The sequence below is a fragment of the Neoarius graeffei genome, chromosome 25 (genome assembly GCF_027579695.1).
Source record: "Neoarius graeffei isolate fNeoGra1 chromosome 25, fNeoGra1.pri, whole genome shotgun sequence".
In the NCBI taxonomy this organism is placed as follows: domain Eukaryota; kingdom Metazoa; phylum Chordata; class Actinopteri; order Siluriformes; family Ariidae; genus Neoarius; species Neoarius graeffei.
In genome coordinates, this window is record NC_083593.1 from 46,063,576 (window position 1) to 46,176,082 (window position 112,507).

At 41.3% G+C, this 112,507-nt stretch overlaps 3 protein-coding genes across 6 annotated transcripts; all 3 read right to left on the reverse strand.

Annotated features, from left to right (window-relative positions):
* Positions 1–6,270: 6,270 nt before the first annotated feature.
* brf2 (BRF2 RNA polymerase III transcription initiation factor subunit) lies at positions 6,271–24,973 on the reverse strand. Of its 2 annotated transcripts, XM_060909498.1 has the most exons (6): positions 24,894–24,973; positions 24,478–24,639; positions 18,911–18,970; positions 16,939–17,263; positions 11,281–11,458; positions 6,271–7,101 (listed from the first exon to the last, which is right to left on the reverse strand). In XM_060909498.1, the coding sequence occupies exons 2-6, from the start codon at positions 24,623–24,625 to the stop codon at positions 6,583–6,585; spliced, it is 1,230 nt and encodes a 409-aa protein (XP_060765481.1). In that variant the 5' UTR covers positions 24,626–24,639; positions 24,894–24,973; the 3' UTR covers positions 6,271–6,582. The 2 variants fall into 2 exon arrangements, with proteins under 2 accessions (XP_060765481.1, XP_060765480.1); XM_060909497.1 differs by lacking the exons at positions 24,478–24,639; positions 24,894–24,973 and adding an exon at positions 22,082–22,841.
* A 9,850-nt stretch (positions 24,974–34,823) lies between these two features.
* rab11fip1b (RAB11 family interacting protein 1 (class I) b) lies at positions 34,824–60,521 on the reverse strand. 2 transcript variants are annotated; one of them, XM_060908797.1, is made up of 6 exons: positions 60,068–60,521; positions 46,497–46,924; positions 44,728–46,387; positions 37,613–38,722; positions 36,624–36,714; positions 34,824–35,571 (listed from the first exon to the last, which is right to left on the reverse strand). In XM_060908797.1, the coding sequence occupies exons 1-6, from the start codon at positions 60,427–60,429 to the stop codon at positions 35,365–35,367; spliced, it is 3,858 nt and encodes a 1,285-aa protein (XP_060764780.1). In that variant the 5' UTR covers positions 60,430–60,521; the 3' UTR covers positions 34,824–35,364. The 2 variants fall into 2 exon arrangements, with proteins under 2 accessions (XP_060764780.1, XP_060764781.1); XM_060908798.1 differs by lacking the exon at positions 37,613–38,722 and having other exon boundaries at positions 60,068–60,520.
* Positions 60,522–68,722: 8,201 nt separating this feature from the next.
* On the reverse strand, positions 68,723–99,252 carry gpat4 (glycerol-3-phosphate acyltransferase 4). 2 transcript variants are annotated; one of them, XM_060908957.1, is made up of 14 exons: positions 99,100–99,252; positions 92,359–92,797; positions 90,456–90,525; positions 88,465–88,756; positions 83,647–83,721; positions 83,092–83,181; positions 81,317–81,410; positions 81,112–81,227; positions 80,900–80,955; positions 80,710–80,795; positions 75,145–75,273; positions 70,659–70,738; positions 70,253–70,379; positions 68,723–70,096 (listed from the first exon to the last, which is right to left on the reverse strand). In XM_060908957.1, exons 2-13 carry the CDS (start codon positions 92,524–92,526, stop codon positions 70,271–70,273), a joined length of 1,365 nt encoding a protein of 454 aa, XP_060764940.1. In that variant the 5' UTR covers positions 92,527–92,797; positions 99,100–99,252; the 3' UTR covers positions 68,723–70,096; positions 70,253–70,270. The 2 variants fall into 2 exon arrangements, with proteins under 2 accessions (XP_060764940.1, XP_060764941.1); XM_060908958.1 differs by lacking the exon at positions 99,100–99,252 and adding an exon at positions 93,830–94,189.
* Between the last annotated feature and the right edge of the window lie 13,255 nt (positions 99,253–112,507).

Below are 112,507 nucleotides of genomic sequence, written 5' to 3' on the forward strand. Positions count from 1 at the left end.
CCTTAGACGGCACTGCACCACATACAGGCATGCTTCTGTATTGGAAATCACAAAATGGGCTGAGGAATATTTTCAGAGAACATTATTTGTGAACACAATTCACCATAAGAAGGTCCGGGTTCGAGCCCCGTGGCCGGCGAGGGCCTTTCTGTGCGGAGTTTGCATGTTCTCCCTGTGTCCGCGTGGGTTTCCTCCGGGTGCTCCGGTTTCCCCCACAGTCCAAAGACATGCAGGTTAGGTTAACTGGTGACTAAATTGACCGTAGGTGTGAATGTGAGTGTGAATGGTTGTCTGTGTCTATGTGTCAGCCCTGTGATGACCTGGCGATTTGTCCAGGGTGTACCCCGCCTTTCGCCCGGAGTCAGCTGGGATAGGCTCCAGCTTGCCTGCGACCCTGTAGAAGGATAAAGCGGCTAGAGATAATGAGATGAGACAATTCACCGTGCCATCCGCTGTTGCCAGCTAAAACTCTATTAGTTCAAAGAAGAAGTCGTATCTAAACATGATCCAGAAGCGCAGACGTCTTCTCTGGGCCAAGGCTCATTTAAAATGGACTGTGGCAAAGTGGAAAACTGCTCTGTGGTCAGACGAATAAAAATTTGAAGTTCTTTATGGAAATCAGGGACGCCGTGTCATTCGGACTAAAGAGGAGAAGGACGACCCAAGTTGTTATCAGCGCTCAGTTCAGAAGCCTGCATCTCTGATGGTAAGGGGTTTCATTAGTGCGTGTGGCATGGGCAGCTTACACATCTGGAAAGACACCATCGATGCTGAAAGGTATATCCAGGTTCTAGAGCAACATATGCTCCTATCCAGACGATGTCTCTTTCAGGGAAGACCTTGCATTTTCCAACATGACAATGCCAAACCACATACTGCATCAATTACAGCATCATGGCTGCATAGAAGAAGGGTCCGGGTACTGAACTGGCCAGCCTGCAGTCCAGATCTTTCACCCATAGAAAACATTTGGCGCATCCTAAAACGGAAGATACGACAAAAAAGACCTAATACAGTTGAGCAACTAGAATCCTACATTAGACAAGAATGGGTTAACATGGGTTCCTATCCCTAAACTTGAGCAACTTGTCTCCTCAGTCCCTAGACGTTTACAGACTGTTGTAAAGAGAAAAGGGGATGTCTCACAGTGGGAAACATGGCCTTGTCCCAACTTTTTTCAGATGTGGTGTTGTCATGAAATTTAAAATCGCCTAATTTTTCTCTTTAAATGATACATTTTCTCAGTTTAAACATTTGATATGTCATCTATGTTCTATTCTGAATAAAATGATGTGGAAGTTTGAAACTTCCACATCATTGCATTCCGTTTTTATTTACAATTTGTACTTTGTCCCAACTTTTTTGGAATCGGGGTTGTACCATTTTTATGATGGCCTTTGGTATGACCAGACCGTGAGTAGAACTCACGATCTCCTGGTCATGAAGCCAGCTCGTGGTATCCCTGGTTCATACCAGAGTGCTTATTTACTTGTTTTTCCATGATGTTCTCTAAAATTTGTAAAGGGAATAAAATAACACTCAAGTTCACATTCAGGCTTTTCTTTAGGCTACCCAAACAAATAGCATGACAAACCTTGTGACAAAATATGCATTAGGCCAATGGGTGCAATCATTGTGCAGCAAAGGAGATCAGTGGTGAATTAGTATGGTCTGCCTTCCTTCTTTCAGGATTGGGTGATAACAGTTCAAATTTTGTGGCTGTGAAAACCACAGGATGGGGTGATCATTAATGCCTAAGACAACAGTATCCTTGGCGACACCGGGCAGCATTAAAAACGGCATTTCATGAGCATATAGAGTGTCGTTTTTTCGCCGCTTATAATTCCAGTGTAAAACATGGTATCCTGACGGTTTCAAACTCCACATTTAACGTCATTTTCTTAACAAAACGTGAAAATTGTGCCATCTTTGGCTTGCCATACCTCTACACCTGGCCGTACAACCGCTTCCCCTGCAGACAGTGATGCATTGGTGATGCAGTTCATCCATCTGATGGCTAGTGTTGTGCTGTGATACAAATTAAAACATGTTTAACAATTGTGTACATCCCTTTTACCTAAACAGAACCACCACAAGCCGCAAACTCACCAAATCAGTGTCGTGATTACGCAGATGGAGCTGATAGCTTTCTTCTGACACCCTCATCCTATTTCTGACATGAATTTGCATCCAAACACATTTAAGTCAGCTAATGAAGCTGAGCTTTTCATTCACAAAACCATTATTGATTAGAAGACAGTAAGTAAGGGAATGCTACTGCTGTCTGAAATCTACTGTGTTTGTGAGATTTTGAAAGTGTTCATGGATTTTCAGGTACTGCATTAAATAAATCATTTGCAGACATAAAACTGATCATCATCCATTTAGGAAATGAACAAAAACAGTATTCTGTGTAGAGTTTTGGTGGATCCTGCTTTGTTGGAGAGGATAGTTTAGAACAGAGCTGAAAATCCTCAAGGTCAGTGAGCAGGATGTAATATTGCATTCCTGCAGGAGACAGCACAAACAGCACAGTCAGCCACTAACTCCTTCACACAAAGCAGGGAGGATTATTATTGTTATTATTTTAGTGTCACCTGTTTGAATTAGTCTCATCTCATCTCAAACCGCTTTATCCTGTTCTACAGGGTTACAGGCGAGCTGGAGTCTATCCCAGCTGACTACGGGCAAAAGGCGGGGTACACCCTGGACAAGTCGCCAGGTCATCACAGGGCTGACACATAGACACAGACAACCATTCACACTCACATTCACACCTACGATCAATTTAGAGTCACCAGTCAACCTAACCTGCATGTCTTTGGACTGTGGGGGAAACCGGAGCACCCAGAGGAAACCCACGCGGACACGGGGAGAACATGCAAACTCCACACAGAAAGGCCCTCGCCAGCCACGGGGCTCGAACCCGGACCTTCTTGCTGTGAGGCAACAGCGCTAACCACTACACCACCATGCCGCCCTGTTTGAATTAGTGAATCATAAAATGTTTCTTGCTGGATGGCTCATTAAATTACACCATCAAACAAATCCAAGAACTCCAACATCCTCCTTAAAACACCAAGATCACTTATGTTTTTAGATTCTACATATAAAGTAAGTTTTGATTTTGGTTCGAAGCCTTATGCGGTACTTGAAAGAGGACTCCACAATTTCAAGACGAGTTCCTGTAGTAACCAGGACCATTACTAAAAATTAGTAGTTATGCAGATTGCACAATAGCGATACCATCTAAGTGCAGCCGAGCAGCATTGCGAACATGAAGGAGTCATACTGGGTAGCTGTACGGAGGAGTCAGCCTGTGGCCCCCCCAATCCATCCTGATGCCCCATGTCTGGTCGGAGTCTCATCGCAACGCTCCTGTGGAGGACGGCCCCATGTGGACAGTTGAAAGTCACACTTGGAAGATGCTCTGGACACTTGCAGTAATGCTTTTATGGCTGAGGACTACAGTTGACTTGCTAACTTTAGAACTGCGGTTGTCATGAACAGTTTTGCACTCAAGTTTCCATCAATGAAGAGTTATAACATCAACGAGAACAGTTACAATTGTTAATGTTATAGTCATGTTGTCTGTTGTTGCCCAAATGAGGATGGGTTCCCTTTTGAGTCTGGTTCCTCTCGAGGTTTCTTCCTCATGTCATCTGAGGGAGTTTTTCCTTGCCACCGTCGCCACAGGCTTGCTCATTGGGGATAGATTAGTGATAAAATTAGCTCATATTTTAAGTCATTCAAATTCTGTAAAGCTGCTTTGTGACAATGTTTATTGTTAAAAGCGCTATACAAATTGACTTGGCTTGGCTGGGGGTTCTGCCACTGCTGGGCCCTTGAGCAAGGCTCTTAACCCTCTCTGCTCCAGGGGTGCCATATCATGGCTGACTCTGAGCTCTGATCCCAACAAGGATTTTACCATACTGTAATGTGACAGCCTCTCTCTTCACTTTTGTAATCCCAGCATCCAGGCATTCTTAATTAAAAAAGTAAAAAAAAAAAAAAAAAAAACCTGGAAAAACACACTAAATTATTTGTCAATTCATAGTTCAGTTTAAAAAAAAAATAGAATTACAACACAAACACTTAAAGTAGTGGATTAATTTCGCTATTGACAGTGAGACCAATGTAACTAAAGCATATTCTATACTGATCATACTTCTACTTTTTATCCTCACTTATGTTTCAGGGCACAATAATGTCTTCTATATAAAAATGTCTTCAATTTATAGTACGGTTCTTAAAGGAACAGTCCACCGTACTTCCATAATGAAATATGCTCTTACCTGAATTGAGATGAGCTGATCCGTACCTCTCCGAGCTTTGCGCAACCTCCCAGTCAGTCAGACGCAGTCAGACGTGCTGTCACTCCTGTTAGCAATATAGCTAGGCTCAGTATAGCCAATGGTATTTTTTCGGGCTGTAGTTAGATGCGACCAAACTCTTCCACATTTTTCCTGTTTACATAGGTTTATATGACCAGTGATATGAAACAAGTTCAGTTACACAAATTGAAACGTAGCAATTTTCTATGCTATGGAAAGTCCGCACTATAATGACAGGCGTTCTAACACCTTCTGTGCGCTTCGGCAGCGCATTGATACGGAGCTCAGATATCAATGCGCTGCCGAAGCGCGCAGAAGGTGTTAGTACGCCTGTCATTATAGTGCGGACTTTCCATAGCATAGAAAATCGCTACGTTTCAATTTGTGTAACTGAACTTGTTTCATATCACTGGTCATATAAACCTATGTAAACAGGAAAAATGTGGAAGAGTTTGGTAGCATCTAACTACAGCCCGAAAAAATACCATTGGCCATACTGAGCCTAGCTACATTGCTAACAGGAGTGACAGCGCGTCTGACTGACTGGGAGGTCGCGCAAAGCTCGGAGAGGTACGGAGCAGCTCGTCTCAATTCAGATAAGAGCATATTTCATTATGGAAGTACGGTGGACTGTTCCTTTAAGATGGCAACCAAGGGGAAGTAAAGGCGTTAGTAGAAAGTTGAACTTGTGTGCAAATATTGAAGACCTCCCGCAATGCACTGTTCCATAAGCTGTGATGTAATTTATCTACTGCGTCTATTATACTTGATGATCTGCAGCAACACACACTTATTCAGCAGACATCTTGAATGACGAAACAAGAGGAAATAAATCTCAAGTTATTTACAAAATCACATTCTGCACACGTTACAAAGGTGTGGCTGTGGAAGAAGTGGGTGCCTGTCCCCTTTGTCCCCAACAGAGAATGTGTGGTGAGTTTTGGAACAAAAGAAGTGACAACGATGACTGTTGCACACCTTGACACCTGAAATGCTCCATCACTCGGTGTATTCAGTCCCTACGCATCTTTTAAGTGTTGTGAGAAGGAATGGCAACATTAAAGTGGTAAATGCTTTACTCTCCCAACCTTTTTTGAAACGTGTTGCAAGAATCAGAACTGAATTCCCCCCCAAAACAAAATGAATGAGGTAAAACATCAAATAATGTACTATTGTATTGTTTCAAGTGCAATACAGGTTAGCATTGTTTTCAGTTTTAATATTTCAACATACTGTCCCAACTTCGTCCAAAAAACCCCCCAAACCCCCACCCTGTCTAATGTCTACATCCAGTTAGAACTTTCCACATATGGCCTTTCGATTACGTTCATTATGTCTTATATTAAATATAGTTAGTTTTTTGTTTCTTTTTTATCAGACATCTAGTTTTTGGGTTTGTTTACCTGACATGTTTCGACGTACGACTGTCGTCTTCCTCAGAGTGTCACCGGATGTTATTGGTGACGCATCTTTTATCAGCTGATGATTCCGAAGGCGTGGCCTTCCTGTCTGGATTGACAGGTCGGTCACGCCTTCTACTGTCAGTTCGTCCCCTGCAAGATGGCACTCCAGGTATGGGAGAGCATGTATGCTCCATCTCGGTTGATGGTCCTCAGGCTTCGCTTACGGATCTCTATGGCCTCCCTGATCATCCTGAATATTATGGACTGGGGGAATGCCAGAGTCATCTGCACAGAAGATAATAAACATCAGCGCTGGATCAGGGAGGCCATAGAGATCCGTAAGCGAAGCCCGAGGACCATCAACCGAGATGAGGGAGCATACATGCTCTCCCATACCTGGAGTGCCATCTTGCAGGGGACGAACTGACAGTAGAAGGCGTGACCGACCTGTCAATCCAGACAGGAAGGCCACGCCTTTGGAATCATCAGCTGATAAAAGATGCGTCACCAATAACATCCGGTGACACTCTGAGGAAGACGACAGTCGTACGTCAAAACATGTCAGGTAAACAAACCCAAAAACTAGATGTCTGATAAAAAAGAAACAAAAAACTAACTATATTTCCACATATGGACTTAAAGGCAGGCTGTCCATGATTCTCTTACCTTTGTCTAGACTCCAAACAGTTACTGCAAAAACAGCAGGACAAAAAAAGACCAACCATATCCCTCATGCTCAATAATGCGCACTAAAGGGAATTTAATAAAGCTAGTATAAAGTGCATACTGCAGATGTCCTCTGTGAACAAGAAAAGAGCTTAAATAAAAGAAAAGTAAAATCTAGTTTAATTAGTGTTCACTTCCTCCTTAGACTTCTTGCCCTCCATCAGTTTCTTCTGCACCTCCAGATAGTTTTTCACCTCCTCTGGTGACCGAATGTATGATTCTATCTCCGTGTCCGATATATCGTCGTCTCTGGAGACGTCTGGCTCTGGCGAGTTGGGTCTTGGACGCTTTGCATTTCTTGCTGAAGGAGGCAGGAAAAGGTGCCTTTTACTCCAGTGCTCCTTTTCAGAGGAGGCTGCACTCTGTTCCTCAGCATCCTCTTCAAGCTCATAGCTCCTCATGGCCTGCAGCATCAGAGTTCTGCGGTATGAGAGTATATCATCGACCAGCGTGCAGACGGAGCTCGGCTCAACGGTGCTGCCTCCGAGCCAGGGCAGGACACGGCCCAGCTTACACAGCGCCTCCCTGAGCTCACGGACACGCCGCAGCACCGTGTCCCGCCGCGTCATGCTCGACTGCTTCGACTTCGGCAGCCTTGCTAGCTCACAGAACTTATTCAGTGTGTACTTCATTCGGGCCTGGCGCACACATGGAAAGAGAGAGAGAGATTAAATATAAAAACAAAAGGAGGGGGAGGAGAGAAAGAAAGGGAAACTGAGAATCTTAATTGAATGGCTAGTCTAGTTGGTCTTAATTTATGGATTTGTGTGGCTTGTGTGCTTTCAAAGCATTAATTCCATCCATTATACATCAAGGTTGCAGGGAAAGCTGGAGCCAATCCCAGCTGACTTTGGGCGAGAGGTGGGGCACACCCTAGGTAGGTCACTAATGTATCGCAGGGCGAACAACCATTCACACCTATAGACCCTTCCCACGTGACGTCACGACAAACGCGGCCGCCATTTTGGACATGAACTACCAGTAGTCTACCACAGCCAACAATGAGGAACGACGGCGAATTATCGAAAGGAATATAGCCATCAAAGAAAGTTTTTACTTTCAGCAAGACTTCCATCATGCCATTATATTGTTGTGCACCTGGATGTAGTAACCATCAACACACAAGGCAAGATTTATCATTTTGTCGGATCCCGACAGATGCTGACCGACGGAGAAGATGGATGGTCTCTAAAATATTGGCAAAATGATGTTTATTGACATAGCAATCGTGTGTAACGGGAAGCATTTGCATATCCGAAGTGTTGTGTTTACATCAAAGATAAAATAAACCGATATGACAACGACTTCTGCTGCCAGGTTGGGGACACAAACTAGTAGAAAGGAAGTGTGCCAACAGACTTCCTTTGTGGTCGATTCTGCTTTAAGGTAAGATGCATTTAATTATTCGTCTGCTGTGGGTTTGGAATCGGTACCCTGACCGATTCGTTCATGTTTGTGGTGCCATTTGTTTGCTGACGCGTGTTGAAATGGAAGATTGGTTGTTGACATGATTTCCAGTGATGCTTTGGTGCTGCTGTGGATCAGATGTGTTGAGTAGCCTGACTGTTTTTTTTTTTTCTTGCGTGTGGTATCATTGTTGACGCGAGGTTGTTTTTTGAACATGCCAATGCGGACACGATTTCCCCTGATGAGTTATGACTTCAGACGCGATGCGTGTGTGGAGTCCGCGTGATATGTGCGTAAGATAGGCTTCTCATGTGTTTGGAGATCCGCGCTCCGAGACAAGCGCAAGCTTCCCCCTCCCCCAAGGGAAAAAAAGGGACCCCCCGAAAATATCGGCATAGTTCGAACACTGGGTTGGAGAAAGTAATGGCAAATAGCGAGTGCACAAACCATAGAAGGTAAACTGTACACAGCGCCAGGGCAGTGTGATGGTATGTCTACTTTTAGATTGTGTTAGCTCATCAATGAACACACTCGTCACTCGACGAGTTTCACGTCTTTACGACGGATACTTAAATGTGTGTTAGGTATTATTGTTGCAGTCTAAGCAGTCATTGTAGCAGCTAGATGAGCGAGAACCGAAAGGGTCTGTGCCATAAACCGTTATTTCTTCATGTCCAAAATGGCGGTCGCGTTTACGAAGGTCACGTGAGTGAAAAGGGTTTATAGGCAATTTAGAGTAGCCAGTTAACCTAAACCATGTCTTCGGGCTGTGGGAGGAAACCGGAGCACCCAAAGGAAACCCACACAGGTGCAGGGAGAACGTACAAACTCCACACAGAAAGGCCCCGTCAGCCGTGAGGTTCAAACCCAGAACCTTCTTGCTGTGAGGCAACAGTGCTAACCACTGCACCACCCAAATCGTTAATTCATGCATGAAATTGAAAACCAAATTATGTAAACTTGGATAGATAATCTGCATCTAGTCTCTGTATTAAAATTGCAATATCTCAGGACAATCAACTGACTTACATGAGCCAGTCTCATTACATATATACACTGTACCAGTCAAAAGTTTGTATACCCCTACTCATTCATAGGTTTTTCTACATGATAGAACAATACTGAAGACATCAAAACTATGAAATAACATGAATTGTGGTTTAAAAACAAAACCAAAATATAGTTCATATTTTAGATTCTTCAAAATATCCAATGTTTACCTTGATGACGCTTTGCACACTACTGGCATTATCTTAACCAGCTTCATGAGGTCGTCACCTGGAATGCTTTTCAATTAACAGCTGTGCCTCGTCAAAAGGTAATTAGTGGACGAGTTTCTTGCCTTTTTAATGCGTTTGAGATCAAATAGTAAATAATAAAAATACACTAAATAGCTCTATTCCAGAGCTTTTTTTTTTTTTAAATTTTCTTTCTTTTTATATTTTCATTTTATTTATTAATTTTTTTCTGTGTGTTTGTGTAGTTTGATGTTTGAGTGTTTTGTCCACCGGTTGTGGTGTAGCTCCGGACCCAGTTTTGGGCGTTGGTTCCCTCTAGGCCTTGGTTCGCTGTGGGTGATGCCTGCGCTCCCAGCTGTGGACTGCAGTGAGCTCGCTGCTCATTTAACGTTCGTGGTTGTCCAGCGCTCTGCGCTTTAATGCTTGGCGTGATGTTCCGAGCGATGTTGCTCGGTGGCGTCGCGGCGGCTGTGCAGGCGGTTTGAGACACACCAGCGCTCTGCGTGGCGGAGCTTCTGTGCTCGCTTTGTGGATCCACGGCGTGGTGTTTGAGTGATGTGGCTGACGGCGTCACGGCGGCTGTGCTGGAGATGTGGGACTCGTTTTCATGCGCCTTTTGGTGGGACTGTGGCTGCTACACCACTGGAATTACATCCTGACTCCTACTTGGTGGATTTTTTATTTATTTATTTATTTATTTATTATTTTTTATTGTTATTATTTTTTTCTTTGTCTATAATTGTAAAGCGTCCTTGGGTTTCTTGAAAGGCGCTATATAAGTTGAACTTATTATTATTCCACAACTGTAGTAATCCATATTATGTCAAGAACCAGGTGGGACAGTGGTGTAGTGGTTAGCGCTGTCGCCTCACAGCAAGAAGGTCTGGGTTCGAGCCCCGGGGCCGGCGAGGGCCTTTCTGTGCGGAGTTTGCATGTTCTCCCCGTGTCCACGTGGGTTTCCTCCGGGTGCTCCGGTTTCCCCCACAGTCCAAAGACATGCAGGTTAGGTTAACTGGCGACTCTAAATTGACCGTAGGTGTGAATGTGAATGGTTGTCTGTGTCTGTGCTGCCCCTTTTCCACCAAAGTTGTTCCAGGGCTGGTTTGGGGCCAGTGCTTAGTTTGGAACCGGGTTTTCTGTTTCCACTGACAAAGAACTGGCTCTGGGAGCAGAAAAACCGGTTCCAGGCTAGCACCAACTCTCTGCTGGGCCAGAGGAAAGAACCGCTTACATCAGCGGGGGGGCGGAGTTGTTAAGACCAACAACAAGACCGCGGAAGATCGCCATTTTTAAGCGACGAGAAGCAGCAGCTGTACAAATGTGAAGTCATCCATTATTATCATTATTATTATTGTTGCTGCTGCTTCTTCCGTGTTGTTTTTGCTTCGATATTCGCGCCAAGGTTTATGCAAACGTAGCGACGTAACTGACGTATACAGCGACGTAACTGACGTGACTTCCCTTAGCACTGCGAGCTATGGAAAAGCAAACTGGTTCTCAGCTGGCTCGCAAGTTGAACGAGTTGTGAACCAGCACCAGCCCCGAACCAGCCCTGGAACTGATTTGGTGGAAAAGGGGTATGCGTCAGCCCTGTGATGACCTGGCGACTTGTCGAGGGTGTGCCCCGCCTTTCACCCATAGTCAGCTGGGATAGGCTCCAGCTTGCCTGCGACCCTGTAGGACAGGATAAAGCGGCTAGAGATAATGTGATGAGATGTCAAGAACCGCTCAACTAAGGAAAGAAACGACATCCAGCATTACTTTAAGACATGAAGTGTCTTAATTAATACAAATAAAGAAAAAACAAAACATTGAATTAGGTGTGTACAAACTGCATCTTATAGAAATGCTCCTGTGAATGATTTATGAGTAACTTTGTTCATATTCAGCTTGATAAATGAGGGTTACAAATCATACGACTAATTTACCAGCATACAATAAGCATTACTTCCAAGTTTAATCCCTCGCACTGTGATTAATTTAGATGGAAGTTTCTGCGGGGGAAGGCAGCACTTTTTGGGCAGCAAAACAAAGTTTGTTCTGATAACTTCTACTTGGAAAGTTCATAAGGATAACTGTCTTCTGAACAAATAAGAAGGGGTGTCTTTTTTTTTTTTTTTTTAAAGAGTACTGTCTTAGAAGCTGTGTGTGTGTATATAAATATAAACTCACCATGGGTTTGAGAGACTGCCAGGCTACATACACGCACGCAGTGAGGAGGGGAAGTGGTTGGCGCCCGGTCACTAACCACACATCAGCAGCTAGTTCCAACAAAGCAGTGCTCCGCTGCACCAACCGCTCTACTGACTCCACATAGATATCAGGCACATCCCTGGGACCCAGCTTATACCTAACACACAGACACACACTTTACTTCCATTAATTAATTAAAATTAACTTTCATTTGGAAATGCATGAAAATATTCTTTATAAAGAAAGTTTTATTACTCTCTCTGTGCGTTGTGTAGTACTTCTTTAGGCCCCCGTCACACTTATTCGGAATTAGCAGGAATCAAGCAGAACCAGCCGGAATGAAAAAAAACTTTTCAAAATTCGTGCCACATTCGGGCGGGAATTTCAAAGGCTACGTTCACACTGCAGGCTGAAGTGACTCAAATCCGATCTTTTCGCCCATATGTGACCTGTATCCGATCTTTTATTGACAATATGAACGACACAGATCCGATTTTTTCAAATCCGACCCAGGCCATTTGGATATGTGGTCCTAATTCCGATTCCTATCCGCTCTTTTCATATGCGACTTCAGTCTGAACCGCCAGGTCGCATTCATCCGACTTACACGTCATCAACAAGCCACAAACGTCACTATTCTGCGCTGAAGTAGGTGGCGGGTCTCTCAAAAAAAGTTACAACAACATGGCGCATAATCACGGGCGCAGATAGAGGGTGGGACTCGTCCCACCCAGATTTAAATTCACTTCGTTCGGTCCCCCCCACTTTGCATAAGGCAAACCTCACGGAAAAATCAAAAGACTAATTACCATTCGGTTTATTGAGGTGCACGGCAGTGTATACATGGTTGCAACAACTCACATAAAACAAAACAGACTGATATTTGGTTGGTTGAGCTGCGCAGACTGCACAGGCTGCGACCTCGAGCTTGGTTGCTATGGTAACCCACAACAAGTTTGACAGGCATATCGGGGTTGGGGTTGGTTTGCTGGCAGCTTTGTCCCCCCCAGTTCAAAAAACGTATCTGCACCCCTGCGCATGACATCAATGCGAGGGACGCTTCGGGCTGTGAAGGTTCTGAATCTTCTCAATGGAAGGACGCAGAGGTTAGGGAGCTGATTTCCATTTGGGGGGATGCAGCTATTCAAGCTAGATTGGATGGGTCATACCGCAACCGGGCGGTTTTACTTCCGTAAACACTGGCCATGCTCACTGCGTGTGATGTCGTCGTATCCTGCAATGCGCATGCGGAACATTTTTAGGTCGCTTTTCGTTCATACTGAGGATCACATACAAGTCGCATATATTTGTTAATGTGAACGACCTCACAAAAAAATCGGATTTCACAAAAAAATCGGAATTGAGCATTAAGCCTTGCAGTGTGAACGTAGCAAAACTGACCAACATTCTTACAGCTTTGTAAGAATGCCGTTTGAATACTTAGAATGCGCTTCGAATGATTCTTGCACATTCCGGGTGTATTAGCTTTCGAATGCAGTTCAAATGTAGTTGGAACACAGTAGGAATACCCAGAATGCAGTAAGAATATTAAGAATGCACTTCGAATGTGGTTCGATTGCTGCCCGAATACCACCCAAAGTCTGGTCGGAAGGTACCTCGAATGCTGTATGAACTCACCTCAAATGCAGTCAGAACGCTCCCAGAATAGCCGCCGAATGTGTTTCGAACGTCTAAGAATCAAAGAGAATGCAGCTCGAATACTTAGAATGTACTTCGAATATCCCGGAATATACGAAGAATTTTCATTCCAACAGCATTCCGGCTCATTCGAGACATTCTGGCAGGATTTGAAGTGGCTTGCCATTTCGATTTTTCCCCTCGAACGTCATCAGAATGTTTCGAATGCTGTAAGAATATTTAGAATGCAGTCAGAACAGACTTCGAATGCCGTTCGATATTTCTCCTCTTTGAATGCACCTCAAATGTTTTGAGCATGAGCAAAACATTCGGGCCGGCCACAAGAATGGGCCCGAATGTTTGGAATGCACTCAGAATGTTTAGAATGCACTTTGAATATCCTGGAACATACGAAGAATTTTCATTCCGACGGCATTCCGCCTCTAGTGTGACTACCCTGTTAGGTTTTGTAAACTTCATACATTATTTCAGGTTAAACTGTGATTAAGTTCTTACTGTAACACAAATGATGGACTGCTAAGAAAATTAACCAATCAGCTGCTTCAATTTAAACTCGCACTCCATAAAACCGCATACTTCTGGATAACTTATTACTGTATAACCGTACTTTTCTTTCTGTACTTTAGCAGAGCACTCCCTTCAGGAAACAAGTATATGTTATATAATGCATATTAGGGCTGTAAAAATACACAACGGTTACGATTAGATTTGCAATACCGGCTTCACGAGTACCATTTGACTCTCAGAATATTTTGAACAAAATTTACATGAAGAAAAATGACTGAGAATACTACTTTTTTTAATTTCCGAATCAAACAATGCAACAAATGTGCATTTTTATCTGCACAAATTAATGTAAAAATATTGTTAAAAAAATGCATCACAGGTTTACCATAAGTGTACAAATTCTTCCAAAGATTTTTGATTGAATAAACAGTGTCTGATCTGGGGACTTCTGACTTCCTGGGAATCGACTGAAACATGACGAGATCCGTAGCAGAAACAGAACGTCGAGGTTGGCTAAAGTGCCTGACTGCCGCAGCTTTTGGTGTTGTTTGAAAGCTACTAAAGTATTTTATAATATTGTCATGTAGCCACATAATATAGAACGCGTGTTGATCATGGCAATCCGGAGCTACTGGTCTTCACAAGTGACACCTTTCTGTTTTAGTCAGCATTAACTTTCTCAGCAGTTTGTGCTACAGTAGCTCTTCTGTGGAAGAAATCAATGAGCCCTCGACACCTATGACCCTGTCACCAGTTCACCGGTTGTCCTTCCTTGGACCACTTTTGGTAGGTACTAACCACTGCATACCAGGAACACCCCACAAGATGTACCATTTTGGAGACCCATTCATCTAGCCATGACAATTTGGCCCTTGTCAAAGTCACTCAGATCCTTATGCTTGCCCATTTTTCCTGTTTCCAACACATCAACTTCAAGAACTGACTGTTCTCTTGCTGTCTAATACAGGGGTCATCAAACTACGGCCCGCCACCCCCCTTTGACCGGCCCCCCAGCCCCTCTGCCCCCCCACCACTTGAACCGGCCCTATGAGGCAATCCCCAAAAGTGGTCATGGCCTATTTTTTTTTTTAAATTGCTTTTTGGCAAATAATAACATGTCTGCATCTTGTATTTTGTTGATTTTATCAATTAAAATTGATATTTAGTTATAAAATGAACTATTCATATTTTCCGAATTTTCGTCATATGCTCGCGATCAAGCAGTGACAGGCAGCGCACGCGCAGAGAACTGTCAGTGTTCAGGACAGCAAAATGGCGAGCAGTCAGCGAAAAGCTGACAGAGTGCAGAGTTTTTAAAGAACAGTGGACCACCGATTATTTTTTCATTCGGTGTAAGGACCGTGCAGTTTGTCTTGGATGTAAAGAAAGTGTGTCGGTTTTCAAAGAATATAATCTGCGTCGTCACTACGAAACCCGCCGCAAAGAGTATGCTAGTTTGCGAGGGCAAACAAGAGAAGACAGGATTCGGAGGATGAAATGCGGACTGGCTGCACAACAGAATGTATTCCTTCGCCAAACCCAGATCAACCAGGCTACTGTCCGAGCTAGCTATAAGGTAGCTCACCTACTAGCTACCCATGGAAAGCCGTTTACTGATGGGGACTTTGTTAAAGTATGCATGCTTGCTGTGGCCAAGGAGGTGTGTCCCGACGAGAAGTACTACAAATCCAGCTCACCTACATATACTACTGATTTTGATTCCCGTTATTCTGTATTATGCTTTAGTTTTGACCTGTAAATGGCCTACTGCTCATTTCATTTTCACCTTGACCTAAAAAATGTTTACTGAACATGCTCAAATGGATAGGCATAAGAGCTGGCTAGTTGATCCATTGCTCATATTATAATTTCACTGTTTTTTTAAGTGTATTTATTTTATAGGCCTAGTTATTTGACCTTTATTAAGTGCTGCACACAATTATTATTAATATTAATAATATCAACAGGCCTACCTACAATTTATAATTTTTCACTCACCTTTGCCAGTGTCAATCACCTCAACTAGGCAGATGTTTCTTACCTTGACAGCTTTGATGTTATTTTTATTAGAAAATAAATAAATGGAATATCTGTGGTATTGGGGCGGCACGGTGGTGTAGTGGTTAGCGCTGTCGCCTCACAGCAAGAAGGTCCGGGTTCGAGCCCCGTGGCCGGCGAGGGCCTTTCTGTGCGGAGTTTGCATGTTCTCCCCGTGTCCGCGTGGGTTTCCTCCGGGTGCTCCGGTTTCCCCCACAGTCCAAAGACATGCAGGTTAGGTTAACTGGTGACTCTAAATTGACCGTAGGTGTGAATGTGAGTGTGAATGGTTGTCTGTGTCTATGTGTCAGCCCTGTGATGACCTGGCGACTTGTCCAGGGTGTACCCCGCCTTTCGCCCGTAGTCAGCTGGGATAGGCTCCAGCTTGCCTGCGACCCTGTAGAACAGGATAAAGCGGCTTGAGATAATGAGATGAGATGAGATCTGTGGTATTTCAAATTAAAGCAAAGTGTGAAGACTCGATTACTACTTTTGTAAACCACTAGTAAAGATAAACAAATATGTGCCAGGAATCAAGTGTTGATATAGTAGTGTGGATATAGTAGTGGGGATATAGTAGTGGGGATGGCTGTGCCAGGCTCGTAATCTCTACTACACAATTGCCCCTTTTCCACCAAAGCAGTTCCAGGGCTGGTTCGGGGCCAGTGCTTAGTTTGGAACCGGGTTTTCTGTTTCCACTGACAAAGAACTGGCTCTGGGGCCAGAAAAACCGGTTCCAGGCTAGCACCAACTCTCTGCTGGGCCAGAGGAAAGAACCGCTTACGTCAACGGGGGGGCGGAGTTGTTAAGACCGACAACAATAACAAGACCGTGAAAGATCGCCATTTTTAAGCGACGAGAAGCAGCAGCTGTACAAACGCGAAGTCATCCATTATCATTATTATTGTTGTTGCTGCTGCTTCTTCCGCGTTGTTTTTGCTTCGATATTCGCGCCAAGGTTTATGCAAACGTAGCGACGTATACAGCGACGTAATGACGTATACAACGACGTAATGACGTGGCTTCCCTTAGCACCGCGAGCTATGGAAAAGCAAACTGGTTCTCAGCTGGCTCGCAAGTTGAACGAGTTGTGAACCAGCACCGGCCCCGAACCAGCCCTGGAACTGATTTGGTGGAAAAGGGGTAAATGAGGCCTGCTGGTGGTCATATTTGTCTGGGTCACACAATTCTATGTTATATAACTGACCCGACCCCGGCCCCCCATCACAGTCAGGAACGACAATGTGGCCCCCAGAGAAAAAAAGTTTGGTGACCCCTGGTCTAATATATCCCACCCCTTGACAGACGCCACTGTAATAAGATAATCAGTGTTATTCACGTCACCTCTCAGTGGTTTTAATGTTACAGCTGATCGGTGTGTGTGCATATGTATGTATATTATATAAATAAATAAAATAAATAAATGATGCTCACTCGTGACAGTGGCTCTCCAGCAGCTCAGTGAAGCTACATGCTGCTGTTCCTTCAATGTTCAGGGCTTTATTCAGGTCATGATAGAGGGCACCTATAGAAGCTGGGTCGGCGTCTAACAGCATGCTGATAGTTCCCATAGCAACAGGCCAGTTGCTCTGTCTGCAGACAGACAGCACGCAGGAGCCCCCCAGCATCTCCTTCTTCACCAGTCTCCCATTCAGAAAGTGGGGGTGTTGATAGGCACGCTCGTACAAGCTCACCACCGCAGACTCCATTTCTTTGGGTAACCTGAGGATACGGCACAGAGAGCGCACGCGACCCAGACCTGCATGTACACAATTATTATTAGTGCTGTCAAGCGATTAAAATATTTAATCGCGATTAATGTCGCGACTGTCATAGTTAACTCGCGATTAATCGCAATTTAAATCGCACATTTTTGTCACATGAAAAACCATTGTAATTCTCTTATCAGCATAAAAAAGTGAATGGGCTTGCTTTGTACCAATGTTTTTTGGGTTTTTTTTATTGCAGAGCATAACACGTCTTGTCACAGCCACTGACATCCATAACTTCCATATTAGATGAGAAAACCAAGGGATGAAAAATAAAGTGCATATCACTGTGAAAATAAAAAAATGTTTTATTTTACTCTTCATTAGTTTCTTTTGAAGAGAAGTATTTGCCATAAAAGAAGAAAAAAAACATAAAAATAAAAACGTTCAAAAACGTTCATCATAGTGTGGCACTGTATTATCTAATGCTCACTGCTTATAACTCTACACCTACCCGGTGGAGATGAGCTGGGAAACTGAAGGAACAGTATTGAAAAGTATTTTTCCAGTCTCACCTGTGAAAGGTAATCCCATGCGATCTCGTTTGGACGGTAAACCTGTTGGTACAGTTAAACGCAGCGTGCGACAAGCCTCAGCAGGAACTACGGGTGACTCGCAGGGCCAAATTAGAATTTGCGTTAACGGCACTATTTTTTTTAATCGCGTTAAATTGAGATCGCGTTAACGCGTTATTATCGCGTTAACTTTGACAGCACTAATTATTATACACAATAATACAATAAGAGGGAGTTAGCACAGGCCAGATAGACAGGCAGTAGCTAGAGAAACTACCATTACACTTTCTTCTCCAGCAGTGTCTAATCTGAAATGCCATTCAGAGATCTATCAGAGAATTAAAGGAGAACTGAAGGCAAATTTATCATCAAAATTCTATTTCGCATTTTATTAAATATAGGAATGCATTTTTGATCGCTATTTTGTCACTGCTAGAGCAAGTTATGAGTGTTTGAAATATGCTCTGTAATATATATCAGTCCATATGTCAAAGCAACGGCCGTAAACGAGATTCGTTGAGACCTGTGCGAGACATCGTAGGACGGAAGTAAAACGTACAGCGGAAATCAAAGCGACCGACATCTGCTAACGTTGTCAAAAGACGCGCGTGCCCTCTTTCGAATGCTGATGTAATCAAGCCGGAAGTTTTGTGTGTTTTGATAGCAATCAGGAAAGTTTGAAAAAAGTAACCAGTAATAATCATTTAAACTCGTTTTTGTGCAACATTTCGTTTGGAAAACAGTTTTCAAAATGGCGGCACCGACACCTGGCTGACACTTCACGTTTCGAAGTCTCGCACAAGTCTCGTGAAGATCGTGCGGATAAGCGACGCCTGCCGTGGACCAAACGAACTAAATTCAACATGGCTAAAAACCAAACAGACCATTAAGTATAATATTTAATTGCAATTAGCTCCAATACAAGTCACGATATAAGGTTACTAAAACCAAAAACGTAATTGAATAACACGTTAATTAAGAAATAAAGCAAGTTTAAAAATGACTGCAGTTCTTTAAAGTTCATTCTGATTGGTAAATCATAGTGGAGTAAGTATTCGAGGTTTAGAGCAATATAAATGACTGTAAAGCCTAATTACAGTCAATAAGAAGGGAAAGCGTTACCTTTGATCAGGTTGGGACATGGCTTCTTCGTCACCTCTGTGCTGATGTAATAAGGCACAGCTGTGGAGGGACACACAGATGCATGATTATCAACACCGAAGACAAACTCATCTCACACGGTTCGAACGGTGCACGTAAAAAGTCTCGTCAAATTTCATTAGAAAAAAAAGATGATTTAATATTTCTGGTAAATATTCAAGAGGAGCAATAACAAAGAAAGTCGGTGAATTCAAGTACCTGGGGTCAACTGTGCAGGAAAATGGGGGCTGCGATAGTGAGGTGAGAAAGAGAGTGCAGGCAGGGTGGAGCAGTTGGAGAAGGATTTCGGGAGTCATTTGTGATAGGAAAGTCCCAGCAAAAGTGAAAGGTAAGATGTATAAGACAGTAGTGAGACCAGCTGTGATGTATGGATTGGAGACCGTACCCTTAAAGTGCATATCACGGGTAAATTCAGGAGCAAGATCAATGTAATTCTCCTATTTTATATTAAACTTTGGTCAAATATCTGTAACATTCTGCATTCTCTGCAAATTTTTTTGCCTTGCGCAATACCAGAAAAATTCAGTTGAAATCAAGCCATTTGAGGCGAATTGGTCCGCCTCTGAAAAAACTTGCCATTTGAATTTCCCGGCAAACACTGATTTTCGTGACGTCACGTGCGGGACGCCTCCCTCTGAATCCTACGTCAGCGCTGGTTTGTTTATGAGAAAACGACCTGGTGGTTTTCTGTAAATTTCTTCAATGCCATACATGTCAACCTATACGGATTTGATTCAATAAACGTAGTATACGGGCGTACAAATAAAGTTATACGGATTCTTAAAAAAAAACTTCAATATTTATTTAGAGCTATAATCAATTCCCACAATGATAAGAGCGCATAACATTTACAAACGTACTGTACACCACAGAAAAGCACAAACAGCCAGTAAAGAGTCTTATGAAATCGAGCATTATCTTGTGGTAGCGAGACTTCGTTCCACTTTTGATCATGTGCACACCGCATTGCGAGAATCCCGCCAACCGGGAAGTAACATTTTGTTTGAAACGCATATTTCCACCTGAGCGACTTTCACTAGCGACTTAAAAGATTCTGAATGGGCACTCCGGCAAGATCAACACAGACACTTGCTGTGACGTGCAGCCTCGTGAGGTATTGGTGCAGAGCGCTAAAAAAGCTGTCATGGAGTACAATTCAGAACATTAGAGTGACACTTTGTGTTTTTGTCAAACATTGGAGCTTTGTATTCATTCTGAAGGTTTATTGTTATTAATATTGAATAAAAAGTAACTTGGATATATCATTGTTAATTATCATTCAAATTTTAGCTAAATTATTTTAATTTGCATCTTATAAGGATTTTATAAGGGAAATACAGATTTTGGAGGTTGGTTATACAGGTTTGATTGACCAAAGGTTGACATGTATGCAATGCTATTGTGTAATTATTAAAATGGTTAACAGATGTATCGTAGGAGGGTGTAGCAACACCAATCTTGACGGGATTAGTACTCATCGTTTTCCAAAAGACCGGACAATGAGAGAGAAATGGAAGCGCTTGGTCTACACAGGCTGTGCACTGAAACCGTGCAAAGCTCTCGCAGCCTGCTGGTGCGTCCGCAGGTGACGTCACAAATCTGGCTCCAGACTCCCTTGGGATTTTTCCAGACGTGTTTTGTTATTTTATTATTTTTTGCTGTAGACAGATGGCCTTGTGCAAAATTACCCTTCTGGATGAGTGTGTAAAAGGGACATACTCATCTCATCTCATTATCTCTAGCTGCTTTATCCTTCTACAGGGTCGCAGGCAAGCTGGAGCCTATCCCAGCTGACTACGGGCGAAAGGCGGGGTACACCCTGGACAAGTCGCCAGGTCATCACAGGGCCGACACATAGACACAGACAACCATTCACACTCACATTCACACCTACGGTCAATTTAGAGTCACCAGTTAACCTAACCTGCATGTCTTTGGACTGTGGGGGAAACCGGAGCACCCAGAGGAAACCCACGCGGACACGGGGAGAACATGCAAACTCCACACAGAAAGGCCCTCGCCGGACCCGGGGCTCGAACCCAGGACCTTCTTGCTGTGAGGCGACAGCGCTAACCACTACACCACCGTGCCGGGGACATACTTTCATAAAAAAAAAAACACACGAAATTGGTCCAGAATATGCACTTTAAAGAGACAGGAGGCGGCAGAGTTTTTGTGATCGGAGTGACAAGGTTGGACGGGATAAGGAACGAGCACATCAGAGGGACAGCGCATGTCAAGAGCTTGGGAGTTAAGCTAAGAGAGGGTATGGGCACATCCTGAGAAGAGGAAGGAGAACGTTGAGGATGGAGCTGCCAGGCATACCAAAACGAGGAAGGCCAAAGAGGAGATACAAGGATGTAGTGAGAGAGGACATGAAAGTGGTAGAGAAGGATGCGGAAGACAAGGAGCAATGGAGACAAAAGTACCACTGTGGCGACCCCTACTCGGGAGCAGCCAAAAGAAGAAAAAGATTCAAGAGGAGCAACAAGATAACAGCTATGGAAAGACACAAACGTGTGTGTGTGTGTGTGTGTGTGTGTATATGTGTTTAGTCTACGTCTAGTTCATATCTAGAGTGTTTATACTGTTTATATTGTTTGAGTGTTTAGTCTGTCTAGTTCCTACCTAGAGCAGTGGTTCTCAAACTTTTTTCACCAAGTACCACCTCAGAAAATACTTGGCTCTCCAAGTACCACCATAATGACCAACATTAAAATACAGTAGCGTAGTAGGCCTAAGTATTCATTAAAAACAAGGCGGAGGTTTTATTTAACAAGTATATTTAATATTGTTGGCCACTGTAACATTACACACAGTACTTTGAACAGTAACACTGTGTTTAAATATAGGAAAATAAAACACTGTCCTTAAATAATGAATCAAATAAATTGGCCAAATCTGCAACATCTGTATTCTCATCAAGCTGTATGGTAAACTATCTACTGTTCTTAATGCGCTCAATCAGTGTCTTTTTAACATCGTCAGCCATGTCGTTTATTCTCCTTGACACGGTGTCATTTGAAAGCGGCACCAAGTTTAACTCTCTGGCAGCTTTCTCTCCACACATGATACGTGTCATCTCTTTGGCTAATGGCAAACACAGCAGTTCCCCGATTGTGTGCGGCTTACCGGCTCTGGCGATCAGGAGGCTGGCACGATATGAAGCTTCCTGTGCTTTGGCTACAGGTGTACCATAGGACAGAATGGTGGACTTGGCCTGCTTCAGTTCATCACGTTTTCGTAAAAAAAAAAAATCCACTGGTTTGTCCTTTAGTGCTGTGTGTTTGGTTGTAAGACGCTGTTTGAGATGCGATGGTTTCATGGACTCATTGCTCAGAATGTCTCCGCATACAACACACTGCGGCCTGGGCAGCTCCTCTGTCCCGCTCCAAATGAATCCCAGTTTTATGTATTTTTCGTCATACATCCTCCTCACTGGTTTCTGCCGTTTGCTAGCAGTTCTGGGGCTGGTTTTGCCACTGTCGTTAGCATCTGCGCTCGGCTCACACACGTCCTCTTCAGTTCTCCCTCTCTCCTGATCCACGCTCCCATTCGCGGATTTAAGCCACGACAGTAATTTTGTCATACTCGTCATAATTAGCAAAGCCACCTCCACCTTTTCCCATCACAGCCTAGTCTACCAATGGCGGATAACTGTCTGTCAGCGGAACCGGCGGGAATGCGTACGTATGCTACGTATGGCTACCCAGAAGCACTTGCAAACCTTTTAAAATTATTAACTTAATTTGTATCTCCTTTCATTTTCTTGTCATCGGTTGATATTTTCATCCATTCGGATATTATGGATAGTATTTCACGTTTTATTTTATTTCTTAAAATTTATTTATATTTAATTAAAGGGATAGTTCGGGATTTTTGACATGAATCTGTATGGCATCCCCATCAATAGTGTCGTGCAAACACACTGACTTACCCCTGACAGCATCCTGTGAGTCCAGTTCTTGTCCAGTTTTGGTCCAGACGAAAGTAGTCCGGCAAGTTTGTTGGGGTCACAAAAGTAAAACGTTTTTTGTCTCAAAACAGTATGTGTTCAAAAGAGTGATATATTTGCATCACAAAACCGTTGTCAAATAAAAAGTCAGACCTTGAAATCGCTTGGCACTATTTTCTCTCCCTTCTTATCACTGCGCGCTGCCGCCAGGTGACAGCCACGGCTGTTTCATTTATTGTTTACTAGTGATGGGAATTTCGGCTCTTCTTACTATAAGGAGCCGGCTCTTTCGGAAGATTTTTTATAATTATTTCTCATGACTTGTACATTCACATCGAGTACACATATCAATGCAAATTAACACGAAGGGATTTACTAGACCAATTTATATCTGGAACTATTTTCAGCCACAGCACAGGCAAAGCACCGCTGCAGGCGCAAAGACACCGCGCAGCGCCTGAAAACGGGTTTTCAGGCGCTGCGCGGTGTCTTTGCGCCTGCAGCGGTGCTTTGCCTGTGCTGTGGCTGAAAATAGTCATCACTAGTAAACAATGAATGAAACAGCCGTGGCTGTCACCTGGCAGCAGCGCGCAGTGATAAGAAGGGAGAGAAAATAGTGCCAAGCGATTTCGAGGTCTGACTTTTTATTTGACAACGGTTTTGTGATGCAAATATATCACTCTTTTGAACACATACTGTTTTGAGACAAAAAATGTTTTACTTTCGTGACCCCAACAAACTTGCCGGACTACTTTCGTCTGGACCAAAACTGGACAAGAACTGGACTCACAGGATGCTGTCAGGGGTAAGTCAGTGTGTTTGCACGACACTATTGATGGGGATGCCATACAGATTCATGTCAAAAATCCCGAACTATCCCTTTAAGTGATTCTTTGGCATACCACTAGAATGGAGCCCGTGTACCACTAGTGGTACGCACCACAGTTTGAGAATCACTGATCTAGAGTGGGGCGGCACGGTGGTGTAGTGGTTAGCGCTGTCGCCTCACAGCAAGAAGGTCCTGGGTTCGAGCCCCGGGGCCGGCGAGGGTCTTTCTGTGTGGAGTTTGCATGTTCTCCCCGTGTCCGCGTGGGTTTCCTCCGGGTGCTCCGGTTTCCCCCACAGTCCAAAGACATGCAGGTTAGGTTAACTGGTGACTCAAAATTGACCGTAGGTGTGAATGTGAGTGTGAATGGGTGTCTGTGTCTATGTGTCAGCCCTGTGATGACCTGGCGACTTGTCCAGGGTGTACCCCGCCTTTCGCCCGTAGTCAGCTGGGATAGGCTCCAGCTTGCCTGCGACCCTGTAGAAGGATAAAGTGGCTAGAGATAATGAGATGAGATGATCTAGAGTGTTTATACTGTTTATATTGTTTGGTTTTTTTCAATTATTCTATTTTTATTTATTGCATTGCCTGTTTGCACCGTGGGTCAGAGAGGACTGATATTTCATCTGTGCTGTATGTCGAGCATGTATAGCATATTTGACAATAAAGTTGACTTGACAAACACTCAGCAACAAAAAGTCAGTTTCTTCCACCTTTATCTTTTCAGATAGACAGCTGATGTCTGACCTGTAGAGTGTTGTTCTTCACTCAGTATGGTGGTCAGAGTCCCCTCTGAGATGACGGAGCCACAATCCTGACACACCCACTGAGTCTGACTGTACAGCTCATCCTCCACCACACTGTCTGAGCCACAATGTGAGCAGGAACGGGGCATCGTTTTCCACACACCTCCACAACACACAATAAATAACCCAGTATCACAATTTCAATCAGAATTCAAGCATTAACATGGACTCAAACATGATCGAGTACAGAAACTCGAATGTAAAGCAACAATCTAGTAAAAAGCATCTGAACAAAGAAATTAAATATCAGAAATAAAGTTTGCACTTTATAAATTCAATGATACTCATTTGTACAAAATTATTTTTAATTAATTGTCCTAGAACAAAGTCGACGACTTTAAGCTGAAACCAACTTACCAGCTAGTAAAGGTTACAAGAAAAAAAAATCATAGTATGAACACAAATCAACGACACAGACACGTTTGTTTACTTCCGGATATGTAGCTGCTACGCCAGCCCACTTCCGGCTTCTCGAAATTACTGCTGCAGTGCACTAATACAACCGCTAGAGGGAGACAGAGAATGCGACTTAATGAAGCTTAATGAAGGTTATTTTTAAAAGAATAGAATGCCTTTATTGTCACTATACACGTGTACAATAAGATTAAAGCATCTCCAATAACAGTGCAAACAGCGTGTAGAGAGAGAGAGAGAGGGGGGGGGAAGAAAAAAAGAAAAAAGGGGGGGGGTGTAAGGTGCACAGTCTGAGGTGTATGTGTTGTGTTACACATTATGGAGTGAGGTATTGCACATAAGTATTTCGCAGAGACAGTCAAATTATAAATTATTGCACGAGAGAGTCACATTATAAGATAAAATATTACACATTATGAAGTATTGCAAGGTAAGGTGCACAGACTTGAGGTGTATGTGTTGTGTGTAAGGTGCACAGTCCTGAGGTGTATGTGCTGTGTGTAAGGTGCACAGTCCTGAGGTGTATGTGCTGTGTGTAAGGTGCACAGTCCTGAGGTGTATGTGCTGTGTGTAAGGTACACAGTCCTGAGGTGTATGTGTTGTGTGTAAGGTGCACAGTCCTGAGGTGTATGTGCTGTGTGTAAGGTGCACAGTCCTGAGGTGTATGTGCTGTGTGTAAGGTGCACAGTCCTGAGGTGTATGTGCTGTGTGTAAGGTACACAGTCCTGAGGTGTATGTGTTGTGTGTAAGGTGCACAGTCCTGAGGTGTATGTGCTGTGTGTAAGGTGCACAGTCCTGAGGTGTATGTGCTGTGTGTAAGGTGCACAGTCCTGAGGTGTATGTGCTGTGTGTAAGGTGCACAGTCCTGAGGTGTATGTGCTGTGTGTAAGATGCACAGTCCTGAGGTGTATGTGCTGTGTGTAAGGTGCACAGACTTGAGGTGTATGTGTTGTGTGTAAGGTGCACAGTCCTGAGGTGTATGTGCTGTGTGTAAGGTGCACAGTCCTGAGGTGTATGTGCTGTGTGTAAGGTACACAGTCCTGAGGTGTATGTGTTGTGTGTAAGGTGCACAGTCCTGAGGTATATGTGCTGTGTGTAAGGTGCACAGTCCTGAGGTGTATGTGCTGTGTGTAAGGTGCACAGTCCTGAGGTGTATGTGCTGTGTGTAAGGTGCACAGTCCTGAGGTGTATGTGCTGTGTGTAAGGTGCACAGTCCTGAGGTGTATGTGCTGTGTGTAAGGTGCACAGTCCTGAGGTGTATGTGTTGTGTGTAAGGTGCACAGTCCTGAGGTGTATGTGTTGTGTGTAGGGCTGCAACTAATGATTATTTTGATAATCGATTAATCTATCGATTATTTTTTCAATTAATCGATTATTAATCGGATAAAAAGGAAAAAAAGCAAAATTTGATTTCCAGCATTTTATTTAATTAACCAAACTGTCTTTGTTCAAAAGTTGTTTCCAACTCATGAAAAAATTAAATGTATGCTACATTGAGTACAAAAAAAAATAAAAATTTTGTAGCAGCTGAATTAATGTAAAGAAAATAAAATCACAAAATCTTTTTTTATATAGTGCAACCACCATTTCTTTATATTGTTTTGTCAAACAAAATCCTATTGAAGTCTTGAATTTTAAGATGGTGAACAGTTTAAATAACTGTAATGAAAAACAAATGAACATTGGGTAATGCTGTCATGTGCTGACAATAATCGGGAAGCTGCGCACATTTGTGCAGCCTGAGCGGCAGGACTGCGCAAATGTGCACAGCTTCCCGATTTAAACTGTTTTTTCCTCATCCTTATACTTCCTGTTTCATGGACTGTAACGGATTTGCTTATTTAGTAATTTTAATACAGAATTTACTTTGAAATTATAATCAGACACTCCAACGTGCTTCCTCTTCAGGTGCTCATTCAGCGATGTTGTGCTTCCGTGCCACGCGAGATCAGCTCTGCACATTTTGCACCTAACGCTGTTCTTTGAAGGCGTTAATGTAAAGTGCTCCCATACTTTTGATGACTTGGGTCGGACATTTTTCTCTCTACTAACGTTAGCCTCCTCCGCCATTTTTCAAACGCTTCTTCCAGGTGAGCTACACAAAGCACGGCATTGGTTCGCTTCTCCTGCTTCTTCTTTTACGGCGGTCGGTATCCAGCTTAATGGTGCTTTACTGCCCCCACATTAGGGAGTAGCAACTGCACTTATGTGTATGATAATGTAGACCCAACTAATCGACTATTAAATTAGTTGCCAACTATTTTAATAATCGATTTTAATCGATTTAATCGATTAGTTGTTGCAGCCCTAGTTGTGTGTAAGGTGCACAGTCCTGAGGTGTATGTGCTGTGTGTAAGGTGCACAGTCCTGAGGTGTATGTGCTGTGTGTAAGGTGCACAGTCCTGAGGTATATGTGCTGTGTGTAAGGTACACAGTCCTGAGGTGTACGTGCTGTGTGTAAGGTACACAGTCCTGAGGTGTACGTGTTGTGTGTAAGGTGCACAGTCCTGAGGTGTATGTGTTGTGTGTAAGGTGCACAGTCCTGAGGTGTATGTGCTGTGTGTAAGGTGCACAGTCCTGAGGTATATGTGCTGTGTGTAAGGTGCACAGTCCTGAGGTGTATGTGTTGTGTGTAAGGTGCACAGTCCTGAGGTGTATGTGTTGTGTGTAAGGTGCACAGTCCTGAGGTGTATGTGCTGTGTGTAAGGTGCACAGTCCTGAGGTGTACGTGTTGTGTGTAAGGTGCACAGTCCTGAGGTGTATGTGCTGTGTGTAAGGTGCACAGTCCTGAGGTATATGTGCTGTGTGTAAGGTACACAGTCCTGAGGTGTATGTGCTGTGTGTAAGGTACACAGTCCTGAGGTGTATGTGTTGTGTGTAAGGTGCACAGTCCTGAGGTGTATGTGCTGTGTGTAAGGTACACAGTCCTGAGGTGTATGTGTTGTGTGTAAGGTGCACAGTCCTGAGGTGTATGTGCTGTGTGTAAGGTACACAGTCCTGAGGTGTACGTGTTGTGTGTAAGGTGCACAGTCCTGAGGTGAATATGTTGCATTTCACATTATGGAGTGTGGTATTGCATAGAGAGTCACCTTATAAAGTACTGCACATTATAAATTAGTAAAAAAGTAAAATAAATAGACTATAAAGTCAGAGCATATCCGAGTTCAGGGCGTATTTATTTATTTACTTACTAACTAATCAATCACACAAAGGACTTTTTTTATTTTATTATATAACCATGTTTTGGGCAGCTAGCGAGTGAAAATCTGATGAAATGAATTCACCACTGACAAATTTGCTCACACTATCAAAGCGTTAATAATATATGTTAATACATATGCAATTTACTGACACTCTGCACTAACACTTAGAGTACACGTTCATCAGTAAAACTCCTCCTTCAGTCTCCACCTACACGGACAGAACTGGGCAAATCTGCCTTTAGTTCATATGCAGCACATGAGTGGAATACATTACAAAATACTTTCAATTTGGACTCCCTACCCTCCCTAAATGTCTTTAAAAATCTTTTAAACTCAGTTCTCACACAACAGTGCCATTGTTTTTTCATAATTTTTAACCCTTATATCTTTAATTAATTTTTTTATTTTTTCTCGTCCATAACATCTGGAATGTTGACATCTGTAATGTCTATGTGCTTAGTCTGTGTTTATTTTATTTTCATTTTTTGGAATGCCTGTGTGCTTATATGTGTTAATATTGCATGTTCTATGTGTATGTTGTCTATGTATATTGAAACTTTTTATTTGCTGCCACCTTGGCCAGGATTCCCTGAAAGAAGAGATAATTTATCTCAATGGGACATTTCTGGTAAAATAAAGGATAAATAAATAACAACTGTAAGGAAATATTTAACAAAATGTCTTTTGTGTTGAGAAAATGAGGATTTGTAGGTGAAAATTCCTCACATAATAATACTGTACTTTTTTAGCCTTCTTTTACTTAATGGCAATAAAAGTACCTCGTGTTTAAAACAAAAACACTTTAAAATTATGAATGATATTTATCCTTCTAAAGAATTACTTAGACTATGTTTTAACATTGATGATAATTTATACTCATTTTGTGAAAATGATATTGAAACTACAGACCATATATTTTTCACATGTGGTGTAATACATACATACATACATACATACATTTGAGCTTGACATTCACAAATGGATAAAACAAAAAGTCTTAATTTCCAGATTATATTTTGAGAGACAATATAACATTTGGTATGATCTTGCAAAACAAAAAGGGTTTTTTTTTTTATACACGAGAATAAAATAAACAATCTTCTCAAGCCTATTGACAACACTCTCAAAACTTTTACTGTTAATAAGTGTAACTCTTTCCTTTCATTTTTCCAAACTGAAATTGATACCATCTACAATAATTTGACCACCTCCCCTGCCCTCCTCAGCTTTCGAAGTGCATCTCTCCAATTCACCACTCAGCACCCTTCCGTTTCCCCAATGGAACTGGCCAACATCATGGCAGGAATGAAAACCTCCAACTGCAGTCTGGATCCTATCCCATCCAACTCCGTCAAGGACTGTTTCCTGGCTCTTTCCTCACTCATCACACTGATCATAAACTCCTCCCTCAGTTCTGGTTCAGTCCCCCAAATCCTCAAACTGGCTGCTGTCACTCCCATTCTCAAAAAACCCGGACTCAACCTCGACATCATGTGCAACTTTCGTCCCATCTCCAATCTCCCCTTTCCCTCAAAAATACTGGAATGTGTTGTCGCTTCCCAAATCAAAGCCCACCTCAGTTCAAACGATTTGTCTGAACCATTTCAATCCGGTTTTCATTCACAGTACAGCACAGAATCGGCTCTGCTCAAAGTCACCAATGACCTATTCCTCTCTTCAGATTCTGGCTATCTCAGCATTCTCATCCTCCTTGACCTTACCGCAGCTTTTGATACCATCAACCACACCATTCTTCTTTCCTGTCTTGAATCCCATGTCAACATCACTGGCACTGCCCTCTCCTGGTTAAAGTCATATCTCACAAATAGACAACAGTTAATCAGTATTAATAACTGTACCTCCTCTGTAGCCCCTTTGTCCCAATGTGTCCCCCAGGGTTCAGTGCTTGATCCTCTTCTATTCATCCTCTACATGCTCCCCCTTGGCAACATCATCCGTCAGCAGTCTCCACTTCCACTGCTACCGTATGCTGATGATGTCCATCTCTACATTTCCACCAAATCCATCACTACTGCAACTTACTCTACTTTGATCAACTGTATCACTGAGGTTAAATCCTGGATGCAAGCCAATTTCCTCATGCTAAACTGGGAAAAATCAGATATGATCATCGGTCCCAAATTCCTCACAAAAAATGCTCACAATGTCTGCCTCACCATCAATAACTCCACATTGTCTCCCTCCCCACACATCGGCAACCTTTCTTTTGAACACCATGTTAACTACATCACCAGAACTGTTTTCCACCTAAAGAACATAGCACGTCTCTGGTCATCACTCTCCTTTTCTGCTGCAGAAACTCTGATTCATGCTTTCATTACATCCAGGATTGACTACTACAACAGCATCCTTCACGGCTCATCAACCAAAGTCCTAAATAAACTTCAATACATTCAGAACTCTGCTGCTCGCTTGCTCACTCACTCCTGTTCCTGTGATCACATCACCCCGGTCCTTCAGAAACTCCACTGGCTTCCTGTCCCTCAAAGGATCCAATTCAAAGCCCTCCATAACCAAGCCCCCTCCTATCTTACCGCCCTGCTCCATCTTCATGCTCCTTCCCGCAGCCTCCGTTCCTCTGATGCGAAACTCCTGTCTATGCCATGCAGGACCAAACACTGGACCTGGGGTGATAGAGCCTTCTCCATTGCTGCTCCCGCCCTCTAGAATTCCTTCCCCCAACACATTGGAAACTGCACTGAACTATCAATATTCAAATCCCTCCTTAAAACCCATCTCTTTTGAATTGCTTTTAATTTATGATTAACACTGTGTCTTATACCTTTTTATTGCATTGATTTTATGACTTTTCTCTCCTTAGTCAAGTACCTCTGACTCTTATTTTATTGTTCTTATGTTCTCTTATGATTTTTCTTATGATTCTTTTACTGATTATTTTATGCTTGTTAAGCGTCTTTGAGTATCATAAGCGCTCTACAAATAAAATGTATTATTATAAAAATGCTAAAATCATCCCCCAAATTTGTTTCTTTCTTGAATGAATGAATTTAAATTATATTGTACTTTCTGAGGAGGCTGAGGAAGTTTGGTATGTCACCCAAGATCCTCAGCAACTTCTACAGCTGAGAGCATCCTGACCAACTGCATCACTGTGTGGTATGGCAGCACTACAGCTATGGACTGCAAACGCCTGCAGAGGGTGGTGAAGAGTGCGGAGAGGATCACCAAAACTCCACTGCTCCTTCTGCAGAGCATCTACCACCGCAGAGTCCACTCCACAGAGCTGCCTCCATCCTCAAAGACCCCACCCACCCCCAGCATGGACTGTTCACACTTCTACCCTCAAGCCAGAGGTACAGAAGTGTGAAATGTAAGACTTAGCCCAAGAGCATTAGCTCAAAATTGAGTCCAACCCGGAACAAATTAGTAACAAGCTGAATTTTTCAGAATATGTTCAGAATACCCTTAGGAATAACATACTAAAAGTCCCCGGGAATCCACCTTGTGCTCTCTGAGAAATTCAAGATGGCGTCCAAAATGGCCACCGATTGGAGATTTTTCAATATCTCAGGGATAAAACATAATATAAATGCAATTAAAATGTTAAATTATATGTTCTCTCATACAAGCAATGCAAATTCACCATTGTCACACTGTTAAAATTAAAATTAACCAAGATTACAAGGTCATTAATGTAGAAATTACATGGAATTTGATGGTTGACATGATTGACAGATTAGCTTAGTAGGCGACCTACATACATGAACATAATGTAAGACAACAATTAAACATCAATTTCATTAATATTTAGTGCATCTTTAAGCTTTGATAAAATATTAAAGGGAAATTAAATTTGAGAACTCTATCTTCTAAAACTACAATGGCAAGCTGTTTCAGTACACTTCAACATTCCGGCGACTTTCATGACAAAAAGGTCTGCCTCAATAAAAGCTCTTGCTTATAAACAATGAGTAGACTTAAACACTTCTCAGTGCCTCAGTTGTAATGCTTGGACCTTTGTTGTACCATCAATGAAGTAGGGAATTTATTCAAGCTTGTTTAAGGGTGGAAAAAAATTGATCTTTGAGTTTCTAGCGCCAGTCTTTACTACTAGCAATGCCAGTGTGTTCGGACAAAAAAATGACTAAACTCAGCATGACCTTTTAAAAATGACTGAACTCAGCATGACCTTTTAACATGCCATTTTTCATTTTACACCACCAATTTACTTTAATATTAATGAAAATAAGTGCTCCAACCCCTAGTAATTGTGTTTGTTGTTTTGTGAACAGAATAGGATGATACGGAGTGAACGAGTAACCAATGGATCCACACTATACACAAATATACTGTTATAATAATGTGTACATTGTTATTATATAATGTTAATACACAATGTAATTAATACACACATGTTGGAATTTACTCTCCTACCTTACAAAACATATATTCTGACCTTTTAATTACATTAATATTTTGTTTTGGGCCTGAGATATGGGCAGATCTCCATTTGGCGGCCATTTTGGACGCCATCTTGAATTTCTCAGAGAGCACAAGGGGGATTTACGGGGACTTTTAGTATGTTATTCCTAAAGGTATTCTGAACTGAAATTTTCAGCTTGTTACTAATTTGTTCCGGGTATAACCCTGTTACTCCTGGGCTAACTGTCAGACTAAAGAACTCTCTTTCCCACCGCCATCAGACTCCTGAACAGCTGACAGGAGTCTATGACCATGGATTACTTCCCTGTAAACTGTCCTCGACTGTTTACACAGTACTGCCCTTTTTTTTGCACTACATTTACCTTTATTTTGTACTATACTGGGTTTTTTTTTGCACTACATTGCCTTTACTTTGTACTATTTCTTCCGCCTATTTATTTATTTGTAATTGGCATTCATGGTGGACAGCAAACTAAGAATTTCATTGTGCAAAGGGAGCAAAAGCAGAAAGATTGCATGGTGTTTTAAAACATTTTCCCCACTGAATTTAGATAACTGAGATAAAAATGTTTGTCCTGGTATGTTTTTAAATTATTTTTCTTGTTTACTTGGTTTTCCTTTTTTCCCTCCTTTCTATCCATGGATATCTTTAACTACAGCACTTCCTACATACTTTATTTTAAATTACAAGTTGTTTATACTAATTTTTATCAGATTGTTCCCGTTGATAATTTCTCTGTTCTTCCATATATTTAACAGGATAACATGATGTTGCCATATTGGGTTTGTACATTTGTAGTTTTTCAAAAAATTAAAAAAAAAAGTTAACATCCGGATATGTAGCCGCTTCACGAGCTCACTTCCGGCTCTCGAAATTACTGCGGCAATGCACTAATAAAACCGCTAGAGGGAGACAGAGAATGAGTTAATGAACAATGAAGGTTTTATTTTTATTTATATACAAGTTGTAAAATCATACAAATGCCATATATAAGCTAGAGAGTGAAAATCTGAGGAAATTAATTCACCACTGATAAATCTGCTAACACTTTAAAAGGGTTGTTGCTAAAACCCGCGATACGGAATGGGACCTGTTTTATTGTCGGTATGCCACAGGATAGTGAGAGAATTGTATTTCAGTTGTACTAAATGTAAACAGTGGTATCATCCATCATGTGAAGGACTGGAGCATAAAACCCAGGATGAAATGAACAAAGCAAAGAATTTAAAGTGTGTCAAATATCAGAGCGAACGTGGAAGACCAAAGAAGAAATAAATATTAACACATACACAGCAATTTATGTCTTTTGATTATTCTTAACCAACTAGGAGTATGTTATCCAAACTATACCATGACACGTGATAGTACAGCTAAGGTAAGACCCCCCCGGTCCGGTCCGTGCGCGATAATATGTCCCGTTCCATCCCGGGTTTTAGTAATCGCCCTTTAAAAGCGTTAATAATTGTCGGGGGGAGGGAGGATGCAGGATGCTTCTCCTGTTATCCAAAAGGACCCCTTTTGGTATCCTTGTATTCGCCTGATTTAAAAAAAAAAAAGGCTCCGTAGATTAGAAGCTGATTATTATATATAACGAGAACAAATTAATATACAGAATGAACATAATGAAAAGTGCAACGCAAAACACAAAATTAGAAATGTCTAAACGCGGTTATTAGCATATTACAGTAAATTAGCTTTGATGACAGACACGTACACGAGTTCTTGTGGGGGCTGTAAGGTCTTTGTGATTTTCAGTAAAGCGAATAAAAAAATTATAATAATAAAAAACTACCAATGGGTCTGTAAATGATGGCGAAAGAGGCTCTTAAATATCTTTAACAGGTTTTAATGAATCCGCTTGAGCAGCACAATAACATACCACATCAGCTAACTTCCTGCAACACACTCTGGGTAACCCCCGGGCGTTACCCGTAAGTCACACAGTATATGCGCAGCCGCATATGATTACCATATATGACAGGGTCCTTATCTACACCAAAGTGTTTTAAGATGTAAAGAAGTGCACACTTAGGTTCAGGAGTACACTGTGTATGCACGTTTTAATATCCTAAACATTTCCCTGTTCTCAACACATCGTGTCTTATTACCACATCAGGATGTCTGCTACTGAACAGCTCTTCCTGAAAAATACCAAAATGTCCAGAGTATGGTTGGGAGTCTGTTCTGTAATAAAATACCTGAATAATTGCTGCATCATGAAAGAGGTTTAAAAACAGGCAACTCTACTGCAAAATGATCCTTTATTTCAGAAAAAAAAACCCAAAACGATAACATCACTTCAAATGAAAGTTATAAATTACAAAAATCACTTGATTACAAAATTCAAAAAAGGAGAAAAATATATATGTCTGATTAAAGTGCTTTAGGGATACAGTATTGCACTCATTACACAACATCGAGTAAGGCAATATACTGCATGTTTTAGGTGTGACTTTCCCTCGTTTCACACACAAAAAAGGAACTATTAAACAAAGTAGGTACAGAGAGCTGTATGTCCAATAGTGACCAAAGCCTGAGCTTTACAAAACAGGAAACTACAAATGCTGCATTTTATTCTGTCCCATGATATGTAATACGAGCAGGTTTATGAATGTGAGGGGGGGGAATAAATCCCATGTCAATGTGTTTATCTCTGTAATAAAGACTTTAAAACCATAGACTTTGCACCACAGTGAGTACTACACTAGCACATCCTAACTTAGCATTGTCAGTTCATCTTCCTGAAAGTCAGTATTGCTTTGTTCAGCACCTCCTGTTTGACTGCTCACATAGATTTGTTCACTGCGTTCATGGTCATCAGAATGCTTGGTTTTTCCTCAATCACACGCACCAGTAGGTTATCGATGTATCTCTCCAGCTCCTGAATCCTAGCATCACGCTGTGAAAGCTGTTCCTGTTGACGCAATGCTAGAGAGATCAGCTCAGCCTGCGTCAGCTGAGAATATGGGCCTTTCGCTGCTCCTTCTGCAGCCTGAAACACACATGCACATTTGTTTATCATCCTTGTGAGGACCCTCCATGACCTTCTGTATATCTACACCTTAACCTAATTCTAACCCTAACTTCAGTAACCCTTTTAGTTTTAGAGTAGAGTCGAGTCTTTCGGGTGGGTAGGAATTGTAGTATTCTAAGTTGACCCGCTCCTATTTTCAGTTGACTATCATTTCAGGTCTCTGTGGGTTGTCTAAGGCCTTGTGGTTGGATACCATGGGATGGTCCTCCATACGTTTGTCCAACCATGCTTTGAATACATTAAACATTTGGTGCTGTAACAACTGTCTCAGGCAGGTTGTTCCACCAACAGACCACTCAGTCGCTGAAGAAATATATAGTCTTTTGTTACTCTTGACAGTGTTCTTTCTCAGTTGTAGACTATGCCCTCTTGTCTTGGTGTTTGTCCTCATTCCTGTTATGCATGCCTTTGTATCGTATTTTTCATGTAGATATTTGTAGGTGTTTATCATATCGCCTCGTAGTCTGTGGTACACTAATGTAGGTAGCTTAAGAGCTTTCAGTCTGTCCTCATATGGAAGATCCCTCAGTTCAGGTACTTGTTTTGTAGCACGTCTCTGAACACTCTCAATCTGTTCCGCCAATTTCCACGTGTAAGGTGACCATATTCGGGCACTGTACTCAAGATGTGGGTGTATCACTGACTTGTACGAGAGAGGACACCTTTATCCATGTATTCAAATGATCTCCACATAAGTCCTGCAATCTGGTTGGCTTTTGAGACTATAGCTTTTAAATGCATCATATTCAGTGATACATTATAGTCAACATGTACAATCTAGTTGTGTTAAAACAACTTATTTTACTTTTGTTTTACTCACACACACACACACGATTTTGCCAACAAAGCAGTCTTCAACATTCAGTAGCTTCAATGCATTTACAGTAGTCATTAATGTAGACAGACCCCCCCCCCCATTCATGACCTAACTTGAACTTGTGGCAAAAAGACCTGACCATAACGGTGCAGTAAGTATTCATTCATTTCACATACAATGTCAGGAGCAGTACCTTCGTTTTGGGCTGTGTGTTGTCAGTTACTCGAGATTCATGAATTTCATGCAGATTCTCTGCAGCACTCAGGGGTTTCACAGCATGCTGCCTGTAGACAGACAGAACAGAAATGTTAACGTTCTTTTAGAGAATAGCATTTATTCAGATGACACAGCAGAGACGAGCAACAGTCCACACAAACATACAATATCCTGCGATTTTTAACACAAATAGTGCATTGGTTAAAACGGGTTATTCCTGGGGATGGCACTCATCATTCTATTCACCAGACAAGAGTTTGAACAGAAATTCTATGCTGAATGACACAAGTTCCAGGTCCATGATATGTAAATAAAATGAGGCTTTGCAGCTTGGGCAACATGTATTGTTTAGATATATTGGGCTAGGAAGTACATAAGAAGTACAATTACAAGAAGTGACTGGCGAACAATGATTACATTGAGGTTCCATGTGGGGGGGGGGGGGGGGGGGGGGCGCACAATGACTGTGGTAGTTGTAATCTGACTCACAATATAGAGGATTCAGAATTATGAGTTGTTTGGAGTGTTTAGAACAAAGTTTGTCCTCCAAAAACTGCAACATAGCCAGGTGTTTTCTCCACAGGGGGCATTTATTAAAAACAAAACAAAAAAAAAAACAAAAACCCTCAACTCAACCAACCAACAAAATCCTAAAGTCAAATCACTGAGCTGTCCCAACCAAACAATTCTAAAGAATTGTGCATATTGATTTATCTACGCCAAATACACCACACTGGTAAAATCGTGTCTAGATGGAAAGGTCATACAAACAGAGGCTTTTCCTACTCGTACCATTAGGCCCTCCAGCACAGAACAGGCTTCTTTCAGAATCCCTTTTTATGGCTCACCATCTCACCAGTACATTTTCATACCCCTGGTTTACAAGGTTACTGTAAATCATTTTTAAGAGTGCCAATACTAACTCTATGGAACGGGCAAAATTATGACTATATGGAGGAATCTCACCTGATTACTGAAGTGGGAGCAACTTGTTCCCTTACTTCACCTACATCACTGGGTACCACATTTGCCCACGACAAAGTCCTTGACCCAGAACCAGTCTCCACCGACTCAATAGCACAAGGTTTCATGACTTGTGAATTCCCAGCAATTGGAGTAAAAGTTGAGGATGAAACTGTGGATGATGGAGTGCTGTCTGCAGGTATTTCGACACTAGAAACCCATGAATTTTCTTGGTCCTTTTTATTACTATGGTTCTCTAAGGTTTGTTCAAGGTTAGTCTTGTTTAAAAGAGATGGCTGCTGGTGTGGGGTGCTTGGATCTCCACTTCTTTTGGGTTTAGCTGGAGGAAGAGGGGCTTGATACTTCTTTTGGGATCTTTCCATGCCTGGCAGTCCATCAGTTTTGCAACCCAGAGGTTCTGGACTGACACATGAAGGAGCATTTAGTTTTGCAGAGTCAGGCTCAACCATGTCTTCCAGATGTTGTTCTCTCCATGACAGATCAGTAAGGTCACTTTTGACATCTTCAACTAAATCATTTGGGGCTCTCAACAGTTTCTGGTTATTAGAAGCACTTGTTTTTTCTTCAAGGTGAACAGTACCTTCGGTTAGGTTTTTGCCACCATTTCTTGGCTTACCTTCAGACATGGATATCCCACTTCCTGGTTTTGGTGCTGGTCTCTTGTGTTTTACAGCCACTGGTTCATCACATGTAAAAGGATTAACATCAACTTGTGTGTCATCTTGAGAGACTGAGGAGACACTGCTTTCCTGATACGTCTCAGGGATTTTCCTCGGTTCTTGACCAAGACCTACTTGATTCGTGTTTTCTTTGACAGTCACTTCACTAGTCATCTTCAGAATACCTGGTGGTTGAGGTGCTGGACATTTTGAGAATTCTGTTAAAAGGGAATGCTGTTCAGGAACCCCACTGGTGGAAACATCTGGCCCGGTCAACACTGGCTTCTTTTGTGGAGGCAAAGGTGCACGTCTTTTTTTAGTAGTTGCCTCATTAACACTGATGTTTTCTGAAATGCTGGCATCTAAACAGTCGTCCAAAAAGGGGTTAGTGTTTGCCATGAACAGTTGAGAAACTGTTGCAGAGACAGACACGCTGAGGGAGCAGGACAGGTAAAGACAAAGTGAGTGCTTTAGACAGAGGTACTTGTACTGTGTGAGCATTACAGTAAATAGCAGTATAAGAACTGTATGTTTTGAGAAAATTTAGATCATGAATCTAAAAAGGGTTGAGTCATCCATGTCTTCTGTAGTAGGCAGGTCAAAATGCCCTGATATTTTGATTTAGCCCAAGATCTTCCTTGAGATAATCTTAAAACGTTATGCTTTGACCACACTAGTGTAATCAGGCCAAATTTGAGGCATTTCTCCTTTAGCCAAACACACACACACACCCTTCAACTGCATGTCATGGTGTTGGTGTACATTTACTACAGCTAGGCAAACTTTTCTTGAAATGTTCAAAAGCATTCAGCTTGTCTTCTAAAATTGTTCCAATCAAACTTGTGCGCTCAGATCATCAAAACTGGATTTGTGGTAAAACTGTGAAGACAAGTCCAGTCACTGATTTATTGATCAAGATCTACAACTTTAACCTCCATGAAGGTTTGTCAGTTTTTTGAATCGTCTCAAGTAGCAGTCAATAATTTGGATTTAGCTGAAGGGATGTTGCTTTCTTTGACATGGTCAGAAAGTTACGGCATCCTAAAAAACCCAAATTGATATCTTAAGGTCATGTTACTTTGATTTGAATGGAGTTGTTTACAGAATCTGAGCTTGAACTACGAAAAGCATCAGTTTAACAGCGATAGAAGTTAATGAAATATCCAAGTCAGTGTGAATAAGTTGACTCGCCAGCTAAAGCTCTTTGGACCTTATTACGAAAAGTGCTACATGTTCAAAGAAGAACAACTAAAGGAATGTCGCTTTTGTCAAGTGAAAGTGATTAGACCTGCTTTCGTAACTATATAGTTCCAGTCTTGGATTTCGCTAAAGCCTTTCCTTTTCAAAGGAAAGCGAGATTTAGATAGATTTGTGTTACACAATACAATAATTGAAGTAAAGAACCACACAAAAGCCTGTAGACAATACTATACAACGTGTAAATAGTTTCAGCTTTGGCATGAATAATATAGACCGTTTTTTAAAGACATTTTATTTGGTTTATTTACCGGTACTAATCAATCACTCTATACACTAGTTTCAGTTGTGGAATGGTGAAGTTGGCATGGAAGACAAAACTCAAATGAGTTGAGAATTCTTAAGAACAGGGATACTGAGCACAATAATGTATAATTCATTCTCTATAATTCAAACAGGCCTCTAGCAAGACAAAAATTCATTTTAATTCATATCAATTGCTGCAGAAAGTTATTTAAACTGAAAATGAATTCCTAAGAAGTCCCCACCACACTACAACCTCCTTCCTGAAGTCAGTATCTATTTTATGAGCCATACAGGCTTTCAAAAAAAAACATGAGTCAGAAGATTAGAATCGCCAGATCAGCTTTTTGGGGCAGGCAGAAATTTCCTGTGGGCAGACCACAGTTGTAAATCATTCCTCGAGTAAAATACAACAAGGAATGTTGATGAGGGTTAGCAAGACCTAATGTATCAGCAGTCAGCATTAAAAACACAGCAGGAAAGAGAAAAACAAGACCATGGCAAGGAGGATTACAATTTATGATTCGAGGTTGTTTGTGGTTAGTGCATGTTATGATGTTACTGTACCAAGTTTAGTAAAGTTTAACGAATCACTATTTAACCAGAGTTCTTAATAATTCACCTGAACCAAAAGCTTGCAGAGACATACTTGCACTACTGTATCCATCCACAGACTCAACTGAAGACCTACTAAATATTTCACAAAGGTGCTAAATATCATCTTGGGACACGATCTTCTTAGGACTTTAATGAGCTGCTCATGGCAGATTGGTGTTCTATACCACAGCAACACAGATACAATGACACCGTTTCCGACTAGGAAGGCTCTTTCTGAATCTGGTCTAGTTTTCCAAGAAACCTTTACAGGAGCAAATAACTATCTAGCAGAATGCAGTAACACAACTTCAAGTTATGTGCAGATGGAGGAGTTTTGGGAATAAAACCCCAAAATTTGCAAATTTTCATCCACCATTTTGGAAAATAAACCATCAAGAGCACAGAAAAAAGTCATCTTTGTCAAGCTCTGACGTCTACAGCAAGGTCAACTTGATCCCTCGCTATCCACCTTTTGGTGAACTTGCTTCATCTCATTCAAAAAAAAAAAAAAATCCAAACTAATTGATTCACAACAAAAACATGTACTACCATTATTGGCACCCCTGCATTTAATACTTTTTACAACCTCCCTTTGCCAGTAAAACAGCACCGAGTCTTCTCCTAGAACATTGTATAGGGTTGGAGATACAGAGCAGGGCATCGGAGACCATTCCGCTTTACACAATCTCTCCAGATCATACAGGGCCCTCGGCCCTCTCTTGTGCACTCTCCTCTTCAACTCACCCCACAGGTTTTCGCTGGGGTTCAGGTCAGGGGACCGAGATGGCCAGGACAGAAGCTTGATTCTGTGCTCAGGGAACCATTTTTGTGTCGATTTGGACATGTGCTTCAGATCATTGTCTTGCTGGAAGATCCAGTTTCAGTTTCCTGGCAGAAGCAGCCAGATTTTGATTTAAAATGTTCTGGGATTTCATGGAGTCCATGACGCCATGTACCCGAACAAGGTTTCCAGGGCCTTTGGAGGAAAAAAACAGCCCAAAATGTCACAGAACATCCACCATATTTTACAGTTGGGATCGGGTTCTTTTCATTATAGCCATCCTTCTTTTTACACCAAATCCACCTTGAGTGTTGACTGCCAAAAAGCTCCACTTTTGTTCCATCAGACCATAGAACACAGTTCCAGTCAAAGTTGTAGCAGTGTTTCACAAACTCCAGATGCTTACATTTGTAGTTAACTGACAGAAAAAGGCTCCCCCCCCCGGCAGACCTTCCAAATAATCTATTGGCATGGAGGTGGCATCTGATGGTGGTTTTGGAGACTCAGAAACCAAGATTTTACTTTTTCTTGTAACTGACCAGTCATCTTTGGGGATTTTTTTTTTGGCCTCTTACCCTCCTCTTCACTGTACATGGAGGCAAAATAAACTTTGGTCCTCTTCAAAACAAGTTTGTAACAGTTCCAGTTGGTGTCCACTTTATTATTGCCCCAACAGAAGAAATGGACAGTCAGGCGAGTAGTTTTTTTTTTTAAATAACCATTCCCTGACTTATGAAGGTCAACACACTTCTCCCTCATTTGGTTTGTGTGTTCTCTTATCTTTCCCATGTTGATGGATGACTAAAGGAATTTGGCCTTGGGGTCACCTCATTTGTTCACCAGTTAATCAGGATCTCATGGATTGAAAGTTACAGCTTGAAATTTCTTATACACTGCAATCAAGTGAAAAAACATACAATTAAAATGGAAAACATGCTTCAGTTACATTGTGTTCATTTCCAGGGCTGCCAATAATAGTGGCACATGTGTTTTTGCTGAAAATAATTATTGATGAGGGATTGGTTTGTTTTTCTCTGAATAAGTTTATTTAAATTAAAGATTGGATTTCTCGCAGTTTTTCAGTGAGAGATGAAGCAACTTCACCAAAAGGTGCCCCCCCAACCATTTTTATGGTTTTTAATAATTGTGGAGGGCACCGTACATATAATAAATGTTTGTTTCAGCCACTGTAGCAATGGAAAAAAATTATATATCCCACTAGATATGCTTCAGGGACCCCATATACTGCAACTCTCATAACATCCATCCAATGAGTCTTACTAGAGCTTGGGAAGGGGGAGGAAAAAAAAAAAAAAATGTTCACAGGGATTTATCTGAGAAGTGTACTAGGGCAACAAAAGAGTGCTTTCTCCACAGTCAGTCTGTTTGCAGAGTCAAAACACTGAAATTAATACTTTCCGTTTGTTTTCACACTGTACAAATTAAAGCTGCCAGGAAAAACATTAGCTGAGAGGCATGTGGGAAAGGGACAGTACTGGAAACTCTCTCACAAAAGTCTTTCATTCATTGGTCACTTCTTGCAGTCAAGATGGATTGCGTTTATATCATGTCCTGGATAGAGACCAGGCAGCTTCACAGAGGTGGTTTTGGTCTGCATTTGCGTGTAATTTCCATGATCACATCTACTCAAAACACCCCAGCTTTCACTAAATGTCCCACAGTTTGATTCACGGTACTAAAGAGTGCTATATGTCGAAGCGCTCCGAACTTGTTATACATCAGTGTTACACAAGCACATGCTAAGCTGTTAGGATATAAAATAAGCCGTGTATAGCGAGCTTAACAGCATTTTTGCGTAAAAAGTCACTGAACACCAGGAAGCAGTGCATTTAGATGAACGAGGAACACACATTTACACCAAAATAATCACAGTAATGTGTGGACAGAGTGTGTGCGTGAGAGATAAAGGGGGATGGAAACACAGTATTTGGAATAAAATGATGAGTGAACTAGTTAGTATTCTGTTTATACTAGGTGTTAGTTATACTAGAATGAGTTTAATAGCAGCAAGGTACTGCCTTAGGCCAAGTCCCAATGACTCCATTAGTTATATACAAATACTGCACCTAATAGGATAATAAAAGTCCACACAACTGTACTTAGTAGGGTGCGAAATAGCACTCCACTTTGGTGCATACTACTAAAATACAGTAGGTTGCTGTAATACTCTACTTTGGTGCATACCACGTTCCTATAAATAGGATACATCAATGGTGGTACATACTACTGCACTAAATATTCCAATTGTGATGCATAATATGGCACTAAATAAAGGAATAAAAACAATACTCCATTTGTGACACATACTACCACACTAAAAACTCAACTTATGGTGCATACTACTGTGCTAAACATAATACTCCACTTGTGCAACTCGTATCATCTCTAGCCGCTTTATCCTGTTCTACAGGGTCGCAGGCAAGCTGGAGCCTATCCCAGCTGACTACGGGCGAAAGGCGGGGTACACCCTGGACAAGTCGCCAGGTCATCACAGGGCTGACACAGACAACCATTCACACCTACAGTCAATTTAGAGTCACCAGTTAACCTAACCTGCATGTCTTTGGACTGTGGGGGAAACCGGAGCACCCGGAGGAAACCCACGCAGACACGGGGAGAACATGCAAACTCAACACAGAAAGGCCCTCGCCGGCCACGGGGCTCGAACTCGGACCTTCTTGCTGTGAGGCGACAGCGCTAACCACTACACCACCGTGCCACCCACTTGTGCAACTGCTGCATGAAATGAGATCTAGAACCCCAATTGTCTCATATCATCTCTAGCCGCTTTATCCTTCTACAGGGTCGCAGGCAAGCTGGAGCCTATCCCAGCTGACTACGGGCGAAAGGCGGGGTACACCCTGGACAAGTTGCCAGGTCATCACAGGGCTGACACATAGACACAGACAACCATTCACACTCTCATTCACACTCACGGTCAATTTAGAGTCACCAGTTAACCTAACCTGCATGTCTTTAGACTGTGGGGGAAACCGGAGCACCCGGAGGAAACCCACGCGGACACGGGGAGAACATGCAAACTCCGCACAGAAAGGCCCTCGCCGGCCACGGGGCTCGAACCTGGACCTTCTTGCTGTGAGGCGACAGCACTAACCACTACACCACCGTGCCGCCCAACCCTAATTGTAATGCAAAATATACTAAATAGAGGTATTTCAGCAATACTCTGCTTGTCACAGACTATTATGCAAATGAGGTACTTGATTGGAATTGCATACTTCTACAGCAAATAGGGTTCTAAACAATACTCCAATTGTAGCGTACTACTGCCTAAAATAGTTCATACCAATTTATCCTCTACTTGTTGCATACTACTGTAGAACTGTATGCATGCAACTGTAAAACACTGATAATGCTCACTCTGGTAATTTATGTCTGAAGTTTCTCAGTCATCCAGGTCAAAGTAAACTGTGGGTGGTAAAAGAGAGCAACTGGACTTGCTTGAAGAAAAGTCCAGTTGCTCTCTTACCACCCACAGTTTTGTCTGGTAATTTAGTGAATGAACACAGGGAACAAACCTCGGTTTAACGTTGGAGATTCTGGCTGAACGAGTGAAGTCCGTGGAAGTCAGTTTCTGTTCTTCTTCCCCTTTCATCATTTGTTCTCCCTCTGTGCGTTTCTTCTCTTCCTTCATCCCTTCCTCCTCAGCAATCCTCATTTTTTCTTCCTGCTCCAACTTTCTTCTTTGCACCTCTTTCTCTAGTCTTATTCTCTCTTTTTCCTCCTCTTCCATCCTTCTTTGTTCTTCCTTCTCCCACTCCATTCTTATCCTCTCCTTTTCCTCCTCCCTTATCCTCTGTTCTTCCTTCTCCCTCTCCATCCTTATCCTCTCCCTTTCCTCCTCCATCCTTCTTTGCTCTTCCTTCTCCCTCTCCATCCTTATCCTCTCTGCTTCCTCCTCCTCCCTTACCCTTTGTTCTTCCTTCTCCATCCTTATCCTCTCCCTTTCCTCCTCCTCCCTTATCCTCTGTTCTTCCTTCTCCCTCTCCATCCTTATCCTCTCGCTTTCCTCCTCCTCCCTTATCCTCTGTTCTTCCTTCTCCCTCTCCATCCTTATCCTCTCCCTTTCCTCCTCCATCCTTCTTTGCTCTTCCTTCTCCATCCTTATCCTCTCTGCTTCCTCCTCCAACCTTATCCTCTCCCTTTCCTCCTCCATCCTTAGCCTCTCCCTTTCCTCCTCCATCCTTCTTTGCTCTTCTTTCTCCCCTTCTATCCTTATCCTCTCTGCTTCCTCCTCCATCCTTATTCTCTGTTCTTCCTTCTCCCGCTCCAACCTTATCCTCTCCCTTTCCTCCTCCATCCTTCTTTGCTCTTCCTTCTCCCTCTCCATCCTTCTCCTTTCTCCTTCCTCCTCCATCCTTATCCTCTGTTCTTCCTTCTCCCGCTCCAACCTTATCCTCTCCCTTTCCTCCTCCATCCTTCTTTGCTCTTCCTTCTCCCCCTCCATCCTTAGCACCTCTTGCTCCTCCTCAATCCTTCTTTGCTCTTCCTTCTCCCTCTCAATCCTCAGCCTCTCTCGCTCCTCCATTCTTAGCCTCTCCCTTTCCTCCTCCAGCTTTCTTTGTTCTTCCTTCTGCCTCTCCATCCTTAGCCTCTCCCTTTCCTCCTCCATCCTTCTTTGCTCCTCCTTCTCCATCCTTAGCCTCTCTTGCTCCTCCTCCATCCTTCTTTGCTCTTCCTTCTCCCTCTCCATCCTCAGCCTCTCTCGCTCCTCCATCCTTAACCTCTCTCTTTCCTCCTCTAGTTCTCTTTGTTCCTCCTTCTGCCTCTCCATCCTTAGCCTCTCTCTTTCCTCCTCCATCCTTCTTTGTTCGTCCTCCTCCATCCTTCTCTTTTGTTCTTTCTCTCTCTCCATCTTTATCCTTTTTTCTTCCTCCTCCTTTTTCCTTTCCTCTTCTTTCACTTGTCTCTTTTTTTCCTCTTCAGCTTCCCTCCTTTTCTCTTCCTCCAGTCGTTCCTGCTCTTCTTCCTCTTTTTCTACCTCCTCCTTCATTTCCTGCATGTCTTCACTTTGGGTTTCCTCTCTGAATACAGGACTCCCATTTATGCAAATTGCAATCGGTGATGGAGGATTCTGATTGGTTGAGCCAAGGGTGACATCACCATGATTGGACACCTTGTTGTCTGTGCTACCACTCCGCTTGTGTGTTAAAAAGGGAAATTTCTTCTTTTTCTTTCCTTCACACAAAATTAAAAGATGATTAACACCAAGAGTACATATACATACACAATCTCTATCTATATAACTAGTTAAAATTATAAAATGATAGAATGAGATATTTGTTACCTTCTGTAGAGTCCACATTGAGGCCTGAGGACGTGCTCGAGCTGATTGACGAGTTTTTATCAGGAAGCGTCCCTAATGAGGACATGGACTGAGACATAGAGTTGCGCTTCATGTTGGATTTAGGAACAAAAAGAGACTTTAGTTTGTTCTTCTTCTTTGTTGACTCTCCCTCCATCTCGCCATCCATCTCTCCCTCACTGTCCGTCAGCACCTGGCTGACTGAAGGCAAAATGGCAGATGCTGAGTCGCTCAACCCTTCCTTCTTTTTTCCCTTGAGTTTGTCCTTGAACTTCCCAAGACGCGAGTGTGATTTATCAGAGAGGTCAGTCATGCTGATACTCATACTGCTCTTCAGGAACTGAATGTCCAGCAGAATCTCACCACGCTCCTTATCGGCTTTTCCTGCCTTATTTAACAGTTTAAACCACCTGCAGGAAACAAGCAGCATCACGTCACAAATTTTAAAATTTCTCAAATGTACATCATTTTCTCATGTTACACAAAATATAGCGTTTAGTGTCTGAAGTTTACTTCTTTAGTTCTCTTTTCATATTTATGAAATTTGGCACAAATCGCCACCTCAACCAATGATATATAAAAAGCACAACACACTGTTTATCAACTTGTGCACCTCCCCATAAACCACCTCTGTTTCACCACAGAAATACACAAATATGCTTCCATACATAAGTGTAACGCAACTCTAAATTTTTTAGAGTCTCATGCACTAGTTTTACTGAATAACAGACCAGAAAAGTGCAGACATGTCATTTTCAGAGACCATAAGAGCACAGGAAACACCACATCCTGCTGATAAAGGAGTTACACTACAAGGCTGTCAGCATTATCACAGGTTTTTCATGAATACTATCATTACGTTAGAACAGGAGCAGTCTAACCACACTACGGTTTAATCACTATGGAGAAGTAGCTCATCATGCGTAAAACCCCAGAGAACCTGCCACTGATGTAAAAGCCCAAACTGGAATGGTGTGTGTGTGTTGTACACTCATAAGACAGGCTTTATATTTGATTTAACTGCATGTCTTTACCCTTTTTATCCTGCATTCTTTTAGCACATTGGTGGCACACATGGTTATACAGTAAATGAATGCTTCGTGTGCATGTGATGCAATACAAACAGTGGGGGTAGTACAAGTATGATGACGGAACAAATCTCAAAACGCCCACATTCCAGAGGAAGCCATGCAAGTTCGTAAATTTGGTTAATTCGGTATATTTAGTGCAATTTTTCACATCAATATAACTATCAAGTCACTTAATCAGCCTCATATCACAGACAAGCAAACAAACACTTATATCCCAAGAAAAGAGCACGCACATCATCGATTACCTCCACCAACTTTGCTGAAGGAGGTTATGTTTTTGCTTCCATTTATTTGTCTGCTCCTGGCCCAATTCAAAAAGTAGTGGACAGATTGAGGAAATGTGGGCCATGGGCCAAGGAACAATTGATTAGACTCTGATGCAAATCTACATATGTATAAGGACCCAATATTTTTTTTTTTGCCTTTTCCCCAACATAACTCAAGAAGTAGTGAATGGATTTGGATGAAATTTGGTGTCCAGCTTTAGCATTATCCCCAAGTTCAAGTCATTTGACGACATTTGACCAAGGCCCTTCTAATTTATATAGACATCATTTATTAACAAAAATCATTTGTTCACAACATGTTTTCAGACACTCCCAACATGCTAAAACAAAAAAAAAAAAAAAACTGAAGTAGAACATTCCAGACAAGCTGGTATTATGTCTCAACACGCCAAGGTTTCAGGAGTGTTTCTGCCCATATTATGCAACCTGGGAGTGAAAATTCAGCAAAAAACACACCCACACACACCTGAAGGATAACTCCTTAAACTGTTTTAAACTTTGCTGTGCTTTCCTTGGTTTTAGTTGTACATTAGTATATTGTCCTACATGCATGTAATTTTACCTTAATAAATCTCTGCATCTAATCTCTCTGACTTTTGAACTTGGGTTCTGGATGAGTAACTTAATAAACCAAGTTTAAACAAACAGTCATCCAGTGTCAAGCTGAATGACCAGGAGAGCCATCTACACCAGACAACTGATGTAAACAAAAATTATATTTTATAAATTATACAGAGCAAACCATTTCGGACCACGTTATCCTTGACTTGCAAGTAACGTCAAAGCAAAATAAACCCGGATGTCGGCCATGTTAGTGGATATACAAACGTGGGGTCAAGCGACATTCCATACAAAACAGTCACGTGTGCACAACTATTTGTCCACTGCTTTAAGCATTCTTTTAGCTCTGCCATATCTTTGTGCTGTATATGGTTATGGTCACAACAATACTCATGACCGTGGCACATTCAGATTTTTTTAGAATTCCGTCCGTGATTTGTAAAGAGGGCGAGGAAACTGAGGCTTAGTACGGAGAGATGAGCACGGCTGAACAACATCGGCAGGACTGATCTAACAGAGACTAAAACCAAAACAGCTCGTGTTTGCAGTAATCATTTTATCTTCGGTGAGATTCAAAAGCTCTCGATATATCATCATGGAAGAACTATTTCGTGTTGCTAGAATTTTGCTATAAAATGAGCGTTCTCTTGTCGTGGTTCACTCGGTGGTTGTTCTCATTTTAACACTTGTATTACCATTTCGCTTCTAGGAGCGCCAGCAAAATTATACGATAGAAACAATCCAGACTGGGTACCCACTCAGAAAATGGGCTATGTTTCGTCCAAGGTCGGACTTGATTCTTTGGCAGCCAAACAAGATAGAATGTGATATCTGGGTACTCGATGGTCAGTAGAAGTGTCTTATCTTCAGAAAAGTCTGACTTTTTTTTTTAAATAATATGGGTCAAAACCACACATCTTTGATCAGCTGTTCAAATCATGGTAATACTGAGAAAATTCAGTATTGTTTACAGACACGCTTTCAGCAGCTGCCATCCTAGTTGCTTTGTATATCCACCATCATGGCGGACGCTCATGACGTAGCACATTTTTGATCGCGTGGTTGCAAGTCATTCGTTAGCGCAAACCCTTAACCACAAAGCTAAAACAGTTGAATTCAAGCACATTTATACAAATGTACTGCATTTTCTAGAAGGAGCACAAGACTCTGCCTCCAAATTCTCTCATGTTTACATGCAAGTCCCCCCCCTTGTTTGCTTGGATTTCTCATCTCATTATCTCTAGCCACTTTATCCTTCTACAGGGTCGCAGGCAAGCTGGAGCCTATCCCAGCTGACTACGGGCGAAAGGCGGGGTACACCCTGGACAAGTCGCCAGGTCATCACAGGGCTGACACAGACAACCATTGACACTCACATTCACACCTACGGTCAATTTAGAGTCACCAGTTAACCTAACCTGCATGTCTTTGGACTGTGGGGAAAACCGGAGCACCCGGAGGAAACCCACACGGACACGGGGAGAACATGCAAACTCCGCACAGAAAGGCCCTCGCCAGCCACGGGGCTCGAACCCGGACCTTCTTGCTGTGAGGCGACAGCGCTAACCACTACACCACCGTGCCGCCCTTTGCTTGGATTTTTAATGACATTTTCCTCCCAGGTTTGGTTGGGTCAATTCAGCTACCAAGAGGACAGAATGAAGGCTAACACAGACGTCCTTTAAGACACATGAAACCAATAACAGCTTATTTTCAACCTGCTGCTTATGCTACGTCATAGGAAAATGCTAACTACCCTCTTTTACACACGAGCTAACACACCCACAATTAGTCAGTGTTAGTCATTATTGTTAGCTAATGCTGATGATGGATTGAGGAATAGGATCACACCCAACCAGAGAGCATAGCCTTTTATTCACTTGAACTTCCAGCCATTGCTTTGGGTTTTTTTTTAAAATTCTTAAACTTGTACATCTAAATCAGCACTACCTACAGGTGGATTAGAGTTTCTCAGTTAGTGTTTCTCCTATTAGTGTTGCATTATGATGTCAGGAACCCAAGTCAATCTTTATGAAGTCATTACAAAAGTTATATTTGACAACTTCATCCTTTTTTCCATAATGCTTCCTTCTACTAGAATATCTATTAGACTTTCAGATTTATGTGAAAATTAAAAATAAATAAATAAAACCCTCATTGTCCAGAAAATAAAATAAATATGCATCAACATATATTTCTGTCTATATAGAGTGTACATGAACATGAAAACACAAGAAGTGTCCGATTTGATCATTCAGGAAGTTTCTCCATCTCAGCTGTTGACTTAGAGGACCGATAAACTAAAAGGTCATTTCCTGCTTCTGCCCCCCCGCCCTTTTTTTTTTATACAAATTGTGTGCTGGACAGCTAATACAAGTATACATTATGTGTACACCAAGTGCATGCGTGTCGTAGTTATGTACATTGTGCGTATGGTGTAGTTAGTTATATACGGTTGATTTTTTTTTTTTTGGTACCACAGTATACAGGAAGATGGATGGGATGACAAAGACTAAATTCACTCACTGGGTTCCTGCACTGATAAGGACTTCAGGCTTTGAGTGTGCATCAGTCAAGAGCTTTCTGTCTGCATCACTACCCGAGCAGCTAGAAGTTTCACCTAACTAAGGTTAAGATTAAAAGGTAGCACTACACAAAGTTTGATTGTTATGAAGTGTGTGTTTCACTACACTTGGAAAAGGCTAGAAAACCAAGAACACTGAACATAATCAGTGCTATTAGAAATCATGATACTGTATTAGTATGTAGCATGCTGCACATTTTACAGAAGCAGGGGTGGGCAGCAGCCACTTATTTTGCGCTAGAACATCCAGAACAGAATCCGGTACCTCGGACTAATTTATTTTATTATTTTTCTTCCCCTGCCAATTCCTACCAAATTTTGTCATGCCCAATTCCCATCCACCAGACAGCTCTTCCTTATCACATGACACAGATGGTGAAGGCCATCGGGCGATTCCTTCAAGGCACATGACCTCATCCAACTGCAACTTTTCCAACTCATGCAGCGTCAGGGACAGCATAACACCCTGGGAAGAAAGCATTATCCATCCACCGCTGTATGCATGAGTTCACAGACGTCCATGATTGGTCATCACTGCAATTGATAGGGGAGAGACTATACTATGCCTCCCTCCCTGCAAGCACAGGCCAATTTTGCTCTCGAGCTCCTTGTCACAGATAGTTGACTCATGAGGATTCAAACTCACAATTGCGCCATGCAGGAGCCACTTTTTTCTTTTAATTAATATATACATTTTAAATAAAGTAACAATAGTAAAATCATTTTAATACATGTTCATTATTTGGGTCTCCTTGCATCCAAAATACAATCGTCTTAATATAATGATCTATGATGACTAACTAGTAACCATAGCGGACTTATGTTATTGGTCACGTGTTCACGCCTCATGATGTGATGAAAGAAGGCAGCTGATTGTCATTTCAAGATGTAAGCAAAAGTGATGAGGTAGAACGAGATACTTAATAAAATAAATAAAAGAGGCAGGCATTGTTCCCGTTTCTGTAACTTGCTGGTCCATCAAACTGATATGCAACATCAGAAGTTACATGACTTTGTGGAGTAATATGGATAATTATACAAGCCAAGAACGCATTTTTTCAAGAATGCTGGCTAAAACAGAAAGGTGTCAGCATGAACTTTTTCAGCAGTTTGTGCTACAGTAGCTCTTCTGTGGGACTGGAACATTGGGCTAGCCTTCGTGCCCCATGTGAATCAATGAGCCTTTGACACCCATGATCCTGTCACCAGTTGTCTTTCCTTTGACCATTTTTGGTAGGTACTAACTACTGCATACGGGGAACACCCCACAAGATGTGCCATTTTGGAGATGCTCAGACCCAGTCATCCTACAGTAGCAATCACAATTTGGCCCTTGTCCAAGTTGCTCAGGTCCTTACGCTTGCCCATTTTTCCTGATTCCAACACATCAACTTCAAGAACTGTTCTCCTTCTTGCTGCCTAATATATCCCACCCCTTGACAGGTGCCATTGGAACGAGATAATCAAATGTTATTTCACATCACCCATCAGTGGTTTTAAATGTTATGGCTGATCGGTGTATACCTTAATACGTATGATACAGGTGAACATCACTTTGCCCTGATAAAGCTCTTCGATTGAAACATCTCAATCCAAGTTGCAGGTTACAATAAAGCACAAGTGTCCAAACACTAATTTGTGTTTCTAAGTCGTCTTCTAAAAAAATATTCTACATTTTCTAAATAACCCATGCCCCCCTGTTCCAATACTTATAGTAATGGCAAGAATGAGGTTTATGACAATGTATGCTTTAAGATTAAGTGATTATTTCAACATGGCAAATAAATGAAGCTTTTACCAGAACATCCATTTAAGGGAAGCTGAGCTGGACACCTACACAGATCAAATTTTAACCAGCCTTCAAGAATCAAGATTGGTTTTCATTTGAGGGCAAGAAACAGGAGTCGGCTGACATCCAACTCACGGAGAACGTTATCAGAATAGATTAACATTCCTGCAGTGTTCTACAAACATGTGATCTGATAGTGGTGTTGCTCATACCTTCACAAATTTACGAAGATATTTAAATGTGTCAAATGTAGACACTTATAAATGCGTGTTAATGAAAATAATCGCACTAAATTTGTATACCATTTACATTCGTATAAAGTTACTCAGACACACATTACAAAGTTGTACAGCTTTCACAGGCTTTCAAGGGCTGTTCAAGAGCTCAGGTTAATGTTTAAGCTTTCAGTGGTGTTCAAACGCTCTAGCGATTAAACAATGCTAATTGAACTCTCCATTTGGTTAGAATTCGCTCTAACTGTACTCTTTAGTGATTTAAAAGTCTGAGTGTATGAATAGGACGTGGCTCTGGCTTGTACAACCTGACGCCAAACCTGGAGAGCGTTAGCTTAGACATGACAGTCCTCAGCAAATCATTGGCAAACAAAATTAATAATTAATCAAATTCACCTGAAGAATTTAAATTAAATTCCACTTGTGCTAGTAAGCAGAAGGTTGCAAGCTAAATGGAGGTCAATAATCCTCTAAAAATTAAACCGTATCAGATCGCAGCACTGCTTTCTGGGCAAGTAGAAATCAATAACGTTGGCTTGATTTTTCTATTCAATCAAATGCTCATCTTACACACCATTTGAGCTGAAAGTAACAGCACACCCCTGAAAATGGTCAACTAGATCGACGAAGGAAAAAGTGATCAAGGGCAAGTTGAAGGACCCCCCCCCCAAAAAAAAAAAAAAAGAATGGAACAGAATCATGCTTTTATGCATTTCTGTCTATGGCTATTGTACGTAATATTACCCTAATGGTCTTCTCCATTTCTCTGGAGGGTCGTCTGCTGTCCGAGAACGAACACAGCTAAAGCAATAGCAAAACGCAGCTGAGCAGCCATCAAGGTCTAATGGGTTGGCTGGAGTGGGATAAGATCTTGAAACAAATCTCTTTCGCATTCACCAGCAACAATGATGTTATTCAGCCCAAAGCTCAGGCTGGAGAACAGCTACATTTGAGTACTACTTTAAAAATAGCATAGAAAGGACTATAAAAAGCCATTAATTTCCTTCGTCTCATTTTCCAAGCATTTAAATGATTAATTATAATGAGTTTCAGAAGTCTAGCCATGTCAGAACACAGGAAATCTGAGCCCTGATTAAGCGAAAAAACAGTAATATTTTTATATGAAAGCAGTTATTAACTCTTTACATGGCTTATACACACACACACACACACACACTTGCTGACCACTTTAATAGAAACTTGTTCTTGATTTTAAGATTCCTGTTCTTGGAATTCCAGGAGTGGAACCCAATGTGGTCTTCTGCTGTTGCATTCTGAGATGCTTTTCTGCTCACCACAGTTATAAAAAATTTAAAAAAAAAAAAAAAAAGTGATTATACGAGTTACGATATCCTTTCTGGCAGCTCGAACCAATTTTCCTCTGACCTCTCTTATCAACAAGGTATTCGTTTCCACCCACAAAACTGTTGCTCACTCGTTTTTTTGTACCATGCCGTGTAACCTCTAGAGACCGTTGCATGTGAAAACCCCAGGAGATCAGCAGTTTCTGAAATACTCAAACCAGTCCATCTGGCACCAACACCCATGCCACAGAGATCACAATTTTTCCCCATTCTGATGTCTGAAGTGAACATTAACTGATGCTCTCGATTTGTGTCTGTACGATTCGATGCATTGTGCTGCTGTCAAGGGATTGGCTGATTAGAGAACTGCATAAAACAGCAGGTGTATGTGTTCCGAATAAAGTGACCAGCGAGTGTAATGTACACTACATGCACATCAGCTAAACAATCAGTAAAATGGCTTTGTGGTTTCAACAAGCCAGTTTATTCTATAAAAGCACTGGTCTCCCTACCACAGTGACTGCCATGTTTAAATCATGTGATTTTACGCCTGCTTAGTCATTAAGATCAGCATAAAAGATGACTACGATGGAGAGAGGGGGGGAAAAAAAAAAAAGGGAGGTCACCAGTGGTATTGTACATTCAGCCTTAAACAAGGATCAAGTGGTGTTAGCCAAAGTATTTTCTACTGGACAAATTATTGACGTGCTTCTATAGGAAAATAAATCAGCAGTGTGGTGGTGTGATGCAGTCTCACGTGAAGCTGAGACTCCTCCCATGAATACTATATAAACATCTCTTTACTCCTCGAAACCGCCACCATATCAATGATTGTTTTAGATGTTTTAATAAACAAAACGTACAATCTTGATTTAAATGTTGAACAAAATGCATACTAACGTCCTAATTTGAGCATTAACACTTTGTATGTTAGGGTGGCACGGTGGTGTAAGTGGTTAGCACAGTCGCCTCACAGCAAGAAGGTTCTGGGTTTGAGCCCAGTAGCGGCCTTTCTGTGTGGAGTTTGCGTGTTCTCCCCGTGTCTGCGTGGGTTTCCCCCACAAAGACATGCGGTTAGGTTAATATGGGACGGCCTTGAGTGAGGCACCTAACTCCCAACTGCTCCCCAGGTGCTGTTAGCATGGCTGCCCACTGCTCTGGATGTGTGCGTGCGCTCATTGCTCACGTGTGCGTTCACTGCTTCAGATGGGTTAAATGCAGAGAGGAATTTCACAACCATGTGATGAATAAAGTTGTTGTTGTTCTTCTATGGTGCATGTATGGAGTACTGTTTAGATAAAACGCTCTCCATTTTGTGTAGAAACAGATAAATATAGCTACTGCTGTAACTAAAATGTGCCACAAATATCTAAATGGCACCCAAGAACATTTAAGCTACGTTCACACTGCAGGCTGAAGTGACTCAAATCTGATCTTTTCGCCCATATGTGACCTGTATCCAATCTTTTATTGACAATATGAACGACACAGATCCAATTTTTTCAAATCCGACCCAGGCCGTTTGGATATGTGGTCCTAATTCCGATTCCTATCCGCTCTTTTCATATGCGACTTCAGTCTGAACCGCCAGGTCGCATTCATCCGACTTACACGTCATCAACAAGCCACAAACGTCACTATTCTGCGCTGAAGTAGGCGGCGGGTCTCTCAAAAAAAAAAAAGTTACAACAACATGGCGCATAATCACGGGCGCAGATAGAGGGTGGGACTCGTCCCACCCAGATTTAAATTCACCTCGTTCGGTCCCCCCCACTTATAGGGAGGAAAAAACGTCTATGCTGTCTTTCTTTGCATAAGGCAAACCTCACGGAAAAATCAAAAGACTAATTACCATTCGGTTTATTGAGGTGCACAGCAGTGTATACATAGTTGCAACAACTCACATAAAACAAAGACTGATATTCGGTTGGTTGAGCTGCGCAGACTGCACAGGTTGCGAGCTCGAGCTTGGTTGCTATGGTAACCCACAACAAGTTTGACAGGCATATCGGGGTTGGTTTGCTGGCAGCTTTGTCCCCCCCAGTTTTTTGTCCCCCCCAGTTCAAAAAACGTATCTGCGCCCCTGCGCATGACATCAATGCGAGGGACGCTTCGGGCTGTGAAGGTTCTGAATCTTCTCAATGGAAGGACGCAGAGGTTAGGGAGCTGATTTCCATTTGGGGGGGATGCAGCTATTCAAGCTAGATTGGATGGGTCATACCGCAACCGGGCGGTTTTACTTCCGTAAACACTGGCCATGCTCACTGCGTGTGACGTCGTCGTATCCTGCAATGCGCATGCGGAACACTTTTAGGTCGCTTTTCGTTCATACTGAGGATCACATACAAGTCGCATATATTTGTTAATGTGAACGACCTCACAAAAAAAAAAAAACGATTTCACAAAAAAATCGGAATTGAGCATTAAGCCTTGCAGTGTGAACGTAGCGTTAGTTGACTATTCAGCAGTTTCAACACAAGACAGAAATGTGATAAAACGCTACTGAACTGTTCAAGTGGGTGTGGCCTAAATTTTTAATTCTCATGCTTGATTGCCATCTATGACACTACCACCCAGATATAATATGCCAGCCAAGCAGAAATAAAACACAAACAGCACAAACTTGTTCAACCCTGGATTAACACACCAGCCCAATTATAGACACTTGCTTGACAAGCCTTCTTCCTAGTGCTTCACTTTTTAAAATCATATCTGTTCTGACTGCTATAACAAAAAAATAAACAAGTCAGTTTGCATTTTGAGATAATTATATAGTATCTGAAAATGAGTGTCACACAGGTTGCAAGTCAATGACCTCTTGTATGTAGGGTTACTGTAGCAGATGGTGATCTCCAGTTTCCTTGTGGGTGTTGGCGATTGACATTTGCTGAAAGCTAAAATATGCTGAGTACCTTTAAGCTGTAGGTTTACAATGGATTAAAACAGGGCAGACTAATACTGCAGTCTAGTCAACTGTAATTTGTTAGCAATAACTGGTTTAGTCCAAGTTTCTTGACTGCACTTTCTTCAGAGCGACTTTTTTGTACTGCTACTTTTTACCATAAATGAGAAGAATGTGAACTGTCAGGATCTGACGGTTTACCTGTCCACTCTTGTGACAGCCATGAATAGTGTCATTGTCTATGCTGCTCATCTGTTGCTGGTCATGTGTGAACTGGAGCCAATCCCAATTGACATCGGGCAAGAGGTGGGGTACACCCTGGACAGGCCTCCGCCATTATCCCTGTCCCCAAAAAGCCAAGGATCACAGGGTTAAATGACTACAGACCAATCACCCTGACTTCTGTGGTTATGAAGTCCTTTGAGCGCCTTGTGCTTTACCACCTTAAAGCAATCGCTGACCCACTCCTGGACCCTATGCAGTTCGCCTACAGACCCAACAGATCTGGAGACGATGCGGTCAACACAGCTCTTCATTTCATCCTCCAGCACCTGAACCTATGCTAGGATCCTGTTTGTGGCTTTCAGTTCCACCTTCAACATCATCCCGGCTCTTCTGTAGGACAAGCTCTCCCAGCTGAGCATACCTAACTCTACCTGCAGGTGCATCACTGACTTCCTGTCTGACAGGAAGCAGCACATGAAGTTGGGGAAACAGGTGCTGGACTCCCAAACTATCAGCACCAAATCCCCCCCCATCTGGTGTCCTGGTGCAGGTCGAACAACTGAGCTCAAGGTTCTAAAGACAGTAGAGATGATTGTAGACTTCAGGAGGAGCTCTGCCACACCCTCCCAATCACCCTGTTTGACTCCCCGGTAACCTCCATAGAGTATTTCCACTTCTTGGACACTACAATCACTCAGGACCTCAAGTGGGAGCCAAATATCTGCCCTCACCATGAAAGCACAGTGGAGGACATACTTCCTGCAGCAGTTGAAGTTTGATCTGCCAAAGACAACGATGGTGCACTTTTACACTACCATCATGGAGTCCATCCTCACCACCTCAATCACCGTCTGGTACGCTGCTGCCACTACCAGGGACAAGGGCAGACTGAAACATGTTATTCTCTCTGCCGAGAGGATGATAGAAGCTTGCAGTCAGTCAGTCTCTTCAGGACCTGTACAAGTCAAGGACCCTGAGGAGAGCAGAAAGGATTGTGGCCGACCTCTCTCACCCTGGACACAAGCTTTTTGAGACACTTCTCTCTGGTAGGAGGTTGTGGTCCAGTAGAACCAAAACCTCCTGCCTTAAGGCCAGCTTCCCCCCCCCACTGCAGCAGACTTCATCAATAACATCAGAGACTCCCAATGACTCAAACTCTCACTATGTAAAATAAATGCACTTCTCTGAACTGCCATTTTGCACATTTCATGCATCTTCATTCTGTGATCTTTTATTGCACATTCCAGCACACACACCGTATAACTGGGTTATTTAATAAAACACACACATTCATGTCATAACTTCTTCATCCCGTGACCTATCTTTGCACACTCCAAGACATACCGTATGTACTGTACAGCTTGGACTTAAAACAACCCATATACCAGGGACGTCACTAGGTTTGAGAGACAGGGGTAGCTTAGCACCCAGAGGAGAAAAGGTATTGTGCGCGCGCAGCGCGCGCCGAACATTTTTCAGAGCACCTACTAAGGCTGTCAATCAATTCATTATTTCAAGAGCATCACACCTTGGGGACACACTTCCCACCATTTCTATTCTATTTTAAAATTGCTTTCATCATTTAATTGTTTGCTGAAGCAACTTCACCAGCTAAACTACAAAAATGTGAAAAAACCAATGGTAGGTGTCATGCATTCCTGCGCAAACTGAAGAGGGCAAGTGCTTCACAAATCATCATGTAAACATTCTACAGAAGACTCAATATAGCCTAGGTAAAGTTAAGCAAATGCAAACCACTGACATCAAATTACAATCTCACCGTGTGTGTCTGCAAATGAAAGCATAGAATTCTGACTCTCTGCAAACCCAACTCAATGGAAGCCCGCACCGCGCCTGCTGCAGAATGCCCGCGTAGTTTTTTAAGTCCTACTAGCCTACCACTCGACGTGACGCTTGACACAGAGCCAATGAGGAGGAATCATAACGATATTAATAATATTGCATTAAACAATAAATAAGCAAGCAGAAACTGTTGTTCGGATTAACTTGCGTTCTTGATGGCTCATGTTCAGTGCTTTACTGCCTTTGTTTTTTTTGGGAAAAAAAATAAAAATATAAATAATTTAAAAAAGGGCAAAAAATATAGGGTGGCTTTGCCATAAGATAGGGTGGCTGGAGCTACCCTAAAATGGGTCTGGCGACGTCTATGCCATATACCTTAAATATAGGTCAATTTTTCAAAATTTGTATATTTGAGTAGTCTTTTAATAGTCTATTTATATAACTTTTTTTAAAAATGGACAAAAGTAATTTTTATTTTAACTGTAATCCCCAAAGCAAATTCTTTGTATGTGAGAACGGACTTGGCAATAAACTCTGTTCTAATTCGGATTCTGATTTTACGGGGGGGGGGGGGGGGGGGGGGGGGGGGGGGTTGCAAAAACAAAACAACAACAACAACCAAAAAAAATCCCAAGATAAGGAGTATCACTTATTGACAAATCCTAAATATCGCGGTATATATATCGAGCATAGGGCAAATGAATACCTTCCAGTATCGATCCAACCATAACGCACGAGCATAAAAACAAACGTGGGAAGGAAATGCGCTCTTACTGTGGGTTCTCGCGCGCGCTGTTCTGCCGGAGCTCGTGCACATCGATGACGGTCAGTCCGAGCAACTTGTCCGCTCCGAGGGGGACACGGTGCAGCACGCGCACCTGCAGTGGGACGCCGTCCTGCTCTGCACGCGCGCTCTCCGGCGGCAGCGTGAAGATGAAAGCGGCGGCATCCCCGCCCCATACCGGCTCCGCGCGCTTCTCCGATACCGACGTGCGGAACGTCTCGCGGCCCGCCTGCAGAGCCGTGTACGCATCATTAGTGCCATCCTTCCCTTTGACTCGGAGGCCTCGTGCCCGGAGCACCGACACCCGCGCGCTCACCGGGAAAAACTGCAAACTCTGATCCGCCAAAGACATAACCAAGGTCTCGCCGTTCCAGCTGTTAGAGGAACGGAGTAGGGAAGTTAAACTGCCTGGCCCTGAGTGTGAATGAGGCCCAACCTCCTCGCGCTCCAATAAACTTTTTGAGCTGACTGGTGGGCGTGGCTAACGGCGAGGTGACGCATGGCTATTGGAGAGCTCGGTTTATATTAAAACAAAAATGTTTTGTTTTTATAATGTCATAAAAGCATTTTGTCGAATGAACAAGCTCAAACAAAGGTAGGAATTATATATATTTAAAACAAGTTAAATTAAACAATAATCAAAGAAAATCATTAACAGCTTTTGAAAATTAATGAAATATACAATAAGTTGAATGGTGATAGGTAAACGAATAATACATATTTTATTAATAGTTTTATTGGTGGATCAAATGATACTAAGTATGATTGTTGTTTTATTTTTTATTTTTAAAAAACAGTTGTCCACTTTTGTGGCCATGCCATTTTTAAATGAATAAAATGAGTTTTGAGACATTGGATGATATGTTTTCCAAATGTCCTCTCTATTGTTGTTGTTATTTAATGTTCTTATGTGTATTCATACCATTTGCTCTTAGTACATGTTTTAAAAACATGTTTGTTTGTTTTTCGGACCTATATTGAGTTCCATTAAATCACTTTTTATACCGTTGATGCATGGTGTCCACTGCAGTGGACAGATACGTCACTCCTTGAAAATAAAATATACTGGGGAAAAAAATTATTGGCATGATTTTTCACTTGTTTAAAAGTAAAAACAAACTTTTTTTTAAATACTACTTTGGGATTGAATAATTCATGCATGAAAGGGATAATATCCCAAATAAAGCAAATAACTAAGCCGGAAAAGGAAAAAAAAAAGAAATTTAGTAAATTTAAGAAAATTGGTTGGGAAAAAAAAGAGAGGTAGAAATCGCCCTGTAGATTTCAATCAGTCTGTTTATGACAAAATGACGTTTTTAAAACGGAAAAAAGTGACACATTGTTGCTACGTCATCCGGCCTAAGGTGCGTGACCAAAATATTCACTACGAGACAGACAACTGACTTCAAATCAAATCAAATCAAGTTTATTTGTATAGCGCTTTTAACAATAAACATTGTCGCAAAGCAGCTTTACAGAATTTGAACGACTTAAAACATGAGCTAATTTTATCCCTAATCTATCCCCAATGAGCAAGCCTGTGGCGACGGTGGCAAGGAAAAACTCCCTCAGACGACATGAGGAAGAAACCTCGAGAGGAACCAGACTCAAAAGGGAACCCATCCTCATTTGGGCAACAACAGACAGCCTGACTATAATATTAACAGTTTTAACAGGTATAACCCTCAACTGTCCTCATGGGGCCGTCCTTCACAGGAGCGGTGCGATAAAACTCCGACCAGACACAGGGCACCAGGATGGATCAAGCAGGTCCGAGGGGCAGAAGAGGCCAGCATCTCAATCCCAGGATCAACATAAACCTGTAAAACCTGTAAAATCATAAACATCTTTTCCTCACATGTTCGACTTCACCATTTCTGTCCTTGGGTATTTGTTTGTTTGTTTGTTTGTTTGTTTGTTTGAACATTTCCAGCGGGTGAGAGAGTGTAAACAGCCTCATGTGTGAGCACAGAAAGAGAAAAAAATAAAACAAGAGCAGGTTTCAGTTCACTCACAGACAGGAGAGACATCTGCAGAGAAGTTAAAGGCACATTTAAGGAATAATAATAATAATAATAATAATGTAGCCTATACAATGTTGTCCTTAAAGGAACAGTCCACCGTATTTCCATAATGAAATATGTTCTTCTCTGAATTGAGACGAGCTGATCCGTACCTCTCCAAGGTTTGTGCGACCTCCCAGTCAGTCAGACGCGCTGTCACTCCTGTTAGCAATGTAGCTAGGCTCAGCATGGCCAATGGTATTTTTTGGGGCTGTAGTTAGATGCGACCAAACTCTTCCACGTTTTTCTTGTTTACATAGGTTTATATGACCAGTGACATGAAACAAAGTTCAGTTACACAAATTGAAACGTAGCGATTTTCTATGCTATGGAAAGTCCGCACTATAATGACAGGCGTACTAACACCTTCTGCGCGCTTCTACAGCACATTGATACCTTCACAGGCCCATGGTAAAACCACACTTCCAGGAGGGGCTGCTGTCTGCCTCCCAAGCCGGCCGAGAGCGCTCCTCGTCGGGCACGGCCAGGCGGGCGAATGCCCTGGTCCTTCCGCCCTGTCTAAAAAATAATGGTACAACTCCGAGTGAAGGTATCAATGTGCTGTCGAAGTGTGCAGAAGGTGTTAGTACGCCTGTCATTATAGTGCGGACTTTCCATAGCATAGAAAATCGCCACGTTTCAATTTGTGTAACTGAACTTTGTTTCATGTCACTGGTCATATAAACCTATGTAAACAGGAAAAACGTGGAAGAGTTTAGTCGCATCTAACTACAGCCCCAAAAAATACCATTGGCCATGCTGAGCCTAGCTACATTGCTAACAGGAGTAACAGCGCGTCTGACTGACTGGGAGGTCGCACAAAGCTCGGAGAGGTACGGATCAGCTCGTCTCAATTCAGAGAAGAACATATTTCATTATGGAAATACGGTGGACTGTTCCTTTAACCCAAAGGTAGTCAGGAGCACTGGAGCTACAAGGCAAATGCAGCTAATAAGTAGAAGGCTATAGTCATCTGTTTAGCATTGTGCATACTTAACCTCCTAGGGCCTAGCGGTCACATACGTGGACAGCACTTTTTAGAAATTCAGAACAAGAATCCACATATGTGGACATACTTTTTCTCAAAAAGTACATCTTATCAAAGATGATGCTTAGTTTTTATTCTAATCAGGTTCTAATAAGCCCAAATAGCAAAAAGAAATAAGAAATGCATGTAAAATAAAACAGCTTGGGTCTTAGGAGGTTAATGTCTTAATTTAAAGGTATAACAATAATAATAAAGTGCATAAACATTTTTTTCCTCAACAGTAAAAAGTGATATGAACCTCCATCCATCCATTATCTGTAGCCACTTATCCTGTCCTACAGGGTCGCAGGCAAGCTGGAGCCTATCCCAGCTGACTACGGGCGAGAGGCGGGGTACACTCTGGACAAGTCGCCAGGTCATCACAGGGCTGACACAGAGACAAACAACCATTCACACACCTTCACATTCACACCTACGGTCAATTTAGAGCCATCAATTAGCCTTACCTGCATGTCTTTGGACTGTGGCGGAAACTGGAGGACCCGGAAGAAACCCATGCAGACACAAGGAGAACATGCAAACTCCACACAGAAGGGTCCTCGCTGGCTGCTGGGCTCGAACTCAGGACCTTCTTGGTGTGAGGCGACTGTGCTAACCACTACACCACCGTGCCGCCCATGATATGAACATATTACTCAGTTATCACAATAAATTATCACAATATGTTTTTTTCCTGAAGAGATTATGGATACCATGTAATTAAGTTTAATTAAAAAGACCATCAGTGGCACATAAGAATGCTAACAGGTAGCAGGCAATTCATTTGTTACATATTCAGTGGGCGGCACGGTGGTGTAGTGGTTAGCGCTGTCGCCTCACAGCAAGAAGGTCCCGGTTCGAGCCCCGTGGCCGGCGAGGGCCTTTCTGTGCGGAGTTTGCATGTTCTCCCCGTGTCCGCGTGGGTTTCCTCCGGGTGCTCCGGTTTCCCCCACAGTCCAAAGACATGCAGGTTAGGTTAACTGGTGACTCTAAATTGACCGTAGGTGTGAATGTGAGTGTGAATGGTTGTCTGTGTCTATGTGTCAGCCCTGTGATGACCTGGCGACTTGTCCAGGGTGTACCCCGCCTTTCGCCCGTAGTCAGCTGGGATAGGCTCCAGCTTGCCTGCGACCCTGTAGAACAGGATAAAGCGGCTAGAGATAATGAGATAATGACATATTCAGTGTTGATCATGAACCGAAACCCAACTGTAAAACATGACTGAAGTGTAGCTTATCCCAGCAGTATGATAACTGATTTTAGTCCCTGCCTAGTCTGTTTATTTAACTTTTTCCAATTAAAACAAACAAACAAACAAACAAACAAACAAAAAACCCACCCACATATTCCACACCTATACAGAAAGGACAAAGATCCCTACAAAATAGTGGCAATTAGATTTAACAGAGTTTTGCTTTTTCTCTTCTCACATCTCATCTCATCTCATCTCATTATCTCTAGCTGCTTTATCCTGTTCTACAGGGTCGCAGGCAAGCTGGAGCCTATCCCAGCTGACTACGGGCGAAAGGCGGGGTACACCCTGGACAAGTCGCCAGGTCATCACAGGGCTGACACATAGACACAGACAACCATTCACACTCACATTCACACCTACGGTCAATTTAGAGTCACCAGTTAACCTAACCTGCATGTCTTTGGACTGTGGGGGAAACTGGAGCACCAGGAGGAAACCCACGCAGACACGGGGAGAACATGCAAACTCCGCACAGGAAGGCCCTCGCCGGCCACAGGGCTCGAACCCAGGACCTTCTTGCTGTGAGGCGACAGCGCTAACCACTACACCACCGTGCCGCCCTTCTCTTCTCACAGTGTTTATGTATTATCACTTGTTATTGTGAGAAAGGAGAGGAGAAAAGCTAGCACTAAACACACATACAAAACAACACAGATATTTCTTATTGTTCAAGGCCACTAAAAATACTCTCCTTATTAGGGTGGTTCTAGCAAACAAAAACAAACCTGAACTTAATAACTCACATATGAGTCACACCTCCATCTAAAGCACTCACTGAACACATTATTAGTTTTAATTAACCATACACAGCTCTGACAGGCCACAGAAAAAAATCAAGGACAGAATATAGCCTATAGTACACTTATATACATTAACAGTGTCTGTACTGACCCTTTATAGAAGAGGGTCTGTGTCCCTCCATCAGCCCACCAAATCTTCAGCTCTTAGTAGGCTCATCTTATTAATGTCGGAGCTAATGTACTAAAGTACAGTCTGTACTAGAAAGAAGTCACACACACACACACACACACACACACACACACACACACACACTTTATATAATGTTGTGGTTTAAAAAAAAATCACAATAGTTAAAAAAACAACCGAAAAAGATTTCTTTGAACTGTTCTTTTTCTATGGCAGAATGATTGTACAACATACATTCTTAATTAAAAAAAAAGGAATTTGGTGCACAAGTTTTAATTTATTTTGGGTTTTCTGAAATCAACACAGGGTCAAAATATACATACAGCACATCTAATATTTGTTTAAATGTCAAGTCAAGTCAATTTATTTGCCCTTTAAGAAGTTTCTCTTTGCTCAGATGCTTTTGGTAGCCATCAACAAGCTTCTGGCAGAATTCTGGTTGGATATTTGACTTGGCAGAATTAGTAGAGTCCAATTAAGTTTGTTTTTTTTTTCCTGGCACGGGCCTGACTTTTAAGCACAGTCCACATAGGGTTGAGGTCATTACTCATTTTAAGCTTAATGTTAGCCTGCTTTATCCTCCACAACCAGCTTTGACATATGGTTCTGGTCATTGTCCTGTTGGAACACCCAATTGTGTCTAAATTTCAACTGTCTGGCTGGTGGTTTGAGGTTATGCTGAAGAATTCCGAGTTTCTTCATTACTGCATCCACTTTGTTTCAGTTCCAGCTGGCAGCAAAACAGCCCCAGAGCATGATGCTTCCACCACCATGGTTAACAGTTGGTACAGTGTTCCTCTGTACATCCTGTCATTGTGGTCAAACAACTCAATCTTTATCTTATCGGACCAGTGGCGTGCACAGATAGACACGAGGTGGTGCTCAAGCACCTGCCCCTCTGCCCTCTGTCCAAAAAAGTGCCCTTTTTAATTTTTTTTTTTTACAGTTTACTGAGGCCAATGTCGACATGATCTTTTAGAAAAGCTGCGGCATTAAAAGCGTGTGTGAAAATAATGTCCCGATGTGTGCCCCCTCCGCACACACACCGGACCTCTGTCTCTCTTGCTCTGTCACGTGAACAAGCGTGCAGTGCATTCAATGTGAGGTTGCAGCAGCATAGCGTCCTGGAAGCCACGGCCTTGTCGTAGCGCAGACAACACATTGGGCAGTCAGTCAGCTCTTCCCCTGCCCCACCAGCCAGGTAGCACATGAATCGAGTGAAAATGTATTGTTTGCCCTCTAAGCCCAAGCTGTAATTATTTTGTCGTGAAGTAGCCCGTCGCATACAGAAACAACTGCACATAAGTATTATATTTTTTGCTAGACCATTTTCAGATTTAGGAAAACAAAATTTTCTTTTTCTATTTTGTTCAACTAGAGATTCCTGGCAAAGTCAAAAAGCCTTGATGTAATAAATTAACATTAAGTGGTTGTTTTACACCTTTAAAAACTAAAACGGGTCAGTGGCGACCCGAACACAAGAGGAGGGTTAAATCTCAGACTTTTATAATAAGGTGTTCCACATGCGCAAAAAAGTGCCCTTTTTTCCCCCCAGAGCACTTGCCCCCCAAAATGTCTGTGCACGCCACTGTATCGGACTATAAACCTTTCATCCAGAAGGCTTTTTCTTTGTCCATGTAGTCAGTTGCAAACTTTAGTTGAGCTTGACGGTGCCAATTTTGGCATAAACTCAATTGATTATGGACAGTGTTCCAGCAGCTTCCAGTTCATGACAAGCCTGTGCCTTGGTGGTTCCTAACCATCCAAACCAATTTCCTCTCAGCTAAGGGTGGCAGTTTGGGTCTTCATCAAGCAAAATGGATACACTTCCCAATAACTTGTACTTGCATACAATTGTCAAGGAACTGATGATCTTGGAATCTGCATTTGTTTAGAAATGGCTCCAAGAGGCATTCATTAGTTGTGTAAATCTATTATCCTCTTTCTCAGGTCTGCACTGAGCTCCTTGGACTTTTCCATTGTACTGTGTATTGGTCAATCCAGTGGGTGCTGTCAAACAAACAAAAATAAACCCTTTTTATGTTGCACAGATAACGTGTCATGATCACTAACAGGAATTTAAAGGTGCTGACTGCAAAGTTGAATTCTGGGCAAAATATTCTAAGTCTATAGCTGTTGGAGTTTCGAGATGTTGCACTGCTGCACACACCCTGTACCCTACATGTAAATGTTTTGCCGAGATAAAACACGTCCCACATTTTACAATTCCAGAGAGTGCTGAAGCAAGTGAGCAACATCACCACGTGACCACCATGGGGCATTTGACCTATTTTTAACCAAAACAAGCTGGCGTGGGCAAACATGGCAGACTCCGCTCTCCCGCTAGCTAAAAGCCAGCGGAAAAGAAAAGGAAAGCCTGCCTAGTGAGTGCAACTGCAAAACAGAGCAAGGTTAGATCATGTCATTGTCCTGGTCAGATAACTAAATTATTCTTGCTAGTGCTTAGCTATCTTAGCCTTAGAATGCATGGGCTCAACTCCATGGTAGCGAGTATGGAGTTATACACCGAATATTTTGATCTTACAGAGAAAGAAACGATAACACAAAAGTAGCAACAAAGAAGAGATATATTCATCTTTTGTTTCACAGATCTATTCACAAATTACATGTCTGCAACTCAAAACTCTCCAAGGTTGATGCAGTCACGATGTTTTCTGCACGTCGCCATCTTGGTGTGACGCAGTTCCATAATCAGGCTAATTAGTTCAAGCTCCTTGTGTTCAGCTATTTCTGTAGGGCCATACTGTTTACCTCAAGAGGCTGGATATTTGATCCCAAAATGAAAAAAAGTGACCCTCAGCACATCAAAATGATCACATCTCGTCTGCATGATCTCGTTCTTGCAAGACATAGGAAAAATGGCATGCACCAAATAAATAAATGAATAAAAGAAAATTTCAGATGACTTTGCAGTCAACACCTTTAAGAGGCCTTGACAAATTAAGAGAGATTTTGGAACTTTCAGAACAACTTAATAATCTAAGTGGGCGTATGTACCCTGTATACGTCATTTCGACCCCATGTTGGTATCAGAAAACACAAAATAAAATTTGTGCACCAAATTCTTTTTTTTCTAGTAAAAATGCATGTTGTACAATCATTCTTCCACACACACAAAAAAAGAACAGTTCAAGGAAATATCATAGAGGGCTCAATATTACCATAATATTCATGTCCCTGTATGTAAATATCTGGTACTGTATTTATATATTTTTGTTAATTAAAAGGGACAATTTAGAAAAGCGTATATGCATATCTGTTTAAGATACTAAATAAGTCAACAGAGCCATTTGAGGTGAGTGTGTAATGATTCAGACAAAGCCTGAACAAGAACATTCGGCAGACAGATGCATTAATACAACATTTTCATTTAATGAGAAATGGAGCAGACCATTCTGACAGGGTTCAACAGAATTCAAGATATGTTCAATTTCAGAACTCAGTGATCACCTAATATTTTCAGGATCTTTTCCTTTTATTTTCACGCTCACCCAGTCCCCATAATGACACAATCGCTTTCACACACATGGGATCAGATGAGACACTTATGTCTTTTGAACAGTGCAGGCTTTATCTAGTACAATGCTCTCAAGTGGCCACTATAATATTGTGCGTGTTTAATAAGCATATTATATTGTATGTCTAATTATTAGCACATAATGATGCACACTATTCTTTTGCTTTTTTTTAAATCTGCATGTCAACATTTAAGTGATTGAACACTTAAATGAGAAAGCACACACTTTGCCTGAGTGTCCAATGTCAGCTTCAGAGATCATAATCCAAACTTTGAGTTTCATTTCTTTTTAAAAGAAAAAACGCAATAGACTTTTAGACACAGATCTTCCTTTTCTTCCTGCTGGAAGAAAACATGCATTCATGTAAATCACAGCAAATGTGACTTTAATGTAACAGACTACACAAAAAAGAAAAATAAATAAATAGAAAACAAACAAACAAAAAAAAGTTTGATGTAACTCAGTCCCAAGGACAGTGGGGGGAAAAAGTATAATGCCACTGCATGGACTCGTGCAAAAGTGTGCAAAGTAACATTATTGAAAAATATTCAGCAAGCGACGGATTCTTTCAGTTCAAATCCAATTAGATTTTTATAACTCCGTTCAGATTCTTCTGATTCAGTTCAACTTGGTCATTCCATTTGGATCCAATTATTGTAATTCAATGCAATTTGAACGGAGTAACTCAATTCAGAGCCCTTAAGTTCAATCTGAATGGAGTTTCATAAGAATTTACTTCATTTTGGTTCAAGAGGTCTTCAGTTTGCATCCGATCTATTCAGATTGGTTTAAGTTCAGTTCAGATCTGTTTAGCTGAATTCAGTTTTATTTAGTTAGATGATAGTTTTGTTGATTTTTTTGGGCTCCGTTCTGACCTGTCCCCATTTATTCAATTTGGTTCTGTTCAGCTCAAATTCAACATGTTCCATTCCACTCATTCGCCTCGGCTGAATTCAGATCAGATTCATTCATTTCAGGACTCCGATCAGTTCCGATCTACTTTGTTCAGCCAAGGTTGTTTTCAGTTCAGTTTAATTCCATCTTAATGTGATCCGTTCAGTTGAGACCTGTTTAATTCCATTTATTTCAGTTCAGCGTTAATCTTGCAGAGGAGTTCAGCAAGGCGTCAATCTTGGCCCGGTTTTGGTCTGTGCCATGGTTCAGAAACATCCTGCACTCTGGGCACAGTTGGTAGGTCTGCTTGCAATCTGCAATCACAGATCATAGTTGTTATTGTTAGTAATAACAACAACAACAGTAATAATGCGTGTTAGTATCTACTCAGGTTACAATCATATAATCACATCAGCTCTGATGGGAGGTATGGGTTATTCTCAGGGTTTGATTAATTTGATCCGAATTACCAGGCAGCACGTCGTTGATCAGGAACGACTTCGATCCTCGCCATTTCCCACTAACACTTTACTGTAGAGTTTCTGCTGCTCCTCTTTAAACACCTCCTTCACCTTCTCCCGTTTTAACCCGCCATCCCTGTGATAAACAGGTTAGATTTAACCAATTGTCAGCATCATTAGGGACAGTAACACACAGAAGTATACTAATTACTGATGGCCATTTTAAGTAGTTTTGTAATAAAGTGCTTAAAACACTACACAATGAGTATTGATTATTCGGTGTTAAAATCTGTTTTCTATTTATTTTGCTTTTCACTAGGAAGAACCAAGTCACTGTTTTGTGTTAAAAGACTCCATAGTAGAGTACAAGAATTAGCATGTGAATAAAAACTCCTTATGTATGAGTGTGCGCTACCATAACAGATCAGCTAGACCTCCCTTCCTGGCAATGGCAGCCTTCACTCGGTTAGCAAACTGCACAGCGTCCTCACCCTCCTACATACACACACAATGCCAATATATTCATTTTCAATAAACAGCTCTTTGATTGTGAACTTTATATCATGTACAACAAGGTATAGTTATTTCCTATGTTTTTTACAGTAGATGTGCTATTCCAGCAGTTGCTGGATTTTGCCAACCACAAAAGCATTAACTTGGTACTAAACACCACATACAATCCCACAGCTGTGCCAGTGCCAAGTTTGCAATAAAAACAAACAAACAAACAAACAAACAAACAAACAAAAAAAGTTCTGGGGGAAAATTTTCAACTCAAAAAAGGCAATTAAAACTAGTAACCATGCTTCTGAAAATAAATCAAGTCGATAGAAACATGAATTAACTTCCATTTGCCTTTTTTGTGCAGAAAAGGAAAACACTGGCTGGTAGAAGGAATGCATGTGTGCTGATGAAGTATTGTGAATATAACTTTATCTTCCGGGGCGGCACGGTGGTGTAGTGGTTAGCGCTGTCGCCTCACAGCAAGAAGGTCCTGGGTTCGAGCCCTGGGGCTGGCGAGGGCCTTTCTGTGTGGAGTTTGCATGTTCTCCCCGTGTCCGCGTGGGTTTCCTCCGGGTGCTCCGGTTTCCCCCACAGTCCAAAGACATGCAGGTTAGGTTAACTGGTGACTCTAAATTGAGCGTAGGTGTGAATGTGAGTGTGAATGGTTGTCTGTGTCTGTGTCAGCCCTGTGATGACCTGGCGACTTGTCCATGGTGTACCCCGCCTTTCGCCCGTAGTCAGCTGGGATAGGCTCCAGCTTGCCTGCGACCCTGTAGAAGGATAAAGCGGCTAGAGATAATGAGATGGGATGAGAACTTTATCTTCCAAAAAAATCCTTCCGGAGTTCTAATAATACCACACTGTAGTGCCAGTTATCATGAACAAAACCTCTACCAAGTGGAAAATGTGACCATACAGCAGAGTCAGCATGGGCTCATCAACAATATCAGCAAAGAACAAGAAAGGCATGTGAGCATTAGCAGCAGTGAACCTTAACTGATCACAAAACATCTCGTAATCTTTGATATCCTTCTCACGGCATCAAACAGAATCAATAAATACAGAAAAGGAGAACTGCGTTTAAAATACCAAAATGCATTACTCAGTGTAGAGCTAATGAGAGTTTTAGAAGTTTATAGAGTGCAGAGATAAGAGATGTGGGAGACTGAGAACATGCAAATTCTTCACGAAACTTGTATTTCTCCCTCTCTCTCAAAAAAAACCAAACTCCCCTCCCCTCGTGCTATGAATAAATACAACTCATGCCATCATTATGGGGGTGAAAACCCCCCACACGTATATTAAACTGACTCATGACTATATTCAGTTTAGAAAAGATGGCCTTAGAAAATTTTATCTCTGGCCAAACAGAACACTGCAGAAATACAAATAAACACTAAACTGTTGAGTGATAAAGTCCTGATTTAGAAACACGTATTACAGAGAATAATTAACAGTTTTTTTTTTTCGCGGTCCAAATCCTATGCTCTGATTGGCTGGCGAGCGGGTCCGTATCCTACGGTACGGACCCCAGTTATGGATCTCTGGAAACTCACTCGTTCACAAGAAATGTAGTAGCATTTTTTGTCAACATTTATCTTTTTTTTTTTTTTAATAAGATTTATTTATAATATACTATTCAAAAAAAAGTAGGGGATATTGGATTTACAAGTAGAATGAAATGCAGATCATGAGGTCAGGAAGGAAACAAATGACAGAAAAACATTAAGGAAACATTTGTCAATTTATTCGAAACCCTGTGTACAGTCAGTAAAGGACAGATTCTCTAGAATAAGGGTCAACACAAACACAGGGTCACACAGCAAATTTACCACCATTTTGAAACCGAGTCAGTAGCGGGTAAAACCCCCTCGGTTGGCTAGACAAGCTCGAATTCGGCATGGCATACTCCTAACGAGACGTCCCAGGTCATTTTGGGGAATGTTATTCCATTCCTGTTGCAATGCTGCAGCAAGTTCTTGGACATTGGCAGGAGGTTGTTGACGTTGGCGTAGCCGCTGTCCAAGCATGTCCCAGACATGCTCGATGGGGGAAAGGTCCGGACTGAGTGCTGGCCATGGTAATCTGGTGATATTCTGCTGCTGGAGGTAATCTGTAACGATCCTGGCCCTATGACATCTGGCATTGTCATCTTGGAAAATGAAACGGCAGCCATAACGACGTGCAAACGGCACAACATGGGGTGCCAAGATGTTGTCCCTGTAGTACTGCCCTGTGACACGTCCAGCAACAACATGCAAGTCTGTTCTGCCGGCAGCAGTGATGCCTCCCCACACCATTACAGAGCCACCCCCATACGGATCATGTCTAATGACGTTAACGTCATGGAAACGTTCGTTACATCGGCGCCAAACCCTCCTGCGTCTGTCCAGGAAGTCCACAGTGAACCTCGACTCATCTGAGAACATTACGTGGTTCCATCGGTGATTATCCCAGCGTTGATGATGACGACACCATTGGAGTCTGGTCCTAATGTGACGATCCCTCAAACAGGGAATGACACGAGGACGTCGGGCGTGTAAGTGAAATCTGTGCAGTTGATTCCTGATGGTCTGGCCACTCACTACCAAGCCAGTATCCCTTCGAAGTTGAGACCTTATCTGATTTGCTGTTACCATACGATTTCTCAAGGCAATAGTGCGGATGAATCTGTCCTGAGCCTGAGTTGTTGCCCTTGGTCGACCGGATCCTGAACAGACCCTGTAGCACGATGTCTGGACCATAATCTGCTGATGACAGACTGGGAAACATTCAATGCTCTTGCCACAACGACCTGTCTTGTGCCAACCTGTAGCATGCCAAGGGCACGTAACCTCTCATCCTGTGTTAGACGGCGCATGGTCTCTGTTTAATTAACGACTTCAACCACTGATAATCTGATGCTTTCTCTTCAAAATCTTCCTTTGGAGTGGCTCTAACCTTCCAATTCAGAGTCATGCAAATTTGTGGCACGACCCCCTTGATCATCAGTAGCATCCTTGTGCTGATCATGAGAGTGTCATTGATGTGTTTGGGTGATGAATTTCTTTGGAAATGCTTCCTCAGTAAGGAACTATACAACATGCTTTCGTATCCCTTTGTATATGTGAAAATTTGGATCTCAAAATAAAATATCCCCTACTTTTTTTGAATAGTATATTATCAAAAATCTTATTAATTTTTGCCAGCATTTCTCAGGAGAACAGCATTAATTTTACAGCATGGATAGCGATAATGACAGTGTTCACAGCAAAAGTGAGTTTTACTACCCTGAGGAAGATGAAATAAAATAAAACACTGCAGGAGAAAGCTAAAAACCTGTAACTTGCTAACACCGAGCAAAAACATGGCTGAATCCTGAATGACTCCTATTTGTATAAATAGGGGACTACATAGGCGGCAAAATGTAGTTTTTTTTCCTGCCATGGAAGTGCACTTGTATACCGAGGAGAAACAATTTGCATTACAGCCGTGAATGAGGATTCAAAATGGTGGCTTGGCTCGGTTTTCCCTTTCGGGCGCTCTTGTTTTCTGTTAGAATTTGGTAAAGAAAAAAATGAACATATTATTTACCAGCTTAAGGTCGGTCCGTATGGTGAAATACCGTGACCTTCGCCTTGAATACTGACCTCGGCCCAGAGGGCCTCGCTCAGTACTTTCAAGACCTCGGTCACGGTATTTCACGATACAGACCTCCCAGCTGGTAAATAACATGTATGCATTCCACGAAGTTGAGTCGTACATGAGCCGATAGCCAACGAGGCATGTAGCACCGAGAAGGCTATAAGCCATGTACAATGAGATTGAATGGAATAACTGTTTTATTCTATCCACATTCACTGGATTTTGAGGAACAGAGCATTTTTTATTTTTGTTTTTTTTGCAAATTTGATAAATAAAAACTTTATACAAAATGTCCGACAAAATCATTTCCGCTTAGAATGTAAACAAACTGGTGAAATGACTGTAGCAATTTGTGAAAAATGCTAACACAATAATTCTTAAAAAAAAAAAAGATACGTTCTTACCATCAAATACTTTCATTCCATATTTTGTTGCTTTTTTGTATTTTTGGGGGGGTTTGTTTGAGTAGGTTTTTTTTTTTATATCTCGTCCTCGGTTGGTTCAGCAACACGCGCCGCCATTTTGTTTTTCTCTACTTGCGGTATATGAGCTGACAGCCTAGTAGTAGAGTAGCCAATAAGAGCATGCGATCGTTTATATCCAGTGAATGTGGACAGAATAAAAGCTGATACACTGGGACTTCAGGAATATAAACTTTCTAAGCTGACAGGATATAAGCAGACTGTCATACATTTATTACAGTTAATAGTCCAGACAATATAGTAAATCGGAGATCTAAAACCTGCGTGTATAGCGAAGATCTTAAAACTCACCTCTCGACTCATGGGTGGTAGATACCACACACTGCAAACGATGGCCCAGCTGCTCATCATGTGGAGGAGATAATTCACCATCCCGAACTTACTGCTGTTCCAAAAAGCATCTCCAAACCTTGGGTCATACTGTAAAAACACACACACACACAAAGATTTTAAAGCTCACTGAGGATTGTAATTGATAAAGCTTATTGCGTAAATAAAAGCAGCTTTTGTACCATTTGTCGTGCATTACATATCCAATAAGGAGCTTTTTGGGATAATTGAAAAACTCGGATTTTTTTTTTAACCTGGGCTCTATTCTCCCATCTCCAAGTCCAAATGATTGTAAATGACCATTTCTACACTCACTCTTTTACCTTCCTCTTCTTCCAATCTCGGACACAGTGCCCCATTCAGTGCCTATAGTTGATTATCACACTGGATGTTTTCTGAGATCTACAAAACGGATCCTTTCCAAGTTGTCAGACACTCATTCACATTGTTGTAAATCAGCTAAATATTCAGGCATTACTTAGGAAATAGACTTCTTTACAAAAGTTGAGTGATGACTTTTGTAAACATCAGAAAACAGTCCTCGTGCAATAATCGACTACAGGCAGGGGTTAAATTGGGCCGGGGCTGTCCGGGGCTGAGCCCCGGCACATAAGCTCGGAGCGGATGGCATATGATCACGCACACATCAAAAGCAACAAACCCTTTTCACGATTTTCAGTTCTGAATAATTAAATATCGTTTTATTAATCAATAAACCCATGACTTTTATGAGATAGATCATAGTTTTCCTGATAACAAGACGACCTGTCAAAGCTACTTAGAACAGAACTTGCGATCAGAGATTCTGGTTTCTGGAACACTGCGTGGGTTGCCAATTCCGCTTTTTATAAGCGACTTTGGGGTTTCTTTTTTTGTGAGCTCGCTTTAAAAAAAAAAAAAATCAGAAGTCGTGGTTTGCGGGTTTTTGGGCTTGTGTTTCAGCGTTGTGACTTGTTTATAATTTTCTCCGTACACTGTCTCCCCTTTTACCTGCATACGATCCTATTATTAGTGTAATTATTATTGTTATTATGTATTCAATTATTTATTTGGCATGTGGTGCTTTTTGTATTGTCTAGAACATACATAAGATGAGCATATTATAGCAGCAAAATAGAAGCACAATCATTTGAATGCAGCAAAACTTTTGCTGCATTCAAATGATTGTGCTTCTATTTTGCTGCTATAATATGCTCATCTTATGTATGTTCTAGACCAGGGCTTTTCAAAGTGTGGGGCGCGCCCCCCCCGGGGGGCGCCAGAGTTCTTCAGGGGGGGGCGCAACGTGAGGAGCCTTTACCAGAGACAAAATGGATCGATTTTTAGTACCTAAAGCTACAGTGAGTGAGGAGACAGAGTTCGGGCCAAGCAAAAAACCCCAAAGCCTCCAGGATGTTGCGATTTGCAACTTCAGCGCAAATTCAACCAATCCCCGCGAATTCAGGGCGGTGTTACAATTATATCCAATCACCGCAACTTTCCCGCAAATTTGACCAATCGTTGGCGTCGTCTTGAGGTGACGTCGACAAACTACCTTCCACCTTACTTCCGTGTATACGTTCAAGAGAAGCAGCATGCGCGCAGTGTTGCCAGATTGGTTTTAAGTGCATTTTGGCGGGTTTTGAACATATTTTGGGCAAGGCAAGGCAAGTTTATTTATATAGCACATTTCATACACAATGGCAGTTCAATGTGCTTTACAGAAGTAAAAACAAAAACAGTAAACAATAGAGAAATAAAATTACATAAAATAATTGTATTTTTATTCTAAAACAATTAAATTAAAAGAATTAAAAGAAAATAATAAGAATTAAACAATAGTAGAAATAAAACAATAAAATAAAGTAGAAATAGGAGGAGAAAAAAAGAAACCAGCAGAATAGAATAAAGAATAAAATAGAATAAAGTTAAAATTAAAGTAAATTTAAAACATGCAGAGAAAGTAAAAATTATAAAAAAAAAAGAAGACAATATTAATTATTTAACAGAAAGCATCTGAAAACAGCTTGGTCTTTAACCTAAAACTGCCAACAGCAGGAGCATTTTTGATGTCCTCTGGCAGTTGGTTCCATAGCTGTACTGCATAAGGTTTGGGCTGGAAAACGTCAGCAGTATCTGGCAACATTGCATGATGTGCGAGTCAGTGTTTATGTAGGCTTAAATTCTGTTACTGAAAGTGTGTGATGTTTACAGTGAAGCACTGTGTGCACTTTATTTTTTTTTTTACTTAATACAAGAAAGTAATGGATGCCAACATTTTTGCCAAAATGGTATTTTATTTTCCATTGTTTAGGCAGCTTCAGCATCATACTGTGAGATTCTGTTCAATTTTTTTTCCTTCTATGAAGCCTGAGCCATTTATTTTATTAGTTTATGATTATTGTTTAATTTAGTCTTCAGGAGAGACTGCCTGCACACAGTACTAGTATTAATAGTTTTTTTTCTTACATGAAAGCTGATGCATTTATATTATATTTGAAGGTAACTTCATGTTGTGCTGTGAGGTTCTCTGCACTTTAACTTTTGAACCAACAGGTGCATTTGGATAAGTAAAGCCTATTTTTCTGCATTTTTGTAGTCCTGGTAATCTTTTATATTGGTAAAGTTGTTTATAGGACCATTTCTCAGTGTCTTTGTTTTTTAATCAATAGTTTTTCAGTAATAACTTAATATTTAACATATCACTCAATTTTAATCACAAAAAGAGAAAATCGCAACAATTTCTCGCAACTTTCACTTCCTCCCGCAATGTAATCGCAACAAAAACCTAAAAAACACCACAACTTTCATCGCAATTTTTTTGGAAACCCCCGCAACATCAGACATTTTAGCCCGCAACAATCACAAAAAAGGCCCGCGGAATCCTGGGGGACTGGAAAAAGAAGGAAGTATGACCACGATTATTTAAAGTTTGGATTTTCATGGACTGGATCTGAAGATGCTCCACTGCCACAGTGTGTTGTCTGCCAAGAGATGCTAGCTAACGATGCTATGAGATGTTTAAAATGTGTAAAACAAGATGTTTTAAAAAGCACAGATGTTTAAAATGTGAAAAAGAAAAAAAGAAAAATGTGTACAACAACCATTTTTTAAAAATACGAATGGAACATTAAGTATAGCAACAACAAAAATTGGGGGGGGGGCGCTGTTATTTGCTCTCCGAGGGGGGGGCTGACTCTCCCACACTTTGAAAACCCCTGTTCTAGACAATACAAAAAGCACCACATGCCAAATAAATAATTGAATACATAATAATAACAACAATAATAATAAATGCTTCCAATGTTATAGTGTTGTTTGTATTTGGTTGCATTCACTGCATGAATATATTTGATTGACAATTTGACTGACAGTGTTTTGGCATATTTAACATTTATCCTCCAAAATAAATCAACTGTTTTGGTTTAAGATTGTGCAAGCCTTCAAATTTTCTCACTGAACATTTCTCCTTCACATTTTTCACCTGTAGGCATGTGACAAGATTTAACATGATATTGCTCAACCTACCTCTGTAAAGTCAGCTAACAACTTATTAAAATGCACCAGAATTCAGCAAATAACATGTATGATAATAAAAAACTTCTGGGGGAGGACCCCCAGACCCCCCACTAATCATTTCCTTCAAACCAATGTACAACAACCTGTACAATCTGTTACATTGGCCAACCAATCTACATTCAAACTGCCATAATGTGTAGGGGGGCACTACAAGACACACATAGGCCTACAACACACAGATAAGGTGTATATCTCTGTGCAATATGATATGGTTATCAAATTAGAGGGTTATTTTCCAAAAAGTATATTGGGGCAGGGCGGCGGGGGCAGGGGCGGGTACGAGGCAGAGCCCCCCCACATAACCAATCCCAATTTAACCCCTGACTACAGGCACTGAATGGGGCGCTGGAAGAAACAGTCATTTTCTACAGTTTCTTTACAGTTACTGCGGTAAACAGACCCAGGGGGTATCTCTGTAGGGATCCTTTCCATGTTGTCAGACACTTCTGATAACATTATTAGCCCGTCAGTAGTGAAAGCAAGCTGTTTAGCTTGACACAGATGATTGCCCTATAGGATTACACTGTATAGCCATTTTATGGTTGCCATTTATAGCATTCTAATGCAGAACTGGACTGATATCAATTGTTTTTATTCCTAGTAAATATTTGGACCCAAAGAGACGGGAAAATACGGCTCAGATTAAAAAAAAAAAAAAAAAAAAATCCTTGAATTTTCCTTTAACCTTGTTAAAATATACTTTAATATTATAGTAAATCACGCATGCTGATTGGTCGATAAACTCAGGACTATTTCTCAATGAGCAACTCGGCAAAATGGTGGCCAATCGCTTTGTCACCGCAAGTGAGGAAAAATTACAAAATTATGAAAGAAAATGCTGTTCCTAAAAGCACTAAAGATGCTATGAAGTTTGATCTAAAACTACTGAAGGGTAAGGTGGAATTGTGATTTATTTTATCTATTGCAAAACAAAGTATTTTGTAAGAATCGGCGTAGATAAGTGACAAGTCTGCGTGCCTTTATTACATTTGCATGCCGCTTTTAAAGTTTGAAATACATTTTTTTTTAAAACATGATTTTTTTTAAAGAAAGTGTCACCTGTGCATTTATACTAAAACAAATCTCTGCCTCAGGCTCAGTGAATATTGATGAATAATAACCAAGTTCATCTCAGTTATTGTTCACCGATATTTACTTCACGTTCGCTGAATAACTGTTAAACATAGGGCACGTAATAAAGAATTCTGCATGCTCTGTAGTGCACTGTAGAGTGCTGGGATTCAGAGAAGTATATACACTAGGGTGCATCAGTTGCCCCCTAAAAATAAAAAGTTCCTCCGATCATGATGCATTTTTGTTTTTATGTTCCTTTTGGTAAGAAAACGCACTGGGTGAAATATTTTGACAAAATTCAAAAGTTTAATGGTGGCACCAGGAGCTCAAAGTTATGGAAAAAGCTGCTATTTTATGACTTTTATGATAAAATTTCGATCACTTTTCATGAAACATTATGGCACCTTACAGAGTATACCAAATATCTTAGATACACATTTTTAGTACATATTCTAAATATATTATCAAGCACAGTTTGAGTTTTAGCTGTTCATTGAATCATTGTTCAACTACTTTTAAACAATACAAATGTATTATGAATCACATTAATGCTTCTCAATCCCTCGCAAAGGTTCTTAACATGATCTCTGGCTCACAAGAAATCAATAAATGGAGTCCAGCATTGTGATTCAAACCTTACGCGAAAACATAAAATAAGCGTTTTTTGGCAAAAAATGAACCTCATGGTGCCACCATTAGACTTTTGAATATGGTCAAAAAATTTTACAGGATGTCTTTATTGGTGAAAAGGAACACCCAAACAAAAATGCATCAGATTTTATGAAAGTGAGGGCAACTGATGCACCCTAATATACACTTCATATACGCACACACGATTAATCTCCCTATACAACTGCAATGCAGAGGGCATGAAATTGAAACAAATGCCATTACCTTTATAGCCACTGGATACACCGTGCATCCGATTTCAAAGCTTCCCTTCTTAAACATCATTACTGAGGTGTTATTAATACAGGTACCTAGGGAAGGGAACACCAATCCTGAAGAATTTAGTATGTTCCTATTGGGAATGAATGAATGAAAAAAATAATAATAGCCATAATGGTGTGTGATTAATTCTTACCCTCTGGGAAAATGAGGATGGGCAGCTTGGTTTTGTCTGCAACATGATCACTGAGACTGTAAATATAAAAATGGCAAATATACAAATGTTTTATAAAAATATTTTTGAAAAATATGAAAACATCACAAAAACATATGAATTAGACCATGCTTTATTAGGTCACAACAAATTAGCTCAAGATGTTTTTCAGCTTATTTATTATGTAACTTTACCGTTTGGCCACTAGGTGTCGATCTTTAACCTCTGATCTCTCAAACCAGATGTGCGGACAGGCTTTGACCATCGCTCTCTGAATCACGCCCATAAGGCCACCATGGACCTGCCCGACCTAACACACACACACACTGCTTATTTACAATATTTTCAACATCAAGTCCAAAAATATCTTGAACATGAAACACACAATAAAAGAGTTACCATGGCGTAGCAGCCATCACTGGCCAGGATGATGACGTCGATGGGCGACGTGTGATTGGCCACACAAATGCCTCCATTCCTGGGTTTGTTTTCACTGTGGAAAGGAAAATGGCAGATGTTGGGTGGGACTGGAAATGTAAATTAATCACCTTTTTAATAGCACATGAAATGTTCTTTCATGTTGTTCAAGATGTAATGCACATTTCTATTCGATTAAAACTATTTATAAACATGACATCCTAGTGTATTGAGTATGCATGTCTCACCAGCAAAAACTAATTCATTATACTATAATCGCTGCATTTAAAATTTTTTTTTTTTTAAAACACTTACAAGGTCAGACCCATATTTACCCAAAAGACTAGTTTTAGCTTTCTGTATTATTCAACTTTAAAAATCACTGTGCATCAAGTTTCCTTAGCCTGGTTAACACCAGACCATATCACAAGTGAAATATGGTCTGGAATCCGCCTATTGAATTTCTCGTAGGGGAGGTGTGGTTTACGATTGTCAACGGCCGTTTATTGGACGTTGCGAATGTCTATCATTTGGCGTATACGTAGCCCATGGCCAATCATGGCAGTTGTACCCGGTGACGTAGTTAGAGCGACGAAGAGGCGAAGAAAGACTAACGCCAAACGCTGTTCTTTTTTTAAAACAAACTTTCGCTCTAAACTATTCAGAACAGTGTCTAAAGCTTGATCGAAAGTTTGGTTCGTATCGCTCGCCGCCATGTTAAATGTGATCCGTAAACAGTCCCAAATAAACTACAAGCTTCTTAAATGTCTTTGTGTTGAAATATAACACTATTCTTTTCAATAGAGGTACGCTCAAACAAAAGTATCATATGCTTTACATGTCTGTAGCAATATGCTCAAGTGGCTCAAAATGCATTTACACAACTGAGAATGTAGTTTAAACTTAATCTTAGCTCTCTAAGAACACTTCTGAAAAACTTAAATATCACATGGCAAATAGCCTTCACTTATTACCAAAAAAACCACACTTTGAATTGTGAAATTCAATATGAAATATTTTCACATTTAAACTACAAGCTTCCGTTTGTCGAGTAGTACGCGTCACCGTCTTTCCACCCCTCCCCACTCTCTGATTGGCTCCCTAACTCAGGCGAGCCTTTAGACCATAGTTTCCATGCTGTCTTTTCAGATCGGAACGATTGTGCAAAGCAGCATGGGATTTCCCAGGCTAAAGTTTCCTCAGTCCGAACACCATTTTTATGTTTTGTGTGACAATCTGGTACACCAAGAAGTCACTGCATTACAAGGACTCTGGCCAGTGAGAACAAACACAGATACACAATATAATGGTGTTATAAACTCCATTAGCGAATAATTATCTCATCTCATCTCATTATCTCTAGCCGCTTTATCCTTCTACAGGGTCGCAGGCAAGCTGGAGCCTATCCCAGCTGACTACAGGCGAAAGGCGGGGTACACCCTGGACAAGTCGCCAGGTCATCACAGGGCTGACACAGACACAGACAACCATTCACACTCACATTCACACCTACGGTCAATTTAGTGTCACCAGTTAACCTAACCTGCATGTCTTTGGACTGTGGGGGAAACCGGAGCACCCGGAGGAAACCCACACGGACACGGGGAGAACATGCAAACTCCACACAGAAAGGCCCTCGCCGGCCCCGGGGCTCGAACCCAGGACCTTCTTGCTGTGAGGTGACAGCGCTAACCACTACACCACCGTGCCGCCCCGCGAATAATTATGATGAATATTAAATATAGGCACAGAGTTACCTGTCGTGGTATGTGATGATGGCGGTGAGAGCTCGAACGCAGATCCTGTAGCACATCAGATGCACTTTTTCACTCAGGAAATTTTTCGTCCTGTCAGAAACAACAAAATCACCACTCACTGTACCTTCATAACCTCTGGCTCACACTGGCAACTATATTCCTACGTTATACACTGTGAACATTTTATAGTGTAGTGACTGGCTGTGTGGGCCACTTGTACGAACATTTTTATAAGCAACACCATTGAAATTATTGACAAGTGTGACGAAAACACGGTCTGAAACAGCATGATATTATTTTAATCATGTCTGGGCTTAGACGAACCTAATATCCCTTTACCAGTGAGCCGACGTTACACTGAAGTCCTGTGTGATGATATCAGCATGAATGGCATGAACAACAGGAAAGATGTTCTCATAAACTTGCTATGAATTCTTGTTTCGTCTTGTTTTCTTTTACAGTTCAAGTCAACTAGCAACAAGAACTCTACTTTCTATAATAGACTTGCCTGGGATTTTGACAAATGTCAGTCACCAATTAAGAAAATGGACTTACCTGCCGTTTGGGAGCAGGCCGATGAGGGAGGTGAGAACTACGAGGAGTCCGACGCCAGTAAAAGCCAGAGTGACCCTGCGTTCATTCAAAAGTGCAGTGTCTTAATGTTGCACAAATAAACCCTAAAAAAGGGCACCATTTATCTCTTTAATCCTCCTGATTTAACACAGTGCCGTATTTATCCACCCTAACCCTCCCAATCAAACATGGTGCACCATTTATCCCCTTAACCCTCCCTATTAAACACGGTACACCATTTATCCACTTTAACCCACAGCAAAATCAAATAAGCCATAGCAGTAGGGTGCATCAGTTGCCCTCACTTTCATAAAATCTGATGCATTTTTGTTTAGGTGTTCCTTTTCACCAATAAAGACATCCTGTAAAATTTTTTGACCATATTCAAAAAGTCTAATGGTGGCACCATGAGGTTCATTTTTTGCCAAAAAACGCTTATTTTATGTTTTCGCGCAAGGTTTGAATCACAATGTTGGACTCCATTTATTGATTTCTTGTGACCCAGAGATCATGTTAAGAACCTTTGCAAGGGATTGAGAAGCATTAATGTGATTCATAATACATTTGTATTGTTTAAAAGTAGTTGAACAATGATTCAATGAACAGCTAAAACTCAAACTGTGCTTGATAATATATTTAGAATATGTCCTAAAAATGTGTATCTAAGATATTTGGTATACTCTATAAGGTGCCATAATGTTTCATGAAAAGTGATCGAAATTTTGTCATAAAAGTCATAAAATAGCAGCTTTTTCCATAACTTTGAGCTCCTGGTGCCACCATTAAACTTCTGAATTTTGTCAAAAATATTTCACCCAGTGTGTTTTCTTACCAAAAGGAACATAAAAACAAAAATGCATCATGATCGGAGGAACTTTTCATTTTTAGTGGGCAACTGATGCACCCTACATAGCAGGTGTAGCTTTCTCAGGAACATGTAGGGGATGTTTCACTATATCAAGTGTACAAGTCATTATTTCATTACCCATGGACTGCAGCTGAATCCTAAACAGCTCCCTACTGGACATATAATGGAGGCCAAAAGTTTGCATACACCTACTCAAGATATTTAATCTCAATTTTTCATACAATTGTGGTCAGAAGTTTACATACAGTGACATGAATGTCATGGCAATATTTGGGCTTTCAGTAATTTCTTTGAATTGTTCTTTTTCTGTTGCAGAATATTATATTACACACACCACTATAATTCTGTTAATTTTCTTTGGGTTTTCTGAAATCAACACAGGGTCAAAAATTATACATTCAGTACACCTAATATTTGGGTAAAATGTCTCTTCGCAAGATTCACCATGACCAAACATTTTTGTTTACCATGAACAAGCTTCTGGCAGAATTCTGGTTGGATATTTCACAACTCTACATGGTAGAACTGGTAGAGTTCAATTAAATGTTTTTTTTTTTTTTCTTGGCATGGACTCAACTTATAAGCACGGTCCACATATTTTCAAAAGGGTTGAAGTCAGGGCTTGTTTTAAGCTTAATGTTAGCCTGCTTTATCCTCCACAACCAGCTCTCATGCATGTTTGGGTTCATTGTCCTGTTGTAACTCCCAAGTCGTGTTCAAGTTTCTGATGGTTTATGCTGAAGAATTCTGAGGTAGTCCTACTTCTTCATTATTCCATCCACTTTGTGCAATGCACTAGTTCCCCTGGCAGCAAAACAGCCCCAGAGCATGATGATCCTACCACCACCACCAGCTGGTACAGTGTCCCTCTGTACATGGTGGTCATTTTGGTCAAACAACTCAATCTTTATCTCATCTGACCATACAGCTATCCTACAGAAGGCTTTTTCTTTGTCCGTGTGGTCAGCTTCAAACTTTAGTTAAGCTTGAAGGTGCCAATTTTGGAGCAGGGGGTCATTTCTTGGATAGCAGCCTCTTATGCCGCTTTTCCACTACAAACGCGGCTGAGCCGTGCCGTGCTGAGTCGAGCTGAGCGGGGCTGTTGGAGTTGCATTTCGACTACAACCGCGCTGAACCGTGCTGGCTGGAAGTGGGTGGACACATTGGGTGGAGTTAGCGAAAGTGGGTGGACGTCACGTGATGTCGTTAAGCAGCGCAAACAGTGACATCAGTGACAGTGGCGGAACAAGTCAGAGCCGGGCCGGGGGCGGGGCAAATGACCGGGCCCTTTATTAAAGCTTATCATAACATCATTTTAGGCTACAAAATGTCCGCAACTGCGGTGTTTACCAATTTCAACACTACCGGGTGCAACTATGTTATTTAGTACATCAAGTCCTTCAAACAAACATGTAACTCAGAAACAAAAAACATTAGGATACTGTACATGGCTCATAATAAAACATCAATAGCCTATACTGCGCACATTATTTGAAGGGCATACGAATGAGCGCTCAGAGGTTGCAACGGTGACAGGAAGAGTCAGAAATAAAAGGAGGGCGGTGCAAACCTCACTGAATGCACTGTGTTTACCAATTTCAACACTACGGGGTGCAACTATGTTATTTTGTACATTAAGTCCTTCAAACGAACATGTAACTCAAACAAAAAAACATTCGGCGACATACTGTACATGGCTCATAATAAAACATCAATAGCCTACTGCGCGCGTTATTTGAAGGGCATACGACGAGCCTTGCGCTCCGCGAACTCGTGCACGATGCTCTGTATGTCACTGATTCAGTGATCTTTTAAGCAGTAGTCTCACGACCCGGATAGTAAACAATAAACATGGAGGACATGGAGTCGTTAGTGTTGCTGGTCTTGGTGCTGTGGCTTGTTGTCACAGACAACGCCAACAGATACTGGCAAGAGCGTATAGATGAGGCGAGGCGCATAAGGCTTCAGAAATTCTCGTAATTCGTAATTATTCTTCTTCCGGGTTTGCGGTGTTTACAGATCCCAGCGCGCTCGCGGGGCGTGTGTGGGCATGTGAGGACACGCCTCCTCACCAATCAGTGCACAGGGGAGTGTCTGCTCACGCCCCCAGCCTCACTCGGCTCGCTTTGGCTCGCTTCAGCCCCACTCCAAAACGGTGCGAGTTTTAGGGGCTAAGCAGGGCTGAAACGAGCTGAGTCGTGCTGGTTTTTGGTAGTCGAAACGCGAGCCGTGTCGGGCTGAAGTGAGCTGAAAAAGGGTAGTGGAAAAGGGCCATTAGTCCATGGTGATCTGAACTGTAGACAGTGATCCATCAGCTTCCAGTTCATGGCAGGGCTGTGGCGTGGTGGTTTCCAGATTATTCCTGACCATCCAAACCAATTTCCTTTCAACTGAGGGTGACAGTTTGGGTTTTCTTGAAGCAAAGTGGCTTGGCAAAGTGACTACACCTCACAATAACTTGCATACAATTGCTTGAACTCATCTTGGAATTTGCAGTTGTTTAGAAATGGCTCCAAAAGACATTCCGGAGTTGTGTATATCTGCAATCCTCTTTCTCAGATCTGCACTGAGCTCCTTGGACTTTCCCATTTTACTGTGTGTTGGTCAATCCAATGAGTGCTGTAAACAAACCTTTTTTATGAAGGCACAGAGAAGCTACCAGCTGTAGTCAATCATGATCACTAACAGGAAGTTAAGAGACCTCGGCCTTGGCAAGATAAGAGACGTTTTGGAAGTTTCAGCACCTCTGAATTAATAATCAAAGTGAGCGTATGTAAATTTTTGACCTTGTACGTATAATTTTGACCCTGTGTTGATTCCAGAAAACCCAAAGAAAATTAAAACTTGTGCACCAAATTCTAGTGGTGTTTTTTTTTTTTAATTAACGATGTATGCTGTACAATCGTTCTGCCACAGAAAAAGAACAGTTCAAAGAAATTACTGAAAGCCCAAATATTGCCATGACATTCATATCCAAGATGACATTGATGTCACTGCATGTAAACTTCTGACCACAACTGTAACTCCACACGCCACCATGCATTTCTTTTCGCGAGTCATTTACAACATCTACTTTGTTCATAACAGAGGAAAATGTAAAACAATCAGTTTGAGACAGATTTATTTCAGCCGGAACTCACTAGATCAGAATTCCAGGGGTCAAAAGTTTAAATACACCATGTGGACGGTCTCCTTAACTAGTAAGAAAGATTCCAGAAATTGATCTAATGACTTTTAGAAGCTTCTGATTAGCCCATTGCTATAATTAGGAGTTGATTAGGGGTATACCTGTGGACCGAACCAGAGGGGAAAAAATAAATACATTTGTGAATTGAATTAAATACAAAAAGTGTTCAAGCAAGAAATGATGAGTCAAAAGTCCGGTAAAGTAGTGTGAGAAGCATGTGGGAGGCTACCTCAAGTGTTTGATTCAAGCTCAAGAAATTAAAAGGCAATGCCAGCAAATGGTAACAAAGTCTATGGAAACTTCTGACTTACTGAAAATCTGAGATGGTAAATAAAAGCTGAAATAAATGTCTCTTGGCTTTTATTTTGAAATAAACTTTTATGGAAATAATCTAGATACCCTAAATGACTCAACACTGGAAACATATGGTAGCATGGAATGTGTGGAGTTGTTTTAAAAACAAAAAACAAACAAAAAAAACCCCGTCTTTACCTTAGGTGTGAAAACTTTTAACCTCTATAAGAACTATATAGGCTGTAGGAGTCATTACTTCATCTGTTATTTATGATTATTTCATACATAAAGCAGAACAGCATTCCGTATCCATCCCTCTAACCCAAGCAGCCAAGGGCACTAGATGCCATGGCAGCATTACCACGTTATTAACAGATTAATATCAACAATCTACCCTAACTCTCCCTATAAAACACTATGTCTCCACCCCATTTCTAGCGCTGCACCCTACCTGAGAGGCAGCAGGATGCCGTAGCGGATGAGCATGCCGAGCCCCCACAGTGCCGTCAACCGTGTACTGATGTTGTGGAAGTTGTAGTTATAGTTGCTGCGCGTCAGCAGGTTCCACGACTCTAGCTCCTCAGCAGTGAAGCGCTTCGTTACCTCATCATCCACAATGCTCTCGACTCCACGACGGCAGAAAAACAAGATGTCCGACATGTCGAACTCGGCCTCGGCTCCGCCTACTCGCCTCACTTCCTGTATTTCCTGCTCCAGTGATGCTGGCTCCTTCGCGATGATCCCTGAGCAGGGGGGAAAAAAAAAAAAAAAAAAAATCACATGATATTACTAACTTAATTACATCAACACTGCATCAGTGTGGAATCCTGAATTCTGTAGATATAACAGAAACTCTGCAAGGTGTGTTATTGCTCTGATCTTGTGCCACAGAACAGACATTTGCCGACTCTGACATTATGAGGACAGGTTGATATGAGCACTTCTGTTTTGGCTGAGTGGAAATAGAGATCACAGAGCTCCAGGTCAGATTGGGTGACTGATCGACCTTGGATGGTGAAACCGGGCACTCTTGTTGCAAAGCTGCACTTTGTGTTTTATTACCACTTGAGCAGAGAATTTACACCCAACTGAAGTTTAACTGGTGGCAGATTCTACCGTAACTGGATCCATTAACCACTTGCCCACAAAATAAGAAATTTTTCTTGTCCTTTTTTCAGTGAGGTAATATTTTCAAGATTGAAAATATGGTATTTGGTCTTCTAAAACAGCACGTCATTTAAAAATACACCGAGTAGATCAATAAAAGATTTTTAAAGAATAAAGTTCTATTTCTTTGACATATCTGACAGACATAACTCCCATTTTAAAAATCACTTTCATTATCCCTGTTGCTATCGTCAGTGAATTTCTGTCAGATGACCTGACGATAGACTCAGCCATTATGGATCTTTGGTAGTTATCGTGCGGAAGCAGGGTTTATCATTTTTGGGTGTCAACAGATAGAGTTGAAATAGATCAACAGCGAAAAAACAATTTCTTTCACGAGAGAAGCCCACAGTTATTTTTAAAAACTGCTATCGTCAGTCTGTCGGTCAAATGCACCTGACGATAGCAAAATTCAAGCCCTCACCACGCACATGTTGACTGACGCAAAGAGGAAATTCTACTGTGCGTGATTTTTGTGACAGCAGACATTTACTTCCGGGCAAGACTTGGAGTTCTGACAGCTCGATTTCATCAAATAAATCAAGGTAAGATTTTCAGTCAGCTATCCTGACGATAGAAATTTTTGACGAAAGAAACATTGAGAATATATTTGTGCATTCATATTTAAATTTTTCTGGAGGAAAACTAAGTTGAGATAAATCAGAGCCACTTGCGACCCTTTCAGCCGACGGGCCATTTCAATGTGTTATTTCCCCGCGAAAGTGACACAGTCGTGTCTGTCGTCACTGTTCTGACAATTATTGTTGATATTTCAATTTTGAAAATAAATTTTATTTTATTATTTGGTTCTAGTGATGAGGTATTTAATATTATTACTAAATTTGTCAGATTAATAATGTAAGAAACAGTTTTGCTGCTATTGTCATCTAGAGTGTCTGTCAGAATATGATGGTAGACGTTAGTTTGTCTGTCAGATTTTGATGATAGAAACCGATGTGTTTCTATTGTCATTTAGCATGTCTGTCATGTCAGGCTTTTATTAATTAGTTACCAGGACTACTGTCCTAAAATTTACTGTGAATGTCCAAGACCCCAAATGCTACTAGAAAAACTTAACAGAATGATCAAAATAATCAATTCAGCAATTTAAGGAGATGGGACTTAACTGGCCTCTGTTATGGTAGAATCTGCCTGGTGCAACTGATCCCTAATCATACCGCTGGGATTTACTGTGTGATGATAATGAAAAGCACCTTTTTTTGTTTAAAATATCATTCCTTACTTATAACGTAGCGGTAGTGACCGTTATCTCACCGTTGCTGTATGGTTTATAGAGCTGCTGGTTCTTCTCTTTCGCTCCTCTCTCCATCCTCAGGGTGGCCCACTGAAACAAAAACAATGGTAAAGAGAGAGGGGGAAAAAAAAAGAGCGAAAAGACTAACCAACTGTGAGTTCTAGTGAGGATTCTGAACAGGAGGATAATATAATGAATAATATTAAACAGTGGGGCTCAGTTATCAAACCAGATCCAGTTTGTTTGGGAAAAACATCTGCATCATTTAAGAGCTTTAAATTTACATACGAGACTTACTAATGTGAACCTTGATTGATAAGTTTCAAACTGTACAAATTAGCAGGACTTGCAAGTGCAGCTGGGTCTTTCACTGTTTAGCCATCATTTTGTCAGTTTCAATTCTCTGTAAGCTTTGCCTTTTATGGAGTTTTGTGCGCGTCGCTAAATATGTAATTTCTTAAAATTGTCTGGCACGGTGGCATAGTGGTTAGTGCTGTCGCCTCATAGCAAGAAGGTTCTGGGTTCGAGCCCAGCAGCCGACGGGGGCCTTTCTGTGTTGAGTTTGCATGTTCTCCCCGTGTCTGTGTGCGTTTCCTTTGGGTGCGCCGGTTTCCCCTAGAGTTCAAAGACATGCGGTTAGGTTAACATGGGGCGGCCTTGAGCTGAAGTGCCCTTGAGCAAGGTACTTACCCCCCCCAACTGCTCCCCGGGCGCTGTAGCACAGGGTGTGTGCGCGCGCACGCGCACGTACGTGTTCACTGCTTCAGACAGGATAAAGGAGAGCTGAAGTCATTTTTAAACTTGCTTTATTTCTTAATTAACGATACGTTTTCGGTTTTAGTAACCTTATATCGTGACTCGTATTGGCAACTAATTGCAATTAAATATTATACTTAATCGGCCTATTCGGTTTTTAACCATGTTGAATTTAGTTCGTTTGGTCCACGGCAGGCGTCGCTTATCTGTGCGATCTTCATGAGACTTGTGCGAGACTTCAAAATGTGAAGTGTCAGTGCCGCCATTTTGAAAACCATTTTCCAAATGAAATACTGCACAAAAACGAGTTTAAATGACTATTGCTGCCTATCAAAACAAACAAAACTTCCGGCTTGATTACATCAGCATTTGAAAGAGGGCGCGCGTCTTTTGACAGCGTTGGCAGATGTTGGTCGCTTTGATTTCCGCTGTACGTTTTACTTCCGTCCTACGATGTCTCGCACAGGTCTCAACGAATCTCGTTTACGCCCATTCCTTTGACATATGGACTGATATATTACAGAGCATATTTCAAACACTCAACTTGCTCTAGCAGTGACAAAATAGCGATCAAAAATGCATTCCTATAGTTAACAAAATGAGATAAGAGAATTTTGATAATAGAAAATTTGCCTTCAGTTCCCCTTTAAATGCAGAGAAGGAATTTCACTGTGTGCTTAAGTCTGTGCTTGAGTGTACGTGTGACAAATAAAGGCTTCTTCTTCTTTCAAAAACATTCACACACAACTTCACTAAATGACTGATAAATGAATGACTTCAAAGCAGGACTCACTCACACCCCTAATCCAAGCACTAAGCTAGCCTTCAGGTACCAAGGCACCAGAGGACATTCCTCCCTCCCTCTCTCTGACTCATTTCTGAGAGGTAAAAGCTTCATGGCATCCCACACACCCTTTTGGGAGAGGTATGCATTTGGAGTATTTGGGCAGCAAATGCTTGGCGTGTCCCATTCACCCAAAGGTCAGCTTCTCTTGAACTAATCTCAAGCAGCATGTCTCCTTCTCAAAGACCAATCCCACAACTCCGTTCAGAAGACAAAACTGTGGCTATGACTAAGCAATAACACTTGAGCTACGTACCGTTTTCCTAAACAGAATTCTGTGATCTCGGATCACGCTGAAGATACCCCATGATCGTAACACCCACCTCAAATATTTTCAGCAGTGAGTTCATGTACAGTCGCCGTATGCCAAAGGACACGCCGAACACTGCAGGTACGATGATGAAAACCAGGAGGAGTGTGAACCACACGGTGAAGGAGATGCCCAGGAGCATGCAGATCAGCCCATCGAAGGGGAAAAGATACGACTCCATCTCTGTAGAGAGCCGGGCCAGTGAGCATTCACACACGTGGACTGCAGATTGTACTGCTGTGTTTAGGGCCTCAGTTTCTGAAGCCTGCGCTGAAACAAGGCCTTCATGGACACATCTGCATCCTCGGCTCTACTTATTGAGGACACCAGGAGGCAAACTCCAAGTTAAAAAGTTCAACATTTAGTTCTTTGGTGTTTTGGTATTAGTTCATCGCTCTCCAGAAGTGTTTCGGTCTTTTTTCCTGAAGCGGATGTCCACCACATACACGTTTCTGTGGAGCAAGAATGAAAAACATCAAACACAACAGAAAAAGTAACATTACGGAAGTAACTAAAAAGGTGATGAACATGTTTTAAAAGGAAAAAAAAAAAAATTTTCACACAGAACTATTTACATAATAAACATGACATCGTCAATGTTATCCAAGGTGCAGTTTGTTTTGTGGTGTCTTTTAAGCTAAACTTTTCACAGACGCAGGGTGCCCGCTGGAGCTCGTCACTGACGAACATAATCCAGTGATGAAGAGAAAACAAGATCAACTGTGAGCTACTACTCACTTATGTATCCCCCTGCTCTCACTTATATCAGAATGCAAGCAATCGAAGGAATAGGACACTTATTATGAATGTTGACTTCAACAAATAATTAACGCTGAAACAAGTAAAGAGCCGTGTCTCTCCCCAGGGATTTCAAATAGCATCCTGGTAAACCGTCATTTTCAAATAGCATTTTGCGTCTTGAAATAGCGTCAAAATCCACCCTATATGTTTCGTAAATACATTCAGTTGGTAAACAGGAAGTCGACGTGCGACAGACCTGAAAACGGTATAGAACCTCACGCTGAAGCTCGGTACCAAATATCAAGTAGTTGTGATTTGTAGTTGCTGAGAAAAATGTTACTAAAATTTTGCAAATCCACCCTATATGTTTTGTAAATACATTCAGTCGGTAAACAGGAAGTCGCTGTGTGACAGACCTGAAAACTGAAGTTTGGTACCAAGTGGCTATGATTTGTGGTTGTTGAGAAAAAGGGTGTTTTGGACGGACAGAAATATGGACGGACGGAGGTAAATAAACCAGTCCCACCCCACTTCGGAGCGGAGGTATAATTCCTAGCAGTCGTCACAGTGATGAATGTATTTGTCATCTTTACCATTATCAGAAGTCATCTTTTCTAGAAATCAGTCTGTTTGCTGAAATCCAACTGCAGCGAAGAGACGGCAGGAAGCCAGAGTGTAAACAATGACTACGTGCTTGTGACCAATAAAAATCGACTACACATAATGACCAAATGAGCACCAACCTTTTGACCAATTGCAATGCGTCTTAATCAGCCTGGTGTGGTGGCGTAATTATCTCTGCGTGAACCAAACAATGGCGCAGTCTAAGCTGGCGAATTTTTTGAGTGAGCTTCTTCAAGCCCTGACGATGATTTAAGGGCTGAAACAGCCACGGGGGAGGCACACTCAGAGCCCCTACCGTCCCCAAGCACATCGGACAGTGTCAGTAATACTAAAGTCAGTAAATGCCAAAAAACGCCAAAGAGAAAGTGCTGCGACTGAAGGGCTCTGTGTTCCAGGCGGCATGGCGCGTTGAGTCCTCATGGCGAACGCAGTGGTGTCGTTAGGCCCCATCACTCAGGGCTATAGCTCCTAGGTATTTTCACCCTCAAAAAAAAAAAAGTAAGCAATTAATAGAAATCAACTGACTTGGCTGTCATCTGGGATTTTGAATGTTGTAATATAATAATGTAGGTTAGAATGTGTCTCTTTGTGGTCCTAAAGGAGAGATGTGTAAGGGAGAAATGATATTTTTATTAAACTGATGATTAATTTTACTCGCGATATTTAAGTCAATTGACACACGCTTCAGTTTCCTGAGACATTATGGATGTTGATGATAATAAAGAGACAGAAACTGAAGTGAAGTATACGTTTAAAAAGAGCAGTGCAAAAATCAGTAATAAAGATATCAACCTTTGAATGTGTGTGGGTGATAATATTACCTTGTAAAATTAGGTATAACCTCCCCAACCTATCGATGCCAATCTCCCTTAAAAAATACAAGCCCCAGGAAAACTTGAGTAACCTTGGACCCGTGGAATAACGAACACATGATGTAAAATGCGGCATCATTCTGTATTCGGTTCGTAAATCGACGGGAAATTTGAATTCCTTCACTGTTGTTTGTTCCAACATTCTTCTTGACTCTGTTCAAGTTGTGTGTGTTGAAGTAAAGGCTAAAGGGAATCCTAATACCTCTTTTGAATAATTCCCTGCTAAAATAATCTTCAGTAAGCTCAAACTAAAGAGGTTTATTTTAGCCTGATGGTGCACGGGGTGCCCAAAATCAAGTCTCTCTTATTAGAGGCTGGAGTGGAGCCTAAATTTTATATGTAATGGAGAGGCCTAACTGTATCTGTACAAATATTTGAACTGTGCCAGTTTGGTTGGTATAAACCTGTATACAGTCCACTTTGATAAGTCGGTAACTAAGAAAAATACAGACCAAGAAAAAGTGAAGAATACTTATTTGACTTTATTTTTCAAGGGGAAAAAAAGTGGAGAATATTTTTCAGAACCCAGGGGGAACCCTGCACATACACAGATATATAGTTTTATCATTACGTTTTAAGCTGTATATTATATAGTCAGCCTGTGCTTGGGATTTAAAAAAATATATATCTATTTTATACTGTACAGCGTGTCTTTTTCTTTTCGCACGTCTGATAACTTGCTGCTTTAACATAAATTTCCCAGCTTGGGATCAATAAAGTAACTATCAAATGAGCTTTTCGGTTTTTATTTGGTGTACGTCAGAGTTAAACAACATTCCCTGTGTCCAAAATCACTCACTCGTTCACTACTCCCTATATAGGGAATTACTATATAGAGGACTATACAGTGAGCTCATTGTTAAAATTGAATGAGGGGGGAAAAGGAAAAAAACCCTGCTTTCGGACAGTAGTCCACCATGCTGGTATTTCCGTCATTACTGTTGCACAATTAAAACGCGCCAGATCAGTCGGCTGGTGGGTTTTCAAAATAATAAATACATTTATTTTTTCGCGGTCCGGTTTCCATCAAATCCTGCGCTCTAATTGGCTGGCGAGCGGGTCCATATCCTACGATACGGACCCCAGTTACGAACCCCGGTTATGGATCTCTGGTGATTCGCTCGTTCACAACAACAAACACAGTAGCATTTTTTATCAACATTTATCTTTTTTTTTTAATAAGATTTATTTATAAGATTATCAAAAATCTTATTAATTTTTGCCAGCATTTCTCAGGAGGATAGCATTAATTTTACAGCATGGATAGTGATAACGACAGTCTTCACAGCAAAAGCGAGTTTTACTACCCTGAGGAAGGAGAAATAAAATGAAACATTTCAGGAGAAAACTAAAAACCTGTAACTGTTGCTAACGTCGAGCAAAAACATGGCTGAATCCTGAATGACTCAATTTTGTATAAATAGGGGACTACATAGGCAGCAAAATGTAGTTTTTTTCCTGCCATGGAAGTGCACTTGTATACCGAGGAGGAAGCCATTTGCATTACAGCCGTGAATGAGGATTCAAAATGATGGCTTGGCTCGGTTTTCCCTTTCGGGTGCTCTCGTTTTCTGTTAGAATTTGGTAAAGAAAAAAATAAATATATTATTTACCAGCTTAAGGTCGGTCCGTATGGTGAAATACCGTGACCTTGAATACTGACCTCAGCCCAGAGGGCCTCGCTCAGTACTTTCAAGACTTCAGTCACGGTATTTGACGATACGGACCTCCCAGCTGGTAAATAACATATGTATGTGTTTTTGTGATAAATACATATTATACTGAGCATATTTCCCACATTAATCAATACAAAGTACCTGCATCTTTCAGTTTTTTTAAAAAAAATCAAGGCTGAATACTTTCTTCTTTGCCGCTGCCTTTTATTAAATCAAATTTGAAACTTTGATTTCTTTCAGGGGGCAGCACGGTGGTGTAGTGGTTAGCACTGTCGCCTCACAGCAAGAAGGTCCGGGTTCGAGCCCCGTGACCGATGAGGGCCCTTCTGTGTGGAGTTTGCATGTTCTCCCCGTGTCCGCGTGGGTTTCCCCCACAGTCCAAAGACATGCAGGTTAGGTTAACTGGTGACTCTAAATTGACTGTAGGTGTGAATGGTTGTCTGTGTCTATGTGTCAGCCCTGTGATGACCTGGCAACTTGTCCAGGGTGTACCCCGCCTTTCACCCGTAGTCAGCTGGGATAGGCTCCAGCTTGCCTGCGACCCTGTAAAACAGGATAAAGCGGCTAGAGATAATGAGATGAGGTGAGATTTCTTTCAGCGCGACCGCTAAGGTATTAGGCAGAGACCCGTCCACCCGTAAATTTGACGGGCAATTGCCGATTTCAACGGGCAAGTATACACACAGACGGATACTGAAACGGACGATAATGCCGAAAATTTTCGCACATGAATACTCCCACATGTCATCCGATAAATCCAGTTATGTTCCGCCCACACACGGACTGGCCATCGGGAGTAGCGGGAGTTTTCCCGGTGGGCTGGTGGTTCAGCGTGGGCCGGCGGAGAAAAAAAAAAAAAAAAACAGTTGCGCGCTGGCCTTTAATATGATAAGCAATGTTAACAGTTTCTTTAACAAACTGTTAACATTGCTTATTACAGTTGCGCGCTGGCCTTTAATATGATAAGCAATGTTAACAGTTTGTTAAAGAAACTGTTAACATTGCTTATCATATTAAAGGCCAGCGCGCAACTGTTTTTTTTTTTTTTTTCTCCGCCGGCCCACACTGAACCACCGGCCCACTGGGAAAACTCCCGCTACTCCCGATGGCCAGTCCGTGTGTGGTTCCGCCATCATTTACAAATCGTAAGAAACACAGTTTAATACGAAAAATACTGAAAACTTGAAATGAAAAATCAGAATATTTCATCGTTTCCGCCATTTTGGCCCGCACTGAATCTTGTAACATGCGGACTGAATAAATCGCGAATTCTGATTGGTCGAAAATTGCCAAACACCCTGCGTTGTAGTTTCCTCTTTCTTGGCAGGAGAACCGCATTTTTTTTTGCTGACTCACTCTTCTGGATCAAGATGAATCCCAACAAACGCCCCAAATTGAATGTGACAAAAACTGATTCGTTTTTCCACAAAAAGACAGAAAAGGTATGTGTGATACATTGATTAACAAGGGGGTTTCATTGGGGTATGGTAAAATAGAATACTGTTGTTTTTTTTTTTTTATTAAATACTGTAACTAGATCAAAAGATTATATACAATTCATTGTTGTTTATTTTCTTTTCACTTTTGTTACCAAATCAAACACCATACATACATCTGATACATTCAGGAGTGAAACTGAAAAAAATACAAAGTAAAAATATGCAATATTTCTGATCAAAAATTACACGCCATTTCACCCTGAAAATGTCCTAGAATGCAGGAAATGAAGTCTAAATTTCAAAAATTTTCTGGGGGGGCATGCCCCCAGACCCCCCTAGAGGGACTTCGCGCCTGCGGCGCTCGTCTTCGCACCTGCGGCGCTTATCAGGATTATATAAAATATTATTTTTGACTGGTAAATTTCTTTTTCTGCCTAATACCCTAGCGACCGCAACACATGACGGGATATACTGCTTTGGTTAATGACCTTCGTTGTACACTACTTTTCATGATGCATTGTGGGATACTTTGAGTGCACTATATAGGGTGTAAATAATCCTCACCGAGGTTTCGGACAGCACTACAAAATGGCGTCCTAACTATATAGTGAGTAAGGAGCGATTTCGGACACAGGGATTGTTAGCAAAAACCACAAGGTACTCTGTTATATAATTTTGATTACTCACACACCTTGAGATGACAATTATTGTCAGTTTTCATTTCACAGTTTATATTCAAAATACTTTTTAAACATTATATTTATTTAATGTAGGTTGTTAGAATTGAATGAACATCGGTCTCAAATATCGGTGCCCTTGATTACTAATAATCGGTATCGCTCAGGAAGGAAAAAATAATTAAACACCTGTCACTAGCTGAAGTGTACTGCGCATGCGCAAGATTACCACGGAGACCGCGCAAGACTAATACTGAGCATGCGCAAAGCAAACCGTGCTAGCTTAGCTCAATACATCTGCTGATGACGTTACGCACACAGAAAGTGAGTTTAGCGAACTGTATCAGACTGTGTGTGCACTAATTATGTTAATCTGAAATGTCAAAGAACAGCCAGACAAATAAAAGTAATTTATATGAAATATTGTGTCCCACTTAAACACGTAAAAGTCTCACAAACCGGCTTTATCTGTCTAAATAGCACTTAGACACAGCACACTGTGTGTTCAACCTCAAACAAGCATGAACATTACAAGATTAAAACACTACACAGTAAATTATAATAAACTAACACGCAATAAAACATTCAAATTCAGCGTGGTGAGTCACTGGTTTTAACAACAAAGCAGTGAACGGTCAGCTAAAGCTATAAAAAACTCGCTAGCTAAAATAAAGCTCGCTAGCTAATTTCTTAACTGTATAAAAATTCAGTATTTATAAACTCACCTGTTTTAAACACATATGAGCGATGCGATTCTTCTACTCTCTCTCCATATATATCTCACATATTTAGAAACAGTATGTTAAGCTATTTTAAAAGCAAACACTTTTGTCTGCGAGGCAAACCGGTATGGGAACAGAACAAGAACAACGCGACAAAAGACCGGAAACCGGAAGTAGGCTTAAAAAAAAAAAAGATGCAGACAGGAAACAATATGTATACTGTAAATGCTCTAGTTGTGTGCAAAGATAAAGGACAGAAGTTCGGATTCGTTGCTTATGTCATATTTACTCTTGTTTGTGCTTTTAATTAAACTGGATACATAATTAATTATTTTATTTTCTGCAAATAAAAAGCCAGCTTTCAGTCCAAATAGGCTGTAAAACTATATATGTCCAGCAGGTGGCGAACTAGACTATCATTTTATTGAACATTGGCGTCAAAATACAGTAGACTGATGAATAGAAATAGATATTCAAGACTTTTAAGAGCATTGTCGTTTTTATTTTATTTTTTGTATATTTTTTTAAATACACTACCGTTCAAAAGTTTGGGGTCACTTTGAAATTTCCTTATTTTTGAAAGAAAAGCACTGTTCTTTTCAATGAAGATCACTTTAAAGGGCTGATGACACGAACATGACTCTATGCAATTTCTTAAATAAACTATACAGCATGGCAAACATGTTAGATTTCTGTTATAATTACGTGAAAAGAAGCTGTTGTTACGCGAATATCCAACTTTTAATTGCACAGCGCAAGAAAACTGGGTCCGTGGCTCGCGGCCATGTTGTGACGTCAGCGGAAGAACACGCTGCGGTTCACTGGCTGTTCTACTCAATGGAAATGGCGCATGAAAACGCCGGTGAACTCTCTAGTGCTAGCTCTTCCTCTTCTGGGAGTCTAGAATTGTGTTGATCTCTTCCGAATAGAATCTATGATAGCCTACCCTCTTTACCCTTTGCCTCTCGTTGCTAGGCGGCAGTTACATGAAAGCCGCAAGCTTTCACAAGCAAATACATGACTGATATCACGCCGACTTTATTACATTTATGATTATCATGTAGAATCTATAGCTCTACGTACCTTTATCTTATGTCATTTCACAACACATGTTCTGACAGGAGGACTGTCTTTGGATCCGGCATAGCTACTAGTAGACCCCCTCCGGAATACTGGCAGTGTTGCCAGATTGGGAGGTTTCAAGTGCATTTTGGTGGGTTTTGAACATATTTTGGGCTGGAAAACTTCAGCAGTATCTGGCAGATACTGCTGACGTTTTCCAGCTCAAAATATGTTCAAAACCCACCAAAATGCACTTGAAATTGCCCAACTGGGCGGGAAACCTCCCAATCTGGCAACACTGTGTAGGCACTGCTGATGGTAGTAACACACGTTTGTGCTGAACTGCACACCCAAGAGATTCTTTTAAGCTGGGAAGGGTGTCAAAACAATCCAAATCGAAGTGTTCAGAGCACAGGACGGATGTTGGTGAGGGCTCCCACTTGTCACGAGTGCGCCTGACTTGCTTCACCCACTTCACATGCAGCTCGGGATCTCTGGGAAACTTGAATAAACTTACCCCATCCTTGTGGGTTTTGGAGCAAAAGCCGGCAACACAACGCAAAGGCGTAATAACTATATATATAATAATGTATAATAATGTCTAATAAAAATACTAATAATGATAAACTGAACACCTGTCGCATCAACAACAAACTGGTAAGTTAGGAGGAAGGTTCTTTCGCTGACGTCATATAGCTCCTCCTCCTCCGTCTCCTGGGTGCTGCAGCCCCGTCAAATTTGCCCAAATAGCCGCGTTTATCATCATAACTTGTAAAATAGGCGCCTTCGTGAATTAATATATGGATCATCGGGAATTACTTTTTATGTTATAACATCGCCAAAGATGTCAAAAACGTGTCATCAGCACTTTAAACTAATCAGAAATACACTCTATACATTGCTAATGTGGTAAATGACTATTCTAGCTAAATTCTACTAAATGTCTGGTTTTTGCTGCAATATATACATAGGTGTATAGAGGCCCATTTCCAGCAACTATCACTCCAGTGTTCTAATGGTACAATGTAAACTGTGGGCGGTAGAAATGGGCAACTGGACTTGCTTGAAGATTCTTGAAAACGTTTCACCTCTCGTCCAAAAGGCTTTCTCAGTTCTGTCTGACTAATAGGGAGTATCAGATATTTATCCTCTCCTGGATCAGAATCAGAATCAGAATTCTGATGACCAGCTCATCTAAGGTGTCACTGAGGCATCATGTTGGTGTGGGTCACTGGAGGCTGGGTGTGAACGGCAAGTCATTAGGGTGATCAAAGGATTGTCCGTTAGGGTGATCAATGGCAATCTGACTCTCTCTGTCCTCCTGTTAGTCACTGAAAACAGCTGGGTCCTGGCGTACACCCAGCCGTACACCCTGGCGTGTACGCCAGGACCCAGCTGTTTTCAGTGACTCACAGGAGGACAGAGAGAGTCAGATTGCCATTGATCACCCTAACGGACAATCCTTTGATCACCCTAATGACTCGCCGTTCACACCCAGCCTCCAGTGACCCACACCAACATGATGCCTCAATGACACCTTAGATGAGCTGGTCATCAGAATTCTGATTCTGATTCTGATCCAGGAGAGGATAAATATCTGATACTCCCTATTAGTCAGACAGAACTGAGGAAGCCTTTTGGACGAGAGGTGAAACGTTTTCAAGAATCTTCAAGCAAGTTCAGTTGCCCATTTCTACCACCCACAGTTTACTATGACCTGGATGATTGAGAATCTTCACAGAAATGGTACAATGTGTTTGTTCATTGCCTCAGAAGGCTAATAGATGATTAGAAAACCCTTGTACAATCATGTTAGCACAGCTGAAAACAGTTGAGCTCTTTAGAGAAGCTATAAAACTGACCTTCCTTTGAGCAGATTGAGTTTCTGGAGCATCACATTTGTGGGGTCGATTAAATGCTCAAAATGGCCAGAAAAATGTCTTGACTATATTTTCTATTCCTTTTACAACTTATGGTGGTAAATAAAAGTGTGACTTTTCATGGAAAACACAAAATTGTCTGGGTGACCCCACACTTTTGAACGGTAGTGTATGCATGTACTTTTCATAGTTATCCGCTAATGTTGCACAGTTATACAGCTCATATCATTCCTACTTGGTCCCGGGTTCAATCCTGTTACTGCTTATGTGGAGTTTTGCATGCCCTCCCTGGGTCCTTGTGGGTTCCTCTGGGGTCTCAGGCTTCCTTCCACCTCCCAAAAACATGCCGGTGGGTTGATGAAGATAAATTGCCCTTAGGTGTGAATGAATGTGTGTATGTATGAGTGCATGGTGTCCTGCAGTGGACTGGCATCTCACCCAGATTGTATCCCCGCCTCTCACCCAGCGTTTCCCTGGATAATCTCAGGATCCAAGGCAACCCTGATCAGGATAAAGTGCTTTCTGAAGATGAATGAATGATGAATGTTTGCCCCTTGGATATACACTCACCGGTCATGTTAATAGGAACTTGTTCTTGATCCCAAGATTGCTGTTCTTGGCTGCAGGAGTGGAACCCAATGTGGTCTTCTGTTGTCGCATGCTGAGATGCTTTTATGCTTACCACGGTTGTAAAGAGTTGCTATATCCTTCTTGGCAGCTCAAACTAATCTGGTCATTTTCCTCTGACCTCTTTTATCAACAAGGCGTTTCCACCCACAGAACTGTCACTCACTTAATGCTTTTTGTACCATTCCGTGTAAACTCCAGAGACTGTTGTGTGTGAAAACCCCAGGAGATCAGCAGTTTCTGAAATAATCATCTGGCTCAAACCAACACTCATACCACAGTGAAAGTCACACTTTGAGATCACAAATTTTCCCATTCTGATGTTTGACGAAGCTCTTGATTAACTGAAGCTCTTGATTTGTATCTGCATGATTTGATGCACTGAGCTGCTGTCAAGGGATTGGCCGATTAGATAACTGCATAAAACAGGAAGTGGATGGGTGTACCTAATAAAGTGGCCGGTGAGTGTATGGATAACATACACTATATGGCCAAAAGTTTGTGAACACCTGACCATCACACCCATATATGGTTCTTGGAAGCACACAAGCATATAGAATGTCTTTGTATGCTGGAGCATTAATATTTCCTTTCACTATAACTAAGGGACCCAAACATGTTCCCAATGCCCCTGTAGAAACTGCCAGTCCAGGGTTGGAGTGGAAGTAGTTGAGAGTCCTGCCCTGACCTCAGCCCTAATGAACACCTTTGGGATGAATTGGAATGCTGAATGCACCCCAGGCCTCCTCACCCGACATCAGTGCCTGACCTCACTAATGCTCTTGTAGCTGAATGAGCACAAATCCCCACAGCCGACACAGTTTTCAACATCGGGTGGAAAGCCTTCACAGAAATATGGAGGCTTGTATAGCAGAAAAAAAGGACCAACTCCATAAATAACAAGCACACTAATAATAATAATAATAATAATAATAATAATAATAATGCCCATGGTTTGGGAAAGGGATGTTCAGCAAGAACATCTGGTTGCGATGATCAGCTGTCCACATACTTTTTGCCCATATAGTGTATTTGTTTATTAAATGCCATTAAAAAACAGATTCCTAACTTCTAAGATAAGGATAAGTAAGTATATTTGCAGAGGAAACATTACAGATTGGTACGATATTCATACAAATATACTAATGGGCTTAGATAAAATAAAACATTTCATAACGCAAGCCTTTAATAAAATGTATACTCTGCCACTCTGCATGCATAGAATCAAACAGTTAAAACAAACCTGAAGAAAATGAAGACACTTTAAAAGGAGGACATACACAAAACACACTCTCCTCTTCTTCTTTCTCACATACATTGATTTTTTTGGGATGTCTTTTTATACGTTAAACAGTTCTCAACATTCACAATAAAGATCAGAATGCACACATGACTCCAACTAGATCAGCGTTACGTTCATGCAGGAGATAAACCACAGACAAGCCAGTGATAATATCTTGTCCTTACAATATAAAAATAAATATACTTTTGATCTTCCTAATATGAGAATTGCATTAAATTTTATTTACTCGTATAGTGCACTGCAGGGAATGTCAGTGCTATTATTTTATCGCCACTGTAGTGTACTTGTATATTTATTACAGAGCTCAATCAAAAGAAAATGGCTCCCTGTTGGGTGTAATGCACTACATAGGGCATTGAAGTCATTTAAAATTCTCCATGTGGTGGGATTTTAGTGCTCGAAATAGACCACAGATGCTATTATTTCATTCTCTATGTAGCTCAGAGACCTGAACCTCACATTTCTGCATATTGGATGTACACTACATTTATTTATTTCATTATTTCAAGTTCATACCCCATGTGGTGCACTTTGGATAGGGAGCTGTATCCCAAATACCTGCTGATTGGCTATTCTATCTAGTAATTGTAAAGTATATCGTGATTATGGCTGCATATTTAATCTAATGCACTCCAGAGGCTGTAGGTGCCTTTATCTAGTATCTAGTAACCTGAATCCCAAATGACTCAACGTTTGATGTAGTGCAAGGTTTTATCAGACAATGCCATGACAGAATGTGATATGTCCATTAGAAGTGCAAATGGATCAATGTACAGCACAGTAAAGATTGTAGGACTGGTAATGAAGATATTTCTAGCAGTTTACCACTCTACAACATCACTAATATACCAATTAATATATGAGACTTCCATGTTAATTACTTAAGAGGCTACTATTAGGCTACACATTACACTGTTAAAAAATAAGGTGCTAAAAAAACATCTTTAGAGCGATGCCAGAGAAGGACTATTGTTATCCCCTTGAAGAATCATTTTAGGTTTGATGAAGAGCCTTTTGAGCCATGATTACAGTATTAAGCTTTTTTTTTTGTAAACAAAATAAGTAACTTGAAGAACCATTTCCTGAATAGCTATAATCAAAAGATTCTTCAGGGCCATGACGGGTCAGGAAGCATAGCTGTGATTCTTTTATTTATGTTACAGTGGTACAAATCAAACACAGTATATTTAACAATTATTCCACAAAATCGAGTCGTACATGAGCTATAAGCCATGTATGACGAGATTGAGTGGAATAACTGTTTTATTCTACCCACATTCACTGGATTTTGAGAAATCGAGCATTTTTATTTAAATTTTTTGCGAATTCGATCAATAAAAACTTTATACAAAACGTCTGGCAAAATCATTTCCGCTGAGGCGGACTTCTTAAAAACCTATCAGTGGCTGCACGAATTGACTTTAGTGTTGTTTTTTTGAAGAGTGTGCCATCTTGCTGTCATATCGAGGTATAGAATCGCTTTAGACATTTATTTAATTCTTTCTTGGAAATTTCAGTGATGTAATTTTCAAACTTCTTTGAACTTTTGATCCAGTCTAAAAAAATTCAACAAATTTTAATGCTTAAAGATGAAGAATGTAAACACACCGGCGAAATGATAGTAGCAGTTTGTGAAAAATGCAATAATAATAATAATTCTTGAAAAATAATAAAGGATACGTTCTTACCATCAAATCCTTTTTTTTTCCTATTTTTTGGTGTTTTGTTTTCGAGTAGAGTTTTTATTTCGTCCTCGGTTGGTTCAGCAACACGCTCTGCCATTTTGTTTTTCTCTACTCACCGTATATGAACTGATAGCCTAGTAGTAGAGTAGCCAATCAGAGCGCGTGATTGCTCATATCCAGTGAATGTGGATAGAATAATTAAAGTTATATTTATTATTGTGCTCTTATCATTATTAGCTGAATTGACTAACTGAAAGAGTTCTAATGTGTTCCATCAGCAAAGTTTAAATATAGCATTATGACGCCAATAAACAGCCAAATAGTACTAGTTAAATATTAAGCCTAATACAGTGCCCTCCACAATTATTGGCACCCTTTATAAAGACTCCAGTCAACTCCGAAATGTACCATTGAACATGTTTCACTTACTGTAAATTGTGTTCACTATCATTTCTAGGGGTGCCAATAATACTGGCACATGCGCTTTTGTTGAAAATAATTTTCCTGATGAGGGATTTGTTTTTCTCTGAATGAATTCATTTCAATTAAAGATCAGATTTTATTCATTTTTTCACTGTGAGATGAAGCGACTTCACCAAAAGATGGATTTTTTTCTTACCCTTTTTTCTTTTAACTAATCTTTGCAAGGGGTGCCAATAATTATTATGGCACTGTACGTGAATACTGTAATTGGATTATGGTTGAAGTTAAAGTTAAGATTAAAGTTAAGTGGGTCTCTGATTGTAAAATCTTTCATAACCTCGCTTAAGGAAACCAAAAAATGGTTCTTCTGTTGCATTGTTTACGTCACCTTGATTTTTAAGATTATGTAGAGAGACACAAACACACACTACAGAACATTTTACAGCGGAAGCAACATGGCATGGATATGCTTTAAATTGTTGGATTGTATCATATATTTTACTATGTACAAATGGCTTCTATTCATATATACGGTAGGATCATAGTGATGAGCTTTTTTGTATATTTCACATGCAATCTTCAGCCTTAATTAGGAACATATGCAGTTGACCTTTCAGCCAATCATGCGGCAGCAGTGCAATGTGTAAAATCATGCAGGTACAGGTCAAGCGATTCAGTTTCACATCAAACATCAGAATGGGGAAAAGTGCGATGTCTGTGACTTTGACCAGGGCATGGTTCTTGGTGGCAGATGGGCTGGTTTGAGTATTTCAGATACTACTTCTTCTTCACGTAGTTAACTGTTTACTTTGTTAGCTAGCTCAGGAGAGCTACTCAGGTGGGGTTTACATTAGACCGTATCAGCGGATCATCAGATTAACGTTTTTAAAAACGATTAGCGTGCACACAGCAACGCCAAGACACGATTCGCGTGCACACAGCAACGCCAATACACGGATACGCTAATCACATGACTAATTCGGCACGTAAGTTGAAATGTGTCAGTGCGGCTCAGCGCTTCCTCCTCAGTGGCTGCGCTCCAAATCACTCCGCCCTGAACAGCGAGTGCCCTCTGGAAGGTGCGCACTCCGGCCCTGCGCAGCTCACAGAGCGCGTGAGTGTAGTGCACGAGCAGTGATTCGGGACTGAGCTGCTGTGCGCAAGTCACTTACCACTTGCAAGTGGAAGGATGGCAAGCCTAAAGACCATCATAACTACACAATGGGCAGTATTTGCATCAGTATTTGCAGTATTTTCATACTTATATACTCTTTAATGAAAGGTGATACAAGGCGGAAGTCCGCGCCGTTTTTCAGCAGTTGCGTCACATGACCAACGCCAGCGAATCAGGAAGGTGGATGTCACAGTGACGTTGTCCAATGACGACGCCAGCTAGAGCTCAGCACAGCGTATCCACGTATTCTCAATGTTTACACAGCACCGGATCAGACACGATCTGGATTGAATACGTGGATCCTGGCGGATTCCCATTTCCCGGCGTTTCCAGGTGTTTTAATGTAAACGGACAGTGCATCCGCGAAGAAAACGAGACAGATACGGTCTAATGTAAACTTGGCCTCAGGGTGGATGTCAAGGATGTAGAGCAGTTCCCACCCAATCATTCACACCTGGGGCAATTTAGAGTAGCCGATTAACTTAACCGCATGCCTTGGGATGGTGGGGGAAACTGGAACACCCAGAGGAAACCCACACAGACATGGGGAGAACATGCAAACTCCACATAGACAGGCCCCTGTCAGCCATGAGGTTCAAACCTGGAACCTTCTCACTGTGAGGCGACAGTGATAACCACTGCACCACCATGCCACCCTCAGATACTGATGATCTTCTGGGATTTTCACACACAAAAGTCTCTAGAATTTATATAGAATGATGCAAACAACAACAAACATCCACTGAGCAGCAGTTATGTTATGATAGTTGATAAGAAAGGTCAGAAGAGAATTGCTGGGTTTCACGTGACGTCACATCCGCCTCATTAGTTATTCAAAATTTTAGCTGGCGGTCTACCAAAGCTCAGTTGACAAAGCGTTTGTACGGAGAAGGTGCATTGCTCGCATGAAAAATGCCTTACGCTTGCATTGTTTTAGGTTGTTCGAATCGATCAAACCGTGAAACTGATAAAAGTTTCTTCAGGGTTCCCCGCAAACTAATAAAAAAGGGTGAACGAACACAGGATTTCACAAAAAGACGTCGAGAAATGTGGCTTTTGAACCTCTCATTGAAGGAATCAAAGGGAGCAGAGTCGAAGCATGCTCGAGTTTGCAGTGATCACTTGGTGAAAGGTTTGTATTTCCCTCTCAGCTCTGTCCTTAGTGTTTTCCAAGTACTTTTCTTGCTATGTGTTGTTATTTTACAGTACTTTTTTTAGTCACAAAGCGCTAAAGTCCCCAGCAGTTTCTTTGTTTACTTCTCACTCCTCACAAAGTCCATATGCATGAAGGTCGCGACAAAATTCTTCCCCAGCCGTACAGTTACAATGCGCCGTGATCACTTCTCCGTCTTGTTTAATTAAGATCCAGGTCTTTAAAGGAATTTCTGATGATCTTTGTGAATGATTTACCTGAGAGATAAGAGCCAACACAAGTGAGAATCAAGCCAACTGCTGTTTGTTTACACTTCAACTTGCAGCGCTTCGTTGTAAAGACACGAATGAAAAGCTTAAAAAAGAAATACTTACACGGGCAAAAACAATACAGGATTCATTCGGCAGCGACTTGATACTGAGGTCCTTTACCCAGACACATACAAAAAAGTTGTAAGCCTCCGTACTCTTCCACGCTTTCATCTGTTTTGCGGTGTAGAAGGACGTCTGTAACACCAGATAGTTCGAGATGTCGGGGAACTCGACTGAAGGGTAGTTTTCGAGATCGTATGACAAATCCTTCTTCCCCAGACTGTAGGGGTCGATTCCATTGCACATAGCAATCTTCTGAATATATCTAAAGCGAGCAGCGGCTTCTAGATTACGAGCATACTCTGATAAGTTATCGCTAGTTGTTTGCACTACGGCAGCTGTTTAGACCACCAGCTATTTAATTTCCGGTGAAACCGCTAAGAAAAGTCACGTGACTGAAACCCAGCAATTACCAGAATTTTCCGTCCAAGAAGGCCATGGTAACCACTCTTTACAACTACGGTGAGCAGAAAAGTAGCTCAAAATGCATAACGTGAAAACTTGAGGTGGATGAGCTACAGAAAACCACGTCAGGTTCCTCTCCTGTTAACCAAGAACAGGAGGCTACAGTTAGCACAGCCTTACCAAACCTGGACGATTGATGACTGCAAAAAGACCAGGTGACCTTTTTCCAATTTTCAACTATGCAGATTTGTATGTGCATGATTTTATGCATTGTGCTGCTACCACATGAATGGCTGATTGGATAATTGCATGAACAAGCATTCCTAATAAAGTGAATGGTGAGTGTTTGTTATGGTTTATGAGGTAAATGCATTCCATGTAGAATATTCTTTTAATAGTAAGCACTCAAATGTGTTTCACAAATGAAAGATAGATACCCATACCATTTCTTAACAGTTTTACAAGACCTACTCACATAAGCATGTGCATGTAAAGAGGGGTCTAGAAAGAATGTTTCAGGAATCTATCTTGGTTAGTCTTGTAATTTTACGCATACATGTCAACCTATACGGAATGTCCGTATTTTATACGGATTTGATTCAATAAACGTAGTATACGGGCGTACAAATAAAGTTATACGGATTCTTTAAAAAAACTTCAATATTTATTTAGAGCTATAATCAATTCCCACGATGATAAAAGCGCGCATAACATTTACAAACGTACTGTACACCACAGAAAGCACAAACAGCCAGTAAAGAGTCTTATGAAATCGCGCGTTATCTTGTGGTAGCGAGACTTCGTTCCACTTTTGATCATGCGCACACCGCATTGCGAGAATCCCGCCAACCAGGAAGTAACATTTTGTTTGAAAAGCGTATTTCCACCTGAGCGACTTTCAATAGCGACTGAAAAGATTCTGAATGGGCACTCCGGCAAGATCAACACAGACACTTGCTGTGACATGCAGCCTCGTGAGGTATTGGTGCAGACTGCTAAAAAAGCTGTCATGGAGTATAATTCAGAACATTAGAGTGACACTTTGTGTTTTTGTCAAACATTGGAGCTTTGTATTCATTCTGAAGGTTTATTGTTATTAATATTGAATAAAAAGTAACTTGGATATATCATTGTTAATTATCATTCAAATTTTAGGTAAATTATTTTAATTTGCATCTTATAAGGATTTTATAAGGGAAATACAGATTTTGGAGGTTGGTTATACAGGTTTGATTGACCAAAGGTTGACATGTATGTTTACGACATGGAACTACAGTGGTGCTTGAAAGTTTGTGAACCCTTTAGAATTTTCTATATTTCTGCATAAATATAACCTAAAACATCATCAGATTTTCACACAAGTCCTAAAAGTAGATAAAGAGAACCCAGTTAAACAAATGAGATGAAAATATTATACTTGGTCATTTGTTTATTGAGGAAACTGATCCAATCTTACATATCTGTGAGTGGCAAAAGTATGTGAACCTCTAGGATTAGCAGTTAATTTGAAGGTGAAATTAGAGTCAGGTGTTTTCAATCAATGGGATGACAGTCAGGTGTGAGTGGGCACCCTGTTTTATTTAAAGAACAGGGATCTATCAAAGTCTGATTTTCACAACACATGTTTGTGGAAGTGTATCATGGCACAAACAAAGAAGATTTCTGAGGACCTCAGAAAAAGCGTTGTTGATGCTCATCAGGCTGGAAAAGGTTACAAAACCATCTCTAAAGAGTTTGGACTCCACCAATCCACAGTTAGACAGATTGTGTACAAATGGAGGAAATTCAAGATCATTGTTACCGTCCCCAGGAGTGGTTGACCAACAAAGATCACTCCAAGAGGAAGGCATGTAATAGTCGGCGAGGTCACAAAGGACTACAGGGTAACTTCTAAGCAACTGAAGGCCTCTCTCACATTGGCTAATGTTAATGGTCATGAGTCCATCATCAGGAGAACACTGAACAACAATGGTGTGCATGGCAGGGTTGTAAGGAGAAAGCCACTGCTCTCCAAAAAGAACATTGCTGCTTGTCTGCAGTTTGCTAAAGATCACGTGGACAAGCCAGAAGGCTATTGGAAAAATGTTTTGTGGACGGATGAGCCAAAATAGAACTTTTTGGTTTAAATGAGAAGCGTTATGTTTGGAGAAAGGAAAACACTGCATTCCAGCATAACCACCTTATCCCATCTGTTAAACATGGTGGTGGTAGTATCACGGTTTGGGCCTGTTTTGCTGCATCTGGGCCAGGACGGCTTGCCATCATTGATGGAACAATGAATTCTGAATTATACCAGCGAATTCTAAAGGAAAATGTCAGGACATCTGTCCATGGACTGAATCTCAAGAGAAGGTGTGTCATGCAGCAAGACAACGACCCTAAGCACACAAGTCGTTCTACCAAAGAATGGTTCAAGAAGAATAAAGTGAATGTTTTGGAACAGCCAAGTCAAAGTCCTGATCTTAATCCAATGGAAATGTTGTGGAAGGACCTGAAGTGAGCAGGTCATGTGAGGAAACCCACCAACATCCCAGAGTTGAAGCTGTTCTGTACGGAGGAATGGGCTAAAATTCCTCCAAGCCGGTGTGCAGGACTGATCAACAGTTATCGCAAACGTTTAGCTGCAATTATTGCTGCACAAGAGGGTCACACCAGATACTGAAAGCAAAGGTTCACATACTTTTGCCACTCACAGATATGTAATATTGGATCATTTTCCTCAATAAATAAATGACTAAGTACAATATTTTTGTCTCATTTGTTTAACTGGGTTCTCTTTATCTACTTTTAGGACTTGTGTGAAAATCTGATGATGTTTTAGGTCATATTTATGCAGAAATATAGAAAATTCTAAAGGGTTCACAAACTTTCAAGCACCACTGTATATCAACTGACACACATTCATGCATTTTATAATGTATCTGAGATTCCTATAAAATCACCCCGGGGAAAAACCTGACTCGGATAGGTGGAGATTTGTCTCATTGTGCTCTTGTGATTATATTATAGCACAAATATTTTCACAATTTTTCTCACTAGAAACCCACTAGTGATAAAAGTTGATTCGAACATAAAATCAAGCTTAGTGCATGTGCAACTCTTGCTGCACTGCTTGCCACGCATGTATAAAAAGCTACATTTACGTAATGATGCTAAAAGGACACATTTCCTGCATCTCATGAAAGATGGGCTTCACACACTCACTCTTATGCAGCAATAAACATCTCTATATAAACACAGAAACATAAAAGTAATATTGCATATCCAATCCACAAGGTGTCTTGCTTGGATTTTCCTGGCGTAAGAATTTGAAGTCACAGTATTGCAG

What these genes read in the sequence shown, in the direction of transcription:
- rab11fip1b (XM_060908797.1), bottom strand. Translation starts at nt 60,429, where the DNA reads ATGTCTTTGGCGGATCAGAGTTTGCAGTTTTTCCCGGTGAGCGCGCGG. An exon ending in AGCGCGCGCGAGAACCCACA is followed by an intron (nt 46,925 to 60,067) that starts GTAAGAGCGCAT and finishes TGTTTCCTGCAG; the next exon opens with GTGGTTTAAACTGTTAAATA. An exon ending in CAATGTGGACTCTACAGAAG is followed by an intron (nt 46,388 to 46,496) that starts GTAACAAATATC and finishes TTTTGTGTGAAG; the next exon opens with GAAAGAAAAAGAAGAAATTT.
- brf2 (XM_060909497.1), bottom strand. Translation starts at nt 22,547, where the DNA reads ATGACGAGTATGACAAAATTACTGTCGTGGCTTAAATCCGCGAATGGG. An exon ending in CCTCCTGATCGCCAGAGCCG is followed by an intron (nt 18,971 to 22,081) that starts GTAAGCCGCACA and finishes GTCCCTCCACAG; the next exon opens with CTGTGCCTTATTACATCAGC. An exon ending in ATGTCCCAACCTGATCAAAG is followed by an intron (nt 17,264 to 18,910) that starts GTAACGCTTTCC and finishes GTGTACATGCAG; the next exon opens with GTCTGGGTCGCGTGCGCTCT.
- gpat4 (XM_060908957.1), bottom strand. Translation starts at nt 92,526, where the DNA reads ATGGAGTCGTATCTTTTCCCCTTCGATGGGCTGATCTGCATGCTCCTG. An exon ending in ATCATCACATACCACGACAG is followed by an intron (nt 81,411 to 83,091) that starts GTAACTCTGTGC and finishes TCCTTTCCACAG; the next exon opens with TGAAAACAAACCCAGGAATG. An exon ending in TACCACCCATGAGTCGAGAG is followed by an intron (nt 70,739 to 75,144) that starts GTGAGTTTTAAG and finishes GTGTGTATGTAG; the next exon opens with GAGGGTGAGGACGCTGTGCA.